The sequence below is a fragment of the Ovis canadensis genome, chromosome 7, assembly GCF_042477335.2.
Source record: "Ovis canadensis isolate MfBH-ARS-UI-01 breed Bighorn chromosome 7, ARS-UI_OviCan_v2, whole genome shotgun sequence".
NCBI classification, from domain to species: Eukaryota; Metazoa; Chordata; class Mammalia; order Artiodactyla; family Bovidae; genus Ovis; species Ovis canadensis.
The window spans coordinates 31,823,637-31,967,815 of record NC_091251.1 but is presented as its reverse complement, the minus strand read 5'-3'; the positions used below and the strand labels follow the sequence as shown (position 1 = coordinate 31,967,815).

The 144,179-nt window shown below is 43.3% G+C and overlaps 2 protein-coding genes and 1 long non-coding RNA gene across 11 annotated transcripts; 2 read left to right on the top strand and 1 right to left on the bottom strand.

The window, feature by feature from the left end:
- The first annotated feature begins 49,407 nt into the window (after positions 1-49,407).
- Positions 49,408-81,737, top strand: ADPGK (ADP dependent glucokinase). Of its 4 annotated transcripts, none has more exons than XM_069595587.1 (7): positions 49,408-49,752; positions 57,294-57,519; positions 60,987-61,049; positions 70,340-70,460; positions 74,724-74,920; positions 75,539-75,637; positions 80,149-81,737. In XM_069595587.1, exons 1-7 carry the CDS (start codon positions 49,520-49,522, stop codon positions 80,701-80,703), a joined length of 1,494 nt encoding a protein of 497 aa, XP_069451688.1. In that variant the 5' UTR covers positions 49,408-49,519; the 3' UTR covers positions 80,704-81,737. The 4 variants fall into 4 exon arrangements, with proteins under 4 accessions (XP_069451688.1, XP_069451689.1, XP_069451692.1 ...); XM_069595588.1 differs by having other exon boundaries at positions 49,414-49,752; positions 80,152-81,737; XM_069595591.1 differs by lacking the exon at positions 49,408-49,752 and adding an exon at positions 50,833-52,712 and having other exon boundaries at positions 80,152-81,737.
- Positions 81,738-82,838: 1,101 nt separating this feature from the next.
- LOC138443366 (uncharacterized) lies at positions 82,839-96,820 on the top strand. The gene is made up of 3 exons (XR_011258104.1): positions 82,839-83,444; positions 93,380-93,670; positions 96,141-96,820. It is a non-coding gene; the product is annotated as an uncharacterized lncRNA (long non-coding RNA).
- On the bottom strand, positions 92,073-138,904 carry BBS4 (Bardet-Biedl syndrome 4). 6 transcript variants are annotated; one of them, XM_069595582.1, is made up of 17 exons: positions 138,599-138,651; positions 129,089-129,140; positions 116,182-116,239; positions 113,247-113,326; positions 111,199-111,262; positions 109,837-109,948; positions 108,577-108,649; positions 102,561-102,614; positions 100,413-100,540; positions 98,486-98,540; positions 97,512-97,580; positions 96,443-96,595; positions 96,176-96,347; positions 94,592-94,661; positions 94,165-94,306; positions 93,430-93,631; positions 92,073-92,887 (listed from the first exon to the last, which is right to left on the bottom strand). In XM_069595582.1, the coding sequence occupies exons 3-17, from the start codon at positions 116,219-116,221 to the stop codon at positions 92,778-92,780; spliced, it is 1,524 nt and encodes a 507-aa protein (XP_069451683.1). In that variant the 5' UTR covers positions 116,222-116,239; positions 129,089-129,140; positions 138,599-138,651; the 3' UTR covers positions 92,073-92,777. The 6 variants fall into 6 exon arrangements, with proteins under 6 accessions (XP_069451683.1, XP_069451682.1, XP_069451685.1 ...); XM_069595581.1 differs by lacking the exon at positions 116,182-116,239 and having other exon boundaries at positions 138,599-138,904; XM_069595584.1 differs by lacking the exon at positions 102,561-102,614.
- Between the last annotated feature and the right edge of the window lie 5,275 nt (positions 138,905-144,179).

Genomic DNA, 144,179 nt, shown 5'->3' with positions numbered 1-144,179 from the left:
CTCCTCCTGATTATGCATTTGTGAAAGTGGCTAATATCTATCCTTCCTAGAAGTTAAGACATTAATTAATACCTGTACTGAGTTGGAAATAGGGTCTTCGTAGGTGTAGTACATTAAAATGAGGTCATACTGGATTATAGTGGGCCCTAAATTCAATGACTGGTGTCATTATAAGAAAGCCCTACAGAGGGACTTCCCCGGTGGCCCAGTGCAGGGGGTCACAGGTTCAATCCCTGCTCCAAGAAGATCCCACATGCCATGAGGCAACTAAGCCCAGGCACCACTACTACTGAGCCCATATGTTGCAATTGCTGAGCCCTAGAGTCTGTGCTTAGCAAAACAGAAGCCACTGCAATGAGAAGCCCAAGCGCCACACCTAGAGAGTAGACCCCACTCCCTGCAACTGGAAAAAACCTGTGTGCAGCAACAAAGACCCAGCACGGCCAAAATTCAGTCATCAATTTTGAAAAAAACAAAGACCATACAGAGACACAGAGAACATGCATGGGAAGACAACCATGTGAAGATGGACCCAGAAGTCGCAGTAATAGAGCTACAAGCCACCAATGGAATGCCAAAGATGCCCCGCAACCTCCGGAAGCTAAGAGAAAGGCATGAAACAAATGCTCCCCGAGGGCCTCCAGAAGAAACCAACCCTGCCAATACACTGATTTTGGACTTCTGTTCTCCTGAACTGTGAGAGAATACATTCCTATTGGTTTAACACTCCCCATTTGTGATCATTTGTTCCAACAGTCCTAAGAAATCAATACAGACTTTGGTAGCTGTAAGTGGTGCTGCTATAACAAATACCAAAAATGTGGAAGGGCTTTGGAATTGGGTAAAGAGTAGAGGCTGGAAGAACTTTGATGTGAAGTTAGAAAAAGCCTAGACTGCCTTGAAGAGAGCGTTAGTGAAAATATGGACCTTAAAGGAGATTCTGTTGACAGGAGGAAGTTAAGAGAATGTTTCTATTATCTTAGAGAAAACAAATAACACCATGTACAGAAAATTGAGGGGCTTCCCTGGTGACTTAGATGGTAAAGAATCTGCCTTCAATGTGGCAGATCTGGGTTCAGTCCCTGAGTCAGGAAGATCCTCTGGAGAAAGGAATGGCAAGGCACGCCAGTATACTTTCATAGAGAATTCCATGGACAGAGGAGCCTGGCTGACTACAATCCATAGGGTCACAAAGAGTTGGACACAACTGAGTGACTTTCACTCACTCACAAAAAATTGATAGAAATATGAACACTGGAGATGATTCTGGTGAGATCGCAGATGAAAATGAGGAGCAGATTATTGGAAAATGGAAGAAATGTGACCCCTGTCATATGGTGGTAGAGAACTGGGCTGAACTGTGTTCTAGTGTTGGGTAGCAAGAAGGTCTTCTAAGTGATGAACTTAGATGTTTAGCTAAGGGTACTTCTAAGCAAATTGTGGAAGGTGGAGCCTGGTGTCTTCTTGCTGCTGATAGTGAAATGTGAAAGGAAAGAGATAAATTAGAAAGAACTATTATGCAAAAACGTGGAGCGAGAACTACAGAGGGGCTCATATTCAGCACCTTTGGTTCTTTATACTATCAATTCAGTTCATTCGCTCAGTTGTGTCCAACTCTTTGCGACCCCATGGACTGCAACATACCAGGCCTTCCTGTCCATCACCAACTCCCGGAGTTTACTCAAACTCATTTCCATTGAGTCGGTGATGACATCCAACCATCTCATCCTCTGTTGCCCCCTTCTCCTCCTGCCTTCAATCTTTCCCAACATCAAGGTCTTTTCCAATGAGTCAGTTCTTAGCATCAGGTGGCCAAAGTATTGGAATTGCAGCTTCAGCATCAGTTCTTCCAATGAATACCCAGGACTGATTTCCATTAGGATGGGCTGGTTGGATCTCCTTACAGTCCAAGGGACTCTCAAGAGTCTTCTCCAATACCACATTTCAAAAGCATCAATCCTTCGGCGCTCAGCTTTCTTTATTGTCCAACTCTCACGTCTATACAGGACCACTGGAAAAACCATAGCCTTGACTAGACAGACCTTTGTTGGCAAAGTAATGTCTCTGCTTTTTAATATGCTTTCTAGGTTGGTCATAGCTTTTCTTCCAAGGAGTAAGCGTCTTTTAATTTCATGGCTGCAGTCACCATCTGCAGTGATTTTGGAGCCCCAAAAAATAAAGTCAGCCACTGTTTCCCCATCTATTTCCCATCATGGTCCATGATGGGACCAGATGCCATGATCTTAGTATTCTGAATGTTGAGCTTTAAGCCAACTTTTTCACTCTCCTCTTTCACTTTCATCAAGAGCCTCTTTAGTTCCTCTTCACATTTTGCCATAAGGGTGGTGTCATCTGCATATCTGAGGTTATTAATATTTCACCCGGCAATCTTGATTCCAGCTTGTGCTTCATCCAGCCCAGCGTTTCTCATGATGTACTCTGCATAGAAGTTAAATAAGCAGGGTGACATTATACAGCCTTGACATATTCCTTTTCCTATTTGGAACCAGTCTGTTGCTCCATGTCGTGTTCTAACTGTTGCTTCCTGACCTGCATACAGATTTCTCAAGAAGCAGGTCAGGTAGTCTGGTATTCCCATCTCTTTCAGAATTTTCCACAGTTTGTGGTGATTCACAGTCAAAGGCTTTGGCTTTGTCAATAAAGCAGAAATAGATGTTTTTCTGGAACTCTCTTGCTTTTTCGATGATCCAACAGATGTTGGCAATTTGATCTCTGGTTCCTCTGCCTTTTCTAAAACCAGCTTTATACTACACTAGGAGCCCAAAAGTTTGGAAGTGGTCTGAGTCCCTCTAGACCAAAAGAGAGGCTTTGGACCAGAGAAAGTGCTCAATCAATGCTGACAAATAGGCAAACGGACATGTGCAACCTGCTTTCCCGGATGACTAAGCAAGTCACTTGCCCCTGGGAGGGAGAAATTCCCCAGCCCTGCCCTTTGCAGTATCGCCATCCCCTCACTGTGTGCTCTGACTTCAGCCCCCTCCTCCCCACACTCACTCCCAGATGTGGGTCCAAAGCTAGAAGGATAAAACCAATGGTCATAAGTTCCTGCCTGGTCACCGCTCGGGGTCATCACGTCTGGGCTACACGAGGGGAGTGGGCTCCCCTCTGAAGCACAGCAGCTTGGGGGCAGAGCCCCAGAATGCTGGTAAAGAACAGAAAGGAAAGAGGGCAAGAGCATGCACAGGAATGTCCCCACCACAACCTGGCCTCACCAGCCACAGAACCATAGACCATGAGGGGCCTGACCACAGCACAGGTAGAAATGGAGGCCTGGAGAGGGGCCTCTGGTCAGTGGCTGGTGGCACAGCCACGCCTCAGGCCTGGGAGCCTGACTTCTAGCCCACTCATTCTCTCTCTGGCAGTGATTCTGCAGCCTGCAATGACCTGGGTGTGCAGGCTTGCAGGACTTGCCTCAGGCACTGAAGATGGGGTGTGTGAGGAAAGAGAGAGGAGTTTTTCCCTTCCCCAGGGAACCCCCCAACAGAACCCTCTCCCCACCTGAGGCCTCCTATCAGCAAGGACCCTATGAAAGCAAGGCCTTGGGAGTGTCTCAAGGTCCAGAACTTGCCGTGTTCTTCCTGGTCCCTCAAAGGGAAATGCTGCCCCAACTCCAGCCATCCGGGCTCACCTCTTATCCGCAGCCTCTTGCCCCAGCTGCCAATAGAGCAGCCCCGACACAACCTTCACCAGCCGCATTGCATCAGCTCCTACCTCTCCCGACCCTCACGCCCTCTCCAGGCCGCCCACCTGAGTCACCCCCAGAGTTCACAGCCTTACTCCTCTCACCTGCCCTGCCCCTCCTCTATGCTGGGCCCAGGGGACAGTGGTGACTCAGAGCCAGCCCTTCCCTTGGGTCCTTCCAGACACGGACAAATAGCTCTTTCACCTCTGATAAGTAGACTGATGCTTTCCTTTCGGAAGAGGCTCTTATAGCCTGGAAAATGTTGTCCCTTCTGTGTCCAGAGCAGCTCTGAGAGCACAGAAACACAGATCTGAGGTCCCTCTCGGCAGCCTCACGTCCTCCCTGGGATTTTCCATAAATCCTTGGGTGATGGAGAGAAAAGGACTCAGAAGAGTGAAGGAGGACTGGAGAGACACACACCCATAGGCGCCCTCACACACACAGCCTCGGCTGGCACATCCCACTCAGACATGGGCACGCATATGCCATGAGGTGCGTGCACACAGATATGCAAACACGAGGAGCACACTTGTACTTGCACACTCACACACGCAGGCACAGGCATAGCAGCACAAACTCATGCTTAGACACATAAATGCCTGCACAGAGTCACACCCAAGTAAATGCACACACAACCATACCTACCTACACAGAGGCCCAGGGGCACTCACATCATCATGCAAGGTCAAGTGCAAACACAAAAACAATATGGAGGTACACACGGGCTGCAGCCACAGCACACAGTAGGCACAGCAGGCACGTCCAGTGCCGCATGTTGACTCTACCCCAGGGCTGGGTGGTGCCCCCTACAGCCTGGGGTGTAGCACAGCCCCCACCTGGCTGGGCTGCAGCCGCTGATTTTGGGAAAAGCAGAAATGGAAAAAGGGAGGGAAATGCATTCTGAGGAAGTTCTTAGCTGAGGGATGCCTTCAGGGGCCCAGGGACAGGGGAGTCTCAGAAAGAAGTATCAGGTGATTGCAAGTCTGGGGGTGTCCACTAGCCACACTCCTCTCACTGCAGGCTGCTGCTGCTGCTGCTAAGTCACTTCAGTCGTGTCCGACTCTGTGCGACCCCATAGACGGCAGCCCACCAGGCTCCCCCGTCCCTGGGATTCTCCAGGCAAGAACACTGGAGTGGGTTGCCATTGCCTTCTCCAATGCATGAAAGAGGTAAGCGAAAAGTGAAAGTGAAGTCGCTCAGTCATGTCTGACTCACTGCAGGCTAGGAAGCTCCAACCCACTGTCCAAACTGACTGGCTACTGCCTGGACCTGAGGGGACTTCTGCTGAGAGTGAGGGAACCAAAGCCACCAGGCCCTTGCCCTCGCCTGACCCCCACTAGGAATCCCAGACACAGACCTGCTGCTCCGGCGGATTTCTAGGGGTGGGGGCAGAGGAATCGATGATGCTCAGAGCATTCACAGCCAGTGGAGAAAGCTGCCCTGGACCTCCCTGACACCAGAAATAAATGATTCTGTGAACAGAAAACCACTCAGACGTGGCCAGCGTGACCCACTGGTGGGTGCTTCTTCCTTAAGGGACTGCCGCTTCCAGCTGCTGTGGGCCCTGGCCAGGCTGTCCGGGCAGGCAGGGTCAGAACACACAGCATCCAGGCCCTGAGACCCACGACAGCCCAAGCCACAGCCGCCAACAGGTCTGCTGGCAGCCTCCCGACCCCGGGCACATGTGGGACCCGAACCCCGGGGCCCATCCTCTTAGAGAGCAGCTGCTCAGAAGGATCTGTCTGTGGACAAAAATGGGGTTCTGTTTCCTTAAACAGAAAATCTGGTTCCTTTATCGTCTCACATAACTCCAAGGCTGCTGACAAACTCGAGAAAGGACGAAATCAGGAGCCGCACAAGATCCCTGGCTCGCCTGAACCTCCACCACCTGCTAAATCTGCCCAATTGTCTCCAGGCGTCCCAGAAGGGGACCCACATGTGCTCACGGATGAAGCTGCTCAGTTGCTCTACAACAGCTGCAGATTCACTCCCCTTCCACTAGAGACTGCGTCCGCCTGACCCCGCCACTTCTGTGGGGGAGTTCTGGGTCCCTCTAGCACCATCGTGGAAGTGAAGCCTATTCCCTAGCCAGGCAAAGTGGGGCAACACCTCTCTCCTCCCTTGCCATGCTCAGTCAGAGGGGTCCAGAGCAGGGCGCTTTGGTCCCTGCTGCCCTATGGAATTTCAGGGAAATGAGATTTGCCATTCTGACCATCCCAGTCATTCACCCCTCCCAACCTTAGCATTCAGACATGAGCCCCTGGAGGCTGGTAATGGAAAGCGGCAAGGCTGGACCCAGAGCTGCTTTGTCCCTAACGACTCCACTGGGAAAACCCATGGGACTGGTTACCTCTTCTGAAAGAGAACACTGTCTCTCCGGTTGCCAGAAATATCTAGCTTCATCTGAATTCTAGAGATGGACGCTGGTTGGGCTCGAACAAGGAGCCCATTACACACAGACACATTTACACCCTGCAGAAGTAGTGGCTCTACCTTAATGTCAGAAGCAAGGCCATGGTTTGGTGCCACCCACCATCCACTCCGCTTCCCGGGTGGCGGAGTAACAAAGAACCCGCCTGTCAATGCAGGAGACACGGGTCTGATCCCTGGGTTGGGAACATCGCCTGGAGAAGGAAATGGCACCCCACTCCAGTATTCTTGCCTGGAAAACCCTGGGCTACAGTCCATGGGGTCAGAAAGAGTTGGACACAACTGAGCATGCACTCACACACACACACACACACACACACACACCCCACAACTCCACTTGAAACTGCCCAGCTGACAGTAGTGTTGTCTCCCAGGGATGGATCCCTGTGCTCTGGGCCCTGACCACCACCTCCCGCCTTTTAGTGGGCGCAGGTGAAGGACCTCAATCCCCACATTCCTCACCCCACTCAATTCTGTTCCGTACAAAATAGAGACTGTTTTATGATGAAGGGAGGGATGACTGACCTGAAGTAGAAACCAACGTTCCTCCAAGAGCCCACCCCACTGCACGCCTCTGGTTTTGGCCTTCAGAGTCACAGGCCCCACCCTGCTGCTCTGAGGACCTGTGACTCCGCAGCCTTGGCAACCAGCGTCGCCAGGGACTCTGCTCATATCCCAACTTGATTTCCTTCAGTCTGGCTTGGAGAGACTGTTCTGAAACACCATAGCCCATTGCCTTCATCTTCTGTGTTTACAGGGAAGTTTGTGTGTAGCATCTGTCTCTGGCTGAACGTCACCCGAATACCCACACTCTTCTCAAAGACGATGCTAACAACATCCCCAAGTATGTTCTTCTCTGGCTCAATCAGCCTGAAGAGGCTTCTTGGGAGAGAAGAGGCCCCTAGAAGAGCAGATCTGTGTCTCAGCTGGTGCAGGGTGAGAGAAAGTTCTCACAGTCGGCCATGAGGACTTAGAGGATCCACTCAGGGCTGTAATCTCCCTTGGGTGGCAGAGAAAGGCATGAAGCGGTTCAGAACATGCCACCCCCAAATACACTGCTTCCGTGTGTTGACTGTCTTGAGCTGAAGGCATTTGAGAAACAGCAGGAGCAGGCAGGGCTCTCTCCCCCACCCGCCACGTTCCACTTAAAAGCAGGTCGTAAAATTTCCCTGAAGTAAGGTGCCCTCCCTGTACCGGGAAGAGGACATTGTCATCGGCGGAGCCCAGGAGCCAATGCCTAAATGGACCTGTACAAGCAAACCTACTAAAACAAGCCTTATCTTCCACGTGCTACCCCCATATATTTTCTAGTATCTGTCCCACAATTTACTGCCCAATTCCTTTTGCCTTGTCATAGCCCCACAATTTATCATTCTTTGTATAAAAAGGGATAGATGATTCTGAGCCTAATGGCTTCTTCAGGTCTTCATTTTCCTTCTGAAGACTCCCATATGCACATAAAATATTAAATGAATATTAAATATTAAATAAATTTGTATATTTTCCGTATACTAATCTAACAATATAATCTCTTATGCGTGAGTGCTAAGTCACTTCAGTTGTGTGCAACTCTTTGCGACCCTATGGATTGTAGCCCACCAGGCTCCTCTGTCCATGGGATTTTCCAGGCAAGAATACTGGAGTGGGGTGCCATTTCCTTCTCCAGGGGATCTCCCCAACCCAGGGATTGAACCCGAGTCTCTTGCGTTGCAGGCGGATTCTTTACAGCTGAGCCACTGGAGAAACCCATAATCTATTATATTGTTACTCTATCTAATGTCTGTTTGATTCTTAGGCCGATCACAGAACCTAAAAAGGGAAAAGGATGGTTTTCCTCCCCTACAGGAGCATCTTAGAACTTAACAGTCTGAGTTGTACAAAGTGTGCTGATTGTTTAATCGCCCCAAACTTTGTTTGTTTTTGACTGCTTTAGGTCTTCATTGCGGTATGTGGGCATCTCTAGTGGTGGTGCAGGGCTTAGTTGCCCCACAGCAAGAGGGATATTAATTCCTAGACCAGAAATGAACCCCTCGTCCCCTGCATTGAAAGGTCGATTCTTAACCACTGGATTGCCAGAGAAGTCCTGCTCCAAACTTTAATAAATGCTTCAGACTTCAAAAAGTCCAACATTTCTGTCACTCCAATTCTGATGCCTCTTGCTGTAAGGTGGGGTGTCAGGTTGTTGGAAGTCAGGTGCTATGGTGAGATACCAACAGTGACGACCGAGTGCATCTTTTGACACCAGCTCCAGAAGGCACGGGGAGAGTCCCCCAGACATGCGAGATGACACCCAAGACAGGGTCCTGCGCTATAACCCTCTATAACTGCTGTCTAAGTGCCAGCCTGCCTTTGGTTTAGTCCCATAGGGTAACTAGAAAAGGATTTCTTTGGAACACGGAAACCAGGAGGGGCATAAAGGGAGGTGATGGAAGCTGTGCTGGGAGAAAGCATGCTGTCCATGGCCTCGGGGACATGTGTGTGTGAAGATAAACACAGGGCTTAGGAGAAGAGATCAAAGAGCCCTTCCAGTCCTGGAGGTGAAACATCTCTAATCCTGAGGTGTGAGCACCCAGCCTTCTGCTCTCCTGACCCACACTCTCTCTGCCTGGAGCAAGAGACACAGTGCTGGCCATCAGTGCCTCCCTGGTCGGTTCTGGAAATTCACTCCAGGATTCTGGTGATGATTTCTTTCATGGGTACATTGACCCCAAGGAGAAGCATCCCTAATTCCTTTCTCTCTGTGTCATTCTCTCCATAGGAAGATAGGTAGCTAGGTAGATAGAGATTGTGTGTGTGATTACTATTATTATGATTTCAAAATTTGACTGTAGTCGGAGTTGTGGTCTCAAGAGGATGACAGAATTCCTCAGAGGGAAATAGCTGCTGTTATGTTTGGGAAAACACCGTAATGGATCTTTTAATTATGCAAAGAGGGGCCCCAGGGCCTCTCTGGACCTGAGGATAAGACAAAAAGTTAAACTGCATTATGAAAAAATAAACTGCATTATGTAAAAACTCACAGGGATTTTGGAACCATCTCAGGAGGTCACCTTAGGAAAGGGGTCCCCAATAAGAAGGGAAAAGTCAGGGATCTAAGGAAAAAGGCAGCTGCTGCGAGGAGCTCTGTGTGCGAATAGCCCTCCCAGCCCTGACACCTTGGGAGACAGCACTGGTTTCCCTCCCAGCACTCTGGGGTCCTTTACCTAGATGTTAATGAAAAGCATGACCTAGAAGGCTGGAATGCTGAGGTGTCTAGAGTACAGATTTCAACTATTTTGCTCCCTGGGTTGCAGATTTTTATTATAAAGCAATAAATTGGCATTTCGGTGTCTACCTCTGCCTTCCTAGGAGTCAGGGAAGGTTGGAAGCAGCATGAGGAATGGTGAAATGAAAAGTGGCAGCAGCCACCAAAGAGAGGTTCAGGGGTTGAACAGAGATCAGCCAGGGCTATTTGACTTTGCTTCTGTTTTGTGGTTTTCAAGGTCACCCTCTGTTCCATTGCTTCATCGAATCGTCAGTAAAATCTGCATCACTTGCTAATGATTTGTGGAGTCTTATTTGACCATGGGGGGATGTGATCATGCTAAGTCCTGCCTCAGCGTGGGCACGGTGATAGCAGACACTTGATTCCACCTGTGCCCCACCAGACCTGAACGTGTTCCATTCAAAGGATTGTCCCTAAGGGACTTTCCCAGTGGTCCAGTGGTTAAGACTCTGTGCTTCCAACACACAAATTGTGTATTCGATTCCCTGGTCAGAGAACTAAGATCCCACATGCTGTGCTGTGCCATGCTGTACAGACAAAAAAATTTTAATTACTTTTTTAAAAACAACTGTCCTTAATTCTCAGGTTCTGTCCTTGTATCTTTCATGATGGGATATTTTTGTCTTGATAAAATTAAAATTTCTGCCTACTATTGCTTCCCTTTTTATTTATTTTTAATTGAAGTTTAGTTGATTGACAATATTAGTTGCAGATGTACAACACAGTAATTCAATATTTTTATAGATTACACTCCATTTAAAGTTACCTCCCTTAATAAAAGAAAAAAAAAAAACCTTTCTTACTGGTCCTTGGAATTCCAGAGTTGGACATAAAGCCACACTGACTGTCCTGCGCCTCACATGAATCTTACCAAGGTCACAAATGCAGGGACCCATGTGATGAGAGTGGCTCTCGCTTTCATAAAGCTTTTTGCTGCTCCTGCATCACCGTGTGCGGTTTTACTGCTCACTGTAACATCGGGAAGGACAGCGCAATCTTTCAATCAACGAAACCAGCCTATACAAGCCACAAACAAGTTTTATGGACATTCCATGTCTTTGGGCATACTTCTTGGGTTTTTTTCTGAATAAGCATCAGACAAAGGAAGGCACATGTATTTTCATCTGACGTTCATTTCACAGTGTCAGAATTTTTCATCTCCTCAATCATGGGTAAATGCCTGTTAGTCTTTACTACACATCATGAGGGAAAAGCTCTTTCGTGTAGTCTTTTTCCTCGTCCTGGAGTGCCGTGGCCGTTTCATCCTACGTAAGGTCTCCATCTCCCCAGGCTCTTGGACCCATGCCTCCTCCCAGAATCTCCCTCCTCTCAGACCACGTCCAGTTGAAGCTCCTCCTCCAGGCTCTGCCCTTGGTCCTCTTCCCTCTCCACACCAGTGCTTCTCACAGTGTGCTCCGGACATGCATTCAACCTGTCCTGGTGGCCTGTTAAGCACGCGGCTGCCTCCTGCGGGCCTCAGGAGGCTGAGAATCAGCCCGAGTTGGAGCTCGAAGCGACCTGAAATGACACAGAGCCAGCTGGGAGCCTCTCTCCTTCCCGCCCCGGGTCAGATGGGCAACGACTTGGGAACACATCTATCTATCCCATCTCCTATCACCTCTTTTAAGAAGGCTTCTCCCAGTCATGATGCACAGCCACGTCTGTCCCCTCCTGTCTCCCTGGCAGTCAGCAAGGGCATTCCTCTGGCACTGTCCTGGGCCTTCACAGTTCTCGGGTGTTTAGGCCCGTGTGCCCCAAGGCCACCGGGAAGGAGCTCATGGCCAGCACCTCAATGTGCGTGCAGAGAGCCAGCACAGAGCCGGCGGTTGCCCCACGCGACACCCGCTATGCACACAGCCCCGCCAGCCCTTGGCGGTACTCCACTGCTCTGCCTGCCAGTCCGTCACACAACAATCTCCCCTTGTTGCTGTGACATGCGTTTCTTTGATTACTAATGTGGTTCAAGCATCTTTTGAAATACTCCTTAGCATTTTGAGTTTCCTACTCTATGAATTGGTCATTATCCTTTGCCTGCAATTCTAAGCGGTGCTTCTCAACTGCTTGGCTCTGCCCCAAGCTCTTGGGAAGGAAAGGACCGGTCCAGCCTCATAGTTACCTCCCCCCAGAGAAACAGCTTCCATGGTTTGGAGCTGCAGCCTCCCTGGACTCTCTGCCTCCTGAATTATCTCACCCACATGCGCTCAGATAAGTGAGTACTCCTAAACCAGGGTGAAACATGTGCAAGACCCAGAAGCTCAATGACCAAGATGCTCCATCAGGGAGCAGTCTGTCTGGGCTTCCTGGGGGGAAAGAAGCCAAATTTCAGAGTTTCATTTAACCCCTGTCAGGAAAGACTAAAAGATTATTCTGGCAGGCACCCCATTGTGCGGGGAGAGGGATGGAGCAAAGTCTTGATTACCAAAGGCTCCTTGTGCCTATGCAGACCTCTGGGCTAAGCAGTGAGGTGAGTTTTGGAACTATATTCACCTGCCTGTAGAACAGGGACCCCACCTCCTTCATGTGTGCTGAAGGCCTTGAACCTTCACAGATGGAGCCTTCACACCAAAGAGGATCTGGGACTGTGACTTTTCACACTGAACCCAAAACCATTCCCTTACACTTTGGGAGCACACACAATATGTGCTGAGTCATGTAGGGCCAGAGGTATATGTATTCAGTCATGGGGGTTTGGGGGTCATGGAACATTTACTACAGTATACGTGGGTATCTGTGTGCTTGTAAGTGGGTGGGTATGTGTGTGTGTGTGCGGTTTTGCTATGTACACATGTATGAACGTGGCTGGATACAAATGGTGTGTGCATGTATATGTACAACTCTTAAAAAAGGACAAGGAAGTGAAGGGTGCCATACTATGATAAATGAAGAAAATGGAAAGCTCGTAGGAAAAGTAGAAGAAGAAATTGTTATGGGCCAAAAGCTTCGGAGCACCCCCAAATTCACATGTTGAAATCCTAACCGCCGATGTGATGCTATTAGGAGATGGGGCCTTTGGGGCGATTAGGTCATGACAGTGGACCCCTCATGAATGAAGTTAGTGCTCTTATAAAAGAGACCCCAGAAAGTGCTCTCTATCGTTCCACCATGTGAGGACACAGTAAAAAGATTTTTGTCTAGGTGTAAAGAACAGATTTGTGAACGTAGCCGGGGAAGGAGAGAGTGATATAAATTGAGAGAGTAGCGCTGAAACATATACATTGCCTACTGGTAAGTTGCTGTATAAGACAGGGAGCTCAACGTGGTGCTTTGTGAGGATCTAGAGTAGTGGGGTGGGGTGGGGATGGGAAGGAGGCTCAAGAGCCTCAAGAGGATGTATGTATACTTACGACTGATTCATGCTGTTGTAAGCAAAAACCAACACAACATTGTAAAGCAATTATCTTCCTATTAAAAATAAATTAAAAAAAAAAAAAGATTGTTGTCTATGAATCAGGTAGAGGATTCTCAATCAACCCCAAATCTGCCAGCGCCTTTGTGGGCAAAGCTTCTAGGACAGTGAGAAAGAAATGTTGGTTAAGCCACTCAGTCTACGGTATTTGTTACAGTAGCTCAAGCTGACTACGACAGGACCTAAAGGAGGGAAATTGTGTTTCTCCCCTCTCCTCCTCTTCTGTGTACATTCTCTGACTCTCAGCACATAGTGACTCAGAAAACTCTCCAAGTTAAAAGGAACTGTCCTTAACAAATGACTATCTTCTTCCATTTAAACACCCCTCGATGGGGTCCTGGGTATCACTATCACTCCAAGGAGTACACCTCTTCATTAGGTGGCTCTGATCACTGGAAATACCTTCTTTACATTACCCGAGACCAGCGCTCCTGCCGGTTCCGCTCGCTGACACAGCTTCTGTTGGATGGGTTTCACAAACCAAGTTTCTCTTCTCTGTGCCAGCGTCGTCGTGGCCTCTCTCTCTCTTCTAAATCTCTTTCTTGTTTAAACTGATTATTTATTTTGGCTGCACTGGGTCTCCGTCGTTGCCCGAGCCCTCGCCAGTTGCAGTGAGCAGCGCTGCTCTTTGTCGTGGGGTGCAAGCTTCTCACTGCGGTGGCTTCTCTTGTTGCGGAGCACAGGCTCTAGGCTCATGGGCCTCAGCAGCTGTGGCCCCGGGGCTCAGTAGTTACAGCCCTCAAGGCCTGTAGCGTGCATTCAGTAGTTGCGGTGCACAGGCTTTAGTTGCCCATGGCATATAGAATCTTCCTAGACCAGGAACCAAACTTGTGTCCTCTGCATTAGCAGGCAGATTCCTACCCACTGTCCCACCAGGGAGGTCTTGTCATGGTTTCTTGAAGTATGATCCCCAGGACTGGACATGATTCTCTAGACTCACAGATCAGAGTAGGCAGTACAGTTGACAAGTATTTGCCATTGTCCAAAACAAGGACTAATGTCAGAAAATTCTGAGCTCTCCTCTGTGCATGCTAAGTTGCTTCAGTCGTGTCCTCCTCTTTGCGATGCTATGGACTGTTGCCCACCAGGCTCCTCTGTCCATGGGATTCTCCAGGCAAGAATACTGGAGTGGGTTGCCACACACTCTCCTCTACAGTCATAGGATCACAAAGAGACATGACTGACATGACTTAGCACACTCCCAGATTTATTTATTTTTGTCTGGGCTGGGTTTTCATTGCTGCACAGGCTTTCTCTAGTTGCCGTGAGCAGGGCCTACTTTTTGTTGTGTGGTGTGCTAGCTTCTCTTGTTGTGGAACACAGGCTCCAGGGCACTCAGCTTCAGTAGTTGCAGCCCATGGGCTCAGTAATTGTGGCTCCCAGGCCCTAGAGCTCAGGCTCAATAGCTATGACAGACAGGTTTACTTACTCTGCAGCATGTGGGATCTTCCCGGACCAGAGATCAAACCCACGTCTCCTGCACTGGCAGGCAGATTTTTCACCACTGAGCCACCAGGGAAGCCATATATTAATATAAATTTTAAATGACAGCAATACACACTTCATAATATATATAAACAAGAAGAGTGTATTCTAGGCAGGCAGGGAACGGAGTGAGAAAAGAGTAAGTTTAAATGCAAACAAAATGAAAAAGGGGCCTTCTGTGGGCTGGTGATAGCAATATGCCAAGAATCAGAGGTCAAAAAATAGCATATTTTCATTAATGTGGCCAGGTGGCTCAGAGGTAAAGAATCCACCTGCCAATGCGGGAGATGCAGATTCAGTCCCTGGGTCAGGAAGATTCTCCTGGAGTAGAAAATGGCAACCCACTCCAGTATTCTTGCCTGGAAAATTCCATGGACAGCAGAGCCTGTCAGGGTACACAAGATCTTATTAACATTTTTAAGTAGCCACACAAAGACTACTAGGTTTCTTTTCCTAATAGTCTTGCTACCCCCACCTAAATAAATGCTTTTTTAGATCTAAATACAGGACTATTCATTTCATTTTATTTCAGTTTATCTTGGCACATCTGGTCCATTTTTGCAGGTTATTGAGCTCTGCACAGATCCTGATTCTGTTATCCTTGATGCTGCTACTCTTCCTACCTTGATGGCATTCGGGATTGCAGTCTATGTGACATCTTCAGTCTCTTTATGTTTTTAATTTATTTTTTATTGAGGTGTATTTGAATTACAGTGTTGTGTTAATTATTGCTATACAGAAGAATGACTCAGTTATATATGTATATATATATATTCTTTTTTCATTATCTTTTCCACTATGGTTTATCACTGGATATTAAATATAGTCCCCTGTACTATCCAGTAGGACTTTGCTGTTTATCCATTTTATACATACCAGTTTGCATCTGCTAATCTCAAACTTCCAATCCAACTTTCTCCCACTTCCCTCCTCTTTGGCAACCACCAATCTGTTCTCTATGCCTCTGATTCCGTTTCTGTTTCGTAGGAAAGTTCACTTGTGTCATATAAGTGATATCATAAGGTATTTGTCTTTCTCTTTCCGGTCTACTTCGCTTAGTATGATAATCTCTAATTACATCCATGTTGCTGCAGTCGGCATCGTCTCATTCTTTTTTATGGATGCGTAAGAGTCGGACACGACTGTGTCACTTTCCGTCTTCACTTTCCTGCATTGGAGAAGGAAATGGCAACTCACGCCAGTGTTCTTGCCTGGAGACTCCCAGGGACGGGGGAGCCTGGTGGGCTGCCGTCTATGGGGCCGCACAGAGTCGGACACGACTGAAGCGACTTAGCAGCAGCAGCAGCAGTATGCAGTCTCTTTAAATACTTCACCATTTAACTCTTGGTAGGCATCCACTGTAGGTCAGACCTTTTATACAAGGGAAGCCCTGTACCAGGTAGGTACAGGCAATATCAAGATGTAAAGAATGGGTCTCTGTCTTCCACCAGCTCACAATCTAGAAGGCAGAGAGGCATGAGAACCCAAGGTAACAATGTAGCAACATCTTTGCTGCAAAGCAAGGGACATGGAAACAGAGGGAGGAAGGGCAACCAGGCCTTGCTGAGGATTAAAGAGAAGTTTCCGCAGAAGGGGAAGAATTTAGGCTACACCTTAACAGGAAAGGATTCAGCTGGGAGGGAGAGCGGGAAACAAAGAGTGGCGGGAGGAGTGGTCCTTCAAGAAAGGGCATGAGCATGCATGTCTGTGTTGGCCTGCCCTGTCTCCATTCCAACTTCTCCCAGTTAGTTCTCCATTTTCCCTCTGCAATGCTGCCTGGAAAAGCTGATTCTAACCTCTGCACCAGGGATGGGCTCAAGACCTTGACCATTGGAGCATCACCTTCCTCTCACAGATATGATTGGTTAATAAGTGAGCCCCTGACCCAAAGCAAGCCAATCAGATCCAACCAGAGTTAATCCTGTACTTGACTAGAGCACCTATGTGAGAGGGACATTCTCCTGGATGTGTTCCTGTTAGGATGTAGTGATCTGGAGCTGTGGCAGTTGTCTTAACATAATGTGAAGAGAAGTCTACAGGTGAAATGAACTAGAAGGGAAAAAATAGAACTGAGAGTTAGAACTGATGACACTGCTTGAGCCCTCGGATCCAGTTACACCTGAAGCTGAGCCAGATCTACCCCCAGGACATTCCGTTATGTGAACCAATAAATTTCCTTTTTGCTTAAGCCCACTTGAATTGGATTTTCTTGTTCCATGCATTTTAAAGAGCCCTGACTGGTCTAAAGTGACAGAAGATGAAGTTAGACAAGTAGGAAGGGGCCAGGTGGGAATTTAAATTCTATTCAATGGGATAAGGGCTGTAGAACCTGAAGAACCCAGAGCAAGGAATAAAATTACATGATTTGTATGATTCACATCAGAGATTAGTATGGTGGCCAGGCTGGAAGGTGAGACCAGAGGCAAAGAAGCAAGTTAGAAGCCTAACCCAGTAATCCAAGCAAACAGAGATAGCCTCCCAAGCTAGAAAGAGGAAGGAATCTTGGCTTAGTGTGATATAACAAGTAGCCATAGACTAGCTGGCTTAGCCAACATTCATTTGTTATTGTTCTGGAGTATGGAAGTTCAAGGTCAGGGTACCATCATGATTGGGTTCTTGGTAAAGGCCATCCTCCTGGTTTACACATGGCCACCTTCTCCTTGTGCCCTTACATGGTGCAGATCAGAGAGAGAGGCAAGCCCTCTTGTGTCTCTTCTTATAAGGAAGTCCCAAAGGCCCCATCACCAAATATCACCACACTGGGGATTAGAATTTTAACATATGAACATATGAAGGGGTACAAACATCAAGTCTGTAACAGAAGGAAAGGAAAAAATGGGCTTAAAAGAAACTTAAGAAGTGGGATCCATTGGATTCAGGAACGGAGAAGAATTGAGAGAGACATGGGAATATGAGAAAGGGAAGATTCTAGAATAACTCTTGGGTTTTTGGTACCGGTAACTTTATGGCCCATGGTGCCCTACCTGGAGACACAGAACACCGCAGAAGACACAGGGTTAGAGCAGAGGAGAGGGAAGAGATGGAGGTGAGAAAGAAAGGGCAATGGTCTAAAGGGCACTTTAGACCCAAACTGCGCTGTTCAGTTTGAGACATGTTGAAATTGAGGTACCTATAGGACATCCAATGAAATGTCCAATACTAATGGGTCCAGAGGTCTGGAGTTCAGAAGAGAGGTCCATGGCTGTGGATATAGACCTAGAGTGAGAGAAAACTTCCCAGAAGAAGCAAGAGATGAGCTAAGAACCCAAGAATGACTTAGAGCCAGGTGAAGAGGAAGGGGGAGAGTTTCAGGCGGTAGGGACTGCCTACATAGTGATCTGGACCCCAAGGCCTGAGAGAAGTTGCTTCTGCTCTGACTATCTGGCCTTCATTCTGAAGACAGTGAAGAAAACGGAGATTCCTGCAAAACGCAGTGCGCCCACTTCTGCCTGCATCTACTGTGAGTCCCCAGGAGGGCTGGCAGAGAGAGAGCGTGGCCAGGGCACAAGGGACCCAGCCGCGGCAACTAAACAAAAGCTAGCGGTATTCTCTTGTCAACCTTGAGCAGCAAAGCAGCAGACACAAGCGAAAAAAAGAGCTAAAGCTCTTCCAAGAATGAATTTCCTTTGAAACATCACAGATGAAAAACAAAATCCTCTTAACCTAGTGACGGCTCCTGGTGGAATAAAGCGCTTTCTCTGAAACTACTCCCAAATTAGCAAAACCATAATTAGGATTACTAAATGAATAGATCAGAATTCCATAGAGAAAATATTTACTCAGGCAAAACCTCCTCGATTCAATAGCTCTTTCAATTAATTTTTTCTAAAGTTTTGGATTTCCACGGACTAATCTGCTGGTATTTAGAAGGATTTGTAAGCCACTTGCCAAGTAGTTAAAAAGTGTGAAATGTCTTTGCCAGGAAGCTCTGTGGAGACCTTTGCTGGAACATACAGAGAAGAGTAAGGGATCCGAAATACCTCCCTGCAGCCAACAGAACGCTTCCTCTCCGGAGCTAGTTCACCTCCCGCTGGAATGTGCCTTACAAAATGTCCCAAGCAGCCTAGGATTATGCAATGCCTTGCCCAAGTCCTCCCACGGTGGTCGGTGTCTGCAGAAGGGATAAGGCAAGCGCGGGAGCCTTCCTCACTGTGGAATCGAAGGTTTTATTTGGAGGAAGCTAATCCATGGACAGAGGAGACTGGAGGGTAGTAGTCCATGGCGTTGCAAAGAGCTGGACACGATTGAGCACGCATGCATGCGTACAATGAATGATTACCGCTGATGGGCTTCCCACCACAGAGATGGACTATGTTGCTTTGAATGTGATACTGAATCAAGCTGGGCCACAGGTGAGACAGGCTGGGACCTGGGACCCTTTACCAAAGTGCGTGCACCTGGACAAACATCTGGTCTCGTAGCAACAGAATTCAACCAGACTATAAGGGACCGAAAACAACTGCACGCATGCGCAATCAGGAAAGTGCCGCACAAGAAGATAGAAAAAGGTCAAAACCAACAGCCATCTCCCGAGATGCTGGGAGCAAAAGCAGGGTATGATCCCTGCACACAGCACCACCAAGGGAATGGGCAGACCACCCAAGCCACCCCTCAAGCCCCAACCGACCAATGCTCCCACCCTCATCCACTAGAGGAACTACCCAGCCCTCCTCAGAAAATGGGCAGGGGCAGCTGTTACCTGCTTAGTTCACCGGCTGCAGTGTGGGTCCTAGGAGAGCCTTGTCTGAATTCTTCATCTGGCCTCTTACTAATTTCCATTGATTAAAGAGTTCAAGTACCCAAGTCAGTAGCACACAGAGTGCTGAGACTTATTTGGATTACCCTAAGATTTTGACTAGCAGGGTATCTGGGAGAATCCTTCATGCGGAAGGTAAGCAAGGCTCTACCCAGAGCCTGAACTCACCTATTGCCACTGTTCCTTACCAGCTCACAATCCCCAACCTTACCAGCCTCTTCATTCTCCAAACTCACTTATTTGTCCTAGCTGTGCCCTCTACTTGAAATGTTCTTTTCTGTCAAGAAGGGAAAGGTCAGGGGTCTTCCCTGGTGGTCCAGTGCATAAGAGTCCACTTTGCAATGCAGGGGACCCAGGTTCGATCTCTGATCAGGGAACTAAGATCCCACCTGCTGCAGGGCAACTAAACCCACACACCGTAACTAGAGAAAGCCATAATGAAGAGTCCTCGAGCCACAGAGACCCAGCGCAGCCCCCTGAAAAGAAGAGAACGGCCAGACTGGAACACAGTGTGGAGGTGCCCAGTGCTCCGTGTGGCCCTGAGCCTAGGCCTGGCATTTCTGTGGCGGGAGCCTCCACTCCACCCCACCAACCCTCCAGCCACCCTCTTTGTTCCTCCAAAGAAAATCCACCGCGCAATGCATTAAAGGAAGAAACTCGTTTTGCTCTGAAGTTCCAGCAGGGAAGACGGAGTAGAGTGTCACATTGCAAATGCGACAGAAATTTCAATTAGACATCTCTCTCTCCCTGCGAAGTTTCTATCAACCATGCTGATTCTCCTCCCCGACTCTTCTCCAGCCTCTCCTCCTGCCACCTACCCCATATAACTCTCTTGTCTTGCTTCCATTTTCAGAGTTTCTGTCCCATGACCCCAATCAACAGTCTTTGAGCTTCATCTTCTTCAGAAGACAGTTGTTGTTCCGTTGCTCAGTCATGTCCAACTCTTTGTGACCCCACGGACTGTAGCACACCAGGCTTCCCTGTCCTTCACTCTCTTCCAGAGTTTGCTCAAACTCACGTCCAGTGAATCAGTGATGCCACCCAACCATCTCATTTTCTATCACCCCTCTCTCCTCCTACCCTCAATCTTTCCCAGCATCAGTGTCTTTTCCAGTGAGTTGGCTGTTTGCATCAGGTATCCAAAGTATTGGAGCTTCAGCTTCAGCATCAGTGCTTCCAATGAATATCCAGGGTTGATTTTTTTTTGGATTGACTGGTTTGATCTCCTTGCTGTCCAAGGGACTCTCAAGAGTCTTTTCCAGTACCACAGTTCAAAAGCATCAGTTCTTCAGTACTCAGCCTTCCTTATGGTCCACCTCTCACATCCATACATGACTACTGGAGAAACCATAGCTTTGACTATATAGACCTTTGTTAGCAAAGTGATGTCTCTGCTTAATACACTGTCTAGATTTGTCGTAGCTTTTCTTCCAAGGAGCAAGCATCTTTTAATTTCATGGCTGCAGTCACTGTCCACGGTAATACTGGAGCCCAAGAAAATATAATCTGCCACTGTTTCCATTGTTTCCCCATCTATTTGCCATGAAGTAATAGGACTGGATGCCATGATATCAGTTTTTTTGAATGTTGAGTTTTAAGCCAGCTTTTCACTCTCCTCTTTTACTTTCATCAAGAGCTCTTTAGTTCCTCTTCTCTTTCTGCTGTTAGGGTGGTGTCATCTGCATATCTGAGGTTGTTGATATTTCTCCTGGCAAGCTTGATTTCAGCTTGTGCTTCCTCCAGTCCAGCGTTTCACATGATGTACTCTGCATATAAATTAAATAAGCAGGGTGACAATATACAGCCTTGACATACTCCTTTCCCAGTTGTGAACTAGTCTGTTATTCTACGTATGATTCTAACTGTAGCTTCTTGACCTACCTACAGGTTTCTCAGGAGGCAGAGGGGAGTTGTAACTAACACATTTTTCCACATAAAATCTTTTTTCCTTGTGAATGACTGTGAGAACTCCACAGGGAGCACAGTTTGAGGCCTGGCTGAGGATGAGTGAGCAGCTGAGTGGTCACTCTGGCCACTGGACCTTCCCAAAACCACCTGGGCCTTCCTTTCCAGACTGCTCTGAGATCCTTCTTTAGACCCTAGCAGGAGCTGTTGCACCTAGAAGTGGGCTGCACAGACCTCATCAGACCATAGGAAAAAGAGACCCAGACTAAAGAAAGAAAGTGGAATAGTAGATCTTTACAGGAAAAGAGGCCGGGGCTTCAGTTGCCTGAGTGCAGTTTCTGTAAACTTAAAAATCTGAAGTCGCAGGACATTCTGAACGGGTGTTTGCTGCATTCCCACATGCCTTGAGAAAAGGAAATAGCGACATCCGTCCTTTCTTCTTCAAGCCTTGCCCACCCATTTCCACCTGGGAAAGCCAGGATTGCCATGCCAGTCTGACTTAGGTAACTGAATACGGCTGTTTGCACGGGGATGGGCCGGAAAACTACTGACAGAAGAGTCCAGCTGAGTCTTAATATCTGATTGTACTCACCTGTTGCCCTGGGGAAAAAAAATAAGTATCACTCTTAACAGAGGATAGAAAAACATATCTAATGGACTGGAGCAGCCCCAGATACATGTCTCATTTCTGAACCCTTCAGAAGGGCTCACCTTGTATTTAAGCCTGTAACTTAGAGTCACTTGGAGGATATGATGAGGGTGGGAGCCAGTGGCTGGTAGGGAGTGCCTGAATTTCTGATTCACCAGCAGGGGGCAGAGATGAGCAAGAGTTTGTAGGCTCACTTGGGCTTTACTGGAAACTGAAAACACTGAGGAGGGACACATTTTGAAGAATTGAACGTCTTGCTCTTCAGATAGGTGGGGATACAAAGCCTTGATACGTTGAACTGTCTCGGTGTGAGATCATTTTACCTGCAGAATCCCCCAAGTTGGCTGTTGTCAGATATTTGTATGGATATTTACACTGATTAAGACATATATCTGATCAATCGAACTTTCCAAAGATGGCCACAGCAATATCACCCGTCCTTCTGTGATGGAACCCTGCCGCTCCCCTATCAGGAGGTGGAATTTATATCCCTTTTTGACTCTAAGTTATTCAATATTTGTTTCAACCAATAGAATCCAGGGAAAGTGATATTGCATCAGTTCTAGACATAGCTTCTAACTGGCCTAGTAGCTTCTGCCTTCTGCCTCTGGAATGCTCCCTCTTAGATCCCTTTCAGAACTGAGCTATTGACTATATTTTCTTATTTTCCATATTCTTAATGCTCTGACATTCGAGGCCTGGATCCTAGAAATAATGTCCCTGCCAGGGTTAATTCATTCCTAGACCCTCCCTTATGAGTGTGATTTGATACAAAAGCCAACAAATCTGGGCTTCCCTGGTGGCTCAGACAGTGAAGTGTCTTCCTGCAATCCGGGAAATACAGATTCAACCCCTGAGTCAGGAAGATCCTCTGGAAAAGGAAATGGCAACCCATTCCAGTACTCTTGCCTGGAAAATCCCATGGACAGAGGAGCCTGGTAGGCTACAGTCCATGGGGTCACAAAGAGTTGGCCACAACTGAGTGATTTCTCTTTCTTTCTTTCCAACAAATCTAGAGCCCAGACTTCCTTTAGCATATTCTTGCACACTAAGCCAATATCCTCACTGCCCTAAATCACTCCAGGGCCACGTGCCAGACAATTTAGCACCACCCCATAGCCAGAAGAGAAGGCAATGGCACCCCACTCCAGTACTCTTGCCTGGCAAATCCCATGGAAGGAGGAGCCTGGTGGGCTGCTGTCCATGGGGTCGCGAAGAGTCAGACACGACTGAGTGACTTCACTTTCACCTTTCACTTTCATGCATTGGATAAGGAAATGGCAACCCACTCCAGTGTTCTTGCCTGGAGAATCTCAGGGGCGGTGGAGCCTGGTGGGCTGCCATCTATGGGATCACAGAGTAGGACACGACTGAAGCGACTTAGCAGCAGCAGCAGCAGCAGCCATAGCCAGAGCCTACCGAGATAATATTTGAATCATCTAATCCTAAACTTACTCACTGTGCCTACCGTGTCTTGCCCATACCTTCCCATGAAAACCCTAATAAAGACTCTGATCCTGCTCTCTTCTCCCCGATTTTTACCTCCTGACCAACCCCAGTGTTTCCTCATGTGGCCCTGCATGGCACACATGCCTCCTGTTTCTAGAGATCTGTGCGTGTAAACGTCTTCCTCTGTGACAGTCATTTCCATGTCTGCACGTCATGAAAACAAACCCTGGGTACACCTTTCACTTATTCATTTATGTCTGTGCTGAGTCTTCATCGCTGCCCTCCGGCTTTTCTCTAGTTGCAGCAAGGGCTACTCTCTAGCTGCGGTGTGCAGGCTTCTCATTTCAGAGGCTTCTCTTGTCGCAGAGCGCAGGCCCTAGGGTGTGCAGGCTTCCGCAGCTGCAGCACACAGGCTCAGTAGTTGTGGCACACGGGCTTAGTTGCTCTGCAGCACGTGGAATCTTCTAAGACCAGGGATTGAACCCAGGTCCCCTGCATTGGCAGGCAGATTCCTAACCACTGGACCACGAAGGGAGTCCCCATCTTTTAAAAAATATTTGTTTATTTACTTGGCTGCATTGGGTCTTAGTTGCGGCACACAGGACATTCCGTTGTGCTACACAAATTCTTTAGCTGTGACTCACAGGCTCGGTAGTTCTAGCTCTGGCTTAGTTGCTCTGTGGCATGTGGAATGTTAGTTCCCCTACCAGGGATCATACCTGAATCCCCTGCATTGTAAGGTGGATTCTTAACCATTGATCCACCAGGGAAGTCCCCTGGGTACACTTTAGAACAGCCACCATGCTATGAGATGTCCAGGCCACACAGAGAGGCCACAGGGAGATGTGATAATCAGTAGCCCTACTTGAGCTCCCTAACAACATTTTGCATCAGCTGCCAACTACATGAGTAAACCCTCCTGAACATTCCACACAGAAAACCACACAGCTCCAATGAACATCTGACTACAACTGCATGAGACATGTCCACTGAGCCCCACTGAGCTACGCCAAATCAACCCATAGAGTAATAAATTAGTAGTAAATCACTCTTTTCGGGGGAGTGGGGTGTCTTGATACACAGCAGTAGATGCCCAGAACGTGCCTGATGTTCTTTCACTGAAGGAGTAGTTCCCATTACATTAAGTTCCCATGAATGGTTCTGTGGCCCCTTGCAACTCAAAGCTTGAGGAACATCTGGAAGCTTGTTACAAACACAGAATTTCAGCCCCATCTCAAATTTTCCCCAGCCGGAGTTTGCATTTTAACAAGTACTGCTGATGAGTCGAGTGCACATTAAAGCTTAAGAAGTACTGCTGAAAGACTTCCCTGGTGGTCCAGTGGTTGAGAATCTGCCTTTCCATGCAGAGAACAAGGGTTCTATCCCAGGCCAGGGAACTAAGATCCCACATACTGTGGGGCAACAAAGCCCATATACCACAACCAAGACCCAGCACAGCCATAAGCAAATAAGTAAATAAAGCACTGCTAAAAAAACATTACCTATACTCTGCCCACCTCCTCTTGGATCCTTAATTGCCCTTGGATTAATGGAGTTACTCTGTCTGTATATGCAGATAGCCCAAAGAGTCTGGGAGTTGATGTCCTGTAGGGTTGCCCATCCAATGACCAGCTAGCAGTATGAAAGCCCAGCTCTCTTGCCTGAAGGTAGAACAAAACTATAAGATGTCATTTTCTCCAAAGCCAGCAGGATCAGTCTAAGACTGGGACTTTGCCTGAGATTTCACTCTTGCTTCACCTCTTCCCCTTCCCTGTGCTCTTGCCCAGCTCCTTCTCCAGCTCTCTTGGGAGCTCTTCCTTAATGAATGTCTTGCATGTGACCCGTCAGCTCAGGGTCTGCAACAGGCACGTCACATGAGAACATTCTGACTAATCAGAACATGGCAGTGCCCTGTCCTAGACACACAGGTGGTAGTTACCAGCTAACACATTAGAACAGACAGGACTGGGATAAAAGCGCTGGGGAGGAGAAGAAGATGACAAGTAGACACTGGGTTGGCCAAAAGTTCCTTCAGGTTTTCCTGGGCTCTCTCATGGAAACACCCAAACAAACTTTTTGACCAACCCAATACAACTTTTTTGAAGAGTTTTGCTGTCATAGGGAACTAAACAATGATAGAGGAATTGGAGAGAAATGAAAGTTGTGTTAATTATATTGCCGTATAACCCATAACTTCAAAACATAGCAAGTTAACATTTATGATCTCACACAGTTTCTAAGGAATTTCTCAAAGTGGTCCTGGCCAGTCAAGACTGCAGCCCCAGTGGAAGACTTGGTGAGGGCTGGAAGACCTGAGTCTCAACTCACCTACATGGCTGCTGGCCAGAGGCTTCAGGTCCTCTCCACTTGGGCCTCTCCGTAGGTTGCTCATTACAGAGCTTCCCCAGTGGTGCATAAAGAGACAGTATTTGCAAGTATGTAGGCAGGAATTGGGAAGGACATACCAGTAACAGTTGGTAAAAAAGAAAAAAACACCTTAACTCTTGGGAATGGGATTGAGGACTGAAGAGCACAGGACTGTGGGGATGATGAACATAGACTTCCATTTTGTATATTTCCGAGTTCCTTCTGTAATTTTAAAACATTAAAGGAGAAAGTTTAGATGGACAGTCAGTAGTTGGTAACTAATAAAACTAAGTCCTCTGCAAAAATTATCTATGAGAAGCTTAAATGACAAACAGAAAATTTGAGTTGGGTCATAAAACAATATGTGGGTGATAAACACATGTGACTGATTTTAGAGGCTTGTATCTGTCCCATGTAGAATTTCTGGGAGCAGGTTTTGAATTCTTGACTCCAGGCCTAATGGAAGTTCCTACCTCCACTGAGAAAACCCAGAGTATCCTGAAAATGAAAGTGAAAGTCATTCAGTCGTGTCCGACTCTTTGCGACCCAATGGACTATACAGTCCATGGAATTCTCCAGGCCAGAATCCTGGAGTGGGTGGCCGTTTCCTTCTCCAGAGGATCTTACTGACCCAGGAATCAAACCGGGGTCTTCTGCATTACAGGTGGACTCTTTATGGTCTGATCTTCATAAATACCTCATATCCAAACATCTCCTGCTACCTATGGCATGGGTTACCATTTGCCCTGGATGTAGGGCCCTGACTACTCTGCTGCTGCTAAGTCGCTTCACTCATGTCCAACTCTGTGCGACCCCATAGACAGCAGCCCACCAGGCTCCCCCATCCCTGGGATTCTCTAGGCAAGAGTACTGGAGTGGGTTGCCATTTCTTTCTCCAATGCATGAAAGTGAAAAGTCAAAGTGAAGTCGCTCCGTCGTGTCCGACTCTTAGCGACCCCATGGACTGCAGCTTACCAGGCTCCTCCGTCCATGGGATTTTCCAGGCAAGAGTACTGGAGTGGGGTGCCAGTAGCAGGCACAATACCTGAAACAATCCAGTCTCGAATTTTGGGCTCAGCCCCTAAGAGTAAAGACAGGTAAATAGCCTAGTCTCCGCTCCAAAAATGCTCCTGCCCTCTGGCCCTGTCAGAGCAGAGAAGTAGCCACATTCCCTGAGTTCAAGGGGCTAAAAAAGCCATCTTGAGCCTGACCCTCATCCCAACAATGTGGGGAGAGGCCTAGGAGAGTTCCTGGTTGTGTCAAAGGCAACACCACACTCTCAGCGTGGTCCTTGACTTGGAAGCCCCTCTCCAGGCTTAACACTCAAGGCCCTTCCTCACACACTGATGTGGGGTGACTTGGGGAGAAGTAGGAGCTATGCAGGCTCATGGAAATGATGGGGCCTTGGATATTTGCACCTATGTCAGGACAATGACAGAACAGATGACTGGGAGGCCTGAAATGAGAGCTGCATAACCTAGGGGAAAGCTCACTCAGAGACTGAAAAAGACGGCAGGGTAGGATTCAAGCAAGAGTGGCTCCTACCCGGAGTCCCTTGACTTTCTGAGTAATGTGGTCCATGGACCAGCGCCTGTCCACAGTCTGTTACTGATCCTTGATGGGTACACACAGAAACCAAGAGTAATTTCATGTCTGTTGAATCTGTAGAAATTCAGCCCTGTATTTTGTATGGATTTTTTTTACTTCATTTTTCTAGTGATATATTTTTATTGGATTTTTTACAAAAGAATTGGTCTGGATTGGATTGGAAAATTAAAAAGCAATCCTGTACCACAGAAAGTTTGCAAAGCCCTGTTTTAGAAGTTCCCACACATCACAAATACACTAAAAATAAATGGATTAAGGAGCACTTGGAATCTGGTGCTCAACGGGGGCAGAGCACAGCCTGCAGGTAACACAGTTCGGGCCCCAGGAAACACCACTTTCCTATGCCCTAGACACAAAGAGCAGCCATGTCTGATTGTCACAGAGGTTTCAGGGCTGTGCCTCTGCAACATCGGAGACAGACACTGCTTCAGAATAAGAGGAAGATTTGAGTGGCAGAAGCACTTAAGTAAGAAAAAAAAAAGACAAATTAATTAACTTGTCAAATCCTTTTTCTCAGATAGCATGAATGTAGTAGTTTCTTGCAGGATGGAGCACCGTTTCCCAGGAGGGCCATGCGTCCATTTTCATGCTTTATTCTGTGCTCCAGTTTGTGGTCTAGTGGGTACTCATGAATCAGTATGGTTTACACAGTTTCACATGGCGGCTGAGGAACATTTTTCACTAATCGCACTTTATTTTACCTTTAAAACAGTATATATGTTAAGTATAGATACATGACACTAATTCTTTTTTTTTTTTAATTTTAAAATCTTTAATTCTTACATGCATTCCCAAACATGAACCCTCCTCTCACCTCCCTCCCCATAACATCTCTCTGGGTCATCCCCATGCACCAGCCCCAAGCATGCTGTATCCTGCGTCAGACATAGACTGGCGATTCAATTCTTACATGATAGTATACATGTTAGAATGCCATTCTCCCAAATCATCCCACCCTCACCCTCCCCCTCTGAGTCCAAAAGTCCGTTATACACATCTGTGTCTTTTTTCCTGTCTTGCATACAGGGTATGACACTAATTCTTCCTATCACTGCATGAACCTAGATATTCCTTTAAGAGACAGGAAAATTTACAGTGTAAGAGGTAAAATTTTATATTGTGAAATTAAAAGATTTTATAATATTTTCTGCAATAATATGGTTTATCTTAACTTGGTTAAAATATTTAAACAGATTTGTACAACTCATGTTTCACTTGCAAATTTAAATATGGTTTTTAGGGTACTTCTGTGGTGGGCCAGTGGCTAAGATTCCACATTCTCAATGCAGGGGACCCAGGTTCAATCCCTGGTCAGGGAACTAGGTCCCACATGTTGTAGCTAAGACCCAGAGCAGCCAAAGAAATAAATTTTAAAAAAATAAGTAAATGTGGTTTTTAAGATTCTGATGACAATCTCACTTATTATTGAAACTTTCTCCAAATTGAAATGAATTTTTAAATTTATCTAAGAATTTCATTGATTCAAAAAAGATAGTCTAATTTGTCATCATTTTCAATAGAGCATAAATTGTGCAAAAATCTTGCACAATGGTGATTAAGTAATTTTGCAATAAAGGAAGAAAGTAAAATAAAGTTAATGAAAAGTTTGTCATTGTTGTTTATTCGATAAGTCCTGATGGACTTTTTGAGACCCCACGAACTGTAGCCCACCAGGCTCCTCTGTCCATGGGATTTCCCAGGCAAGAACAGCGAAATGGATTGCCATTTCCTTCTCCAAATCTTCCCGACCCAGGGATCAAACCAGTGTCTCCTGCATTGGCAGGCAGATTCTTTACTGCTGAGCCACACAATAATTTATGATTTATGTAGATCTTGATTTTATTGCTTATCTAAACATCACCAGCCAGTCATATCCCTATTTGGACACAGAATATCCAAATATGTGCAAAAATAAATTCTGTAATCTTCACTGGCTTGCCAACTTTCATTTACATAAAAACCATAGTGTTATACTGTAACTAATTTTTCTGTCTTATGAAGGTATATTTTTCAAGATAGGAGGATAAAATATTTTTATCTAATAGTTGATTGGCTTGGCTTATAATTTTAAATATTTACCCATGTATCACGTGGGCCTCCATTTAGTATAGAGACCTGCTTAGAGTTGTCTTCCTGAGCTAAGCCACGGCTGCCCAGCAATCAAATGGAGGTTAGTGAGCTTGGTTCACACTTTAATTCCCTTAAGGGAGAGAGCATCAGGTGAATGGAGATGTGACTTGAATGCAAACATCCGAAGGGAAACATAGTTTTTAGATAATAATTATTTGCAATTGGTCTCTTGTCTCATTTATTCTTCAGGTAGTAGAGATTGTTACCTGACTTTGACTTTAAAAAGCCACTGTAGGCGTGACTGACAGTGGATATCCATAAGAACCACCTCTGTGATCCTCCTCTGCGGGTGTCCCTTCTTTGATCCTGCAGGGACAGGATCTGAGCCCTGCTGAGATAGGATGCCACTGTCCTAAATGGTCACTGGTCCAAGTCCTGCTCTGGAATCCAAGCTGCTGGTTAAGGACGAGAGGAAAAGGGCTTTCGATCATCCCCAACTGTCCACCCTCCCCCGCACTGGAGGTGAAGACCTCCTATGGACTGAAAGATCACAGTTTACCCTGAGGCCTCTGGACTGTGAACCCTGAGGGAAAGCACTATCATTTATACCACTTCTCTGCTGAAAGGCATTTGCTTCAGGGGGCGGGTGTATGTGTATGTCCGCACACACAGGCACCATGCATGCACCTCTCCAATCAATGCTGCAATAAACACCCTTGTACGTGGGCCCTTAGGTGGAGACTTTCATTTCTCTGGAATAGATTCCCTGGAGTGGGACTGCTAGGTCAAAGGGCATATGTATTTTTAATTTCAATGGATTTTTCCTGATTGATTTCCAAGAAGGTTGTAATAATTTACATCTTCACCAGCAATGATTAAGTGCACACTTTTCCCCCATATGCAATAGATACAGAAGCTCTTTTTAATTTTGCCAGCCCAAAGGGTACAAATTGGCAATCTTATTACTACTTTTACATTCCCCAGAATTGTAATGAATTTAAGCATTTTTCCATATAGTTGAATAATTTTCTTCTCTGACTTGCATTTGCATCATTTTATTTATTTCTCCATTGGGCTGTCTTATCAACGGGTAAGAGTGCTTTACACATCACAGCTTTGACTATCACCTGCATTACAAATATTTTTTCCAAATCTAATCCTTATTCTTGACATTGCTTGCGGTATCTTTCACCATAAAAACGATTTTTAAAATATCTATACGCAAAAATAGCTGTCTTTTTTATCCCCTAGATTTCCAACCTTAGTTGGGAAGGTCTTCTAACCCTAAGTTTATACGAGGCCTCCTTGCCAAAAATTTTATTGAAGTATAACATACATATGAAATAGCACACATATTTTTGTGGATCCATAAAATCTCACAAGTAAAAACATTCATGGAACGAAGGACCCAGCTCAAGGAACAGAACATTCCCAGCAGCCTAGAAGCTCTTTCATGTCTCCTTCCAGTCATCACCCTCCCTAAAGGTTAACCTCTACCTTGACTTCTAAAATCATAGGTTAGAGTCAAAATTTGCTTAAATGAATCATCCATATGTATTCTTTTGTGTCTAGTTTCTTTAAGTCACCACTGTTTTTATAAGATTCATTCATGTAGCCCACTCGTTCTTGTTCCTATGCAGTATTCATAATACTGAATACTGAATATATATATGAATACACATAATATTCATATATATATAAATATGCCACACTGTATCTATCTGTCTTACTTTTGAGTTGCTTCCAGCTTGCAGCCTTTACAAATAGTGCTGCTATGAATGTTCTTATGTTTGCATTTCTGTTGGATATTTACCCAAGAATGTAATTTCAGGAGAACAGGATATGTGTACATCCAGCCTTTGTAGGTATTGCCAGTTTTCCGAAGTAGTCATACCAATTACCCCCCAGCAGTAATGTGAGAGATGTCTTAGTTGTTCTATATCCTCCCTGGAACTTGGTATCATCCGACTTTTTCATTAGGTAGGTACACGCTAGTGTTGTACTGTGGTTTGTCTTGCCAGACTCCCAGTATTTTCTTTTTTACATTTTAAGCCCTTAATTCAGCTGGAGTTTTATTTCTGTATATGATAAGATAGAAGTCCACTCTGACTCTGTTTCAGACACATAGCCAGATGTGCTAGATTAAATAATATATATTTTTGCCCTGCTATGTTTTGAGGTGTAAGTAGACATCTGCTAGGTGGAGTGAGGTTGGGGAGAGCACTCCACGCTGACGGGCCTGCAGGAGCAGAGGCATGAAGTGGCATAATTTGGCTAAAATTAAAAGTGTGAATAGTGGGACTTCCCGAGTGGTCCAGTGGCTAAGACTATTCCTTCATAGGGGATGCAGTTTCGATCCCTGGTCAGGAAACTAAGATTGCACCTGTTGAAGGGTGTGGCCAAAAAATTTTTTTTTTAATAAATAAAACTGTGAGCAGCAAGAGGCACAGAAGGGGAGACAGAACCAACTCTTGCAGTTCTTGCCAGAGACCACAGGCACAAGGCTGCTGCTGAATGGGTGCACAAAAGGAGGAAGGATCCCCTCCATTTCTAATATTTGAGGACCTTTGAGATCCTCATTTTGAAAAGTGTGATTATCAAAATGTCACTTTCAAGGGAGTGCTCACTGAAGTGCTTATTATGATCCACAGCATCTATTATTTCATTTAATCCTCACAATGACTTCACAATAGGGGTGCCATTAATCTCAACTTACAGATAAGGGCTCCCCTGCAGGAGGAAATGGCTACCCACTCCAGCATTCTTGCCTGGAAAATCCCATGGACAAAGGAGCCTGGCGGGCTACAGTCCATGGAGTTACAAAGAGTTTGACATGATTTAGCGACTGAACGTGCACAGACACGCACGCACAGATGAGGGCTGGGGGCTCAGAGAAGTCAAGTGGCCTACCCTCAGTCACACAGCTAGCAAGAGCTGAGGCTGGAACCCAGGTCTTTCTCCTTCCTGAGTTCCTATCTCTTCCATATACACTGTTGGCACTGTCCATGGACAGTGACTTGAGCTTCCAGCTGCTTTCCAAATAATGGAGCATATGATGAAGCAGAGATTTAGAGTCACTCCTTCAAGCCCCTGCAAACAGACCCTGTTGGTGGCTATTTCCTCTTCCCCAGTCGCACCGACAGGTTGATTTCTTGGGAAACCAAGTTGCTGTTCCAGACAGTAATGGCCACTTCAACTGAAAGGCAAGCAAACTCAGACTGAGGTGGCTGCTCCGGGCTCCTGGGGAAGTTTATGAGTCCACAGAGAGACAGGAGCACATCCCAGGAGAACAGAGTGTGGTGATGGAGACAGAGAACACGAAGTTGCCTCTGTCCTCCGCCCTTTTCCCATTTCCAGTTCTAGGTAACAGAAGGCCCAGCTGTTCTTTTTTTTTTTTCCCAACTGGGAGAGTTCTCTATTCCCTGCAATAACTGCCCCCCACCTCTGTAACCTGCATGACCTCTGTTCTCCACTGCCGGGGAAACGTGGACAGTCACTGACAGGAACACGTTTGTGCTCAGACACTTATCAGACACGGACACGTGCAGGTGACATGCAAACTCCACGCTGACACAGCAGGGCCCAACCCCCACTTACACAGAAACTGCCTCCTGGAATAGGAGATCCCAGAGAATCAATCTAGCTCAAGGGTTTTCAAATTATGCCAGGTGAATTATTCTGCAGAAAGAAGTCACACAAATAATGAAGCAATTTCCCACCAAAGGGAAGATGTTTAACTGCTAGAGATAACTGTAGAAAAGTGCACTGAAATTATGAGGTGTCATTTTCCTCTATCAGATTGCGAAGATTTAAAAGTTTGATAATATCCAGTGTTGGTGGGGGTGTAAAGATAGGTTATTTGGGAGAAAAAAAAAAAGATTACAATTTCTGGGACAGGTAACTTGGCAATATATGTCAAAACGTTAAATGTAGCTAACCTTAAACCCAGTGATTCCACTCATAAAATTTACCTTCAGTTCAGTTCAGTTCAGTCGCTCAGTCGTGTCTGACTCTTTGCGACCGCGACCCCATGAATTGCAGCACGCCAGGCCTCCCTGTCCATCACCAGCTCCCAGAGTTCACTCAAACTCACGTCCATTGAGTCGGTAATACCATCCAGCCATCTCATCCTCTGTCATCCCCTTCTCCTCCTGCCCCCAATCTCTCCTGGCATCAGGGTCTTTTCCAGTGAGTCAACTCTTCACATGAGGTGGCCAAAGTACTGGAGTTTCAGCTTTAGCATCAGTCCTTCCAATGAACACCCAGGACTGATCTCCTTTAGAATGGACTTGTTGGATCTCCTTGCAGTCCAAGGGACTCTCAAGAGTCTTCTCCAATACCACAGTTCAAAAGTATCAATTCTTTGGCACTCAACTTTCTTCACAGTCCAACTCTCACATCCATACATGACTACTGGAAAAACCGTAGCCTTGACTAGACAGACCTTTGTTAGCAAAGTAATGTCTCTGCTTTTGAATATGCTATCTAGGTTGGTCATAACTTTCCTTCCAAGGAGTAAGCATCTTTTAATTTCATGGCTGCGATCAACATCTGCAGTGGTTTTGGAGTCCCCCAAAATAAAGTCTGACACTGTTTCCACTGTTTGCCCATCTATTTCCCATGAAGTGATGGGACCAGATGCCATGATCTTCGTTTTCTGCATGTTGAGCTTTAAGCCAACTTTTTCACTCTCCTCTTTTACTTTCATCAAGAGGCTTTTTAGTTCCTCTTCACTTTCTGCCATAAGGGTGGTGTCATCTGCATATCTGAGGTTATTGATATTTCTCCCTGCAATCTTGATTCCAGCTTGTGCTTCTTCCAGCCCAGCGTGTCTCATGATGAACTCTGCATATAAGTTGAATAAGCAGGGTGACAATATACAGCCTTGACGTACTCCTTTTCCTATTTGGAACCAGTCTGTTGTTCCATATGTAGATAAATATCACCGTACATAAATACTTATTAAGGAGGTTCATTATACTATTTGTTTACAAACCAGAAAATTAGAAACACCTAACAAAATCTGTTAATAAAAAACTGGTCAAATAAGGGTATCAAACTACTATATATAAAATAAATAACTAATAAGAACCTACTGTAGAGCACGGGGACCTCCACTCAATAATCTGTAATTACCTCTATGAGAAAAGGATCTTTAAAAAGTGGATTTATGTATAACCGATTCACTTTGCTGTACACCTGAAACTAATAAAACATTGTATATCAACTATACTCCAAGAAAAATTAATTTTAAAAACGTTAAGGGTACACAAAACATGGAATACTACTCATGCTAAGTCGCTTCAGTCATGTCCAACTCTTTGTGACCCCATGGATCGCAGCCCGCCAGGCTTCTCTGTCCATGGAAATCTCCAGGCAAGAGTATTGAAGTGGGTTGCCATTTCCTTCTCAATATACCTCTTAATCTACTATTACCTGGCCCCTCACACTTTCCCTCTCCCTACTGGTAACCATTAGTTTGTTCTCTTTATCTGAGTTTGTTTCTTTTTTGTTATATTTACTATGTTGTTTTATTTTTTAGATTCCACATAGAAGTGATAACATATAGTTTTATCTTTCACTGACTCATTTCACTAAGCATAATACCCTCCATATTCATCCATGTTGTTATAAATGGCAAAATTTCATTTTTTAACTTTTTATTTTGTATTGGGGTATAACCAATTAACAATATTGTGATAGTCAAGGGAACAGCAAAGGGACTCAGCCATACATATATATGTATCCATTCTCCCCCAAACTCCCCTCCCATCCAGGCTGACACATAATACTGAGCAGAGTTCCCTGTGCTCTACAGTAGGACCTTGTTGGTTATCCATTTTAAATATAACATTGTGTACATGTCAATCCCAGACTCCCTATCTCTTCTCCTCATCCATCCCCTCTGACAACCATAAGTTCATTCTGTCTTTGTACTATGTAAATAAGTTCATTTGTATCATTTCTTTTTAAATTCTGCATATAAGCCATATCGTATGGTATTTCCCCTTCTCTGTCTGACTTACCTCACTCAGTATGACAATCTCTAGGTTTATCCATGTTCCTACAAATGGCATTATTTCATTCTTTTTATGGCTGAGTAATATTCCATTGCATATATATTCCATTGGCTAAACCACATCTTTTTCATCCATTCATCTGCTTATGGACACTTGGGTTGTGTCCTTGTCTTGGCTCTTGCAAATAGTGCTGTGTGAACATCAGGGTACATGTATCTTTTCGGTTTATCGTTTCATTTTCTTTGGATATATCTCCAGAAGTGGACTTGCTGGATCGTTACAGTTCTATTTTCAGATTTTTGAGAAACTTCCCTAATGCTTTCCCACAATATATTTTTTAATTGAAAAAAAAAAGTTAAGTACAGAAGAACAAATTCTTTTTATCCCATTTGTATTTTTAAAAACATGTTTGTGCATGCACAGAAGGTACCCACAGGGTATGTAGGAAACTGTTACAGTAGATAAGTCTGAAATTGAAAGGGGAGAGGGAGGGAGGGGAAGAGAAGGGAGGCTGATTTTTTTACCTAATAACCTTTTGTACTATTTGACATTTTTACAATGAACATGTACTAACTGTATAATAAATTATTTTAACTGAAACATTTAAAAATATATTAGGGTTTCCTGCAGTATTTCACCTAGAAAAGAGTTCCACAAAAATTCTGAAGAAACTTTGTGCCACCCAACCCTACTGTACAGTCAGAAAAAATCGTGAAAGTCTTTTGAAATGGGAGGAAAATTACCCTATCGAATATTGAGCTAGTGTAACCTTCCAGGTTATGTGACTCTAAACTGTCATTGTCTTTGAGTCCATAAGTTATAGAAAACTGAAAGTTATACAAATGATTCTTGTCCACAGCAGCAAATGAATTTTCTCAGGTGGAGATACAATTGATTTCTCCCTACTGTGGAAAAACCAATTTTGGATCAATTAACAAATTCATTTCATTATTCTTCAGTGCCAGTATGTCTAACTGGTCTTTGTATTGTCCCCTGAAGAGATGTTTAACACATCACTGGTTTCCTCATTAATTAATTAAAATCTCACACGTGTTCATGTTGTATATTTATGAGTTATAATTTTTCCTTCTAAACAACAATCTTTTAAGAAAGCGGAGAAAATGAGGAGGAGTTTTGCCCAAGGTTAGGTGCCTGTGGTTGCAAATATAGAACCAACCTCCAACCCTCAAGGGCTTCCCAGGTGGAGCAGTGGTAAAGAATCTGCCTGCCAAAGCAGGAGGTACAAGAGATAGCAATTTGATGCCTGGGTTGGGAAGATCCCCTGGAGGAGGAGATGGCAACCCACTCCAGTATTCTTGCCTGAAGAATCCCATGGACGGAGGAGCTTGGCAGCCCCCAGTCCATGGGGTCACAAAGAGTCAGACACAACTGAGCACACACATCCCGGCCCTCAAATTTGTCCATTTTACCTATACCATCAAGTAACCAGGATTGAAATGCTGTCCGCACTGACATATATTTAACTCCATATAGAATATCATTCATTTAGAAAATGCTTTCTCCCAAATATCCACACAATCACATATGCACAAACACTCTGTTGACATGTAAAAACTCCCACACAGAATCAAGACCCACCCATCTCACACACACACACACACACACTCACACACACACACACACACACACACACACACACACCTGGGCCGGGTTCCATTCTGCCAAGCAGCTGAAGGGCTAGGACTGGAGCGTGATCCCTTCCCACAGACCCTTGACTGTGCCACGCAGAGAGAAAGGCTGTTCCCTCACTTATAACCATGAGCCAGAGGCAATGTGATGCTTAGATGTTGCGATAAGGGCTCGAGTTCAAGGAGGCAGCCAAAGCCCCATCCTTAGACAGCCCAGCCTGGGAAGTGGGTCTCATCGGGACAGGACCAGGCTCCATCCAGGCGCCAAGCCCCCGAGATCTGGGGGAGTCAAGGAAGGCTGCCCTAAGGCGGTGGCCTCCGCGTTGAGGTTTGAAAACCCTGGAGCCAAGACTTCAAGCCCAGGAGCAACTGCACGGCAGCTGCGGGACTGAGCAGGGGATGAAAAAAGCCCACGCTCCAAGCGCGGACAGGCTGGGCTGAAGGCGTTTCTGTTTGTTGTGCGGAAAAAGAAATCATAGGAGATTAAGACCCATTGTGGGGCCTAGTCCCTGAGCCGCAAGGCTCGGGAGCCCCTCCCGGTGGCTCGCGCGGTTCCCACCCGGCGAGTTTGAGGCTCTTGCGGCGGGCTTGCGGCGGGCTTGCGGCGCCCCCTGGGGGCTCCGAGCGGCTCTCCCTCCTGGCACGGGGCAGCCCGGAGACGTCGGCACGAGTTGAGGGGCGCTCCTAGGCTGCCCGCCAGACTGTCCGGTCCTCGGTCTCCTCCAGGCGCCGGGAGAGCTCCTGCAGGCGCGGCTCGGTTCTGATGCATCTCTGAAGGTGACCTCCACGCATCTCCATCACCGAGAAATCCCATCCTCATTCCGCAGATGAGGAAGCCCGGATTCTAAGACGCATCCACGGGCTCCAAGAGGAGTCTCTGGGACCCTGAGGCCCATCCTTTCTCCTCTTTTTCCGCCTAGGGACCCCATCCTTTGCCCTAGAGAGCCTAGATGTGACCTCAGACATGGTTTGAGTCCCTTTCTACCTGCCCTCTCTTCGCGGTTTCTTGAAGCCAGAGAGGTCACCTGAAGCATCCTTCTTGGGATGGGCTGGCAAGGCTGCAGTATGAACAAGAGTGTGTGGGGAGTGGGGTTATTCTTAGCTACTGCAGAAGGAAGGTAGAGCAACTTTAAGGGAGGCAAATCTGAGAACATCATTGGAAGTGTCCTCGGAGGTAGGTGTGACACTATCCTAAAGAGACTCTATCCTAAAGAAACTGCAGATTTCCTCCTTAAAGGAGGAACTGAGAATGTTCCTCCTTCATGGTTTGTAATAGCAAAAACTTGCGAACGATGCAACTTTGTACCAGTAGATTAGACAACTAGTAGCCTATGCAGCAGAGAAGGCAATGGCACCCCACTCCAGTGTTCTTGCCTGGAGAATCCCAGGGATGGCGGAGCCTGGTGGGCTGCCGTCTGTGGGGTCTCACAGAGCCTGACACGACTGAAGCGACTTAGCAGCAGCAGCAGCAGCTTATGCAGCCATGAAAAATCATACTAGATTTAAAAAATTGGTGATATCACAATGTTCATTATATTGTTAAGGAATAAATCATTACAAAACAAAATATATAATAAAATTCCACTTTTGTGAAGATGTATGTATCTCTGTGCACACATTATATTAAAAAGTCTGCAAAGGGCTTCCCTGGTGGCTCAGCGGTAAAGAATCCACCTGCCAAGGCAGGAGACATGGGTTGAATCCCTGGTGCGGGAAGATCCCACATGCCTCAGAGCGACTAAGCCCATGGGCCATAGCTATTGAGCCCGTGCTCTAGAGCCTGGGAGCCACAGCAAGAGAAGTCACTGCAGGGAGAAACCTGCCCACTGCAACGAAGAGCAGCCCCCGGTCACTGCAACTGGAGAAAGCCTGAGTGCAACAACAAAGACCCAGCACAGCCAAAAATAAAGACATAGAAGTATTTTTTTTAAGTCTGCAAAGATATACAGCAAAAAAATGAACATTGATCAGTGGGATTAAGGGTGATTTTTAAAGTACTCATTCTTTTCTATATTTTCTAAATGATATATACTGAATATGTATTGTTTTATAGTTTCTTTTGTAAGCAGAAAAAGTCCAGTATTCACTTACTGGAGAAAGAGCAGCCAAAAAACTTGGATAAAGGAAGTAGGAAAGAGGATTATGGGGGCCTTTCCTATGCTCACGCCAGAACAGCCACAGGAATCATGGTCACCAAGAGCGGCTCCTTCTGAAGAATGTGATAGTGATGATACATTTTCCGAAGTGTTGATTATAACACAGTTTGCAGCATGACTCAGTTTAGAGGATCATGCATTTGGCCACAGATCAGAAGCTCTGGAAGAAAAACTGCTACTGGATACCCATTCGAGTTGTACTGGATAAAGTAACTGGCCAGTGCACCAAATTCCAGAAGGTTGATGAATATGCAGTAAGTAATGTGGTTTCTTTCTTGTACCAGCTCCATGCAAATTGACCGGAGTATATAGAACAATGTTTGAGATCCAATGAAGAAGCAGAGGATGTATCTGCACCAACCTGGGCTTGTCATTCTTGGCTGTGAATGATCAGCATGTGAAGCCATCCTGTTGATGGATTCAGCTGTGATTGGGAGCAGAGATGACAATGTAGGCTGTCAGAGAGGAGCAAGTCATCCAGATTCTCCCAGACAAGAAGACAACACTGAAACTACGTTGGGCTTTTTCCTTCTGAAATTTGGCAAAGTGGAATTTGCTGAAAAGTAAGCAGTTCAGTCTGTTTTTAATTTCACTTCTCAAGAAAGCCAGCTAACTTTCATCATGACTTATGAAGCTTGTATCTTTTTTGAAATTAACTTTTTCATAAACCTTAATTGAAGATATGCAGAATTTTTACGTGTGAAAATAGTTTTGCCAATGTATTACCCAGTATTTTTCCACTGTATCACCCAGTTTTTATTTGAAAAGTTATTCTCTATTGTTCTAAACAGTTCAGTTCAGTTCAGTTCAGTTGCTCAGTCATGTCCGACTGCGACCCCATGAATTGCAGCACGTCAGGCCTCCCTGTCCATCAGCAACTCCCGGAGTTCACTCAAACTCACGTCCATCGAGTCGGTGATGCCATCCAGCCATCTCATCCTCTGTCGTCCCCTTCTCCTCCTGCCCCCAATCCCTCCTAGCATCTGAGTACATAGTGCCAAAAACTAAAAAAAAAAAAAAAAATATATATATATATATATATAGTTTCAGCATCAGCAACGGATTGTTTAAAGAAATCAGTTTGCAATAGGTTGTAATGAACTATAATGGCCCTTTAAAGATTTAGATGACCTTTTAAAGAATGGTTTAGAAGTAAATTGCTGGAAATATTAATTCATTAACAAAAAGAAAAATATAAACATGAGGGGGGATGAATTGCCTGCCCTTTTTGGGAGGTAGGGAAATAACATCCACAATGGGACCTGCAGGCCCTGCCACTGCTACTGAGGCCAGTGACCCCAAAAATTGACCACTTGGGCTGTTCGCTACCCATGGCCTGGCACTAGGGTCTAAGTCTGTGGTATTAAGAAGAGCCATTGGGCTTCCCTGGTGGCTTAGTGGTAAAGAATCTGCCTGCCAATGCAGAAGATGCGAGTTTGATCCCTGATAAGGGAAGATTCCCCATGCCAAGAAGTAGCTAAGCCCGTGCGCCACAACTACTGAGCCTGTGCGCTACAGCCCACACACACCACAACTACTGAAGTCCACAAGCCACAGAGCCCATGTTCCACAGCAAGAGAAGCCACTGCAACGAGAAGCCTGCACACCACAACTAGAGAGTAGCCCCAGATCACTGCAACTGGAGAAAAGCTTGTGCAGCAAAGAAGAGCTGCCACAGCCAAAAATAAAAATAAAGTTATAAAAAGGAAAAAAAAAAAAAAGAGAGAGAGCTACTGTTAAGGAGATAGATGCAGTCGCCTTCATTCTGCCCTGCTTCCTGTTTCAGAATTCTTTTAAGAAGAGAAGGTAGTGTGTCTTTAGAAATCAGAGATTCAAATCTCAGCACCCAACGTCCACCCCACCACCACCAACTGCGGTTTGGGGCAAGTCACATAATCTGTCTCAGTTTCTCATCTGTGACATGGAGAGAACAATATTCGTATTGTGCAGTTGCTGAAAGATCTGTTATTATTCAACAAGTATTTATTGAATGCCAGGCACTATTCTAGTCACTGACTAGGACAGACAAGGTCCCTGTTTTCACAGAATTCATATTCTAATTGGATGAGATCACAATAAACAAACTAGAGAATCAGATATGAATAAGTTCTAGACATAAAGCAGAGGGAAAGGTGAGAGTCCTCCAGGCTCATGATGTTACATTGGCTGCTCAGGGAAGCTCTGTGTGAGCAGGCTGTATTTGAGCAGAGAGATGAATGAAAGACTCCACCTACAGTGCAGGAGATGCAAGAGACCCAGGTTCAATCCCTGGGTTGAGAAGTTCCCCTGGAGAAGGAAGTAGCCACCCACTCCAATATTCTTGCCTGGAAAATCCCACAGACAGAGAAGCCTGGTGGGTTACATTCTGTGGGGTCACAAAGAGCTGGACATGGCTGAGTGACCGAGCATGCACACGCACATGGATGGCAGCAAGCAACCAGGCAGGCAGAGATCCAAGGGAGAATCTGGGTGAAGGGTCCAGAGGACTTCTCTGAACCATCGTTTTGTGGCTTCCCGTGAATCTATAACTATTTCAAAGTAGAAAAGTTCTTTTAAAAGCAGTTAACTTATTTTTTTAAATATTCATTTATGTATTTGACTGGGTCTTAGTTGCAGCATTCAGGATCTTCCATCTTCATTGCAGCATGCGAGATCTTTAATTGTGGCATGTAAACTTTTGTTTGCAGCATGTGGGATCCAGTTTCCTGCCCAGGTATGGAACCCCCTGCATTGGGAGAGTGTAGTCTTAGCCACTGGACCACCAGGGAAGTCCCCAAAGCAATTAACTATTGATACACACTACAGTCTGCATGCTAAGTCGCTTCAGTCGTGTCTGACTGTGCAACCCTGTGGACTGTAGCCTATCAGGTTCCTCTGTCCATGGGATTCTCTAGGCAAGAATGCTGGAGTGGGTGGCCATGCCCTCCTCCAGAGGATCCTCCCAACCCAGGGATCCAACCTGCATCTCTTAGGTCTCCTACAGTGGCAGGCAGGTTCTTTACCACTAGCCCCACCCACTATTGATACACACTAGCACATACTGTATGCTTTTATTTATATAAAATTCTGGAAAGTATAAACTGACTGATAGCAACAGAAAGTATGTCATCAGTTGCCTAGGTACGGAGTAGGAAGCAGGGATGTCTGGGCAGGAAGGGATGAGAGGGTGGACATGAGGAATCCTTCAGGGTGATGGATATGCTTATTATCTGAGTTGTAATGATGGTTTGGGATGTGTATACAGGGTAAACTTATTAAATTGTATACTCTATTGTGAAGTTTATTGTATGCTAATTTTATCTCAATAAAGGCACTAAAAATCCCAAGCACCTAGAAGTAAATCATGCTAAAAATATGCAAAGCTTCTACACATAAAAGTTTACATTATGCAAAACATTTAAGTAGGTCTAAATAAATAAATGGACATATTGTAGTCTTAGGAAATACAACTCAATAATGAAAAGATGTCAATCCTCCACAAATGAAACTGATGAAAGTCTTAACTGTTTTCTTGGTTTTGTTTTGTTGTTGTTGTTGTTGACAAGTCAATTTGAAAATGTATTCAGGAATTAAAAGAAGGCCAAGGATAGCCAAGCTGCTCTTGCAAACTAAGGTTAAAAAATTTACATTCTCATATCAAAATAGTGAGGTGCTGGTATGAGGATAAATGAATAGACCAATGGAGCAGAATAAAGGGCCTCAAAACAGATCCACGTATATGCAGATAATTGATATTGGACAAAGGTGGGAATGCAGAGTTGTTGAGAAATGACCAATAAAAGGCACTGTGCCAATTGGGTACTTATAAAAATTCCCGCCACAAAATACGCAAATCAATTTCAAAGTGGATTTAACATATAAACATGAAACATAAAAACTTACACCTCTGAAAAGGAGAATAGGGGAATATTTATTTTCATGACCTCAAGTAAGGAAATATTTCTAAAAACAGTAACAAAAAGTACCAATGACAAAGGCGAAGGCAACAATAAAAAGGAAGAAACTATTAACTACAGTAAAATTAAGAACTTTATTCACTAAGGCTATTATGAAAAGAATGAAAAGACAAGCGACAGGGGTGGAGGAAAAGATATTCACAACTAATAGATGAAACCTTGTCAAAACCGCAGTAAGACACCACTGCACATCCGATAAAATGGCAAATTTTTAAGAATCTATTGTTATGTATTTGGAGCAAGAGAAACTCATATGCTGCCAGTGGGAGGGTAAACTGATGGACCACTTGGAAAGATGTCTTATATTATCTAGTAAAGTTGAGGAGGACAAGGGTTAGCATATGACTCAGAAATTTCACTCTTAATGTATACCCTAAAGGAGCATCTGTATATGTATATCAGAAGTGTGTGCAGAGCAGTATTATACATATTAGGAAAACACTGGGAAAATTACAAATGTCCTACACACAGTAAAGTTGATAAATGAACTGCCATATTTTCATTCAGCGGAATATTGCATAGGTGCTGAGCAGCTAAAAATTAGAAAAGGTCACTGTACAGTGATCTGTGCAGAGATGCCAATCGTCCTTAAAGTCAGACAGTGGCAGTCCAGGAGGCCTGAGAAGAAAATTAAACACAGTTCTCAAGAACCAATCAGAGCAATGGCAGGGAGTGCTTGGGCACGTGTCAACCTGTAGCAGACGTGTGGTAGGCTCTTTGAGGATAACTCTACCGCCCACAACCATTTGGTAACGTAGGAATTATTTTGTAGGTAAAGAAACTGAGGAACAGAAAAGTTAAATGACTTGCCTGAGGTCGCACAGACAGTGGATGGCAGAAGTGAAGTTTTAAAACCAAGCATTAGGGACTTCCCTGCTGGCTCAGTGGTTAAGACTCCTCACTTCTAATGCAGCACCCATGGGATCAATCCCTGGTCTGGGATCTAAGATCCCCCTCATGCCACGTAATTTGGCCAAAAACAAACAACAACTGGAAAAAAAAAGAAAAACAAAACACAGGCATCAAGCCCCACAATCTCTCCATTTAAGTAGAAACTGGTGGTTGCCTGGCAACAAGCATTCACTGCCTCTCCTTTCTTTCAGAGCCCTGATTTGATTCTTTCAAAGCCATCATGATTTTGTCATCATGGACTCCCGCCTTTCTGCTGTGCCCTAGAGATGGCAGAGCAAAAGACAGAACAAGTCTGGGACCCTGACGACTGGATAGCAGAGGTGTCCTGCCAGATCAGTTTTTGCTTCCTTTCATTTACTTTTTTTCTTTATTTTAGTTTGGAAAACAACACTCGAAGGCAGAATGCTTCAAGAACAGTTGAGGTTCTTGAATTAAGAAGGAAATGCAGTTTAAAGGCACAGTTTCCATTTCCTTCCAAACATATGCTGCAAGGGTATCAGAACCCAAATCAGAACTATAGCATATACTACATGATGCTTGACAGGGCTGGCGGACACGGCCTGCAGAGGAACACCAAGCAGGAGGGCCTGTACACACAAAAGGGCTGCACAGGCAGTGTTTGTCTATTTTTAAAAATATTTATATATGTATTCGCCTGTGTTGGGTCTTAGTTGAGGCACACGGGATCTTCACTGCCGTGTGAGGGCTTTCTAGTTGTGGCGCATGGGGTGGGTAACTACAGCACAGGGGCCTAGTTGCCCCACGGCATGTGGAATCTTAGTTCCCCGACCAGGGATCAAACCCGAGCCCCTGCATTGGAAAGCAGATTCTTAACCCCTAGACCACCAGGGAAGTGCCCAGGCAGCGTGATGGCAGTATTCCAAGGAGCCTGAAGTGTCCAGAGAGCACCATGGGACCCGCCCGCGCTTCCCCTGCATGCTGACTAGTTTGCCCTGTGAAGCTCTTGGGTCCCCGCCAGACAGAAGCACTGCACCTCCCGCTTCCCCCTGCTCAGCACTCTCTCCGAGCAATTCATCCTGAAGTGTAAACGTAGGACCACTGCACCGTTACATCCCCACACACTAAGAAGCTCCCAATCCATGCAGCAAGGTTTGGTCACTGGCAAGGAACCAGCACACCTCTCTTCACTGCTTTTCTGCCACCGTTCTTGTCACCCAGCTCCTGTGCCTCCAAGGGCGCCGCTGCGCCCCATGCAGCAGCCCAGCCTCTGTTTTGCTGGTTTCCTCCTGATGCAGCTTAGGGAGGAGGATGTCTGACAGCCTGAGAGCTCTGGCTCCAGACACAAAGCCTGCTCTTTTCAGATCCCAGGACCCTTTATTTCTTCTCTTTTGTCTCCTAGGAGTTTTCTATAACCGTCAAAGCTGTGCTCTGATGCTGGCCTTTGGGTGTGACCTGTGTTGGGCGATGTCCCCGGTAACAGCAAAGGCCTTGACACGGTATGGACTTCAGCGAGCACCTTGGATCAAACCCTAGAGGCTTGAAATGATGGGAAAAGTGGGTTATCCCAGCTTTCATGAGGCCTGTTTGGTCCTACTTTAGTTTCTATTCCAAATGTGGGAACAAACTTGCTTCTTAAAACCTTTCAGGTCACATGGGTTGTGCGCTGGCTGGTGGCTATGTCATGGCTAAGGACTGTGCCTGTGTTAGTGGCTCAGTCGTGTCCAGCTCTTTGCGACCCCATGGACTGCAGCCCTCCAGGCTCCTCTGTCCATGGGATTCTCCAGGCAAGAACGCTGGAGTGGGTAGCCATGCCCTTCTCCAGGGGATCTTCCCAACCCAGGGATCAAAACTGGTCTCCCACATTGTAGGCAGAGTCTTTACCCTCTGAGCCATCAAGGAAGACCTTGCCTTAAGCTAATTTGGGACTGACAGGACTCTGCTAACTCCTTATATAAATATGGGATCTGCTCCTTGGCCTTCCAGGTCAGGGTCTTGGGTGGGACACCTGTAGCCTCCATCTGCCTCTGAATTTTCTGAAATAAAGTTGCTTTTTGCTCTCACTTCAAGGTCCTCAGAGAGATAACCAATAACAAAGGCCATGTCTGGAAGCAATTTGGGTTGGGGGAGGGGTGCCTTGAGGCTTGTACAGTCCTTTTCTATTTGTTCAGAACTGGGCAGCCCCACCTATCCACTTAGGGCTGTTTTGTATAACTGCCCCAGAAATCTAACTTCAAGAAAAACAATTGGCTTGTAAAGCATTCCAGAGTCATTAAACAGATCGATGATCAAAATCTGAAATGACTATTGCTCACTAATGAAATCTTTCAAGAGGAACTGTAGTGCCAAGAACACTGAATGCCTGCCCCTGAGCCCTTAGTGAGGAGTAGAAGGAATCAAGGCCCCTGTGACTGGTATGAGACCAGAAGCCCCAACAAGCTCCACCACGACGGGCAACGCTCACTCATATTCTGCAATTCCTGCAGCTCCTGCCTCTAATTCTCAGAATTAGATGAGTACCATGTCCAACCCCACCACCACCCACAATGCAAACTGACACTGAACCACCAACCAATAGGAGCACAGAGCATCTATCTCTGGCTTGCTGCAGTTGCCCACACAGTACTAGCACCCTGTTTGGACTTTTTTTAGCTGCACCTTGTGGAATGTGGGATCTTAGTTCTCCAATCAGGGATCCAATCCAAGGCCCCTGCATCGTGAAGCTCAGAGCCTTAACCACTGAACCGCCAAGGAAGTCCCCTTGGACTTTTACAGGAGAAATCAACTTCCGTTTTGTTCAAGCTGCTGTTGTTTGTTACCAGCCTGGGTTCTTGAACTCTTTAATCTACAGAAATTAATAAGAGGCCAGACAAGAAATCCAGGCAAGGCTTTACTGGAACTCATGATGTAGCACAAGGCAGTGAAAACAAGTAACAGATGTCTTTGCTGGCTCTCTAAGGGAGGACGAGTGAGCTGGTCCCTTAAGGGGGGTAAGGGTAAGGGTGGACTGGTGGGTCTCGTTGGAAGGTTGGCTCAGGTGGTTTGCCCACCCTCTTTGTGGTGCTGTGTGCAGGGATCACATTCAGTACTCTGGTTTGGCTCCCAGCACCTCAGAAGTGGCAGCTGGCAAAGGGAAGGAGAATGGGAGAGGGTTGGATTGGGAGTTTGGGATTAGCAGATGCAAACTGGTGTATATAGGATGGATAAACAACAAGGTCCTACAGTATAGCACAGGGAACTATACTCAATATCCTGAGGTAAGCCATAATGGAAAAGAATATGAAAAAGAATGTACATATTATGTATGAACAACTGAGTCCCTTTGCTATGTATGAGTAATTAATACAGCACTGTAATTCAACTACACTTCAATTTAAAACAAGGTGGTGGGGGGCGGTGCTTCCCTGGTGGTTCAGCCGGTAAAGAATCTGTCTACAATATAGGAGACCTGGATTCAATCCCTGGGTAGGGAAGATCCCCTGGAGAAGCGAATGGCTACCCACTCCAGTATTCTTGCCTGGGAAATGCCATGGACAAGAGGAGCCTGGCAGGCTACAATTCATGGAGTTACAGAGTCAGACACCACTGAGCAACTAACACTCACTTTCAATAAAAAATATGTTTTAAAAAATTAAATTTAAAACAAGAAGTGGCGGTTGTTTCAGCCTTTTTGTATCTTATAGTTCATAATTTGCCTGACTCCCCATGTACACAGTTATTTTTAGTCCCTCACAGTTTCTTTGTATTCTGTTTCTCCAGGAGGAGGGGAGGAGACATTTCCCAGATTCCAGCCTGTCTCAGCTTTGCCTCTGTGAGTAAACCTCAAATTCTAGTATGAAATATTTGAATGTTGCTAATAGAGTAGATCTTAAAAGTCCTACAAGAAAAAAAAAAAAGAAAATTGTTATGTAGGTAATAAATGTTCACTAAACTTTTTGTGGTAATCATTGCACAAAATGTATGTGTAGTACACCTTAAACTTGTACAATGTTATATGCCAATTATATCTCAATAAAACTAGAGGGGGGAAAAGTTCTGGCAGGCCTAGGAAAAAGCAGAATTCAGTACAAAGTGCTGGCAGCTTAGCAAGTCTCCTGGGAGCCAGAAGGGAAGGCCCCAGGTGGCTTTCTCTTTACATCACTTTTCCTCTTCCTCTAAGCTGGTTTGCTCCATGTCTTCCCACAGCTCAGCTTCCTCAGCTCCCCCCTCTAAAACTCCACCTTCGGAATATATTTAACTGGCCCTATCTAACCTTCAACATGACGTGACCTTGCAGGTCCACAACCCAAACCAAGTAGCTACAGACTCTCGACTCTTGGCTCAAATTCTCAGTGGAGAGACGTGCTCTCTGGCCAGTCAGTGAATTCACTGCTTTTGAATTACGTGCTGGTTCAGTCACTTACAGGGTGGTAGGAAAACCTGCTCACTGGGGGTCATGTGGGGGAGCAGTTTCTCTGGGAACTAACTGGCATGTCTCCCTGAGGTGAGAGAAGGGGCAGGTAACTCTAGTGAAGACAGCTTCACACAGATCTCACTGGCTCCTTTCTTTTCTGTAATAGCCCAGATCGCTTCCTGTGTGAACATCTCCTTTGAAAGGGATGTTATGGTCAGGTGGGCTGGGTGGGGTGAGACAGGGAGGGGATGAAACCAGGATGGGGAAATGCTGGGGGAATGAAGCCAAATGCCCAAGATCAAAGCTAGAGAAATCAAGAACCACTGCCAAGTCCAAAGGTCAGGAGCAGAGTGGAAAATCGGACGCAGAGCCAAGGTCAGGAGCCAGCAGAACTGGAAAAGTGGAAACCATCCAGGAACAAGACCAGGCCCTGGCAAGACTACTGCTGAGAATGAGCTGGCAGCAAGCCTAGCTTCACTGACTCTCAACCAAGGCTCACACACAGAAGAGTCATAGTGAAGACAGGGTCTGCTGGGTTTAAGTCATGTTACCAAGGGAGAAGAGGAGAAACCAGAGTTTCTTAACGCAGGTCCAGAACCCCTTGTGTTGTACACAAGATTGTGTGCATTTGTGAATGTTCTGAGGTTGTTAAAGGGAATAGCGCCCCCAAAGGGTTATTTTAAGGTTCGAAGCTGATCATCTAGCGAGGACAATCCCTCCGGACTCCCCTGTCTCGGCAAACGCCCCCAAGCAGCTGCAGGTTTCGGTCACCCTCCAAAGGGACAGAATCCCCCTGCCACTCTTGTCCTCAAGGGCTCACAAGCAGCGCTGCTGCCATCGTATTCCTCCGGGGAGCGCCAAGCCCCGGGTCTGAAAGAGGGTGAGTTTAGCTAACAATGGAGGATGGACAGACGGGCAGAGGGACCGATTAAAACAGGGGGAGTGTGATTTATGCCCCTCTGAGGAACTGCGGGTTCAGCTCAAATGGGAACACCGACAGGCTCAAGGACTGACATGAGGTTTACCCGCTTCTTCAGAATCGGTCTGGTTTATCCTACTAGGAAAACAAACGGATCCTTGCCTCTCTATTTTTGGGTACGGATGGAGTTCTGGGAAAAGGTACAGCGCCCGGACAGGCATTATGGCCTTTGTCCAACCTCCCTCAGACACTCAAAACCGCGCGCGCCCCCAAGAGCTAAGATTCGGACCAAGGAAGAGGAGTCTCCGCCCCTCTCCACCGCCCCGCCGCGCCCCGCCCAGCCGAGGGACCACGACGCGCCGGCGTGACGTGGCGCGCGAGTCTGCGTCGGCGCGTGCTGAGCCCGGAAGAGGCTCGGGCCGGGCCAGGAGGTGTTCTCCGCCGCTTCCACGCCTCTGTCTCCATGGCGCTGTGGCGCGGCTCCGCGTACGCTGGCTTCCTGGCGCTCGCGGTGGGCTGCGTCTTCCTGCTGGAGCCGCAGCTGCCGGGGTCGGCCCTGCGCTCGCTGTGGAGTTCGCTGCAGCTGGGGCCCGCGCCCGCGCCCCCAGGAGCCGGCTCCCCTGAGGGCCGGCTGGCAGCCGCCTGGGACGCGCTCATCGTGCGGCCGGCCCGGCGTTGGCGCCGCGTGGCCGTGGGGTGAGTGCCTGCGGGGCCTGCCTCTCTGGGTGTCTCCAGGAGGTGCGGGCGCTCTGGGCCTCTGGGGGCCGCCTTGGCGGAGGTCAGACGGCTTGGGAGCTGGGAGGTAGAGCCGGCGTGGAAACAAGTTCCTAGAGGTCCCCCGGAGGGCCCTTGGTGCTGGTGTCCACACTACCTGCCTGGCTGGAAGCGTCGCACGTCTGGGACGAGCCCCATTTGTCACTGCTACCGGGGCTCACCAGACTGCTTTTTCCTCTCTGCTGGCCCCTGCACCTTCCTCGTCTCTGTAGGACCAACCCCTGTTAAGTCGCTTCAGTCGTGTCCGACTCTGTGTGACCCCATAGACGGCAGCCCACCTTGCTCCCCCGTCCCTGGGATTCTCCAGACAAGAACACTGGAGTGGGTTGCCATTTCCTTCTCCAATGCATGAAAGTGAAAAGTGAAAGTGAAGTCGCTCAGTCGTGTCCGACCCTTAGCGACCCCATGGACTGCAGCCCACCAGGCTCCTCTGTCCATGGGATTTTCCAGGCAAGAGTACTGGAGTGGGGTGCCATTGCCTTCTCCGGGACCAGCCCCTAGAACCAGCCTAATAGCCTCTTGGAAATCCCGCTTACTCGGTAAAGTTCAAGTCGCTTTCATTCCAATCTCTGCTCTTCTGGCGGTTACTGCTTTGCAGTCAGAAATGCTTGGTCTTTCCATTTCAGTGGCACCCTCTTGCTTCTGAACTACTTGAAGGTGTGGTCGCTGTCTTTAGCTGCTGAGTTTCTTTCTTTATGCCTTGTTTTCGCTTCCTTAATGCCATAGTCTGGAGACCACCACTCTACTGAAACTTCTCTCTCAAAGCTTATCTAAGCCTTGTGGGTTTTCATAATCAGCTTCCACTTTTAGTCTTCACTGTCAGCTCTCTGCAGCCTTCCACGCATTAAGCATGCCTTCTCCTTGAAACTCTTTTCTTCCCCAGATTTCAGTGACATTGCAATTTTAGGATTCTCCCAAATCACAGTGCCTCCTTTCTTTATATTCTCCTCTTGCTTGTAAGTAAATTATTCCCTCTACAAATTTTAGTTCTTGTCTAAGTTCAACTTGAATATCTTGCCACAAAAGCAGATCTTCTACCAAGTACGCTACTAGTTCTGTGAGTATTGGGACCACAAAGGGTAAGGTAAAGCAGAGTTATCATGAAGATTAAATTATCTTTGTTATTTAGCACAGTGTCGGCTTTAAAGAGTAGACAGCTAATGTTAGGTAGTACTTATATATATGTTAACATTTTTATTGTTTCTTCATGTGTATCTTCTTTTAACTCTTTCAAGTTCAGGCACTTTCACCTGTATCCTTATCAGCTTAATTGTCCTCCCTGGTTTTGTGAGTCTTCAGTCAATTTGTGGGCTTTCCAGGGGGTGCAGTGGTAAAGAATCTGCCTACCAATGCAGGAAATGCAAGAGACATTTTCTTGCATTGCAAAATGCAATGGGTTTGATCCCTGGGTTGGGTAGATCCCCTGGAGCTATTCTTGCTTGGCAAATCCCATGGACAGAGGAACCTACAGTCCATGGGATTGCAAAAGAGTCAGACATTACTGAGCACACGCTTTAAATACTCATTAACTACATGGTATGCGGCAGGTCCATGCTATGTTCTAAGAATCCGGGGATGGATGAAGCAAGGTCCCAGCCTCATTTTTTGGAAACAAATATGTTCATTATTGCATTACTTCACTCAGGCTGCCGTAACAGAGGACCTCAGACTGGGGGCTTAAACAGCAAAAATTTATTTTCTCACAGTTCTCCAGGCTGATAATCCGAGAGGAAGTCCTCTCTTTCAGGCTTGCAGATGGCTGCCTTCTCACTGTGTACTCACATGGCCTTTATTCATGAGCACTTCCTGTGTCTCTTCCTCTTCTTGAGCTGACAGTAGTCCTATGGATAATGGCTGCATACATGCGTACTCAGTCACCTCTGACTCTTTGTGGCCCCAGGGGCTGTAGCTCACCAGTCTCCTCTGTCCAGGCAAGAAGACTGACTTGCCATTTCCTGCTCCAAGGCATCTTCCCAACTCAGGGATCGAACCCTCACCTCCTTTGTCTCCAGCTCTGGCAGGCAGGTTTTTTTTTTAACCACTGCACCACCTGGGAATCCTGGATGATGGCCTCATTTAACCTCAATTACTTCCTTAAATAGTCCCTATCTCCACATATGGTCACATTTGTGGTCAGGGCTTCAATATGAATGGGGTGCGGTGGGGGAGAGGGACATAATGCTGTCCATAACAATTTTTAAAAAGTGCTTTCTTGTGTCCCAGAGAATAACTAGTAATTCTTCCCAGGATGAGGTTTCAAGAGAAGCTCCATCTACAAGCTGACAATCCATTTACTATTGCTACATCACACATTACCCCACAACTTAGCTTAAACCAATGGTCATTTTATTCCATGATTCTGAGGTTCAGTTGGGCTCGGCTAGGCGATTCTTATTTGGGGTTTCGTGCAGTTTCAGGCAGATGATGGCTAGGCCTGGGATCATCTCAAGGTGTTGATTGTTGTCGTCAGCTGTGACCTAAGTTGTGGTTTTACCTGAACACATACAGGTGGTTTCTCTTTGTAACTGTTTAGCTTTCTCGCTGCAGGATGACTGGATTAGGGGAAGGAATTCCCCAAGAGGACCGAGCAGTAGCGTTAATACCTTTTATGACCTAACCTTAAAAGCACACAGTGTCACTTCTCCCATAGGCTCAGGTCCAAATGGTTTTGAGGAGACGGGACAGAGAACACACCTGGGAGGGAGGGACGTCAGCGTCTCATTGTAGAATGAACACGTGGGACGGGACATCTTGTGGCCACCTCGGAAAATATATTCTGCTACAGTGACTTGCATGGCTCAGGCTCTGGAGAAAAAAAGAATTTATCCACAAGAAGGCTGGGGAATCAGCCCACCTGGGAAGAGAGAACCAAATGTGAAAAGGTATTTGGCTTGTTTGGCAATAGCAGGTTGGTCCTGTGTTTAGGGCAAGGACTTTATGATAGATGTCGAGCTGAATCTGAAAGGGGCCTTATGTGTCAGTGTGGGTGATGGGAAAACCATAAAAGTTTATAAGCAGGTACAGTCCATGAAGTCGCAAAGAGCTGGACACAACTGAGCATGAATGGGCGTGCACACACACAAATGAGGCTGAGTCCTTTTCACAGACTTCACTGGAGGAATGGAAAATTTGAGGGTGGTTCTGACCTATTTGACTGCTTCACGTTATTTTTGTGGGTAACAGACTAATAAAGAGGAAAGTCTTGAGACCCTGACACTAGCTACAAAGCCATAGAGCTTTATCTTGTTTGGCATTGGCGCTAAACAGGTGAGATTTGACAAGAGGTTAGATGTGGTGGAGTAAATAGAGGCAGTTCCAAATGACACGTTCTTAGTATTGGGGATATTATAACTTCGTGTAGGCAGACACATATATTGTCAAGCTTTCCTGGTGGCTTAGTGGTAAAGAACCCACTTGCAATGCAGGAGATGTGGGTTCAGTCCCTGGAGAAGGAAATGACAGCCCACTCCAGTATACTGGGCTGGGAAATCCCGTGGACAGCGGAGCCTGGCGGGCTACAGTCCGTGGGGTCGCACAAGAGTCAGACACAGCTTAGCATATATACTGATTTGCCCATGATCTCACAGCTGTCAAGTGCCAGAGGTGCCGCTGAAACCTGTTTGTGGCTCTATGTGCCACATTGTTGCCATGAAGAGAGATTAAGAAAGGAACCAGTATGTGGTAGAAGGTAACCAGTTTGGTTTCAGAGGGGAGAAATGTGCATGCCTATAGGATTATAGAGGAAGCTGAGCCCTCAGCTGCTGACAGCTAGAGGCTGTAGTTGAGGAGCATGGTCGCAGTTTGGAGACTCCAGCACCTAGGTTGAGGCCAGAGGCTAGACAGCGTCACCCAGGAAGAGAACAAGAAGGGAAGGTAAATGGCAGGGGTGGGGGAGGGGTGGGCACTGCCAAGTAAGGGCCTGATGGGAAAGGACCAGAGAAATAAAGGAGCAGTTTCAAGAAGATGGTCAATGGCAAGCCCACAGCCACATCTTTCTAAAATGTATGCTGCCTCCTCTGCTTCAGAACCGGGCTCTGGTCCTAAGACTTGTTGGGTGCATGATGAATCCCTCATTCTAGCACTCATTCTCCCTCACCTGCTTCACTCTGACCTTTGAAACCTGCCTTGCTCTTCTTGGACCATGTTCAGACTCTCCTAACTGGGTCACCATTCCTGTTGTGTCCAGGCACAAGGTTAATCCCTTATTCTATGTCTTTGCTTGTGCATGCTCCTTGTGGCTTTCAATATCAGATAAATCTGGGTTTGAATGTGGGCTCCTCCAGTCATGACCTTGGAATGTAAGGCCCCCAGCCTTACTCTTCTCAGCTGAAAGCAGTGATGACTACTTCCTGTCTTAGAATGTTTTGCAGATTGGTGTGGTCTGTCTGAAAATGCCTGCCTTCTCTGTCCAGAGCATCATCCAGGGTGTGGCCCAGGGACTACTGACCCTGCCCTCTTGGGTTTCTCTTCTCTGTGGTTGTGTATCTTAGAGCGATTATGATTAGCTTTCATACTATCTCAGGCATAGTGTGAAAGCTGAAAAGAACCTTAGGAAACGTTTTACAGATGATAAAACAGAAAGGAGGTGATAAGAACCACGGTCCTTGTCTTTAAGGAATTTACAGACTAGAAGAAACTATTCTTCTTTCCCACCCCAACCCTAAATCTCTGATAATATGCCTGGCAGCCCTGGCTCCCCGTGCCCTCTGCTAGCACAGCCACTTGTGTAGGCATTCAGCGTCTGTTACCTCATTTTACCTTCCAGTTGTTTTATCTGTGTCTGTGTTTTCTCAAAACTCACATTGTAATCTTTGATACATTTCTGTGAAATTCTGCGTAAGTGTCAAATGAACATAATTTTGTCTTCTGGTTTTTTTGCTCCACCCTGACCACCCCCCACATGCACATACTTCTTTTCCCTATAAGTAGTATGCTTGTTTACATTTTAGTGTGCTGTTGAATTGATGTAAGTGGAGAGAAAGATTCCTGTTCTGTTTGAAGCATTAGAAAATATAACTAGGAAGCAGAGGTAAAAGTACTTTGTTTGGTATCTGGCACACAGTAGGGTACAGTGATTTTATTTTAATAGCTACCAAGTAAGTTTTTTCCTAAGATTTTCCTCTTTAGTATTCATGGTGTAATTAGGTGGGGGATGGAAAATGTTCCTGTGGTAGTTATATTGTTTAAACTCAAAATTAGTTCGGTTGGGTTTCCTCTTGTGCTGCAAAATGTGGTAAATAAACAGTGTTCTTTTTGGTTTTGTTTTTTGTAACTGTAACTTTCTCCATTCTCATCTTTAAGAAATCAAATTACTTAAGTTCTCAGCAGAACTAGATTCGGAAGTGATGTGTTTATTGACGTCTGTTTTGAAGTCGTTATTTCCAAATATGGGTACATCCCTTGGTATCTGAACCTTTGCTATGCAGACTCAGGACCCAAATCCATTTAGATACATTTATTTTAGGTAGGACTGCTTCATGGAAATAATGTCCCACACTATCCAAACTTTCACTGTGTGAACATTGGAAGCCTTCTGGAGTCTGAGAGCCAGGGATACCTGTATTCCTTTTAAGCTTCTACCCTTCAGACATCTAATGTGATGTCCAGTAGAAATAAAGGACACTCCGTGTGAGGTGCCACGGAGACCAGTTTACAAGGTGTGTGGTTCGCATCATGTAAGGCTGTGACGTGCGGTCAGTGTGTTTTATGTGCTTTGTATGATAGGTAGACTCACTCTTAGGTTATGCTTTCCCAGTTGACCAGAGTAATTATGTATGTTTGACTTCAAAAGAATAAGACCATTTGAGTATTTAAATGCTGTATGGTAGGCAAAAAGCTTTTCAAAAATGTGGGATTCATAGGAGAAGAGTTAATAATAGAATCTTAATGAGAATGTAGTCAGTTTTGTGTTGTGAGGAGGGCTGTGTGTCTTCCAGCCCTTGTAAACCTCCCATGAGTGATGTAAATGATATCTAACCCACATGAGGACCTTTTAAGAATTATTTGTACGGTTCTAAAAGTAATGTATGCTTATCAATATTAAAAATACATCTAATGAAAAATAAAATTCCTCTCCCTTCCTGCAGTCTCTTTCCTCATCTTTAGAGCTGGCCACCATTAACGATTTGGTGATCAAGAGATTTTTAAAGGAGACTAGAAGGGAGACATTGTGGTTATATATTATACACCAGAATCCAATTCATTGGGCCTTCTTGATTGATGAATTTACCCTCTGATTTCATGAAAAGTGAAAATGAGGTCACTCAGTTGTGTCCGACTCTTTGTGACCCCATGGACTGTAACCTGTCAGGCGCCTCCGTCCGTGGGCTTTTCCAAGCAAGAATACTGGAGTGGGCTGCCATTTCCTTCTCCAGGGGACCTTCCCGACCCAGACTCTACCATCTGAGCTACCAGGGAAGCACACAACTTCTGGTTTCATACCTACTTGGAACTAACATGGAAGGGAAGCCACCCTTGTCACCCAAAGCCTTTTCATTTGGTCATCCAACCCCACTGGCAGGAATGGCAGAGGCAGGAATAAAGGTACCTAGGGACCTCATCTACCTGCGCAAAGTATTTGGAACTTCTTTTTTAAGAATTGGCTTTTGGAACACACACACACACATACACACACACAACACTGAAAAGGTAAGCCACAACTTCTCCATGCATGCATGGGAGAGGTAGGGCCAGACAACCTTATGTGTATTTTATTAATCTATATGCCTTAACCAGGTGATACCACACTGACTGCTTACTAGTCTTTAAAGTTCATGATGAACACCTGCCAAGTGTTGAGTTGTTACAAGGCTGCAGGTGCACTTAAGTCTTTAAGCCATCACTCAGCTCTCAGTTTCACCTGGAAGTAGTCAGTGTATTTAACCACCATCCTCAGCTGTCTTTTGAGGGAAGGTGGCTTTTGACCAAAACTTTTACTTTGCTTTCTCTGTAGCAAGCAGTGTTCCTAAACATGTATTATCTTACTTGATCCTCACAACGGCCCTGTGAGTTAAATACTCATATTACACGATTTTAGAGAGGAGGAAACTGAAGACAAAGAGATTAAAGTGACTTGCCCAGGTCACACAGCCAGGGTGAATCCAGGCAGTTTGGCTCTGCCATCATTTTCTCAGAAATGGTATATTTGTGTTATGATACTTTGTTCTGAAATGCTGAGCACCTGTCTTCTCTCTTTGTAATGAGTGTAAAAGTTTACCAAACTATTGCCAGGAGTCCTGTGTAAAAGTTTACCAAGCTATTGCTGGGATAAGACATACATGTCCAGATAAAGTAATCCTCCTTCCACCATATGCTATTTGCCTTCCAGGCCAGGTTTCAGATCCACTACCTCTGTTTCCCTGTTTGAGCACAGGCCTCTGAAACATTTCCCTGGTGTTAAATGCAAAGCTGTTGCCCCAGTGCTTCTGTTTGTCTCTCACCATCTCTTCCTTCCTTCCTTCCAGCGTCAATGCATGTGTAGATGTAGTGCTGTCAGGGGTGAAGCTCTTGCAGGCGCTTGGCTTGAGTCCTGGGAATGGGAAAGATCACAGCGAGCTGCATTCAAGGAATGATCTAGAAGAAGCCTTCGTTCACTTCATGGGGAAGGGAGCAGCTGCTGAACGCTTCTTCAGTGATAAGGAAACTTTCCATGACATCGCCCAGGTTGCATCAGAGTTCCCAGAAGCCCAGGTCTGTCTACCAGTGGTAAATTAAGATAGGGTGGGAAAAGATACTTTGTATGATTTCTAGAAGCAACCAAGCAACTCTTCTCCAGTTCGCCCATAGAGGGTGATTGTTGGCAATACAGTTCTGTAGTGTTTTTCTCTTTTTGGAAAAGTGTGTATCTGACCTTCCTTTAACTCTGCTGTTGCTAGTCATTTCAATTCAGCCAACATTAACGAGGCCTGCTTACTAAAATTTTAGTCCTGAGTTACCCATGAGATTGCTCTTCTTTCCTGTTACTCAGGTTTAAAGTAGGAAAATGTCTACTCCACAGTTGTTTAGGTACTGCTTGGCTGATACCATGCAGTAATATTAATATGGCTCAGTTCTTCCTGAACCAAAAAAGGCCAAACCCACAGAGAAATAGTGACAGTGTCACTCCTCCTTTTCCCATATTGTAACAGTCAAAAATGTCTCCCAGCATGTCAGATGTTTCCAGGGTCGGGCCCATGACCCTGAGAAGGGATGCAAAATCACCCTGATTGAGAACCTCTGGTCTAGTTTGGTGGCTCTCTGACCTGAATGCACATCAGAGTCATGTGGAAGGTATTGAAACACACATTCCTGGGCTGCCCTTCCAGAGTTCTGATTAGTACTTGTGGGGTGGTTCCAGGAATTTACCGTTACAGCAAGTTTCCTGGTTATGTTGATGCTATTCTGAACACCTTGTTCTGAGAACCATTTGTCTACAGGGTAAAGACTGTCAGAGATAGAACTTAGGAGTCTCCTTACCCACCTGGTGGTCACGAACAAGGCTCTGGAGCCTGCATGGTCCAGACACTTCTTGAAGGCTCACACACGTCTTAAGGGCAGGATTTTGTTGTTTAAGCATCTCTTTTACGCCCACTGCATCTCATGAGCATCTCATCCCCAATTTTTACCTAAAATCTTCTCTTACCCATCACCCCAGTCTGGGTGTATTTCTCACTTGGGGAGCTCTTAAAGTTTTTTTTATTCTTTGGAAGCCACCCATTTGAACATTAGCAGTGGGCACTGGTATTTCCCAGCTGAGTTTCTCAAGGAGACAGCAAGCTGTTAAAACCTCAGTTAGTCATTTTGATAGCTGAATTTGGTAGTGAGATTCTGATCTTTTTTTTTTCCTTTCTGTACACACAGCATGGCTTGTGGGATCTCAGTTCCCCAATGGAATCCTAATCACTGGACTACCAGGGAACTCCCAAGATTCTATCTTTTATGAAATAGTCTTGAAAGTTCTAACAAGATGGCAAATCTACTGCTTAAAAGTCTTTAAGATTGTAGTAACTAAAACACCAGTTTGCTTTCTGTTCTAGTCTCTTTGGCCTTTTGTTTCATAATGCAAACATTTTTTCTACAGAAATTTTATCTATCTTTTACATCATCAAAATTATTTCTTAACATTGTAAAACCTAAAATGTGTTGTTTATCTTCCACTAGTCTGACACTTCATTTGGTACTTTGTCAAACTCCCTTAAACTATAAGGCAGATGGACTGATAAACAGCAGTTAATAATAACTATTATCTGAAAACTCTAAAATCCATTACATGGAATCTTAATGTTTCCCCTGGGATTTTTAGTAAATTCTTCTAGCCATCAGAGTTAAATAAAAAACTAAAGTTAACATGTTAAAAGGCCAGATTTCAGCCTGTATATCACAAAGTTTCAAATTTATCTCTAGAAAGCCATACTGTCCCATCTGAATCCAGTGATCCGTCAGCACAAAACTTGGTTGGACTAAAAGTGTTGTTGAGCATCTAGAATTGAGTTGTTTAGTCTGTGCCTCTACGTGGGGCTAGGGACTAGAGAGGTAAGGTGATAGCATTCAGTCCTTCCAGACAGGGCTGTTGATGCAGTTTCTCAGCTTACATAGTAGAGCATCAGCTTTATTTCCTATTTGTCAGGTTTCCAGAGCATGTGAATCCATCCTTAAAACAAAGGAATACGAGAATTCTCTGCTCTTCTCCTTTAGTCCTCAGCTGAGAGATGTGGTGTGTCTTCTTTTAGAACCCATTTCCTTTCGTGATGCATCAATGTGTGTTTCTTCCTTTCTCAAAATCTGGCAGCAGTTACTGAGCACTTGCTGTAAGAAGACAGTCCTTGCCCTGAAGGAGCTAGACATGTCCCCAGGTGACACTAGTGCAAGAGGACAAGGGCTGTAGTGGAGGTCTGTTCTGAGTCTAGAGGTGGCAAGTAGCAAAGGATCCGCAGTCCTCTCTGGAAGGAGGATTGTGGAGATGGAGGTGACCATAGGGAAAGGGCAACAGAAAGCAGTACAGAAGAGGTGACGTTACAGCTGATACTTGAAAAGTGATCCCTGACCAGTGAGTGAGAAATGGAGCCATCCTGGTCAAAGCAGCAGCATGTGCTTAAAGGCATAGACACAGAGAGGAAGGCAGACTTGGAGAGCTGTAGACAGGCAGAAGCAGAAAGGAAAGCAGGGGACACATAAAGACCCGTGTACTTCACTTAGAGTTGGATTTTAAAACTGATTGAAGAAGATGCATGTATCCCAGTGTTCATAGCAGCATTATTTATAGTAGCCAGGATAAGGAAGCAACCTCAAGTGTCCATCAGCAGATAAAGGTGTGTGCGCACGCGCATGCATGTAATAGACTCTCAGCCGTGAAAAAGAAGGAAAGTGTGCCATTGTAGCAACATGAATGGACTGGGAGGGCATTATGCTTAGTGAAATAGTGTCCGAGAAGGACACATACTGTATGATATCACTTAGACATGTGGACTCTAAAAAATACAACAAACTAGTGAATGTAACAAGAAACAGACTCACAGATAAAGAGAACAAACTAGTGGTTATCAGTGAGGAGAGGAAAAGGGGGAAGGGGCAGTATTGGGGTAGGGGATTAGGAGGTACTAACTATTAGGTATAAAATAAGCTAGGGATATATTGCACAATATGGGGAATATAGAAAATATTTCATAATAACTATAAATGGGATATAACTTTGAAAAGGTGTGAATCACTACATTGTACCATTGTAACATAAATATAAGGGGAAAAAATTGAGAGTTGGATTTTGGATCATTGTAGTATCGAACGATTTTCAGGAGGAGACTGACATAGTTGTACACTCATTTTAGAAGGATCACAGTGCAGAAGATAAAGTCTGTCCATACTTGTATTCCCTTTTGTTTCATTTATCTGTTCTGGTTGCCTGGAAGCTCAAAGCCAAGGTTGATCTACAGTTAAGGCAATTACACTGTTTTCCAAAGGTAGCAATTTGTTTTGTTTTTTTCACCTTTCCTTATAACTCATTGTCTCCTCATCTGTGGAGTTAATGTTTTTATTAACCCCATATGTGTATACTTGTTGTAAAGTCACCTCAAATTGTTTTGGGGAAAAATGGAGTATAATTAAATAAATCAAAACATTATTAAGCTTGAGTAGCATAGTTATGCTAAAAAACTGCCTAATAACCTTGAACTGTCTTACAGCACTATGTAGGAGGAAATGCAGCTTTAATTGGACAGAAGTTTGCAGCCAACTCCGATTTAAAGGTAAGTCAGATTCCCAGATTAAAACCTATGTCCTTCACTAGTATTTCAGTAATTTTAGGGGCAATACTGAGTACCTGTCCATTCCTTGATTCAACTTGCCTGGGATTCTCATTAGGAATATAGTCATCGAAGGACAGGAGTGGTAGCTAATGATTCCTGAGTGTTTGCTACGTGTCTAATGTTGTCTCCAGTGTGTGATGTAGATTACCTCATTTAATCCCTGCAATAACCTATAGGGTCATAGATACTGTTGTTGGTACTGTTATTGTCATGCTTTCTATGTGAAGCTTGAGGCATGGAGAGGTTTACAGCTAGAACAATTGTATTGAACAAATAGAACAGTTGTAACCTCAGACCCCAGAGTCCATGTCCTCGAGTACCTTACCAGGTAGTCATTAAGAGCATGTGTGGGCTCTGGAGTCAGTGCCTGAGGCTGGGGATTGTACAGTGATGAGAGAAGACTTAGTTGGCTGATTCTTGAGGCTGGATCCAGAGTGTTAAAAACAGAGGCCACTGGATGGGGGTTGTTAGGGTCGTGTCTTCAAGTCTTAAATCATTTGGTTTAAGTAGAAGTAAAATCACTGCTATTTTCAAAATAGCTTCTGAGTAAGAAGTTCTTTTTTTTGCTGCAAGTGGAATAGGTCCGAGAGGGAAAGCCAACAAGGAGGTTATTGCTGTTGTCTTGTAAAAGCAGTCATTTTGCAGCGAGACCACAGCACTAACCTCCTTGCTGGCTTTGGCTCGAGTAGCCAGAAGAGGAGAAACATGTCTGTCTAAAGCCTAGTGGAATCACTTGGTGATAGACCGTATGTAGGGACAAAGAAGGTAAGTTTAACGGAGATGGTTCTGAAGTAAATGAACCTGAGAAGTGCAGAATAGATGTGACTACTGACGATGGAGAGAGGAAACCATCAACAGTTCCTAGGGGTGCCGAATCAAAAGTGCAGAGGCGGACCCAGAAACACAGATAAATGATCAACAGTTTGAGGGGACAAAATTCATATGGACCCACAGCGTACACCGAGAGATGGATGTGCTTAGATATAGAGAGCATATTAAAGTGTGGGCATTCACATTTTTATAAGGATTAAAGTTTTAATAAGAGATTACAGTGGGAAATTTTTTTGAGTCACTATCTTTATAGATAGTAATAAACTCTCAGACAAAGAATATTTGAAGTTCCAGAGCTGATCTTTAGAAGTATTGCCAGCTAATGGATGAAAAAGAAGATCAATCGTAAGCTCATTGGAGAGAACCCAGGCCCTTTGTATCAGAATCCTGGGCATTTGTTTGGGTCCCTAGAAGAATGCCCTCTTGACCCTGAGAAGTAATTTAATTCTGTCCCTGAAGTTCTAGGTTAGATGTTCCTTTCAGTATTTCCTCCTGAGACCAGTATTTGCTGTTGGTCATTGGAGAAGCTGGGCCTGAGACCAGTCCAATTGGAAAGTATTCTGGTAAGAAAAAGGGGAAGGAAAAAAAAAAAAAAGAGAGAGAGAGTCTAACCTTAGTAAAAGATTGAGGGGAAGAAAAGGGTATCTGTTACTTCTTCATCAGATTGTTATGATCTTCACAATAATCTGATGAATTTAGGTATTACCATCCTTTTAAAGAAAGGAGGTCCAGAGAGGTTAAGTAATGTGCCCAGGGTCACCCAGCTGATGGTGGGTGATAAAACAATAAAGCCAGGATTCAAACACCAGGCTCTGCCTTGACCTCACCACCCTATACTGCTGTCTCAGATTCAATTTAACTTGCTAAAATGCCTCTCAACATGACCAAGTGATATCTAAAAACAACCACAGATTAAGGAGAAGGAAATGGCAACCCACTCCAGTATTCTTGCCTAGAGAATTCTGTGGACAGAGGAGCCTGGTAGGCTGCTGTCCATGGGGTCACACAGAGTCAGACACGACGGACGCGACTTAGTATGCATACGTGCAGTGGAGAAGGAAATGGCAACCCACTCCAGTGTTCTTGCCTGGAGAATCCCAGGGACAGAGGAGCCTGGTGGGCTGCCGTCTACGGGGTTGCACAGTCAGACATGACTGAAGTGACTTAGCAGCAGCAGCAGCATTTTCCATAGGTAATAATAATCATTAACATTTTCATAGTTCTTACTGTTTCCCAGGCACTGTCTTAAGTGCTTTGCTTTATATTAACCTATTTGATCCTCAAAAAGCCCTTGAGGGAGGTCTATTATTATCCCCATTTTGTAGATAGGAAAAATGAGGCATAAAGAAGTTAAAGCTGTTCAAGGCCACATACATAGTAAGGAGTGGAGCTAAAGTTTGAACCCAAGTAGTCTAGCTCCAGAGTCCATGCTGTTTCCAAGCAAACCAGGGTCTCAGAAATAGACCCTGGTGAATATAACAAAGGCAGATGTTATGGAATGGTGAAATAGAAGCCAGATAACAGAAGAGAGCAGTGTCTTTATGAAATATATTCTGGAATTTAGCCAAGAAGGAGATGTTGGATCTTGGCAGATGCTGCTTCTGCATCTGTTGAGATGATTGTGTGGTTTTTGCTTTTTACTTTGGTAAATGGTAATTACACTGATTTTTCAAATGTCGAACGAACCATGTATCCCAGAATAAACCTCACTTGCTTCTGATGTAGTACCCTTTTTATATATTGTTGGATTCAGTTTACTTACATTTTGTTTAAAATTTTTACATCAGTTTCCCTGGGGGATATTAATCTGTATTTTTCTTTTCTCATATGTCTGTCTGATTTTAATATTAGGGTAATACTGACCTAATAGAATGAATTGGGGAGTATTTCGATTTTTTAAAAAAAGTATTTGTGTGGAATTCACCAGTGAAGCCCTCCAGGCATAAAGTTTTTCCTCTGTTTGGTTTTTAGTGTTTTATTTTTCCATTTCACTTTGTTGTTGTTTTGGGGAGGGGAGATTAAAAAAATTTATTGGAGTATAGTTTATTTGCAATGTGGTGTTAGTTTCAGGTGTACAACAAAGTATATCAGTTATACATATATTCACTATTTTTTTAAATTCTTTTCCCATGTAGAGGCCTGAAGTTTTTGATGTGGGAAGGTGTTTAATGATTTGATAAAAAGAAATTCAGATTATCTACTTCTTGAGTGTGCTTTAGTAGTTTTGTCTCTCAGGAAATGTGTCCATTTCATCTAAATTGTTGAGTTTATTGACTTGAAGTTAATCATAATGTTCCTTTACTCCTTTAAGTCTGTGGAATCTGTAGTGATGTTCTGTCTTTCCTGATACTGGTAATTTATATCTTTTTCTTTTTCCTTTTCCTTGATAAGTTTGGCTATTGGTTTATCAATTTTATTGATCTTTCCAATAAATAGCTTTCAGTTTCATTGATTTTTTTTCTATATTTTTTTTTCTTTTCTATTTCATTGGTTTCTATTTGTTTTTAATTTAGCTTTCATTTTCTAGTTTCTTAAATTCGTGGCTAAGGTCACTGATTTGAGAGCTTCCTTTGTTTTCTGATGCAGGGTGTTTAGTGCTGGAAGAGTGAAGTCGCTCAGTCGCTCAGTCGTGTCCGACTCTTTGCAACCCCATGGACTATAGCCTACCAGGCTCCTCCCTCCATGGGATTCTCCAGGCAAGAGTACTGGAGTGGGTTGCCATTTAATGTTCCCCTCAGTACTATCCCCCAGATTTTGATTCTTTGTTTTTATTTTCATCCAATCCAGATACTTTCTGATTTCCCTTTGATTTCTTGAGGTGAGGTATTTAATAGCCTATCTTGTGGAATACTTAGAAGTGTTATTTAGTTTCTAAATATTGAGAGGGTTTCCACATATCTTTATATTATTGATTTCTATTTTAATTCCATTGTGATCAGAGAATATGCTTTTCTGATTCCTGTTAAATTTATGGAGACTTTTATGACCTTGCAGATAGTGTATCTTGGTGAGCACTTGGGTGGAGTGTTCTATCAATGTCAGTCAGGCCAAGTTGATTGTTTTCAAGTCTTCTAGAGTCTTCTGATTTTCAGTCTGCTTGATTTATCTACTATTGAGAGAGAGACTGACATTTTCTACAATAATTATAGATTTGTCTGTTTCCCTTGAAGTTCTGTAACTTTTTGGTTCATGTGTTTTTAAGCCCCTTTTTAGATGCATAACTGTTTAGAATTGCTTCATCCCTTCATGGACTGACTTTTTTTTATCATTACCAGGGATAAAGAAAATAATTTGATAATATTCTTTGCTCTGTAATCAATTTTGATTAAAATAGCCTTTCCAGTTTCGATTAGTGTCATCATGATATATCTTTTCCCATTCGTCTGCTTTTAACCTGTTTGTGTCTGTATATTTAGCATGTGTGTCTTGTAAGGCAGCATACAGTTGAGGCTTGATTTTTAATGCACTCTGACATTGCTTAGCTTTTGTTTTCTGGCTCCACTGGGTCTTCGTTGCTGTGCTCAGGCCTTCTCTAGTTGCTGCGGGAAGGGGCTGCTCTCGCGGTGCGCAGGCTTCTCTTATTGCAGAGCAACGGCTCCAGGCCGCGTGGGCTCATTAGTTGCGGTGCATAGGCTTAGTGGTCCCTCAACAAGTGGAATCTTCCCACCAGGGATCAAACCCATGTCCTCTGCATTGGCAGGCAGATTCTTAACCACTGGACCATCAGGGAAGTCCTTCCTGTCTTTTAATTGGGGTATTTAGACCATTTTCATTTAGCATCATTGTTGTTATATCAGGTTAAATTTAAATCTCACAGCTTGCTTCTTGTCTCTTAGCGGTTGATGGGATTAATGATGCACCTTTTTAGGTTATCACAGTCTGCTTTCAACTGATACTATTAAACCACCAGATGGAATGTAAGAACTTTACAGTAGTGTGCCTTCATTTCTCCCCTCCAGTCTTTATACTGTTGTTGGCATATTTGTTACTTCTAGACAGACTGTACATCTCACACTATGCAGTTAATACTTTTCTTCAAATAGTTAATTATCTTTTAAAGACAGTTAAATAATAAAAAGATCTTATGTACTTAGAGTACCATTCCTGGCATTCTTGGTTTGTTTAGATTAGTATTTCCATCTGGTATTTTCCTTCTGCCTGAAGGATTTCCTTTAATAGTTCTTGTAGTACAGGTCTGCTAGCGGTTAATTCTTTCAGATTCTGTATATCTCATTGTTGCTCAGTCAGTAAGTCCTGCCTGAATCTTTATGACTCCACGGACTGCAGCACCCAGGCTTCTCTGTCCTTCACCATCTCCTGGAGTTTGCTCAGACTCATGCCCATTGAGTTGGTGATGCCACCCAATCATCTCATCCTCTGTCGTCCCCTTCTTCTCCTGCCCTCAATCTTTCCCAGCATCAGGTAGCCAAAGTATTGGCGATTCAGCATCAGTGCTTCCAATGAATAGTCAGGATTGATTTCCTTAGAATTAACTGGTTTGATTTCCTTGGTGTCCAAGGGACTCTCAAGAGTATTCTCCAGCACCACAGTTCAAAAGCATCAATTCTTCAGCACTCTGCTTTTTCTTTATGGTCCAACTCTCACATCTATACATGACTACTAGAAAACCATAGCTTTGACTGTATGGACCTTTGTCAGCAAAGTGATGTCTCTGCTTTTTAATACACTGTCTAGGTTAGTCATAGCTTTTCTTCCAAGGAGCAAGCGTCTTTTAATTTCATGGCTGCAGTCACCATCCACCTTGATTTTGGAGCCCAAGAATATGAAATCGGACACTGTTTCCACTGTTTCCCCGTCTATTTAGGTTATCACAGTCTGCTTTCAACTGATACTATTAAACCACCAGATGGAATGTAAGAACTTTACAGTAGTGTGCCTTCATTTCTCCCCTCCAGTCTTTATACTGTTGTTGGCATATTTGTTACTTCTAGACAGACTGTTACTTCTACACAGTACTGTACTGTGAAGTGATGGGACCAGATGCCATGGTCATAGTTTTCTGGATGTTGAGCTTTAAGCCAACTTTTTCACTCTCCTCTTTCACCTTCATCAAGAGGCTCTTTAGTTCCTCTTTGCTTTCTGCCATAGGGGTGGTGTCATCTGCATATCTGAGGTTATTGATATTTCTCCCAGCTTCTTGGTTCCTGCTTGTGATTCTTCCAGTCCAGCGTTTCTCATGATGTACTCTACAGAGATGTTAAATAAGCAGGGTGACAATATACAGCCTTCACATCCTCCTTTCCCAATTTTGAGCCAGTCCGTCGTTCCATGTCTGGTTCTAACTGTTGCTTCTTGACCTGAATACAGATTTCTTAGAAGGCAGGGAAGGTGGTCTGGTATTCCCATCTCTTTAAGAATTTTCCACAGTTTATTGTGATCCACTCAGTCAAAGGCTTTAGAGTAGTCCACAAGGCAGATGTTTATTTGAAATTCTTTTGCTTTTTCTATGATCCAGCGGACGCTGACAATTTGATCTCTGTTTCCTGTGCCTTTTCTGAATCTGGCTTGTACATTTGGAATTTCTTGCTCCACCCACTGTTGAAGCCTAGCTTGAAGGATTTTGAGCATTACTTTGCTAGCATGTGAAATGAGCACAATTGTATGGTAGTTTGAACATTCTTTGGCATTGCATTTCTTCGGGATTGGAATGAAAACTGACTTTCTGGTCCTGTGGCCACTGCTGAGTTTTCTAAATCTGCTGGCATATTGAGTGCAGCACTTGAACAGCATCATTTTAGGATTTGAAATAGCTAATCTGAAATTTTGTCACCTCCACTAGCTTTGTTCATAGTGATGCTTCCTAAGGCCCATTTGACTTCACACTCCAGAATGTTTGGCTCTCAGTGAATGACCACACCATTGTGGTTATCCGGGTTGTTGAGATCTTTTGTGTGTATTCTTGCTACCTCTTATTAATACCTTCTGCTTCTGTTAGGTTCCTTGCCATTTCTGTCCTTTATTGTACCCATCTTCGCAAAGAGTTGGACACGACTGAGCAACTGAACTGAACTTGCATGAAATGTTCCCTTGGTATCTCTAATTTTCTTGAAGAGAGCACTAGTCTTTCTCATTCTATTGTTTTCCTCAATTTCTTTGCATTGTTCACTTAAGGCTTTCTTTTTTTTTATTTTTATTTTTACTTTATTTTGCTTTGCAATACTGTATTGGTTTTGCCATACATTGACATGAATCAGCCATGGGTGTACATGAGTTCCCAATCCTGAACCCACCTCCCACCCCATATCATCTCTCTGGATCATCCCCGTGCACCAGCCCCAAGCATCCTGTATCCTGTATCAAACATAGACTGGCAATTCGTTTCTTACATGATAGTATACATGTTTCTCCTTGCTCTTCTCTGGAACTCTGCATTCAGATGGGTGTATCTTTCTGTTTCTCCTTTTCCTTTCACTTTTCTTCTTTCCTCAGCTATTTGTAAGGCCTCCTCGTACAACCATTTTGCCTTCTTGCATTTCTTTTTCTGTGAGATGTCTTTGGTTTCCACCTCCTGTATAGTGTTATGAACCTCCGTCCATAGTTCTTCAGGCACTCTATCTACCAGATCTAATCCCTTGAATCTATTTGTCACCTCCATTGTATAATCATACGGGATTTGATTTAGGTCATACCCGAATGGCCTAGTGGTTTTGCCTACTTTCTTCAATTTAAGTCTGAATTTTGCAATAAGGAGCTGATGATCTGAGTCACAGTCAGCTCCAGGTCTTGTTTTTACTGACTGTATAGAGATTCTCCATCTTCAACTGTAAAGAATAAAATCAGTCTGATTTTGGTACTGACCATCTATACCTCTGAAATCTCCTTTGGGCTCATTTGTACAGAGGGATTTGTAGGGCTTACCCAGTTTTTTTCGGTTTCATAGGTATCACTGTCCTTGGTGGCCCAGTGCCCAAATGTTCTGAAAACTGTTGTTTCATGTATTTTATCTGTTTTGTTGTGATTGTTTCAGGCAGGAGGGTAAATCTGGCCCTTGTTGTCTCACCTTGGAAGCCGAAATTCTAGCCAAGAATTAGAGAAAATAAATAAAATTATAGGGGTGAGACTTTTCAGATTTGGCAAACAGCAGACATGTGTCAAGGAGAGGGAGATGTATTTTTGCTCACTAGCTGGGATTTCTTAGATACATGAAAATGCCTCTGTACAAACAAGTATTAATTAGAAAGTAAAAATACTTTTGGAAGCTTCTCGTGGGGCATATTAAACCTGCACTGGTGACAGTCATCTCTGAGGACTTGCCTTTGATTCCTGGTCCAAGCCTTCATGCCTCAGTGGTTTTGAGTCTGTCCTGGTCATGAGTGGGGCCAGAGCTGGCATGGCAGAAACAGCAGAAGGTGTGAAATGGCTTCTAGAAGGAACTGCCAGGAAGAGGCCCAGGTTGGAGTTGAAGAAAATGCTTTTTAAAAGTTGCAGCATACCTCCCCGCAAACTTAATGAACTGAAGCACTCTTTAATTCTTCTGCTGAGAAGTCAGTCCTGTTCACAAGGCAGCCTGACCCCACAAGTTAGGTCACTGCTTGATTAGAGTCTTGTGACCCTGAGGTTCTTTTCTATACTGTGTAAAAGTCAACCAGTTGCTTTTGTCTGGCAGCTTTGAGCAGACAGCACCCTGTATCTCTTTGCTTACACAGGATGTGAGTCAGTAAAGAAAAGAAAGTGAGGTACAGTGCATCTTAGTCTTCTCAGGCTGCCCTGATGACAAAATGCTGTAGACCAGGTGGCTTGAACAACAGAAATTTGTTTTCTCACAGTTCTGGAGGCTGGACAGCCCCAGGATCACAGTTGCAGCAGGGTCTGGTTCCTGGTGAGAGTTCTCTCTCCAGCTTGCAGACTGCTGCCTGCCTGTGTGTCCTCACAGGGCCTTTCTTTAATGGATGTAGTGGAGAAAGAGCAATCTCTTGCTCTCTCCCCCTTTTCTTCTAAGGCCACCAGTCCGATTGGATTAGGAACCCACCCTTATGGCCTCATTTACGTCCTGAAAACCCTTTCCAGTATCATCGACAGTCAGACCTTGACATGGAAACCAGGGGAGGCGGGGGTAGGGGTGGGGAACAAACATTTAGCCCCTAACAGAGTGCCTGGGATTCAGCAGACGCACGAGTGCCTGTGTAACACACGTGGGTGCTTGACAAGGGTCTTTTGTCAGCTTCTCATTTCTGGGTACTTGGCGTCCATACTCTCCAGGCCTGCACCCTGGTAGGAGCTCTTCCAGTCCATACCTCCAAACCAAAAGCTTTCAGAATTGGATTTGGAGTCCAGTGTTTTTTGTTGAAACAAATGAAAGTGCTGGATGTACCTTACTGAACAGATTTCATGGGAAAGGGGGCAGATCTCCTGATAGACTTCATATTGCTTGTCTCCAGGTTCTTCTTTGTGGTCCAGTTGGTCCAAAGCTGCATGAGCTTCTTGATGACAATGTATTTGTCCCACCAGAGTCATTGCAGGAAGTGGATGAGTTCCACCTCATTTTAGAGTATCAAGCAGGTAAGAGGAAATGAGTAAGTAACGGCGTAAGCCTGGTCAGAAGGCTGTGTGTTGTCAGGTGGGGGTGTGAATGTGCTAGAAATGTTTCTTTGTAAATTGGCAGGGCCCTGTTCTTGCCTTACCACAGGTTTCCTGGTCCCTGGTCCTACGGAGCTGATACAGGGCCTTGTCTCAAGGGAGAATAATGGAGCATATTACAACACTGAATAAAGTTCCCAGGTCCTCAAGTATGATTGATCTGAACCCAAGAGAAATCAGGTGGTAGGAGAGCAGGCACCTTAAATGAAAATGTGTGAGACGCATGTATATAAAGTTTTCCTTCATTACGAAGAAAAGAGAAGGGCAGGTAGCATCTCTGAGCTCTGTGCTGGGTTCTGCCCTCGGCCTTGCTGGCCAGCTGTTCCAAGCTGCTCAGGATTAATTCCAGGCCTCTGGCAAACTTCCTTTGAAGGATTTTCCTTTCCTTTGGGTGCATTAGTGGAAGTGTTTTATATTTAACTACACATACTATTTCCCATTATATAATGTTGCAAGATTTATAATTCCAAATTCACCCCATCCTACCCCTACTAGATTTTATGTGTTAAACAGAACACAGATCTGATTTCTGAGAGATCCTGAATACCTGAATGCATTTTAATTGCTTGAGTCCATGTACTTGCTGTTGTGTCTTTCCTGTGCATAGAACTCTTGAATTTCTGATTCACATTATTAACTCGTTAAAGATTTAATTAAGCATCTAAATAGACTAATTGGTACCTTAAAGCAGTACTTACTTAATAAGCATTAGCGAAGTACTTCCAAGTCTGACGCTTAAGAAACCCTTACCTACTAGAGTAATTGACTTTAAGAAATAAAATATAGTGCATCTTAAAAATTACGCCTTCCTACAAGTACAAAAAGAGAATTTTTCTGTTTCTCTTTTGGATGCTTACTGGAATTGAGGGGGTTAGGAAGGGCAGAGTCTGAAAATTAGAGCCAGAATGTTGGACTGGGCAGTTCCCATCTGCACAGTTTTTGAGTTTCGCTCCGTTTTCATGGGCGAGCAGAGTAATGGTTTTCAGTGCCTGAAGGCAGTGGTGAGCAGTGAACTGCTTCAGCGAAAGCCATGAGTCAGTCTGCTGACTGGAAGGGTCTAGAGCAGAAGCTGTGCCTTCGGGGCGCCACTGCCGCTGCTGCTAGTCCCATGCCTGTCTCCTGTTCGCTTTGTTGGTGCTCCCTTCAGAGCTTGTGGTCCCTGTTCCAGTCATTTTCCCTGGTGATGGCAGAGTGGAGAGAGCTGCCACCAAGCCTTCGGTGTATTTGACAGCTGTGCCTTGTATGTGCTAAAGAAGACAGCACAGCTTATCTTGAAGAGGTTGTTTCCATCCTTGGGTTTACAAGCTTCCCACTTTCGTTTTTCTTTTCCATGCCTTATTTCTTAGTACTAAGCAGTGGCCTTCCAGTCAGCTCAGTGTGAAGTTACATTTTCATCAGCCTCTGGAGGAAACCTAGTCTCGTGGCGGCAGCCCTCAGGTCAGCTCTCTTAACATAAATCCATCCCCAGCGTCTCTAACCTAGATGGATAAATTCCCAGACGGGATTTGTCAACATTTGTCCCTTCTCTCTTACCAGCCCTCCTCAGAGAAGCTTATTTTCAGGCTTTGGGCAGTGAGTCACTGCATTGGTTTTGCTGACTTACTGGCTGAAGGGCAGGATCATAAACTGAGAAAAGGGATCACTTAAGGAAATAAATTCAAAACTTAGAAAAGAAGGGCATGGGCTTTTATCACAGGCTCACCCTGTCTGCGTCTCAGTCATTTTGCTTCTCGAGCCACTCCATCCGTCCTGAGGAAACTCCCCGCAGTCAGCTCTCCACTCCCCTCCGTGTCTTTGCCTTGCGGAAGCATGTTTGTTTTTGCCTCCCTCTCGTTTCTGCTGAGGGAATCAGTTTGTTTTGAATGCTGTGTGGCGCTTCTCTCCTGGGTTAAGTTAGAGCATGCTCCTGCACAGTTTCAGTCTGAGTAGCAGTTCCAGGTCTTGTCCTGCGGAGAATACCCGTGTTGCATGGTTTTACCATTGTACAGAATCTTGTTGGTTGGGGAACTGTTGGTTTAGAATGCATACCCCATATCGCTTGTCATGGGGACCTGAGTCACTGGTCTGTCCTCTTCCTTACTGTTCCTTTGCTGATTCGGTCTTGTGCTGAATGCCAGGTGTGGTGTGAGGCAGTAGAAGTGTGTTGGTAAAAGAAGACAGGGGCCCTTTCCTCAGCCCACACGTCACTACAGGAGGTGGACTCTTGAATAAATGATGGCACAGTCAAGTGCCAAGTCCTCTAATACAGCAGTGGCCTGGGGGAGAAGGTACTGGAATTGAGTCTGCTCAGAGGTGACAGTTCAGTGAGGCCCCCCTGCATTGGGTCTTCAGAGATGAAGCAGAGGGGGAATGCTGCCGTCAGCTCTGTGGATCACCATGGGGCATTTTCTTTGGACAAATAATAAGATATGGGCGAGGAGTTAAGAAAGGAATGTGGTGTTTTAACAAATATAACCATTATATCAGGTTTTAGGAAATTGGTGCTGTTTTCTTTCCTGCTTTCATAGATTTTTTATACATATGTCCCACATATAAAATGTTTTTCAGAGGAATGGATTCAGTAAAGCTGAATTCAGAGTAAGGGGAGGATAGCTGCCACTCCCCACCCCCCCCCCCCAAAAAAAAAAACAGAGGCCCAGCGGAGGCAGGAAGGAAGTGGGGCACTGACCCAGGGGACAGATCAGCCTGCAGCGTACAGGGACCGTCTGCCTTGGGAAAAACTTTCTGAAGGAATAGCCAGTAAATGATGAAACCAGTGAAAAACTAGGCTTCATCATATGGACTTGAGGTTTGTAAATGGGACAGATGCTTCACGTGGAAGGAAAGCTGTGTACACTCGGGTCATAAATCATGCCAGTTTCTGGCAGCACCCCAGGCTGGGGGTGACTGCTTCCACCTGGTGCTCAGGCGGACATGGCCTCTAAGGAATTGCCTAGGCAGCCCTTAGGCTGAGTTTTGAGATTTTCAAGACTTTAAGGAGAGGAATGTGGGATCCGCATGGTATGGCGCAGAGTGGGCTTAGGAAAACCTCTTGCCCCCACACCGCCCCCTCCCTTAGGACTCAGGCACTAGTACCCTCCCCTCGAGTGCTTGGCAGCTGTGTGTATGTATAAGGGGGTGTCTTAACTGGTACTTCACCACCTAACTGCACATCAGGATCTACAGGGGGCTGCCATCTGCACATTAAAAACTAGGTTCTGACTAGGCCGATGCTGAGAGGCACTCCTGAAGCTGCAGAGACTCCCAGCTATCCCTGCCCAGGACCCAGCTGGGGAGGCTCTGGCCTCCTCCTGCTTGGATCAGATTAGTGAACACTGAGTGGGCAGTCTCTGCAGGGGGCCGTGACTGGGCTGTGGGAATCAAAGACACACAGTGTTGAGTGGGGATGTGGCCCAAAGATGAGTAATGATACAGGTTTGAACACTAGATAAAACAGTAGAAAACTCAAAGCAAAGTGACAGATCCTCAGACCATGTAAAGGAAAACCACTGGATCCTCAAAGTAGCGGGAGCACACCGTGGGCTGAGCAGTCAGCAACCATTTAGGGAGGAAATAAGGCGTGAACTCAGTCTTTATTCCTTGTTACAGTCATTATTCCACAGCAGCTTGCTCACAGGCTAGAGCAGCCATTTACTCTTAGCTTCCAGATCAAATGCCCAGAAGCCACCAGTGGGCAGCAGGGCTGGGGGGTGGGGTGTGGTCAGCCTGGCTCTTGGAATTCCAGCCTCCTCAGGTCCCAACGAAATGACAGGTGCTAGGCCGCTCCCGTGAGGTGGAAGTTGCTTCAGGAAAGGCAGCCTGGCCTGCATGAAGGCCCACACGGTGTGCTGCACACTGGTGTTTGGGAATCATGCTCTGGGTGGGGAGGGACCTGGGCTCCTGGGTATGAGAGCTGAGGGGCAGGAGAACTTCCCTGGGACTCCAGGGGCGTGACCCTGCCAGCCCTTGACAAAGGCACACAGCACCCATACTGTGTTTTTGTGGGGTTGGGGTTTCTGGTGCATTGCCAACCACTGTCCTGGCCAGGGCACCGTGCTCCCCTTAGGCCGTGGCAGCTGGGGTTCACTCAACCAGAGGCCCACCTGCCCCGAGCCAAGGCTCCAGTGAGGCCCTGCCTTCCCCACACAGCTCGGAGACTCAAAGCCTCTTCCTTTTCTTCCCATTGTGTTGACTGGGCTTTTCTAGGGGAGGAGTGGGACCAGTTAAAAGCTCCCCATGCCAACCGGTTCATCTTCTCCCACGACCTCTCCAACGGGGCCATGAATATGCTGGAGGTGTTTGTGTCTAGCCTGGAGGAGTTTCAGCCAGACCTGGTGGTCCTCTCTGGATTGCACATGATGGAGGGACAGAGCAAGGAGTTCCAGAGGAAGAGGCTCTTGGAGGTAACGGTGGCACTGCTACAGAATTTCACAGATCGCAGCTCCTGTCTTCCTTCGGATTCTCGCCTCTCTGGGCCTCTGCAGCCTGCACCGCCTTGCCCTAGGTCCCAGCCTCCCGGGATGGGCCGTGGTAGCCAGGAAGCCTGCCTCCCACTCCAGCAAGGCGCCTCACGGTGTTCTTTCAGGCGCAGGCGGCAGCTTGAGTAGGACAGGTCAGAACATCATCTTGCCTGAGCCTCTGCTTCCTGTGCTGAACCAAACATGGCTGCAGGCTGCAGTGTTTGTGGTCTGTGTCCTTCATGTTTTCCGTATCCTCTCATTCACATCAGCGTGTTGCAGGTTCACACAGCAGTTGAAGCCAGTTGCTCAATTTAGGTCCCCAGGAAGAGGCTGGCTTTGTGACTGTTCGGGGAGGTTCCCTGTGTGCTCCAAGTCCTTAACCCCAGCGCCTCCCTGCAGAGCCTAGTTGTCCCTGTTGGGCAAAGCCTCCCTTGTCCACAGAGAGTGTGGTCGCCCACGTAGCCAGGAGCTCTCATGAGGATGCACTGCCTCTTGGACCCATCCTTCCCTCTTGCCTGACTCCTTGTTTCTGATGGCAGTGCTCTCCTCTTGTCTCTGCAGGTCGTGACCTCCATTTCTGACATCCCTACGGGTGTTCCAGTTCACCTGGAGCTGGCCAGCATGACCAACAAGGAGCTTATGAGCAGCATTGTGCACCAGGTAACCCACGGGCAGTACTCGGAGCTCAGTGTGCTGTGGGAGCCATCTTACCCAGACCTGGTCCACGAGATCCAAGTCAGGAGCCAGGACTGCCCTGGAGCAGGATCTCCTGCTAAGTTAGGAAGATGGCAGAGTTACTGATGGGTTCATGGGGCAGGGTTATTGATGGGTTTGTTTAGTTCAGTTTAGCCAACTAAGCTAAAAGGTCATGTCTGACTCTTTGTGACCCATGGACTGCAGCACACCAGGCTTCCTTCTCCATCACCAACTCTCGGAGCTTGCTCAAACTCATGTCGATCGAGTCGGTGATGCCATCCAGCCATCTCATCCTCTGTCATCTCCTTCTCCTCCTGTCTTCAATCTTTCCCAGCATCAGGGTCTTTTCCAAGGACTCAGTTCTTCACATCAGGTGGCCAAAGTATTGGAGCTTCAGGATCAATCCTTACAGTGAGTATTCAGGACTGATTTCCTTTAGGATGGACTGGTTTGATCTTGCAGTCCAAGGGACTCTCAAGAGTCTTCTCCAACACCACAGTTCCAAAACATCAATTCTTTAGCACTCAGCTCTCTTTATAGTCCAACTCCCACATCCATACATGACTACTAGAAAAACCATAGCTTTGACTAGACAGTACCTTTGTTGGCAAAGTAATGTCTCTGCTTTTTAATATGCTATCTAGGTTGGTCATAGCTTTTCTTTCAAGGAGCAAGCATCTTTTAATTACATAGCTGCAGTCACCATCTGCAGTGATTTTGGAGCCCCAAAAAATAAAGTCTGTCACTGTTTTCATTGTTTCCCTATTTATTTGCCATGAAGTGATGGGACCAGATGCCATGATCTTATTTTTTTGAATGTTGAGTTTTAAGCCAGCTTTTTCACTCTCCTTTTTCACTTTCATCAGGAGGCTCTTAAGTTCCTCTTTGTTTTCTGCCATAAGGGTGGTGTCATCTGCATATCTGAGGTTATTGATATTTCTTCCAGCAGTCTTGATCCCAGCTTGTGCTTCATCCAGCCCAGCATTTCACATGATGTACTCTACATAGAAGTTAAATAAGCAGGGTGACAATATACATCCTTGACGTACTTCTTTCCCAATTTGGAACCAATCTATTGTTCCATATCTGGTTCTAACTGTTGCTTCTTGACCTGCATACAGATTTCTCAGGAGGCAGGTAAGGTGGTCTTGTATTCCCATCTCTTTAAGAATTTTCCATAGTTTACTGTGATCCACACAGTCAAAGGCTTTGGCGTAGTCAATAAAGCAGAAGTAGATGCTTTTCTGGAACTCTCTTGCTTTTTCTATGATCTAATGGATGTTGGCAATTTGATCTCTGATTCCTCTGCCTTTTCTAAATCCAACTTGAACATTTGGAAGTTCATGGTTCATGTACTGTTGAAGCCTGGCTTGGAGAATTTTGAACATTACTTTGCTAGTGTGTGAGATGAGTGCATTTGTGCAGTAGTTTGAACATTCTTTGGCATTCCCTTTCTCTGGAATTAGAATGAAAACTGACCTTTTCCAGTCCTGTGGCCACTGCTGAGTTTTCCAATCTGCTGGCATATTGAGTGCAGCACTTTCACAGCATCATCTTTTAGGATTTGAAATAGGTCAGCTGGAATTCCATCACCTCCACTAGCTTTGTTCATAGTGATGCTTTCTGAGGCCCACTTGACTTCACATTCCAGGATGTCTGGCTCTAGGTGAGTGATCACACCATCATGATTATCTGGGTCCTTAACATCTTTTTTGTATAGTTCTTTTGTGTATTCTTGCCACCTCTTCTTAATATCTTCTGCTTCTGTTAGGTCCATACTGTTTCCGTCCTTTATTGTGCCTATCTTTGCATGAAATAGTCCCTTGGTATTTCTGATTTTCTTGAAGAGATCTCTAGTCTTTCCCTTTCTATTGTTTTCCTCTATTTCTTTGCATTGATTACTTAAAAAGCCTTTCTTATCTCTCCTTGCTATTCTTTGGAACTCTCCATTCAGATGGGTATATCTTTCCTTTTCTTTGCCTTTCGCTTCTCTCCTTTTCTCAGCTATTTGTAAGGCCTCTGCAGACAACCATTTTGCCTTTCTGTGTTTCTTTTTCTTGGGGGTGGTTTTGATCACAGCCTCCTGTACAATGTCATGAACCTCTGCCCATAGTTCTTCAGGCACTCTGTCAGATCTAATCCCTTGAATCTGTCGCTTCCACTGTATAATCATAAGGAATTTGATTTAGGTCATACCTGAATGGTCTGGTGGTTTTGGCTACTTTCTTCAATTTAAGTCTGAATTTGGCAATTAGGAGTTCATGATATAAGCCATAGTCAGCTTCCAGTCTTGTTTTTGCTGACTGTATAGAGCTTCTCCATCTTTGGCTGCAAAAAATATAATCAGTCTGATTTTTATATGTTTCACGGGGCGTGTTACCAGTGGGTTCGTAGTGTGTGTTTCTCCTAGCATTGGGAGGCTGGAAGTGAATGCCCTTTGCAGTGGAACCCAAAGGAGAAAACCAAAAACCCAACTCCGGTGCTTTCAGTTGAACTTCAGGAAGCTTAGAGAAAGGAAATTCGGGGGACACTTCACTCCCTCGCCATCAGGCCCCCAGGTGTTCAGCCTTTGGACAGTAACAATGATCAGATAAATCCAAGAGTGGGATGCTTGAGAGCACAGATTTTGAAAACCAGGATTGGAATGCCCGCTTTGCCTGCCACTCTCCAGCCCTGTGAACTTAGGCAGGTTAGTTAACCTCTTGTTTTTTAACTTCTTTCATGGGTAATATATGGTTCAAAATTCACAAAATATTAAAAGATGCACAGTGAAATCTCCCTTCCTCCTGCCCTTGTACCCACTGTTAGTAACCTCCTTACGAGTTTTGTCTTGTCCCTCCAGATTCATTGTGTGCATATATAAGCAAATGGGAAAGAGCCTTATAATCTCGTCCCTCTTTATCCCAAGAGATAGCATAGCATACTGCATAGACTGTTGCACACTTTGCTTTTTCCCACTGGATGCATTTTGGAGATGTTTTCTCCGTCATCACGTGGAGAGTCATCAGTCTCCCTGCTGCCACATGCGTAGAAGCAGCGGTGATGCACACAGGGTCTTCAATGCCAGCCGGAGCCGAGGGTTTGGCTCACTGCCCTTTTCTGCTCCTACAGTGCTGCCGTGAGTAACCTTTTACATGAGTTTAATTGGACCCATGACCGGGTACATGTGGATGATACATTCTCAGAAGTTGAAGTGCTAGATTGGGGCATAAAAAGCATTTGTCAGTTTGATCCTGCAAAGTTGGCATCCATGAGCACAGCGCAGGTTTACTTCTACTTCTTTACAGTGCTCTTTTCCTCATATCTTTGCCGCTGAAATGTGATTTTCAAATGTGCTTTCTCATCAGTCTAACCTGTGAATGGTGTTTAGGGCAGTTTTAGGCTCGCAGCAGGAGTGAGCAGGATGTAGAGTTCCCACTTAGCTCCCCCACCCCCAGCACCCCCGTCCGCAGGTGGGACGTTTCCCTAACCCTAACCCAACACTGACAAGTCATCGTCATGCAGAGTCCACAGTTTACACTAGGGTTCACGCCTGGTGCTTTTCAGTATGATTTTTATTCATGTATTTCTCTTCTTGAGGTTATTTTTTCACTTCTTTAAAAAGCCATCTTTGTTTCATTTTCTACATAACTATCTACCTAACCTTTCTAAGCCTCAGTCCCCTTATCTGTAAGGTGGAGGCAACCCCTTCTTCCTTCAGAGCGTTACAGCAAGAAGTGAGTGAAATAGAGCCGTTAGCTTGGCATCTGATATAGACTATACGGCAAACAGAAGTGCTGTTACATTAGCACCCCTGATTTTTATATAAATACACACAGGGCTCATATCTCTTGCACAAACATTCACTTTATGCAGGTCCTTGCTCTAAGGAAGGAAGTGCTAAGTAAGAAAGATCTTGAGGTGGACACCGTGGTTCCCCTCAAGATAGAAGACCTGGCTCCTGTTCAGTGCTGTTTTCCACAGTGTTACTGTCGCCTAACAGTCTTCCTAACCCACACCTGTTCAAAAAACTTAGATCTGACACGAGGCACTCTCCTTGCAACCCTGGCTGTGGGGTGGGCTCTTCTTTGTGTGGATATAACACCTGCTGATGTTCGGGAACTGAGAGTCAGGCCCCATCAGTGATGAGAGGCTCTGCTGCGTGTGCTGAGGCAGAGACTGGGCACTGTGGAAAGGAATCCAGAGTGCACACACTCTGCTTTGTCCTCCAGCGTGTAACAGGAGGCTGGCTCTAACACAGCATCACTGCACCTTCCCAGTTACTGTACTTGATATTGCGAGTGGAGATAGTTAGATGTGTGAGAGCCAAGATAGTGACCTTGATCTGTCACTTAGCGACTTCAGGGGCGGGGAGTCCTCTGGGAAGGAAGAAAGATGGCCCTGCCTTCCCTCCCTGACTTTTGTCACTGGCCGTGTCCTAGGAGATTAGGAGCTAGGTGTCCATCAGAAAGAGACCCCCATTTTGTTTCTGTTAGCAGGTCTTTCCGGCCGTGACTTCCCTGGGGCTGAATGAACAGGAGCTGTTATTTCTCAGCCAGTCAGCATCTGGACCTCACTCTTCTCTTTCTTCCTGGAATGGTGTTCCTGATGTGGGCGTGGTCAGCGACATCCTCTTTTGGATCTTGAAGGAACATGGGAAAAGTGAAAGCAGAGCCTCGGACCTCAGCAGGATCCATTTCCACACGCTGGCCTACCATATCCTGGCGACTGTGGACGGACACTGGGCCAACCAGCTGGCTGCCGTGGCTGCAGGAGCCCGCGTGGCTGGGACACAGGCCTGCGCGACGGAGACCATAGACACCCGCCGCGTATCTCTGAAGGCACCCCACGAGTTCACGACCTCCCGTTTGGAGGCCGGCTCCAGGGTTGTGTTAAACCCAAGTGAGCCAGTGGTCGAATGGCACAGGGAGGGCGTGTCCTTCCACTTCACACCAGTGTTGGTGTGTAAAGATCCTGTTCGAACTGTGGGCCTTGGAGATGCCATCTCAGCCGAAGGACTCTTCTATTCAGAAGTACACCCTCACTCGTAGGAAGGTTATTGGGGTCATTTTTCTGATGAAGGAAAACTAGCCAACCTAAAAATGACAGGAATTCAGTGGTCTGGGAAATAGGATCGAGAGTGTCAAAAACCATTTCTGTTGATCAAACTGAAAGACAGCCAAAGAAACAACAGCAGATTAAACTGTACCAGATACATTCCAGCCTTTTGACAATTACACAGAAACATTTCAGGTTTTAATCGCAATTCAGCTATCTACTAACAAGACTGGATTTTTGTTCTCGTTTATTTTTATGTTGTGTGTTACAGGGCTAAAAACTTGATTCTCCAACCCTTTTCAGGTATTTTAGGCCAGACTCCTTGCCCATGAGAGCATGTTGGTTGGAGAAAGCACTCCCTTCTTGCCCACCTCAGATGCGCATGCTCACTCACCCGTTCTCCCCGTCTCTGAAAGCCCAGTGTGAGTTCTTGCATTCTCTCAGCTCAGCACCCATGACAGGATCATAATTTCCATTCAGTGTTATAATGACAGTATTCAACGAATACACCTTCTCAGTTTTCTGCTCCCAAATTAAGACAGAGCCACAGGTAAGGACAAAATAGCCCTCCTGTGCTTCAGAGACACAGCAGAGGCTGGGTGCCCCATGGAGCCTTTGAGGGGGCCAGTCACTCTGCAGTTAGGGGCCTGGCTGGCCTGCAGGGTGGCGCTGTGAGCCAGAGGGCTGCACCTTCCTGCCCTGGCTCCTTAACTGCAGACTGGCTGGTCAGAGGCTGCTGTGCCTGGGCCCACCCTCATTGCCCAGCTCTGGACATGATTTCTATAGCAGAAGACTGATCTGTGTTCATTCTGATCCTTGAAGGAATTTTACTTTTACAACTGGAATCTGCTTCTGGGTGTATAACAGATCATGTATGTTTTACAGTGATACATCACATCTGTTAAAGAGTTTGACCTCCTAAGAGCCCCAGGATCATAAATAAATTTGTCATATTATGTATTTATTTTTATAAATCAAGACTTCAGCGTGCTTTTAAATATATTAAAAACGATTTACATTTCCGGAATCCTAAGTCTGTCTGTGATTGATTTCATTTCTACCATGATTCTGGAGCCAGCTAAAATGTAAATCATTTTGATCTTGACTTGTGACTTACATGTTCCTCTGCTGTTGAGGTGTTTGACTATCTTGTCTTCCCCATTGCATTGAGTCTGAGCTATAGGTCTGTCCTCTGGTTTAAAGTGACATACTAGTCTCAAGCAGTCAAGCCAGTATGACCCAGTAATTTGAAAATGTGTGTGAAGAGCCTTCTCGATTTGTTCAGAGAGCACTGGGAACACGTGTCAACTGGTGGCAGGCCTTCTTGGGTCAGGGGTGATCATTCACACTGGGCTCACAGCAGCAGCTTCTGGAATCTCAAAGCCACCTCACGTTCTCAATTTATGATCTTTCCTCCTGGTTTGGCTGAGAAGGAACAGCTTGATTACTCCTTTGAAGACAACTTAAGGCTAGAGAACTATGCAGACTGAAATTCAAAGCCAAGTAGCTTATTAAGGGAATCTCTGGCTGCTACCTCATCAGTCTGCCTTGAAGCTCAATTAAAAATGTTAGCAGTCTTCTGCTTTTATTAGAAAAGCTTCAGTGAGAAGAAATTTCTGTTTTCCCAAGAAAAGTCAGAATAACTCATCATTTATGTTCTAACCCTAAGCAGCAATGTTCTCTGTGTGATCCTTTTCTTACAGGCAGCCCTTGTCCTTAGTACATTCTCAACAAGTTCCCCAGTTCTCACTGGTGATGTCAGGAAGATGATCAGGTGTGGACAGCAGTGTTTTCCAAAAGGTGGGTTTTGAACTATTAATCATCACTAAATCAACTTGGTTATAAAGTATCAAAATGCATCATACATTACAGGAATAATTCTTTTTAAGTATTGTTTATAAAACTATATTCCTGAGTGTGTGTGTGCAGGTATGAGTGTACACGCATCCCTCTGTGAACCTCCCACCATCCTACAAGCACATTAAGCTTTGGGAAGAAGGTTAACTGGGCTCCGTCACCGAGGACGGACAGACGATGCTGCGGTGAGTTGGAAGGGCTGGAGAAACTGAAGAGGTGGCGCTGCTGGCCCCATGGCTGTGAGCTATATTTTACAAAGGCTTCCATGTATGATTTTATATGAAGAAGAATAGTTTGAAAATCCCCTGGACTAGAAAGGATGCCTGGTGAAAAGGATCCTTCCTAAAAACTTCTAGCACTCTTTGCATTCCCTTAAAACTGATTTAATGTTCAGGGAAAGCTGCAGCACACAGAACACTGTCTGGAGACAAAAAAATTCAACCAAAACTCAGTAATATTTACTGTGCAGATTCAGATTCAGTTTCCATGCTCTTACTCTGTCAAGTTTGAGTGGGGCAGAGGTAGTTATTCATCAGCAGAAATCTGGACTCTGCGGGGCTTGAGATGGCAGGTGTCATACGATACTGGTACCTTTCCTGAGCTTCATCTTTCCTCATCTGTAAAATGAGACTTGTAATGGTCCTTACCCTGGTAGTGTTTTTAATTAAAAAGGAATGCCAAGCAAAATATTAGCACAATATGTGGCACACATTTAAAAGTTGGGTAATTGTCAATTACAACTGGACAGGCCATTTCCTGGGTCTCTAAAAATAGTCACTGAAACGCTACCACAGCGATCATTTAACATTTTTTTATCTTTTTTTAGGTAAAGATTTTCATTCAAACAATGAAACTGTAGAAGTTTCAAGTCCACTTGGTAAGTTTTGGGAAATCTATATACATACCTAACCCAAGTGCCTGTCCAGATACAGAACGTTCCCATCACCCACATAGTTCCGTCAGGCCACTTCCAGGATAGCATCAGCCTCAGCCCTGACCCCCAAAGCACACATCATCATCTTTTTCATCATAAATTGTTTTGTCTGTTCTGGAACTTCTTAGAAATGGAAACACACAGTATTTATATTTTTGTATAAAGCTTTTTTTTTTTAATGTTTCCTGACTTTGACTTTTTAATTTTTATTGAAGAATAGTTGATTTACAATGTTGTGTTAGTTTCAGGAGTACAGCAAACTGATTGTTATAAATGTATATAAATATGTAGTGTGTTTTTTTTTTTAACATTTTCTTCCATTATAGGTTATTACAAGATACTAAGTATAGTAACCCGGGCCATATAGTAGGTCCTTGTTGGTGATTTATATATAGTAGTATATATATTTTAATCCCAAACTCCCTATTTTATCTTCCCCCCTTTCCCTTTGGTAACCATAATTTTGTTTTCTTATGTCTGTGAGTCTCTGTTTTGTAAGTAAGTTCATTTGTATCATTTTTTAGATTCCACAATAAGCAATCTATTTGTCTTCCTCCCTCTGGCTTACTTCACTCAGTATATTACTCTAGGTCCATTCATGTTGCTTCAAATGGCGTTACTTCGTTCTATTTTATGGCTGAGTAATATTCGTGTGTGTGTCTGTGTGTGTACACCACCTCTTTATCCATTCATCTGTGGATGGACATTTAGGTTGCTTACATGTCCTGGCTATTGTAAATAGCACTGCAGTGAACACTGGGGTGCATGTATCTTTTCAAATTATATTCTCCGGATATATGCTCAGGAGTGGCATTGCAGCATCGTACAGTAAGGAACATCCATCAGTTAAGTTCAGTCACTCAGTTGTGTCCAACTCTTTGCAACCCCATGGACTGCAGCACGTTAGGCCTCCCTGTCCATCACCAACTCCCAGAGTTCACTCAAACTCATGTCCATTGAGTCAGTGGTGCCATCCAACCACCTCATCCTCTCACGTCCCCTTCTCCTCCCGCCTTCAATCTTTCTCAGCATCAGTGTCTTTTCAGATGAGTCAGTACTTCGCATCAGGTGGCCAAAGTATTGGAGTTTCAGCTTCAGCATCAGTCCTTCAAATGAATATTCAGGACTGATCTCCTTTAGGATGGACTGGTTGGATCTCCTTGCAGTCCAACAGACTCTCAAGACTCCCCCAACATCACAGTTCAAAAGCATCAGTTCTTCGGCAGTCAGCTTTCTTTATAGTCCAACTCTCACACCCATACATGACTACTGGAAAAAACATAGCCTTGACTAGACAGACCTTTGTCAGCAAAGTAATGTCTCTGTTTTTTAATATGCTGTCTAGGTTGGTCATAGATTTTCTTCCAAGGAGCAAGCGTCTTTTAATTTCATGGCTGCAGTTCACCATCTACAGTGATTTTGGAGCCCAAAAAAATAAAGTCTGACACTGTCCACTGTTTCCCCATCTATTTACCATGAGGTGATGGGACCAGATACTGTGATCTTCGTTTGCTGAATGTTGAGTTTTAAGCCAACTTTTTCACTCTCCTCTTTCACTTTCATCAAGAGGCTCTTTCGTTCTTCTTTACTTTCTGCCATAAGGGTGGTGTCATCTGCATATCTGAGGTTATTGATATTTCTCCTGGCAATCTTGATTCCAGCTTGTGTTTCATCCAGCCCAGCGTTTCTCATCATGTACTCTGCATAGAAGTTAAATAAGCAGGGTGACAATATACAACCTAGACGTACTCCTTTTCCTATTTGGAACCAGTCTGTTGTTCCATGTCCAGTTCTAACTAACTGTTGCTTCCTGACCTGCATACAGGTGTCTCAAGAGGCAGGTCAGGTGGTCTGGTATTCCCATCTCTTGAAGAATTTTTCAGTTTACTGTTATCCACACAGTTAAAGGCTTTGGCATAGTCAATAAAGCAGAAGTAGATGTTTTTCTGGAATTCTCTTGCTTTTTCCATAATCCAGCAGATGTTGGCAATTTGATCTCTGGTTCCTCTGCCTTTTCTAAAACCAGCTTGAACATCTGGAAGTTCATGGTTCACGTATTGCTGAAGCCTGGCTTGGAGAATTTTGAGCATTACTTTGCTAGTGTGTGAGATCAGTGCAGTTGTGTGGTATTTGGCGTTGCCTTTCTTTGGGATTGGAATGAAAGCTGACCTTTTCCAGTCCTGTGGCCACTGCTGAATTTTCCAAATTTGCTGGCATATTGAGTGCAGCACTTTCACAGCATCATCTTCCCGGATTTGAAATAGCTCAACTGGAATTCCATCACCTCCACTAGCGTTGTTCGTAGTGATGCTTTCTAAGGCCCACTTGACTTCACATTCCAGGATGTCTGGCTCTAGGTGAGTGATCACACCATCATGATTATCTTGGTTGTGAAGATCTTTTCTGTATAGTTCTTCTGTGTATTCTTGCCACCTCTTCTTAATATCTTCTGCTTCTGTTAGGTCCATACCATTTCTGTCCTTTATCGAGCCCATCTTTGCATGAAATGTTCCCTTGGTATCTCTAATTTTCTTGAAGAGATCTCTAGTCTTTCCCATTCTGTTGTTTTCCTGTTTCTTTGCATTGATCACTGAAGAAGGCTTTCTTATCTCTCCTTGCAATTCTTTGGAACTCTGAATTCAGATGCTTATATCTTTCCTTTTCTCCTTTGCTTTCCACTTCTCTTCTTTTCACAGCTCTTTGTAAGGCCTCCCCAGACAGCCATTTTGCTTTTTTGCATTTCTTTTCCTGGGGATGGTCTTGATCCGTGTCTCCTGTACAATGTCACGAACCTCCGTCCTTAGTTCATCAGGCACTCTATCTATCAGATCTAGGCCCTTAAATCTATTTCTCACTACCACTGTATAATCATAAGGGATTTGATTTACGTCATACCTGAATGGTCTAGTGGTTTTCCCCACTTTGTTCAATTTAAGTCTGAATTTGGCAATAAGGAGTTCATGATCTGAGCCACAGTCAGCTCCTGGTCTTGTTTTTGCTGACCGTATAGAGTTTCTCCATCTTTGGCTGCAAAGAATATAATCAGTCTGATTTTGGTGTTGACCATCTGGTGATGTCCATGTGTAGAGTCATCTCTTGTATTGTTGGAAGAGGGTGTTTGCTATGACCAGTGTGTTCTCTTGGCAAAACTCTATTAGCCTTTGTCCTGCTTCATTCTGTATTCCAAGGCCAAATGTGCCTATTACCCCAGGTGTTTCTTGACTTCCTACTTTTGCATTCCAGTCCCCTATAATGAAAAGGACATGTTTTTTGGGTGTTAGTTCTAAAAGGTCTTGTAGGTCCTCATAGAACCATTCAACTTCAGCTTCTTCAGCGTTACTGGCTGGGGCATAGGCTTGGATTACTGTGATGTTGGTTTGCCTTGGAAATGAACAGAGATCATTCTGTCGTTTTTGAGTTTGCATCCAAGTACTGCATTTCAGACTCTTTTGTTGACTATGATGGCTACTCCATTTCTTCTAAGGGATTCCTGCCCGCAGTAGTAGATATAATGGTCATCTGAGTTAATTCCAGTCCATTTTAGTTCGCTTATTCCTAGGATGTCGACGTTCACTTTTACCATCTCCTGTTTGACCACTTCCAATTTGCCTTGGTTCATGGACCTGACATTCCAGGTTCCTATGCAATATTGCTCTTTACAACATCAGACCTTGCTTCTATCACCAGTCACATCCACACCTGGGTATTGTTTTTGCTTTGGCTCCATCCCTTCATTCTTTCTGGAGTTATTTCTCCACTGATCTCCAGTAGCATATTGGGCACCTAATGACCTGGGGAGTTTCTCTTTCAGTATCCTGTCATTTTGCTTTTTCATACTATTCATGGGGTTCTCAAGGCAAGAATACTGAAGTGGTTTGCCATTCCCTTCTCCAGTGGACATTGTCAGACCTCTCCACCATGACCCGCCTGTCTTGGGTGGCCCTACATGGCACGGCTTAGTTTCACTGAGTTAGACAAGGCTGTGGTCCGTGTGATCAGATTGGCTAGTTTTCTGTGAGTATGGTTTCAGTGTGTCTGCCCTCTGATGCCCTTTCACAACACCTACTGTCTTACTTGGGTTTCTCTTACCTTGGATGTGGGGTACTCTTCACAGCTGCTCCAGCAAAGTGCAGCCGCTGCTCCTTACCCTGGACATGGGGTTGCTCCTCTCGGCCCTCCTGCGCCCACGTAGCCGCCACTCCTTGGACGTGGGGTTGCTCCTCTCTGCCACCGCCCCTGACCTTGGGCATGGGGTAGCTCATCTCGGCCACCGCCCCGACCTCGGATGTGGGGTTTCTCCTTACGGCCACCCCTCGTGACCTTGAACGTGGAGTAGCTCCTCTCGGTCCTCTTGCACCCATGCAGCCGCCACTCCTTGGACGTGGGGTTGCTCCTCTCTGCTGCCGCCCCTGACCTTGGGCGTGGGGTAGCTCCTCTTGGCCGCTGCCCGACCTTGGGCAAGGGGTAGCTCCTCTTGGCCACGCTTCTGTGCAGTCCGTCATAGCTGACACTGTTAAGTGCGCCCCGGCTCTGCTTCGGGAAGCGGGCAGAGGGAGGGAGGCAGGCGGGCCCTCCACTCGTCTTGGGGGCTTTTCAGCTCCTGCGTGCTCTGGAGGGGGGCGGACGAGGTTGCCAAGGGTGTCTTGGTCAGGCTTATCTGGGCCCCTGGGAAACGCACATGCCATTAACCACCCCCCACAGAGCCGCCAAAACTTACACAGGACTAGGGAAACAGACTTTTGGAGGGCACAAACGGGACCTGTTATGAACCAGGATCCAGGAGAGAGGAGCAGTTACCCCAGTGACGAGAGACTGACCCAGACTTGCCCGTGAGTGTCCAGGAGTCTCTGGTGGAGGCGTGGGTCAGTGGTGGCTTGCTGCAGGATTGGGGGCACTGAGTGTAGCAGTCTGTGCATGGGACCTTTTGAAGGAGGTCACTATTATCTTCATTACCTCCAGCATGAAGGTAGGTAGTTTGGCCCCACCCATCAACAGACAATTGGATTAAAGATTTTCTGAGCATGGCCCCACCCATCAGAACACCCCACTTTCCCCTGAGTCAGTCTCTCCCATCAGGAAGCTTCCATAAGCTGCCTTATCCTTCTCCATCAGAGGGCAGACAGACTGAAAACCACAATCACAGAAAACCAATCTGGTCACATGGACCACAGCCTTGTCTAACCCAATGAAACTTATGAGCCATGCCATGTAGGGCCACCCGAGATGGATGGGTCATGGTAGAGAGTTCTGACAAAACGTGGTCCGCTGGAGAAAGGGAATAGCAAACCACTTCAGTATTCTTGCCTTGAGAACCCCATGAACAGCATGAAAAGGAACCTCCATACAGTTCTCCATAGTGGCTCCACCAGTTTGCATTCCCACTGACAGTGTGGAAGTGTTCCTTTTTCTCCACATCCTTACCGGCATTTGTTACTTGTAGACTTTTTGACATTATACTATTCTGACTGGTGTGAGTTGATACCTCATTTTAGTTTTGATTTGCATTTCTCTTAATTAGTGATGTTGAGAATCTTTTCATGTGCCTTTTGGCCGTCTGTTCATCTTCTTTGGAGAAATGTCTATTTAGGTCTTCTGCCTATTTTTTAGATTTTTAAAAAAATATCGAGCTGTTGGTATATTCTGGAAATTAATCCCTTGTTGGCTGCATTGTCTGCAAATACTTTCTCCCATTCTTTGTCTTCTTATGGTTTCCTTTGCTGTGCAAAAGCCATTAAGTTTAATTAGGTCGTGTTTATTTCCATTACTTTAGAGATAGATCTAAAAAGGTCTTGCTGCAATTTATCAGTGTTCTGCTTATGTTTTCCTCTAGAAATTTTATAGTATTCAGTCCTACATATAGGTCTTCAGTCCATTTTGAGTTTTATTTTTGTATAACCATGTTAGAGAATGTTTTCATTCTTTCACATGTAGCTGTCCGGTTTTCTCAGCACCACTTGAAGAGAATGCTGTCTCCACTGTATATTCTTGCCTCCTTTGTTATTAATTGGCCATAAGTGCATGGGTTTCTTTCTTTGCTTTCTATCCTATCCCACTAATCTAGATTTCTGTTTTTGTGCCAGTACCATAGTTTTAATTACCATAGCTGTATAAAGCTCTTCTCATTCAGAGATTATGTCGTATGTAGTTTGTTGCTTTTTATGGCTACATAGTATTGTGAATACTTTTATGAATGTTATCAAGTCTGTGTGGACATTTTTCTTTCTAGGGTAAAAATCATGTTTACTTTCGAGTAAAAATTCTACTCCATTGGAGTAGAATTGCTGGGATATATATATATATTATGGGATGGGTACAGACCTTCCTCCAAAGTGGATGGACCATTTTACACTCCCACCAATGGTGGATGACTATTCTGTTTGCTTCTTGTTCTTGCCAACATTTGGAGTTATGTTTAATTTTAGCCATTTTGATGTGTACCTGATGTGTCCCTAGTGGTACTTCATTGTGGTTTCACTTTGTACTTCCCTGATGATAGACAATGGGCATGTTTTCACATGCTTACTGGCCATTCATATGTGGTCAGTATATATGGCCATATATCTTTGTGAGGTATCCAAATTTCTTGCCTTTTTTTTTTTTTCAGTTGGGTTGTGTATGTTGTTGTTTGGGTTATTCTTGGGTTGGCCATAACATCTTACAGGAAAACTTGAACTTTTTCACCAACCCAATAGTTTTCATCACTGAGTTGGAGTTTTGTTTTGTTTTTTTAATATTTTCTGGATATAAGTTCTTTGTCAGATGTATTTTGTGAATCTATTCTTCTAGAATTATATTCTCAATCTGTAGATCTTTCTTTATGGTGTAATGGGAAGTTCTCAATCCTGTCTTCTAAAAATTTTTGTAAGATTGGATCTAATAGAATCCACTGGTGACATCATCTGAGCCAGGAGTTTGCTTACAGAGCAGCTTTTGATTTACAGATTCAATCTCTTTGATAGGCCTTCAGGCTTTACATTTCATCTTGTTTCAGTTTTGATCTGCTGCATCCAAGTAGCCAGTTTTATTGTCATTGTGACATTCCTTTCTCTTTTTCATGTCTTGTAGTCTCTTTATAATGCTATCCCTTCTTCCATTCTTGATTTGGTAATTTGTCTCTTTTTTATCAGTTTAGCTAGGGATTTTTCAACTTTCTGCCATATGCATTTTTTTGTAAAACTTTTGGCTTTTTAGATTTTTCTTTAATAATTCCTGAAATGGGTTTATTTTGCTGTGTTTTTAGCTTGAGGTAGAAACCTTTATGAACAATTTCATTTGCTACGATGGAAGCATTTACAGCTGTAAATTTCCTTGTAAGCATAGTTCCTAGCTGAACTCTGCAAATTTTGTTTTCATTATTCGGTTCAAACTATTTTCTACTTTCTCTTTGATTTCTTCCTTATGAGTCATTTCAAGCATATGTTTAATTTCCACATGTTGTTTTCTGTAATAGATATGTTCCTTTTAATTTCTAATGTAATTACACTGTGTATTGAGAACATATTCTGTAAATTACAATCTATTGACTTGAGACTTATTTTACGGCCCAGCATTTGGTCTGTCTTGCTTAACGTACTGTGTGTACTTGCAGAGAATGTATTTTCTACAGTTACTGCTTATAGTGTTTAATTAGGTCAAGCTGGCCAATATGTTCTTTTACACTTCTTGTCTATTAAATGCTAAAAGAAAAACTGCTAACATGCAAGTATATGGATTTAATTCTGTCACTTTTTACTTAATGTATTGTGAAGTAACGTTAGGTACATACATGTTTATGATTGTTTTTCTACTGAACTGACTTTTTATCATTATGAAATGCCCCTATTTCTAGTAACACCTCTGACTTTGAACTCTACTTTGAACTCTACTTTATCTGACATTAATATAGTATGAGGTTTTTTTTTATCATTCTCTGCTTTTTAACTGTTTAGCCCAGTTACATTTTTAAGTCGTTACATTTATTGATATGACTGGATTGACAGTTTGCTATTTGTTTTCTCTTTGTTCTTTTTCCCCCTTCTCTACTGTCTTTTGAGCTATGCTTCTTTCAAATGGCTGCTCTAAGGATTGTAATATATACAGTGTTAATTTTTTACAAACTATTTAGAATTACTTTTGTATCATCTCATGTAAAATATAAAAATCTTTATATATATTAAGCCTCATATATAATAATTTTTATTTGGAACAGTTAGGTATTTTTTAAAAATTAAACTTTACCTACTGGTTACTATTTGTTGTCTGCGGGAGGACTGGTCCATTGTGAGCCACTCTACTATCAGACAATGGTGATTTTTTTCCTTAAGAACAAAATAATCATTGTAATCATACACTCCAGACTTCTACTTTGTTTTGTACTAACATTAATCAGTAAGAAGGGCACTTTTCCCATTGCTAGTTCGTTCTTGCCTCTAATCTGAGCCATCTAAAACCATGTCTATATCTGTGTATGTAGCCTCATTTTTCTAACTGTGATGACATGAGTAACAACCATACTAGAAATCAGAATAGCTCCTTTCTTAACAGAGAGAGAAACTAGAAATCCAGAAGCCCTAAGACTGGGCAGATACAAGGTTCTTCCAGAAACATTTTATTGTGATCCCTTACACATTAGTAACAACTTTTCCCAAAGGGATGATACATAATCTTTATTCTGAAAAGGATATATAGATAATGTATTACTAGCATCTGGTCAGTGGTATCACTGAATGTCTAAAACCTCCTCATTTAAGAAGCTCCTCCTTTTTTTTCCCCCAATCCTTGGTGCTGATACCAGACCAGCCCTTTCTCTCTTTTCATACTGACATGATCTGGCTCTGCACTCTGACCTCACTCCGGAACAAGCTATAGGGACTTTTTCTGGATTCTTCTGGGCAAGTGCAGCTGAGATACTGAATAGACTGGGCCACAATTTAAAAAGCTTTTTTTTCATCTTATAAATTTCTACTATTAGAACTGGATTATTAATTCAAGATTTGTGGTTGCCTTGGTGGCCAATATACCTACCACACAGCCCAAGAATCACCTCAGCTAGCCAAGACTCTATCATGACGGCAGAGGTCTGTCCCAGACTGTTCTTCCACAAAGGGCTCAGGCAGCAGGAGGTTAAGTCCTTTCGTAGCTCATGGGGCAGCCAGGGGGTGTGAAGGCTTCCGGCTCCTGGTGATCATCATAACACGTTCTCGTACGTGCCGGCCGCCACGCTGCCTGTGTCATGGGACCTTTCCTAATCTGGTGGGTCCTCGCCAAAGCAAGCCCAGCTCTGGGGTCATCCTACACCTACTTTTCCCTGGTTTGTGCTGATGCCTCCGTAGGTTGTGCTTCCACAGTGGGCTCTGGCTCCAGAGGAAGGGATGGTGGCTTTGTGAGCTGGGATGTTCCTCCAGCACCTAGTAACAAACCAAACAGTTTGAATTCTCAAGTGCCCTGGTTCCAGAAGAAATCAAAAAGCAGTTACAGTTACGATTTCTCTTCTTGAAGCTTATTTTCTGGGATTAGTAGGACTGTGGCCTCTCTGTGCAGCTGTGAAGGAAGACCATAACTGGATAAAGTAAGTCAGGTGTGCCTTTAGTGACCTTATAAAAGAAATCATTCATTACCTGTGCCATGCTGACTTGTGATAAGGCAGTGAAAATTAAACTGAGACTACATAACAAAGGGTACCATAATGTATTTCTAAACCTGCATATCATGAACACCCAGTGTCTTGACCATCCAACTAAGCCTGCCAATAGCTGGGAACTTTTACACAAATGGCCTTAAGAAAATAAGTGACGATTTGGACACCCTTGGGCTTTTTTCCCCTTCTAGGCAGCACTACGCTGGACGTGTTACGAGTCTGAAAAGCGCAAGCCTCACTCAAAGCTGTAATCTCTTTGTAGGCACACGTGGCTGTTCCCATGGGTCTCCAGAGCTGTGTGTAGCTTCCTACCTGAGGAGAGCTTCCTGTATGCGGCTGCTGAAGACATTGCCTGTCCTAGGGCTTGATTAGAGCCCAGAGGCTGCTGGAAACAGGCAGCTTTACTGGTTGAAGCAGTCTGCTGCTTTGATTTGGGATCTTTAACTGGTTTAGTCCAGACCAGTGCCTCCCCGACCTGTAGAGCAGCTCCCAGCTTCTGGGCTACCTCCACCATCTTGTGTCCATGTGGAAAGGAAGCAAAAAAAAGTCACAGGTATGACAAGCAGAGACAAGCCTCATCCGAAGCAGGCAAGGTTAGCTGACATAGTGTCTGCTACCGTTTGAGGGAGGAAGTACTGATTGCAAAGAAATGGTTCTTAAACAGCAGAGAACACACTATCTTGAGTGGATGGCATGGAAATTCTTTAAAGGCTCTAAAAACCCAACAATTTAAGTTTGGTGCATTAATGGACTAAATTCCTGCCTTTTCTATGTGAGGAGAAGTGGGAGGAAGCTACAAAGAGACACAGATCTCAACTCAAATGAGTTGTATTACCAATAATAGATACAACTCAGTAAGCATGAATTTCCTCTTACTATTTTCTTTTAAGAAAAGTTTTTTCTCAAGCTGTCCTTAATTTAAGAATTCATGCTGCTAGGAACATCAAAGCCAAAACAGGCGTAAACATACATTATATCTGGATTATTTGGGCTTGATTCAGAAGTCTCCTGACAGCTTGCTTAATGACTCCTGGATTTAAGACTTACCTCCGGATCAAATTCCAGAGAGCTACTATACTTGAGTAGGTTGACTTTCTTCTCCATCTCCTGATACTGGGCCAGGGCGTCCCTCTTCTCGCCCTGGTTATACAGCAGCACAGCATAGTTCAGGTTTACTAAAGGGTTACACCTGCACAGACAGACAGGGACTCCATGGAGCGGGGCTTTGCAACAAATGGTCATTTAGAATAGATCCTTATCATTATGCAGAAACAGAACTAGTTCAACAGCAAGGTCTCTCAGAGCCAGCGCCAGGTCCTGCTGAGCCCTTGTGCTCAGGAGCCACGTCCTTCCACACACAGACCTGCTGTGCACAAAGGCACCTGGGCTGACTCGGGCAACACCGGGGCCCTGGCGCCACCTCATGGCTTTGAGAGTCTAGCCCCCTGACACCATCCTCAGCAGGGCAGCTTACTTATCAAGGCGGACTGCTTCTTCATAGGCTCTCTTGGCATTCTCTGTATCCTCCAGATTGGTCAGAGCCACTGCAACAGAGAGAGTGGATGCTATGGCTGAAGAGCCAAGCATGAAAACACAGGAAATGTTTCCAGACTGCAGTTCATTCAGCCCCACTCTTACTGCACCCTCTCAACTCCTAGCACCACCTTCTGCTCAGCCACTCAGCTTGGATTCCTAGTGTCATCTACAGTCCCCTCTCCAGTTAATCCATTACCAGGTTCCACGAATGCCTTTTTTTTAGTGTCTTTGGTGACACTGCCCTGGCTTTAGTCGTGTCAGGCTTTCCATTTTGTTCCCTGGGGACACTGTCCCACCTGCCTCCATCTACTTGCCACAGTGCTGCCAGGATCTCCCTAACAGATCTGACCGCGTCACTGTCCTACTCAAGAATCCTCAGTTTTAGCAACAGAACACTCTCCCTTTTTTAATCAGTATTTTCTGGAAGCTTGATCTATAAACCAGACAATAACAGAGCTGCCTGGAAGCCCTGCCCACTCCACTTGCCCCACAACCATGCATCTACTTCCCCCAGACACTAGAGGAGATCCAGGAATACAGCTGGGAAGCAGACCCTCTCAGCTCGAGTATGGCCCCTGTGCTGCACTCCCAGCCCTCCAGGCGGACCCCAGAGCACCTCTCCTGACCTACCTCCCACTATGCTCGCTCCGCCACACGACCGCCACTGCCTGCTGGGTGCAGCCTGCACTTTCACGGCTGTACGCCTTTCCTCGGGGGCTTCTCAGCCATTCTGTGCCACTGAATTGCAGTTCATCTTTCAAAACTCAGTGTGAAGACCATCTCTACTGTTACAGAATTGCTGCTTATGCCCTACAGTACAGTAATTTGCTTACAATCCTGTATCCCTTTATGACTGGGCTATCTTTGTATTCAGACAGACCCCAAATAACCACCACTCGATTTACTTATATAGAACCCCACAGTAATGACCAGAAAAAAAAAACACCTGAAGACTGTCAGTGAGAACATGGAAACTGCTCTTAAACATGTAAATTTAGTATAAGGAGAAATATCCCCCAGAAAGAATAGTCAGTACTTTTGTATTACACTAACAATAAAAGACTAATTATATAATGACAGCAAAACCAAGTTAACATTCACTGATTATCTAATCATGTAATCCTCTCATCAACCCTATGAGATACAGCTAATAGTAAGTACTAGAGGCAGGATCTTAACACCTGATGATACCTAAAGCCTACTATCTTAACACTGGATAACTAAGAACATGGTTAGACTCTATATATGAACTGTCAAGCCAAGGGAATACCACTGTTAAAAGATGGACTACATATGAACCTTGTTTAATCTGAGTGAAATTCCCCTAAGTGAGAAGCAGCCAGGTGCTTTGTCATCTTTCTGTTTCATATTTCTTCAGACTCTAGGACAGTCATCCAGATACCTATGGGATCTGCAAGGGAATGGCTTCTGTGGGATATTTAACTACTGGCCTGCCATGATTCTAATTCCATTTTCCCTTACTACAGACTGCAAAGGGCTGCTCTACATAAATGTCTCTTACCAGCCAAGAGCATGTACAGCTCCCCCATCTTCGGCTGGAAGTTGATGGCTGCGCTGAGGAAATGGAAAGCGGATGCATACTGCTGCATAGTCAAGTGGACAAGGCCCAAATTATAGAGAATCTTCCAATCTAAAGGCGCCAGGTAGTTGGCTCGTTTCAGGCAGCTGATGGCCTGGAGGAGGGAGGGGGCGCTTGGTGAGGGGCTGGGGCGAGCTCAGCAGACCCAGTAACTATGAACGCAAACCAGGAAGAGGAGGAGACACTCACTGCCACATATTTCTTCTTGCCAAAGAAGCACATTCCGATGTTATTCCAGAGTGGAGGGCTTTCTGTAACAGCACACGCTACAACTTTGTATTTGGTGAGGGCAACATCAAAGTCCCCATGGGTCTGCATCATGCTGCCTGCTGCCAAGATGGCCTGAAAACATGGGAAGTTCATGATGTAGTCATTCCCAAAAGGCCGTCGGAGTGAAGCAGCCTTCCTGAGTCTAGATACTCAGTAGGCCCGTCAATACTAGTGGGACGGAAAAGCATCTTCCAGGGACCTATCCATCCATAGCTGCTGGGACAAACACTCAAGAGGAACACTCTCATGCCCCACACTGTGGCCCTTTGCCATAATAAAGAAAAGTCTCTGACTTTACCTCGCTCTTTTGTTTCCTACTTGTAGCCAGGAAGTCACTGCCTTAGAATATCAGGGCCCTTTAAGTAAAAACCACCTTTAACCCTGCAGCCCCTGCTTGGTAGACACCCAGTGCTTTAGACGACTCAAGTGCACCTGTCACTGGCCTCTAAAAATGCAGCTCCTTCTGCCACAGGGCAGATGGTGAGTCAGCTTTAGACTTCCTCAGTCCAGCTCTCCATGTCTCTCAGTCAGGCTAATATGACTTCCAAGAAAGGACTGGGTCTGCACCCGTAACAACAAGCCTGTTCTGCTGCAGCTCCCTCAGTGACTCATCCACATGATGATCTTCTCATCCCCAAAGTCATAACTGGACAAGAGTTGTAGTCTCAGGTTCCTCAGGAATCTGAAGGTCATTTCAGCATGTGGAGGCGCTGCTATTTCCTAAGTAACACATACAGCTTCACCACCACTGCAGTTCTGCTGTCTGTGTGAGTTACAGGCCCATTATGACAAATGTGCTCTTTAGAAGATGAGCAGCAGAGCCCTGACAATTTACAATATTTTCAAATAAGAGCCACATTTACTTAATACTTTTCTAAGAAAAAAGTACTTTCTTGGGTATTTGAAGTGCATTCTAGGGCCAGATCACCTCTAGGAGCAGTGGGACCACCTGTGTGCAAAGGCTCTGAGGCTTGACAGCCAGCAATACCTTGTAGTTGGTAGGGTCGTAAGTCAGTGTGTTTCCAAGATGTTCAAATGCCTTCTGGTAAATACCGAGCTTGGGAAAAAGCAAACCAGAGAATTACATCAGGGGAGATGGCGTTAGGGAGTCTGGCCAACCATACCCTCAACAGATACACCCTGACTTTTCTGGGTTCTTCTGACAAAAGCCACAGATATCAAATTTTTAAAAAAGAAAACTAAGGGCCCCACATTTCTTTTCCCTCCTACGTCATTGATTTGTCCCCTAATAAGGTCAAAGTAGCTATCTGCCAGGAACCATCTCTGGCACACTGGTGCTGCCACACACTAAGGACTCTTGGCAGGAAACAGGCTGGTGAGCCTTCTCTCCCCTGGGGCCAACCTCCCAAGCCAAAGCCCAGGAAGGCCCAGGGCTAAGCTCCTTAGAGAAAAATGAAACAAGGAACCACAGAGGCAGAGCTGGAGGCAGGATTTTTATTCTAGACAATGCTTTGCCTTCTCTAACCCTAACCTGGCTGGGAAGAAGGAACAACAGAAACGGCCTTTGCCCCAAAGCCCTAATACCACCACAGTACTTCCACCACAAAATGCCAGTCTCCCTGACCACAAGTTGTTTTTCATACATGTTCTTTCTTTGGTTGGGTAAGAACTAGGCTCAAACAGGTGTATTTGCTTCTGATTTGCATGCTGAAAATTAAGTTCATTCCTTTAGCAGTCAAAGGGTATCAAGTGCAGAGTAAAGTTTATGTGCTTCTTATGACCTTTAGTAAATTGTGTTCAAGTAAAAATGCAGGAAAACCACAACACACAAAAGTGTCTTTTTCTTTTTTGGCTGTGTGGCTTGCAGGATCTTAGTTCCCTGACCAGGGACTGAACCTGTGTCCCCTGCAGTAAAAGCATGGAATCCTAATCACCAGACCACCAGGGAAGTCCCCAAAAGCATTTCTAACATCAGTGCATAGATAAGCAAAGCCCTCTTACCTGTAGGTAGAGTAATCCTAAAGTTGTAAGAAGTTCCGTATTTTCCGGTGAGAACCTGCGACATAAGAGACGCTCAGAGGGAAACACGATGTGTATGAGTGATACTGACACGCGCAGTAATCGCACTGCCCGCTCCCGTAAGAACTCTCAAAGGATTTGGGAATTTCCTTCAAGAGTACGTCAACCCGGCTATAGGGAGGACTGCTCAACAAGACAGAAATGGGACTTAGAACCTAGACTCCTTCCTCAGGACCTTTTCTTACAGCCAAATTCCTCAGAACCTATGGACTATTTTGTGCTCATGTCTTAATTACACTAACAGAGTTCAAGAATAATGCTCTATAAACCACGTCAGTCTAGAACACACACGACTTTAGGTGCTTCCCTCCTGTGAGATTTTCTGTTGTTCTCACTGCACTCACTATGCCAGCCAGCATAATTATTTCCTGGGTGATTTAGGGTCCCAAGGCCCCTGATGCTCTGCTCTCCACATTAAACAAAAAGTCACACTAAACAGCCAAACTAAAGAAGAAAGACACATACCAGCTCTAGCAAAGAATTGGCCCTTGGCTTTGTGGAGTAAACACTGGCTTAAGTAAAAGACTATCTCCCTTTCCAGTCCCTCACCGGCATCTGTCTTTGTCACAAAACAAAAGCAACACTGAGCTGAGATGATCTGACTACAGGATCATTAGACAGTTTCAACAGTGAAAACGGCAAAAGGTGAAGAACATCTCCTGCTTCTAAGAAATGAGGTAGGGTGCAGGTTACCTATGGGGAGACCAGAGTCACAGGGACAAAGCCCCTGCCTGGTGAAGCCTGAGCTGGCCAGACAGAGCTTACTCAGTTCAACCAAGTATTTGCTCTTCACTTTCTGCCATAAATTCCCATTCTGATCACTTTCCTCTCCCTAACCAAGTAGATAATTTCCATGATTCTAGTGGCATCCTTCCCCCCACCAAAACAGACTACTCTCTCTGAAGCTGTGGGCCATAAGCAATGGTTTCTATCATCTCAGTAAGGCTCCAAATGCTCAGCTGTCCTCCAAAGTCTCATTTGAGGATTTCAGCGACATAAGTCTTTAGCCAGACACAGGAAGAATGTGTGAGCTAATGTAATTAATGTGAGCTAGGCTCAAAGAGCCAGTTTCTTGAATGCAGGGGTCAAGGGTCGAGGCTTCCACTCAGCACCACAAAGATTCAACATATGGCTACGTGGGCTCCTACCTACTTGTCCCTGTAAACGTAGCCTCTTGATGACAAGTCTTTCTTTCAGCCTAACAAAACAAAGGATTTTTTATGTCTTTTTGGATATAAAATATGAAAAAAATTCCAGAAGGAGCGTTGTTGTGACTAATGTAACTAGAAAAGTTACTATCATGGTAGAAGACAACAGTAATTAACAACAGAAATCTAAATTTAGTCCAAAGTCTTGTTATCAGGAATAATAGACTTTGTGGCCTTGAACCACAGATGACGCATTCTATCAAGTGATCAAACAAATGAGACAAAGGCATTTTGTTACAGCTATCCCACTTAAACCAGACAAGATCTAGACAGAAAAGATAAGATTCCCTAAAAAAGAGAAACAGAATACCACACTGGGAATGCCAGTCAGTTCCATTATCAACAGGGATTAGGCAACCACCTATGGAATGATCGCTTAACATAGGAGGAACCTGGATCCCTGACTGACCTTGTGGAGCAGAGAGCTGCGCAGGACCAGCCACACCGACAGGTGAGAAAGAAACCTAAGTTGTCCTTATTTAAGGCACTGGGAGCTCTAAACTTTAGCTTAACATTCACTCTAACTCACAGAACTCACACTGTGTAACCAGTCACACGTGTCCTCTCTCAGGCATAGGAGATCACATCTGCTCCCATTTTTGTTTACTTTCTCGTTGCTCTAAAGGAACCAACACACTTACTCCACTGCTTTCTTGTAGATTTCAATGGCCTTGTCCAAGTCTCCCTTCAGCAAGAAGATCTTGCCCAGCATTATGTACGTCAGATCATGTCTGTTAAGATGTAGGGCACTGTGCAACTGGTCTTGTGCCTAACAAGATTGACAGAGTAAAGAGAACCAAATCACCACCAGGAAAGGACAATGACTCTGTACGGCTAATGTAAAGAAAGAGCTCCTGCTGTACTCAAGTAGGAACATCACATTTCAGCAAATGTCCCACCACCCAAAAAACTAAAACATACCCAAACTGTGCTCTCATAGGACAGCTGGAAACATGAAATGTCTGCCTCTAGTGCCACTTGGGGGCTTGTACAAGAGGTTTAACCTTTTTGAGTGTTTTCTGCTTTTTGATATCCATTCCCATGACTCATATTCTATATGTCAAGAGGGATATCATGGTACATAGAGAATACTACCCCAAACTTGACCTCAGTTGCACCGCTGAACAACTGCACACCCTTCTCCAGGGGGGACCTCATTTTCCTCACCAATAATTGGATAAATGAATGAATGTTCATTTATTCATTCAGTAGATAGAGTGCCTATTGCTCTAGGTACTAGTATACCAAAGCTAACAGAAAACTCCTAGCTCTGTTAGAGCTTATCTTGCAGATGATGATAAACGCTGTTTAGTCCTTCACTGATTCAACAAGTATTTATATAAATGCCAGCTACTGTATTTTCTTAGCCTGTTAGCTTTACAGTAAAATCTAAATATAATTCTCCTTCTCCTCAGTTCAGGTCTGACCAAAAACCAAATCCAGCTCTCTCTTGGCTCAGAATAATCCCATGAATAGATATGTACTTAGGAGAAGGCAATGGCACCCCACTCCAGTACTCTTGCCTGGAAAATCCCATGGATGGAGAAGCCTGGTAGGCTGCAGTCCATGGAGTCGCTAGGAGTCAGACAGGACTGAGCGACTTCACTTTCACTTTTCACTTTCATGCATTGGAAAAGGAAATGGCAACCCACTCCAGTATTCTTACCTGGAGAATCCCAGGGACTGGGGAGCCCGGTGGGCTGCCGTCTATGGGGTCGCACAGAGTCGGACATGACTGAAGCGACTTAGCAGCAGCAGCAGATATGTACTTGCTTAAAATTTCTCTGAAGAGAAAAAGCTCCTAACCAAGTACATAACACTGAAGAGCCATCTGCCCAGAAAACCTAATCAACTAAGTATGCATATTTTATTTGCACAGATATAGGTATTATTTGTTTTTATATGTCTCAGAAGAGCAAAAGTTACTCTCACACCTCAACTGCTGATGTACAGTTGTTTTTTTTAAGAGTCCCGAGGGATTGATTAGATTGCTTCAGTTTACAAATTAACATTAATTGTTAATTGTATATATTAAACATTATCAAATTAGTATCAACTAATTCAGGTTCTCAGTCCTGTCAGCACTGGAGAAAAGAAAATAAAACTTCAGTCACTAAGTGGGAGAATTATGAAGGAAACTAACCAACCCCACTTTCATTAACTTTTAGAGTTCTCAATAATTTGGTCTACCTCTCAGTTAAGATATATACATTGTTTCCCTTTATCTGAGTACCAGAATAAGCTCAACGGTTTTATCTGATCATAAGAGTCGTGGGCACCACAGCCTAATCACAATGAAATATAAAAATCTCACGTGGAAAATAACCTTAAAAACTCTCACGTCAAACTACTTAAGATTAAAAATTCATTTCCAATGACCTGAAAACTGAAATGTAAGAGAGCTCACTTGGCCATAATTACACTTTTAAGACTTATAGATCCACTTTTTTATATTTAAATTTTATTGGACATTTGTGTTTCTATTCTGGAAAATTAAACTAAGGTGTGGAAAATAAGATAGGAAGAAAGGGATGAGATTGCCATTTCCTCTGTTTCTAGAATTTGTCACTTTCTTGTTAAAAGCAGGGGAAAAAAAACAGACGAATAGTGACAAATGAGAATAAAAATGGGGGTAAATGTATATGAAACTTTCATTTTTTACTTCTAACAGTCTCTGCAAGCAGTAGGAATAATGTAAAATGATCCATGGGACCTGTATAAAAAGTATACCCTCAGTGAAATCCCCAGACAACTGCTCACCCACCACCACCACCATTTCTACAGATTACCTTGTCAAACTGTTTCAGATAAATGTAGCAAACTCCTAGGTTATGACAGATTTCCTACGCACAAAAGAAAAGAAAAGAAGTGTAAATTCCACAGTAATTATTAGAGTGTGAACAGGCAGCTAGAGATTATTGCTGCTTGACAAAGTTTAAGCTTGAAAATATGCACTATGGTTAGTTTTTTACTTGAATCTTCTTCAGATTATAAGAGATAAAAGCAGAATAAACCGGTGATCTTCCTGGGCCTATGTAGTACCTTTGGGTGCATACCCAGCCCATTCCTGTACCTTTTTTTCTCTTAGAGCTGCTCATGGAACAAACCCTTTGTGCCCTCTTCTCAGAAGAAACTACCACAGTCCCTTCTCCAGCTCTAAGGAGGAGTGTGGGTGTGGGTATCAGACTTCTTTTCACAGGAATCTAGGAATTCACTCACTAGGTGGTATGAACTTGGAGGCTGACAGTGCCATCTGGAGGCTACTACAATGGAATACAGATATGTGAAAAATCAAAGTGTTAGTCGCTCAGTCATATATGACTCTTTGTGACCCCACAGACAGTAGCGCACCAGGCTCCTCTCTTCAGGGGATTTTCCAGGCAATAATACTAGAGTAGTAGCCGTTCCCTTCTCCAGGGGAACTTCCCTACCCAAGGATCAAATCCAGGTTTCCTGCATGGTCCTGTGCTGCAGGCTTCTGCAGACTGGTTCCAATTACAGATACATAATTGGATATGTAATTGGGGCTTATCTACAGAAGTCTGCAGCACAGGTCAGCAAACTACGACCCATGGGACAAATCCACCCTCTGCCCCTTTTTGTAAATAAAGTTGTACAGAACACAGCCACAACCACTTGTTATGTATCCTCTATGGTTCTTTCATAGAACTTCAGTTAAGTAATTGCAACAAAGACCATATAAAGCCACAAAGCTTAAAATATATACTAACCTGACCTTTACCGCCCCCGCCCAAAAAAAGGCCAACCTCTGATCTACAGAAAGAAAAAAACAGCAGAAATGCAGAGAAGCTAACTTGGTTGCTGACAGCTTTCCAGTTCTAGTTCACTGCAAGATCAATCTGTATTTCCTGACCTTGTGTTCTATAGAATCTCTACAACTCCCTTATATTAAATCATTTTTATTTAATGCAGCTTTAAAGAAAGGAAAAGGCAAGGGTGAAGAAACTGCTCTTGGGAAACAGTAAGGACCATCTTGTTAGTAGTGAGGAAGTGCAGAAGCACATGCAGACCCAGGAGTGTCCCTCTCTGAAGAAGTATGAACCTTCAAGGGCTCAGAGACAACTGTTTAATGTTTTCCAAGTTGCCTAAAATAACAACAAAATAGCAATCAGTGATCCTATGCCAGATGTTTTTCATATATATTACTTTAATTTTCCCAGCAAATCTGAAACATAAGTATAACAATTATGATTTTAGGGATAAGGAAATCCAAGCTCAGAGAAGTTAAGCAGTTTGCTTAATACAGAAAGCATCAGCACAGGGATGTTTTTTTTTTCTTAGTTCTAAATCTTAAAGAATTTCAAGAACATGGAAGCAACCTAAATGTCCATCAACAGAGAAATGGATAAAGAAGACACGGTCATATATACAGTAGAATATTGCTCAGCCTTAAAAACTGAAAATGTACCATCTGCAGAGACTTGGATATACCTAAAGACAGTCATTCAGAGTAAAGCAAGTCAGAAAGAGAAAAATATATATACTGTATAATATCACTTATATGTGAAATCTAGAAAGATGACACAGATGAGCTTATCCGCAAAGCAGAAAGAGAGACACAGACATACCAAACAAATGTATGGATACCAAGGAGGGGAGGGGCAGGGATGAACTGGGAGATTGGGAGTGACATATATACACTACTATAAAAAACAGATAGCTAATGAGGACCTCCTGTACAGCACAGGGAACTCTACTCAATGCTATCTGGTGACATAAATGGGAAGGAAATTCAAGGAAGAATTTGAATGGCTGATTCACTTTGCTGTACATCAGAAAATAACAACACTGTAAAGCAACTATACTCCAATAAAAATAAAGTAAGATTGTGATGACCATTGCACAACTCTGTAAATATATTAAAAAACAATGAATCATCTACTTTTAATAGGTGAATTGCATGGTATTTGAATTATATTTTAATAAAGCTTATAAAAAGAAAGAAAAGGATTTCCCCAGTGGTCCAGTGGCTAAGAACCAGCCTGACAATGCAGAGGACACTGGTTCAAACCCTGGTCCAGGAAAATTCCACATGCTGTGGAACAACTAAGCCCACGCGCCACGACTACAGAGCCTGCACTCGAGAGCCTCCCGAGCCACGACTACGGAGCCTGCACTCTAGAGCCTTCCGAGCCACGACTACTGAGCCCACCCGTCTACAGCCTGTGCTCTGCAACAAGAAGCCATCACAGGGAGAAGCCTGCACACACAATGAAGAGTAGCCCCTGCTCACTGCAACTAGAGAAAGCCTGAGCACAGCAGCAAAGATGCAGTGCAGTCAAAATAAAATAATAAATGTTAAAAAAAAAAAGAAATGGTCTCAGATTGCTAAGAAGGGACTATTTTTAAGAGGGAAAAACAAAAAGAATTTCAACATATATATATGTAGAGAATCACCATGTACTCACTGTCTTGCTCCAACAACCATCCAATCCATACCCCCATATCCATCCCACTACTTCTGTGAGCAAATAACCAGATAATATAACATTTTATCCACAAATATTTCAGTATGTATTTTTTTATTTTTTATTATTTATATATTTATTTTTGGCTGTGCTGGGTCTTCTATTGCACGTGCTTTTCCTCTAGTTGTGGTGAGTGAGGGCTATTCTTTGTTGCACAGCCTACTCATTATGGTGGCTTCTCCTGTTATGGAGCACAGGCTCTAGGGCGCACAGGCATGCGTGGCTTCAGTGGCTGTGGTCCCCAGCATGCAGAGCACAGGCTCACTAGCTGTGGTGCACGGGCTTAGTTGCTTCTTGGCATGTGGGATCTTCCCAGACCAGGACTTGAACCCATGTCTCCTGCATTGGCAGGTGCATGCTTTACCACTGAGCCACCAGGGAAGTCCCTCAGTATGTATTTCCAAAGGATAAGATCTCTCTCTTATAAACTCTACCCACAATACCATTATCATACTTGGGAAAAAAAAAATTAGTTACTGCTTAATATCTGATATTGAATCATGTTCAATTTCTGATAAATGACTCACATTACAATAAATTTTTCTTAAATCACAACCCAAAATATGTCCACACTTTGCCAAGCAGTGGGATTTGAACTCAGGCCTATCTCTAAAAGTAGGGCTGTAATTCTCCTCTCTCCAACTCCACAAGTACATTCCAGTTCATCACCCTTTAAGAACGTACACACGGAGCTGGAGAGAGAAGAAATATAGCTTCCTCGTCCTTTAATGTCCTGGAAGGTAACTAATGCCCCTACCCTTTTGAAAATATTTGCTATAGTTATTACTTGGCAAAACAATAGCAATATGCCTTAAACAAACTTGACAGCCAAGGAAATTTTTGAAATTTGAAAAGAAAACTAGAACAAATCGAGTCAAGTTCTGTTTTTCATGGGGGGAGAGGATGCAGCAGACATCCTGCAAGGGCAAGTGATACAGGGGAACAATTACAGGCCTAAGTGAGGAATTCTGGATTCTAGACCTGAATTCTGCTCCATTCCTGCCATTACCTCACTGTGTGTCCTTCAGCAAGTCACTCCACCTCCAAAAGCCTCAGCTTCCTCATCTAAAAGTACAGGAAATCCTCCCTACTTAACAGCTGCTCCAAAAGTCCAATGAGATTATGGCAAGAGGAATTATTCTCCTGCTGCAGCTAGACTGTGGAATACCCTGATGAGTCCAAGAAAGTAAAGCTACAGGTTTTCTACAGGCCACAGGAACTCGTGAAGCATCAGGGCAGAGAATGGATGTTTGAGAAATGACCACCTCTACTGGCACCAATGGACTTGTTATCCCAGATGAGTAATACCAAATGAGCTCTTTCAACCAACTGGACATAAACATTCTCCCTTTTCCCCCCAGCCCATCCCTGAGCTCACCTGTCTCACTTCCTATCTCCCTCTATGGACTCATTTTCTCTTCAGTACAGCCCTTCAAACTGTTTTTTCCAGGGTTCCATCCTCAGCTCACTGCAGAGTGATCTCATCCAATTTCATGGTTTTAATCATCACCTTTGTGTTGACTCCAAAACATGTATCTCTATCCCAGAACACTTGAGCTTCAGATTTCTATATACAGCCATGTATTGGATACATCTCAATTTAGATATCCTACCAGAAGCTACAATACATCATGTCCATAATCTTCTGAAAAGAGGATTTAATTCTAATTTGTTATCACCACCCTCTCCCCTAACTTGCTTCTCTTCCTTCCTTATTTCCTATTTCCTTATTTCCTGGTTGACTGTCCCATAAACCACAAATCCATCTTTGCATCTGCAGCCCAGTGCCTGGCACACAGCATTCACTCACTTGTTGAAAAAAGTGACTAAATTAACAAAAGAGTAACTCACTTTTCCTTTATCTGTAGCTTTACTTTGGCCTTTGGCTATAAAATACTCAATGGCATAAAGACTTAAATATCTCAGTCTTCAGATCTGCAGAAAAGTGACTGACAAACACATCTGAAAAATAATAGGGCCATAAGAACTGCAGGGAAAACCCATGCTAGCTCTTTCTACTAATCAATCTAATCCTTTACCCTTTGATATATCTAAGAATCTCCTTCACTCTTAGATGTATCTTTCTAAGAATCACAGTTATTTTGAAAAAGCCATCAACATGAAAAAGAAGAACCAAAATAAAGAGAGGAAGAAAAAGACAACTGTGGAAAGCAGAAGAGAACTTCAAAGGGTCAGAGACATGAAGAGGTAACCGTAAGAAAAGACAAAGTTCTTGAAAATTAAAAATATAATTACAAAAATAAAAAATAGTGAATATGAATATAGCTAAAAACAAAAATGATTTGGAAGATATGACTGAGGAAATATCTCTGAATGTACAGCAAAGACAAGGATGTGGAAAATATGAGAGGCAAGTTAGAAGACACTGAGAACAGATGTGGAACACGTGTAATAGAGTGGAAAACAGTGTGGCCAACGCTGCTAGTTATCTCCCTGATGTTCACCGTCTCTGATTACCTTACTAACAGAAATCTAACTACATTTAGAGTGACGATGTGTCCAACTTAAAAACTATATTTCCCAGTCTTCTTTACAAAACAGGTAGTCGATATAATGTACGTGGAAGTCTGTTGAGGGTTTCTGGGAAAGTCATACTTTCTTGATAAAGGTTATGTCCTTTTCTCTTTGTTGCCTCCTCTTTCTCCCTACTAGAATAATGACGTGGTGTTAGAGCTGTAGCAGCCATCTTGCAGCCATGAAGAAAAAGTCTCAGTGTTGTTGTTAAATCAATGTCAGTAACTACTTACCTGGGCTTCTTGTTACATAAGAAAAAAATAAACTCATAATTTGTGAAGTCAGTGTTCAATGTTTTGTTGCAGTTACACACAATCCCTAAATGATATAGACAATGGAGAGGAAAAAATAATCGAAGAACTACTCAAAAAAAAAACCACCTCTCTATCCAAAGGCAAGGGTCTTCAAAGTGAAAGAGCCAGTTGAATGCAAGAGAAAAGAAACACATCATGACAACTATTACTGGTATTTCAGAACTCTAATAATAAATAGAAAATCCTCAAAGGTTCTAGACGAGAGAGTGGGGTTATCAACAAGAATCAGACTAGTAACAGACTACTCATCAGCAATACTTATAGCAAGAAAGCTTGGCAGCATTGTCTGCTGAGTTATGAGGAAACCTAACTTTTGATCTTATACCTAGGCCAAATCATTAATCAAGTGTGAGGATAAAGACAGTTTTGGCATGTAATAACTCAGTAATAAATATAAATGATAGCCCATATGATAAATGAAACCATCAGCATGTTACTAATAACGAAGAACAAAGTTCCCTACTTACCCAGTCTTTCTGATTAAGTTTAGCTGCTTCATTATATACTTCAATGGCAGCTTTATGTTTTCCCAAAAGAAATCTGGGGAAGAAACACATTTTCTGTAATTATTAACATAAAGCTTTTTATAAAAACCAGCCCCACTAGTCCCACGTTTGACTCATGTTCCAGCCAGCAGAGAATTCTGGAAGCCTCCTCCCTATGACTGGCTTGTGTGGGTTTAGCCAGTGAGACTCTTATATACCCACAGCAGAAGCTCTTGGTAGAGACAGAGCTGGCAGCTGTTCCAAGGCCTTGGCCCCATTCTATACCAATTTTAGTGGAAGTGTTAGTTGCTCAGTCGTGTCCAACTCTGCAACCCCATGGACTGGAGCTTGCCCAGCTCCTCTGTCCATAGAATTCTCCAGGCAGGAATCCTGGAGTTGGTAGCCATTCCCTTCTCCAGGGCATCTTCCTGACCCAGGGATTGAACCCAGGTCTCCTGTGTCTCCTGCATTGCAGGTGGATTGTTTACCATCTGAGCCACTGGGGAAGCCCCAATTTTAATGAAAGTCTTGTGTAATTTATTTTCCCCAATGTACAATAAATGTAGACCAAGAAACAAGCCAAATTAATTCCACGTTAAACAAGAATTGCCACAATTTTTCATCATCATGTATTAGGGATATGCCCTTCTCTTCCAAACTAAGTCTCCTTCCTTGATACTAATTCTGGAGACACAGGGGAAAATCAGCCTCTGTGCAAAGAGAGCGCAGGTATCGATGACACTGCAGGTTAGAAACTGCGGGTGAGAACTCCGCAGATCACACTCTACTACTCTGGAGTAGTAAAGCTATTAGTACCTAAAAGCTTATAAAGATTCTAGAGAGCGCCAGAATCCAGGAGCCTTCCGAGGCTTAACAAATACTATAAAACACAATAAACACTTGACAAACACTACAAAACTACTGTGTGTATAGTATTATGCTAAGTACTGGAACAGTAAACAAGAAAAATTCCATGGGCTGGCAATACGATTAGGGTACTTGAAGCACAAAATGTTACTATTTGAGAAATACTATCAGTGCTCTCCTATCAAACTAGAATATGCAGTGTTTGAAATACTCAGTTGCTTTATACTGGTTATCTCATTTTCTCAAATTTCAAAATTAATCCTCACTCTTCAAAGTGAATTTGTTACGTTTCTCTTTAAGCAAGCCCCAGCCAGAGAATGCACTTCACGTTGTTCTCCACTAGTGCCCTGAGGCCTCCAGGCTGCCAATACTCACAAAGATCTGGCCACCTGCTTGAGGTTATCAGCACACTGAGGGCTGAGAAAAGCACACATCTGAAAGAGTCTTAGGGATTCTTGGATATTTCCTTCCAGGCGAAATATCAAAGCTGCCAAGAGAGAGAAAACACAGAAAATAAAATCATGTTCTAAGAATGGAGCCTGGCATGTGAAAAACTGGACAAAGAGGGAAGCAGGAAATCTTATCAAAGAAATCCCTTGGATAACTGTGTCTTAAAATACAACCAGATATGACTTCAGATGGATTGAAACAAGCAGCAAAGTTGGTGATGAGCTGAAACCTTTTCGTAAGGTATCTGGGACCTACCTATTTCTCCACTCCCAGCTTCCGACAGGCAGATAATCGGGTGCCTTGTAAATTATTCCAGAAACTCTTCACTGTAAGAACATTCTTATAGCTCCTATCAGTTGCTCTATTAATCATGGTAATTCCAACTTCACCTGACAGTTTTCAGAGAGTACACCCAAATGGGGCAAGTGCAATAAAAAACCCAAGTCCAACAAGGAGATGCTGGCAAAGAATGCAGTAATATTTCAGAGTTGGTTCTCAGTCTAGCAACCAATCAGAATCAATCATTTTTCCTAGGCCTAAGCTTTCAGAAGATTTACATGCTTAAGTAGTATGAGGCACTGTAAATCTGGAACTGGTGATATTGGGAATAAATAGGCATTATTTTGCCACAATGTCCTAGATATGTTAATGTATTACCAATTACATCAGAAAATTGCATATTAATCTGAAGACTACAAATGCAGAGTGGGAAACAAAACCATTCATTTACAAATCAAAGTCAGAAAGTTCCTGGTGCCCAAGTGGCAACCAAGAATGCTACTTGGGCACTACAGAGTAAAATTCCAATCAATCCCTCTAATCCCTATATTATTCAGTCCCTATAATATTTGATTTCTGATGACTTCCATTTATTCTCTGCTTTGTCCTGTATACCTCTAGGCTTGTTCCCTTCATCCTGACTCCCGTACAAAAAATCCTCAAGCTTTTTCTCACCTCTTCTAGCTTGACTACAAAGAATTCTTGAAAAGCCTCTTCTAGGCCCAACACTGCTGCAGGAGGCAGCGACCCTAACAACAATTCTGAAAAACACTAGCCAGAAACTAGAATAGGGGTGAAGGACAGTAGCAAGCTTTTTAACAGAACTAGTCACTTCTGAGGTCAAATCCAGCACAATAATTACATTCTGATTTCAAAAAAACAGTAATACTAAGCAAGAGATTTGTGGAACATTTACTTGAATTTAAGTATTGCATAAGTTGTTCTTTTTCCAGAATCTAGGCAGAGTGTGCATTTCTCTAGCAAGAAGAGAAGAAATATATGTCTCACCTTGGACGTAGATAGCATATTCACATAACCCGTGAGTCTCCTGAAGCTGTTCTTTGATAACAGCCTGAAAAAGAAACAAACAATACTTCTGAGTAGTGGTTACATGTCTTCAAGTGTTTTTAAGTAAAGGAAGACATGGACACCTGTCTGCTGTCACCTTGTTTGATCTATATGCTGAGCACATCATGAGAAATGCCAGGCTGGACAAGTTACAAGCTGGAATCAAGATAGGTGGCAGAAACATCAAAAACCTCAGATATGCAAACGGTACCACCCTGATGGCAGAGAGTGAGGGGGAACTGGAAGGCCTCTTGATGAGGGTGAAGGGGGAGAGTGGAAGAGCCGGCTTAAAACTAAACATTGAAAAAACTAAGATCATGGCATCCAGCCCCTTTACTTTCTGGAAGATGCAGGTGGGGAAAGGTGGAAATAGTGACAGATTTCCTCTTCTAGGGCTCTAAGATCACTGTGGATGGTGACTGCAACCACGAAATCAGAGGACATTTGCTTCTTGGCAGGAAAGCTATGACAAACCTAAACACTGTGTTGAAAAGCAGAGACACTGCTCTGCCGACAAAGGCCCAAGCAGTCAAGGCTGTGGTCTTCCCAGTGGTCACATACAGTTACGAGAGGTGGACCGTAAAGAAGGCAGAGCGCCAAAGAGTTGATGCCTTCACGCTGTGGTGCTGGAGAGGACTCCTGAGAGTCCCTTGGACAGCAAGGAGATCAAACCAGTCAATCTTAAGGGAAATCAGCTCTGAATATTCACTGGAAGGACAGACGCTGAGGCTGAGACTCCAGTACTTTGGTCATCTGATGCGAACAGCCAACACACGGGAGAGGTCCCTGATGCTGGGAAGGACTGAGGATGGAGGGAAAAGAGGGCATCGGAGGATGGGATGACTGGATGGCATCACCGATGTAATGGACATGAACTTGGGCAAACTTTGGGAGACAGTGATGGACAGAGAAGGCTGGCATGTTACAATCCACAGGATCACAAAGAGTCAGACATGACTGGGCAACTGAACAAGACATGGACAAGGAGTATATGTAAGGAATCAAGAGACAGGAAAAAAGGAGAAGCAATAGGTATGGAAGGAAGCAGGTAAATTTGTCTACAGAAAAGTTGAATTTGAAATGTCTGTGAAGCATTCAGTATGCATCAGACTGATCTGGCAATCAGGAAGAAGTATGCAGAACAAGCAGAGAAAAGAGTCAAGGACAGTACACAGGGACAGCCCTAATTCTTAAGAAACAAGCAAAGGAAGAGAAGCCGAAAGAAAGGAAACAGAAGAAGTGGTCAGTAAAAGGGGAAATAAGGATAGTATCACAGAAGGAAAAAAAAATCTTTCCGAATCCATACTGGAACAAAACATTGCTAGTTCTTTGCACTGCTGTGGGTACAAATGTGACAGGTACAAAAATCACAACCTTAAAAGCATTACAAAGCTCTGAATGCCAAAGAAAGACAATACCAAGGATATATTTTGCATGATGATACTGTTCTCTGCCAGAAAGTATGTAACATGTATACTGTCACCAAAGATACAGTTTAGAGAAAAGAAAATACACATGGTTTTAAAATATACAAAGGATCAAGCTCACCACAAGAATTATGAAATAAAAGTGAAACACCATTCTTCACCTATCCAGAGATCAAAAAGGTAAACACTATGCTGATTTGAATATATGCTCTCTACCATAAGACCAACAAGTCCCAGAGAGCAGTGGCTCCTTCAGCCTGGTCTTGAAATGAGAAGACACATGGAGCACGCTGGAACCTGATCCACAGACTGTGGTTAGACCCCACCAACCTAGAGCCAATCTGAAGGCCTAGGAGTAATAAATAAGGCCACTGACATTTTGAGGTTGTTTGTTAAGCAGCATTATCACAGCAAAAGCTAACTGATACACAAAATGTGAAGAAACAAGATTTCACACATTATTAAAATAATGGGTTATTACCTGCCATACAAACTGAGTGACAGACACACATGCTTAATCAAAGCCTGCCTCTCATGTTCTCTATCACCACAGCCTCTCACCTTGCATGCTTCATAATCCTTCTGGATATAATAGAGATGTATCAACCAGTTCTGCTTCTCCAAAATAGGAAACTCCGGAGCTGGGTTGCATATTTTGACAAAAACAAACAAACAGTCATTGTTAGGTTTTCTCCTTGAGCATTGTCCTCATGTCTAAACTAACCAAAAGGAGACTGTAATATCATGTTAAATTCTTCATGCTGCTGACCATTTTTAACCAAAGTGTATTAAAAATGTGTGGATTATTACATTAAGAGATACTTGTCCTACTGGTACAAATTTAATATGTATTCCTGTACAGTTTGTGTGGTTCATAATATCAGTTTCTCAACTGATAACTTGCCTGAAGGGAAAAACAGAATCATTCTTTCCCTCTTTTCCTTTCTCTCTCCCGGGTTTTGGAAGGTGAATAAAATGACTTTCCAAAAGATATTTCAGGAGTGTTACTAACAAAATATATATAACATAGTTAATATCACATACAGATCAGAGGACCAAAAATAGCTAAACACAATCTTAGCAATAGCTCAAATGTGAAACATTACACTGTTGCCCAGTAATGAGAAGTCAACAAGGAGAAAAATATTTCAGACACCTCAGACACTGAAAATGATTCACGACAGAGAAACTATGAGTTACTATTCCTTTGAATTCAATTAAAATATAGGTAAAAATTCATTAAGAAGTTAACTTTTCTATGGTAAAAAGGAAGACAGTTATTCACACCAACCTCAGAACAGTGGAGACCTCAATGAAGAAGGAAGAATGAATTAGAAATCAATAAAAAGGAGAATTAAACTCTTTAATGCTTTAGCTATTAAAAAAATTAAAAGCTCTAAAATATATACAGCTAAATGTTTTTATTTCTTAAATCTGGCCTGTAAGCACATGGGTATTTGTTATTTTTTATGCATTTTAATACATGATTGAGGTATTCCCTGATTATTCTAATGGTCACTTTTCTTTTTTTGGCCACACCACACCACAAATGGGATCTTAGTTCCAAGACTAAGGATGAACCCTGCGCCCCCTGCAGTACAGACTGAACCACTGGACCACCGGGGAAGTTCTGGTGTTCCCTTATTTTTCAAACTGTAAAAGAAAGGGCATACCAGAGGAAGAAAGGGAAATGATTTGTAATCACTCTGTTCCAAAACCTTAGGCGATATAACAACAAAAAACCCAAGACTTACATGTGTATAATATTAATATGATGGGGAGGAAAAAAAGCTTACTGTGACCCAGAATTAACATTGAAAGTAAAAGTCATTCAGTCACATCTGACTCTTTGTGACCCCATGGACCATACAGTCCATGGAATTCTCCAGGCCAGAATACTGGAGTGGGTAGCCTTTTCCTTCTCCAGGGGATCTTCCCAACCCAGGGATCGAACCCAGGTCTCCCACACTGCAGGCAGATTCTTTACCAGCTGAGCCACAATTAAGAATGCTTTTTTCTTTTCCAACAGGAAATAACAATGGAGTTTATAAAGTGAAATTATGACAGAAATATGGATATAATTTTATAAGTAAGAAAGAAAAAAGATTAAATGTTAAGCAACCTAACTCTTCATCTTCCAATTACCCACATTCTCTGACTGGGACCACCCTTCTTCTAGTCAGCAGGGCTTATGTGAGACTCTTCAAAGACTTTTTTTTCCTTCCTTCTCTTCCCCTGAGCCCCATCAATCATCAGATATTAGCCATTCCTGTTCTGCCTAACTAACCATTTCCAAAGTTAAATTTCCTACAAAAGACCACACAAATCATCAAGCTTAAAGGCAGATTTGAGTGGGTATGCATGTAATCTTAAGGCAAGTCTCAACTGTATGACCTACCTCACTGTTACCTACCCCTTTTCTAAAGGAAAGGAGACACTGAATCCTTTGAGTTTATATTATCACTATCACTGCTTCTATAGCCTAAAGAAAATTTATAAAATGCAAATTTGAGTCTTTCTTATTATTAAAATCTTGGACTTCCTGGGTAGCGCTAATGATAAAGAACCTGCCTGCCAATGCAGGAGACATAAGAGATGCAGGGTCAGTCCCTGGGTTGGGAAGATCCCCTGGAGAAGGGCATGGCAACCCACTCCAGTATTCTTCCCCGGAGAATGCCATGGACAGAGGACTCTGGTAGGCTACAGTCCAAAGGTTCACAAAGAGTTGGACATGACTGAAACGACTTAGCACACAAGCACAATACTATTACAATCTTATAATAAGAGATGAACTATTTTTTATGTTCCATGGGTGAAGAATGGGAGAAAAAAAAAGTTCAATTTGTAAGCTATCTCAAGGGCCCAGAGGCTCATGAAATGGAGTAGGAATTAGAAGAAGGGAAAGCACCACCAAATTCAAGTGCCTAACAGTCATTTCACACTCTTGATGATACTGTTTAAAAGTTAAAAGAACTCTAAGTTCACCAAAGACTTTACAAATCATTGCAGTGCCACATATTGTCCTATTACTGTGTAATCTTGGAAAACTTAGTTTCCTCATCTATAAAAAACTCATTCATTCAGCAAATATTCACTGAGTACCAACCACATGCCAGGCACTGTTCTAGGCGATGAGGATACAAAAGTGAACAAAACTGATTATAAGCTTCCGGGGAGCTTGTAATCAGGGCAGAGTTGGGGGCTGGTAAGAGAGTGCTAGCAGAAGGGACAGATGATAATAAAATACCTATTATTTGTGACATTTTCCTCACACTTAAATAGAAGGATCAGGGGATAAAATATCCCCACAGAGTTGTGAGGACTGAATGACAATACATATAGAGATTCGAGTACTGTCTGGTACACAGTAAGCCCTAAAGAAGTGCTAGCTGTTGATGTTATTTTTATCATCATTATCATTAGTCAGTTTTGAAGATGAGGAAATTCTAGATACCATAGAAATCCCTATGAATCCTGAATTTAGTTAGAACTTTACCTGTAAATGTGTAAGCTGAATTTCTTGTACTCCAGATCATTGCTCAGTCAAATTCCCCCTACAAACAGGGATACTGGTTCATGTATGCTTTTGCAAGTATTAGATTTACCTACTTGATAGATCCTAAAAACAATAAGACACTTAAGTGCAAAGTAGAGCCTCCTCCTGTATTTTACAGCAGAGCAAGGTAGTCATCTCCCATGCTACACTAAATTTAGGAGTCTATATTACCATGGAGGTCAGGTAAGCAGCTGATAATGACACAGCAAGTCTTTCAGCTGTTTGTAAAAAAGATCTCACTCAGCACACTGCCCCCTCCCATTTTTTATCAAGACAAGGTAAAGCCTGACTGTAAAAAGACCTGATTCACATCCTCAGCTCCCACATGGCTCTCCACCATCACCAAGGCAGTGGTGGCGGAAGGCTGGTGACCTGGCAACAATACTCCCTTGCCCTTCTCTTCTCCTGTTCCCATTCCACTCTTTTGTGACGGCTCTTTCTTTCCTCCTCTTAAGAATGCACCAGACACATCTCAAACAATTCCATAACCAAACAAACATGATATCACAAAAATTCTTCTCTGTAATCTGCCCTATTATATTTTTATTCTCATAAAAATAACCAAAATTCAAAACTTTACATTAAATTGATAATGGTAGTGAATAGCATCCTGGATATACAAATGTTGTTGTTTAGTCACTAAGTCGTGTCCGGCTCTTTTCCACCTCATGGACAGCAGCATACCAGGATTCCCTGTCCTTCACTATCTCTTGGGAGTTTGCTCAAACTCATGTACATTGAGTTGATGATGCTATCCAACCGTCTCATCCTCTGTTGCCCCCTGCTCCTTCTGCCCTCGATCTTTCCCAGCATCTGGGATGTTGAGCAGAAAATTACTGTGCTTTGAATTTTTAATTAAAAAATTTTCTACAATGACTAAGGCTTTTGTAAGTATATTATAAATGAACGCTTCTTTGGTAACAGATCTCATTAAGGAGAAGACACGTAGCACATAGGATTTTTACATGTAGAAGTCCAATCTTCAATCAGTAACGGACTTCTGTGGGACTTAGAGCAAATAATTTAAGTATCTGGGCCTCCATTTTTCCCCCTATAATTTTCACTGGGGAAAATTATGAAAAATCTGCAAGTGGTTATTCAACAAGTTAATTTCCTCATGTTAAAATAGGAACTATAATACTTTTCTACCTCAGTATATTACTGGGGACATCAAAAGAAATAACACATCTTGAAATATGGAAGATATTTTTGTGATATCAATTTGAGCTCTGTATCAGACAGAGTCTAATGAGGAAACAGAAACTACTTGAGGATTTAAAACAGAAGGGCTTCAATGCTGCCAACAGGTGAAGGAAGAAATGAGAACCAATAGGGAAGAGTAATGCAAATCAGAGGTTAGCATGCGAACAAGTCACTACCACCTCTGGACTGAGGGAAAAACAGAGGGAATATATTGCTACCGGTACCTAAGGCTGAGGTTACCTGGAAGAAGCTCAAAGCATATGGCCTGACTGGCAGAAGCAACAAGAGACGCTTCAGAAACCACACTACTCCTCCAACTTCCCAAAGCAGAGAGAAAGAAGGGAAAGCCCTGTCTTCTCCTTCCTCCCACCTTCCAATCTCCTGCCAGTTCCCCTCACTTGCTAATCCAGCCAGAAACTGTGCTGACACCAGAGCCTAGGAAGGAATGAAGCCCGGAAGGGTATGCTCCTCACAATACTCAGCAGAGAAGGGAAGGGTGAGGAATGGAGGATCTGAGGGCAAACAGCTCCAGGATCAGCAGAAATGCCACCTCTGCTCAGGAATATAAATGATGATGAAGGAGGCAGAAACTAGACTGACTCAGCAGTCACCCGAGGATACGTGCTAGAAGATAGCTTTATAAAAAAATATTAAACTACTACCTATCCAACAGGTTTGCCTCTCATGAACTTAAAATGGGATGAGGAAGAAAGGAAAAATTCATATAACAGATTATGGTTTTACTACATACCCTGTGTGCATGTGTGCTTAGCCGTGTCCGAATCTTTTTGATCCCATGGACTATAACCCTCCAGGATCCTCTGTCCATGGAATTTTACAGGCAATACTGGAATGGCTTGCCATTTCCTCCTCCATGGGATCTTCCCGACCCAGGGATCGAATCTGCATCTGCTGCAATGCGGGTGGATTCTTGACCACTGCACCACTGAGGAGGCCTTTACTACACACCCTAGATTATTTTAAACTATCTTACTTTCTAAAATCAAAACTTAATTCCCCATATTTATATATGATATTTTATATATTTATATGGTTTACTTATACCTATAATATGAACATTAATATATATATATGTGTGTGTATATATATATATAGCACAAAGTGTTTTCTCCTTGTTATTCCATTGAATATTCCCATGAGCCTAGTGAGTCATACAATTTTGGGACTATTCACAAATGAGGAAATAGGATTCCAGAGGTTAAGTGATTTGCCTATATTCAAGAGCTTATTAATGGAAGAGGCAGGGCTATATCGAGGCCTCCAAATTACTCATTTAACCACACCAAGTTTCTGTCCCAACTGTAAAGAATTTTCCAATTTTATACATTTTAAAACTGGAAAGTCCTTTATAATTGGGATGAAACTTGGTGTAGTTAAATGAGTAACTTAGCAACACAACATTAATAATGATATCAAAGTTTTCCTATTATCAAAAAAAAGCAGACGAGGACTTTTGACATATCATGGTAGCAAGACTTTCAATTTAAAAAAAGTTACAACCATACATACATATAGTAAAAATAAAACTGAAAGGACAGAGAGAATATTAAAGACTCTGTCCATCCCCTCTCCTCGCTAGAAACTGTGTTATTTTCTAAGGAATCTCTATACATAATTAAGCATATGGGAAAGTGTACACATACACAAAGGGGATTATATTAAATGTATTTGGAAACTTTGCTCATATCTACTGAACTTAAGTACATCCTTCCCAGTGACCCAGCAATCCTGCTACTAAGTGTACATAAGTACAAATCCTGCTACATAAGTGTACCCAAAAAAACATACCCTTTAAGGATGGCATTATGCGTAACATCTCAAAATGAAAGTATCCCAAATGTTCATTCCAAGTAAAATGAACAAACTGAGGTATCACCCCATAATGCAATACTATGTTATAATGGAAAAAAACAGCCATTATTGCATGCAACAAGATACATGAATACCACAAAGATAATTTTGAGCAAGGAAGTCAGATACTGAAACCTATACACTGAATGATTCCATCCACTTATATCAAGTTCACAAGTAGGTAAAACCCTGTCTACAAGGTAGAAGTTAAATACCTCAGTAACCATCTTTGAAAGGAGTAGTTAATAACTGGTAGGGGGTATGAGGGAGGCCTCTAAGATGTTGACGATGTTCTATAATTTAATCAAGAGGGTGAGTACAAGGACTTCCTTGGTGGCACAGTGGATAAGAATAGGCCTGGCAATACAGAGGACACAGATTCGAGCCCTAGTCCAGGAAAATTCCACATGCGGTGAAGCAACTAAGTCTGTGTGCTCTAACTATTGAGCCCGCTCACCCTAGAGCCGGAGCTCCACAATAAGAGAAATCATTGCAATGAGAAGCCCACACACCACAAGAAAGAACAGCTCCCCTCAACCAGAGAGAGCCTGCACAAAGCAATGAAGATCCAGTGCAGTCAAAAATAAAATAATCAAAAAATAAATAAATAAAGGAAAAATAAAAAAAATAAAATAATCAATGAATTAAAAATAAATACATACACTGGTTTTATGTTTGAAAAAAAGATGGTGAGTACATGGATATGTTCACTTTGTAAAAATGTATTAAGCTGTACAATTATAACATGTACTTTTCTGTATATATGGTATATGTTAATAAAAGTGTCAAGAATCAAATTAAACACCCCCTCAACCAAGAACATTAATTTCTGCAATATCAATGCAGAAGAGGTGGGGGCACACAACTCAGTCTGAGGGTAAGGGTCATAACCTCCTAGACAAGACACAAAAAGCATTAACCATAAAGGAAAAAAATTAATAAATCACCCTCATCAAAATTAAAACATCTGATCAAAAAAGGAGTCAAAAATGGCGGTGGCTAAAAGACAAAGAAAGGGAAAAGCCTCCGAAAATGGAACAATGGAACAAAAGAAAATCCATGGGCCAGAGTGAGAACTTCAGGTGAAACAAACACACCCACTTCTTGGCTAGCCCAATTTGCATAGAGCAGGCTCAGCAGGGAGAAGACAAAATGTATAAAAAGACAAAGCAAGACAGACTGAGGCCTCTCCTTTGGCGTCGGCCCACTCTCACACTTCGAGGGTGTACTATCCTTTGCTTGCCAAATAAAACTCTGAGCTGTAACCAAGCTGTAAAAAAAAAAAAAAATTGATCATCAAAAGATGCACTGCTATATGACTTCATGACAAGAAGTTCAAGCACAGACAGATAAAATTTACTTTCAGGGACCGAAATCAGAACAATGGTTCCCTCTAGGGAACTGAAGGAAGGACTGACTGGGAAGGGGCTGGAAGAAACTTTCTGGGTGATAAAAACATTTAACTCGTCCTACAATGGCGCCCCACTCCAGTGCTCTTGCCTGGAAAGTCCCATGGACGGAGGGGCCTGGTGGGCTGCAGTCCATGGGGTCGCTAAGAGTCGGACACGACTGAGTGACTTCCCTTTCACTTTTCACTTTCATGCATTGGAGGAAATGGCGACCCACTCCAGTGTTCTTGCCTGGAGAATCCCAGGGACAGGGGAGCCTGGTGGGCTGCTATCTATGGGGTCACACAGAGTCGGACATGACTGAAGTAACTTAGCAGCAGCAGCAGGTGATGACTACATATTATTTGTCAAAATTCAAAAACTGGGCACTTAAAATTTATAGATTTTACTATCATTGGGGAAAAATAAAAGATGTATAGTACCTTTTATTTAAATGAAAAGTTAACACTATTCCTCAAAAAAATCCAATAAAATTACTTCATTACGTGGAGCCAGCAATTTCACTTCAGAGTATATACCCAAGAGCTGAAATCAGGGAGCCCCTTTCTACAGTGGTGCCAAAATGATTCCAAGGAAGTTAAAGGCACATTGTGATGAGGCCCTGAATAGCAGTGAGGGGGGCAGTCAGCCACTAACTGGGCACTTTCATCTTCATCTACTGGCCTCATCCTACACCACAATGAGGGGACATTCAGTCACAGAGGATAGATCAATGTTCTCATTAAAACAGCTAACAGAAATGCTGAACACTTCTGGCAGGGCCAGTTTGCAAAGGCTCCAGCCTTGTCAACATGGAAGCCTCATCTGCAATGTGGGGGCTGATGGATCTGCCCTACCAGGAAGTCCTGCCCCTCCACCACTGCTCTCCAGTTAAGAAGTGGAAGGCAAATAAAAAAGAACAAAGGGAGTCCAACGACAACATGAGCTTTTTGACTATAGCTCTTATGAAACATATTCAATAAAAAGCTGAAGTCCTAGAAAAAAAACAAAAAAAAAGTAGGTACTCAAACGTATTTATTTATACATCAACATTCATGGCAGTGATACTGACAATAGTGAAAAGGCAGAAACAACTCATAAGTCCATCAACAGATAACTGGATATACACAATATTTACTGTACGTACAAACAACAGAGTATTATTTAGCCTTAAAAAGTAATGAAATCTGTTCAACATGCTATAACACAGATGAACCTTGAAAATATGCTAAGTGAAATAAGTCAGAAACAATAGGATAAATGTTGCATAATTCTGCATATATGAATGCAATATTGAGAATATGCAAATTCAGACACAGTATTGGGTTGGCCTGAAAAGTTCATTTGGTTTTCTTCTGTATGATGGCTCTAGCTGCACTCAGTTGTCTTTACCGTCATTCAAAACAATTTTGTTAGATTCTACTGTGACAACTGTCATATCAGCATGCATTTTTTAAAAATTTATCAAAATTGGTGAATTTTTCTGTAGCCACTTTAATACTAAAGATGGAAGAAGAAAACCAACATTTTTGGCTTATTTTAAGAAAGGTAAAAACACAACTAAAACGCAAAAAAAAAAAAAAAGGTTTGTGCAGCGTATGTAGAAGATGCTATGACTAAATCAAACGTGTCAAAATGGTTCGCAAAGTTTCATGCTGTAGATTTCTCGATAGATGATGCTCAGTTGGATATACCAATTGAAGTTGATAGTGATCAAATCAAGACATTGAGAACAATCATATTTTTACCATGTAGGAGATAGCTGACACACTCAAAATATCCATGTCAAGCAATGAAAATCATTTGCAGCAACTTGGTTATGTTAATCACTTTGATGCTTGGGTTCCCCATAAGTTAAGTGAAAAAAACCTTGACTATATTTCCATTTGTGATTCTCTACTTAAACATAATAGAAACTTTTACATTTTTAAAATGAATACTGGAGTGGGTTGCCATTTCCTTCTCCAGGGGAATCTTCCCAACCCAGGGATTGAACCCAGGTCTCCCACATTGCAGGCAGACGCTTTAACTTCTGAGCCACCAGGGAATTCCCAAAACGAATATGACAAGCAACAAAAAGTGGATACTGTACAATAACGTGGAATGGAAGAGATCGTGGGGCAAGCGCAATCAACCACCAACTACCAGACCAAAGGCTAGTCTTCATCCAAAGAAGGTGATATGTTGTATGGTGGAACTGGAAGCGAGTCCTCTATTTATAAGCTCCTTCTGGAAAACCAAATGATGAATTCCAACAAGTACTGCTCCCAGTTAGACCAAATGAAGGCAGCACTTGATGAAAAGTCTTCAGAATTAATTACCAGAAAATGCATAATCTTCCATCAGGATAAAACAAGACAGTATGTTTCTTTGATGACCAGGCAAAAACTGTCATGTCTTGGCTGAGAAGCTCTGAATCATCCACCATATTCACCAGGCATTGCACCTTTGGATTTCCATTTATTTTGGTCTTTACAGAAGTTTCTCAATGGAAAAAATCTCAATTCCCTGGAAGACTGTAAAAGGTACCTGGAACAGTTCTTTGCTCAAAAAGATAAAAAGTTTTGGGAAGATGAAATTATGAAGTTGCCTGAAAAATGGCAGAAGATAGTGGAACAAAACAGTGAATACGTTGTCTAATAAAGTTCTCGGAGAAAATGAAAAATGTAAAAACCAGAGGAACTTTTTGGCCAAACCAACAGAATAGAGGATACCAGGGCTAGAGGTGAGGGGAAATGGAAAGTTTATATTTACTGGTTAAGATAATTTGTTTGGGATGCTAAGAAAGTTTTGAAAATAGATGACGGTGATGGTTGCACAACATGGTGAATGCCACTGATGCCACTGCACTGTACTTTCAAATGATTAAAGAAGCAAATTTTATGTGTGTTTTGCCACAATTTCTTAAAACTTCATTTATTAAAAAATACTTTAAAAGCAAACCGCAAGCTGAGACCAAGTTTCTCATATAGTACATAGATTGTCTCAGATTGCAAATTAAATTCATCCTAGCCTATGCCGCCACTCCAAAATGGGTAAGGTCTTCAGTGAAGACTCCTTTAAGGAAGGAAAGAAGCCCAGGAAGTAAATCAATTAACTCACCTCAACTGAAAGCCAGAAAAAAGTTTTCTTAGTTATCTGAGGTCATATCATGGGAAGAAAACAAAGAAGATATAAGTAGCCCCATGTAGGATATTTTTTCTCAGAACCATCAAGTAGTTCTGTAAACAATTCCAAATAAGTTGCTTGTTCTTGAAAAAGTCCTAATATATTTAGACAAGAATCCCAAATAAAAAGTTGTTTATCCCTTCCAGTGAGCTGGCACTCACTACCCTTAAGACTGGAGTCAAGCTAGGATACTGGCCTCTCAAGCTGAGGAGGGGAGGGTGTGGGAGACAACATCCAAACTTAGAACTTCTCAGTTAAAATGCCATGGCTACTGCTTGTTCACATAAAGTCTCTCTGCCTGTTAATTCAACTTATGTGTGAAGTCCCCATGTTAAACTTACCAACTTCCTACAGTCTACCTTCTACTGAAGTATCATAACTCTGTAACTACAGCAGTGGTTCTCAATCAGGAACAATTTTGCACCCTAGGGAACATCTGGCAATATATGGAGACATTTCTGGTTGTCACAACTGGGTGTTACTGACATCTACTAAGTAGAGATGAAGAATACAATTACCATCTTGCAGTATACAGGACAGCTCCCCCAACAAACAATTATCTTGACCAAAAAGTCAATAGTACCAAGATTGAGAAAATCTAAACTAGAGATTAAAAAGATATTTAGGATTTTTTAAATTTTATTGAAGTATGTGTGTGTGCTCGGTCATGTCTGACTCTTTGCAACCCCATGGACTGTAGCCCGCCAGGCTCCTCTGTCCATGGAATTTTCCAGGCAAGAATACTGGAGTGGGTTGCCAGTTCCTACTCCAAGGGATCTTCCTGACCTGGGGATCAAATACATTTATCTTGCATCTCCTGCACTGGCAGGCAGATTCTTTACCACTGTGCCATCTGAAAAACCTCTTATTGAAGTATAGTTGATTTCCAGTGTTAATTTCTGCTATACAGCAAAGTGACTCATCTATATCTATTCTTTTTCATATTCTTTTCCATAATGGTTTATCATGTGAAACCTTAGTGAAAGTCGCTCAGTTATGTCCAGCTCTTTGCAACCCCACAGACTACACAGTCCATGGAATTCTCCAGGCCAGAATACTGGAGTGGGTAGCCATTCCCTTCTCCAGGGAATCTTTCCAACCCGGGGGTTGAACCCAGGTCTCCCACAATGCAGGCGGATTCTTTACCAGCTGAGCCACCAAGAAAGCGTGCTCACAGACACAGAGAACAGACTTGTGGTTGCCAAGGGGCAGAGAAGTGAGGGAGGGAAGTACTGGGAATCTGGAACTGGCAGATGCAAACTACTATTCTCAGGATGGATAGACAAGGTTCTACTGTATAGCACAGGGAACTAAATCAATATACTATGATAAACCTTTATCACGATTCTGAACACAGTACTATGATTTTGTTCATACTAGATTTTCAATATACTATAATATATACTGCTTCATATACTAAATACATACTATTTCATATACTCTGTTACATACTATTTCAACAAAATACTAGATTTTCAATATACTATGGTAAACCTTTATCATAGTATACTGAATCTAGTTCCCTGTGCTATACAGTAGAGCCTTGGTGTCTATCCATCCTATATATCGTAGTTTGAAGTGAAGTTGCTCAGTCGTATCTGACTCTTTGCAACCCCATGGACTGTAGCCCACCAGGCTCCTCCATCCATGGAATTTTCCAGGCAAGAGTACTGGAGTGGGTTGCCATTTCCTTCTTCAGGGGATCTTCCTGACCCAGGGATCAAACCCGGGTCTCCTGCATTGCAGGCAGACGCTCTACCGTCTGAGCCACCAGGGAAGCTCATGTCGTAGTTTGCATCTGCTTATTCCTACTCCCAATACTTCCCTCCCTCATTCCCTGCCCCCTGGCAACCCCAAGTCTGTTCTCTGTGCCTGTGAGTGCGCTTCTGTTTCACAGATACATCAATTTGTGCCATATTTTAGATTTCGCGTGTATGGTATCGTATGGTGTTAGTCTTTCTCTTCCCGACTTGGTTTAGTATGACAATCCCTAGGTCACCCATGTTGCTGCATTATCTCATTCTTTTTAATGGTTGGTAATTTTCTGTGTGTACACACACACATATATATGTACACACACACACACACACACACCATCATCTTTATTCAGTCATCTGTCAGTAACATTTAGGTTCATTACATGTCTTCGCTTGGTAAATAGTGCTGCTATGAACACAGGGAAGCATGTATCTTTTTGAATTAAGAGTTTTGTCTATGTATATGCCCAGGAATAGAATTGCTTGATTATATGGTAACTCCAATTTTAGTTGTTTGAGGAACCTCCATACTGTTTTCCATAGTGGCTGCACCAATTTACATTCCCACCAACAATGTAAGAGGGCTCCCTTTCCTCCACACTCTCTCCAGGATTTACAATTTGTAGGCTTTTTAATGATGAAGACTCTGATCAATGTGAGGCAGTACCTCATAGTTTTGATTTGCATTTCTGTAATAATTAGTAATTAGGAGCATCTTTACATGTGCCTGCTGGCCATCTGTGAGACATCTAAAGATTGCACAGTGAAATATGGAAGCTTTCTGTTCAAAATACTACCCTGATTTTTAATTTGTCAAAGTTCACTAATCCTTAGGGCTGATTTTTTCCTGTTTTCTTTATACTTCCCTATGTTTTTCAAATTTCTATAAGCTTATGCTGATTTTCTCATTAGAAATTAAAAGACACTTACTCCTTGGAAGAAAAGTTATGATCAACCTAGACAGCAATATTAAAAAGCAGAGACATCACTTTGCTAACAAAGGTCATCTAGACAAGGCTATGGTTTTTCCAGTAGTCATGTATGGATGTGAGAGTTGGACTATAAAGAAAGCTGAGAGGCGAAGAATTGATGCTTTTGTACTGTGGTGTTGGAAAAGACTCTCGAGAGTCCCTTTGGCTGCAAGGAATTCCAACCAGTCCACCCTAAAGGGGATCAGTCCTGGGAGTTCATTGTAAGGACTAATGTTGAAGCTGAACGCCAATACTTTGGCCACCTGATGTGATGAGCTGACTCACTGGAAAAGACCCTGATGCTGGGAAAGATTGAGGGCAGGAGGAGAAGGGGACGACAGAGGATGAGATGGTTGGACGGCATCATCGACTCAATGGACATGGGTTTGGGTGGATTCCAGGAGTTGGTGATGGACAGGGAGGCCTGGCGTGCTGCGGTTCACGGGGTTACAAAGAGTCAGACACGACTGAGCAACTGAACTAAACTGAACTATATTTATATATGAATCGCACCCCTGACACTGTGCAATACAATGGTATTGCAAATGTGTAAAATGGTTGCCCAAATGCAAAGCAACCCTAGCTAATTAACAGAAAGATCCAAATCAACAGATTTTATCTTCCAGACATTTCCCTTGGCCCTGTTCACATACCTGGAATATTCTATTTAGTCCTAAAAATGCTCCACTTCCAAGATGGCCAACAAATTTCACTATAGAGCCAAAGCAATAATGGCAAAAGAGTTCTAAACTCTCACATGGAAAGAGTTGAAACTGGAAATGTTTAACCTTCAGAAGGATGGACCTAGGGAATACACACTGCACTTTAATTATTTGCTTATATTCCCTATGCCCTGAAGACTGTCAATTCCCTGAGGGCAGAATCCATGCCCTATTTATCTGTGCATTCCAAATACTTGGACCCTGCTAAGTACTCACATGTATGAGGGGTTCAAGAACAGGAAAAACTAAACTTTAATACCAGAAACCAGAAAGTGGTTGCTCTGCAGTGGGGAAGGGAGGAAGAACTGACTGGAAAGGGCACTATGGCACTGCTTAATTTTATAGCATACTTGTCAGATATGCCCCTTTTCCAACAGCTATAAACTTTTCATCTCATTAGCCTGAATTGGGCATGGGCCACTTCTTGATTGGTGTATATTAATTACAATTTTCCTGGACTGGAAGTCAACTGAATCACACAGCATGACCCTGGAGGAAGTATGAAAAGAATAATGGAGGGATGATTACAATATCCACAAGTCCCAAATCACCCTACTGATTAAATGAACAGATATCACAGCAAGAAGATTCTCATGTCCAGAAATGGTGTTTAAAATATTAGCAATGGGGACTTCCCTGGTGGTCCAGTGGCTAAGATTCCTTGCTCCCAAAGGCAGGGGCCCTTTGATCCCTGGGCAGGGAACTGGATCCCACATGCCAGGTCCTGCATGCCACAACTAAGACCCAGTGCAGCCAAATAAATACATACAAATATTTAAAAAAAAAAAAAAGAGCAATGTTAGACATTGGCAGAATTCATCTAAATTTCACAAATAATCTACATCGTAGATGTACTGTTCTTTCAGTGAAAGCTGTTCCCCCGCCCCCCAAAAAAAGACAAAACCCTTTGAAAATAGATTCCTGAAAGTTAATTTTTCCAACAACTTGTTCAAAGAATAACAGAAATGCCCCAAGTAAACACTTTATTAACAAAATCAAAACTCTTAGCAAACAACAGGAGAACGCATGCTGCAAAACGGCACATAGCCTAGTGACTATAACTTGGGCGTGCAAACAAGACCAACACACAAGGCCCTGGGCAACTCACACCCCTTCCGTGTTTCCTAGCAGATAATAAATAAATGAACAAACAATAAAACAGATGGTCTCTCCTGCTAAACAAAAAGTTCAGGTATTTTCTAAGGCCTTGGAAGTAGATAAGACACCCAGTCCTTTAGAACTGGGTGCACATGGAAGAACATCCAGCAGAGTCACTGATAAACTTGATACAAACCCTCCTAAGACCTCCTAGGTTAACAAATGAAGAAATCTTATTCCTCTGTATAATACATACCTCTATTGAATTTTATTTTTTTAATTAATTAATTTTTTGCTGTACCTCACAGCACCTTACTTCCCCAATCAGGGATCTAACCTGGGCCCCCGGCAGTGAAAGCGCTGAGTCCTCACCAAGTTAGGCTTCCCAGACTTTTTATAAAACCTCACACTTATTCAACACACATACACATGAGATTATCTGAGGCCTGATCTGTACTATAGGAACTTTATAGTGGTTTTTCCACAAGCAGAAAGCTAGTACACATTTATATATTAAAATAGAACCCCATTCAACATACTTTTAGGTAAAATCAATCCCCTAATATCTAACAACTTCACAAAATGAAAGCTAGATATGGCAGAATAGAAAAATCAATAAGAAGAGAAATCTGTGCAAATATACAGACGCAATGAAATTATATACAGACCTTTTTTCAGCACGGGTTTTTGAGATTCAGCAGACACAGGAAACTGAGTTCTCTGAAATGAAGAAGCCTATGTTAAAGTATCACCATAAATCTTGCTAGCTTAAAGAAGCATTCAAATACAAATCATCAGCTCTCCAATCATGCAAGCAATCTATTAACTGCATAAAAGTACAAAGAATTATTTTGAATATGGTTTGAAAACCAAATGTCAAGTTGTACTTTTGCTGTCCCAACTATTAATAATGCATATTTATTATATATACTTATAATGTGCATTTACTATATAGAACTGTAATGCATGGTATAAAGTATACAAATAAATATGCTATGTTCTTAGACATAAATATTAGTATTACACTTAATGCTATACTGCTTTGCACCCAAACCAAAAAAGTGACAATAAGAGGAAGCTTATAAGGTCATCTACACAGAGATGGTCTAGCACGCAATTCTAGGATGGAATATTTTTTTAAAAGCCATTATTTAATATCATAGACACACTATTTTATACTATAACTTGGCATAAAATCTTCAAATGAAAATTTTTTTTTTTAATCTGGCTCCCATGTTGTGCCTAAGAAGCTTCCCAGGTGGCACCAGTGGTAAAGAACCTGCCTGCCACTGCAGGGTATAAGTAAGAGATGCAGACTCAGTGTGGGTCAGGAAGAATCCCTGCAGGAGGGCATGGCCACCCACTCCAGTATTCTTGCCTGGAGAATCCCATGGACAGAGGAGCCTGGCAGGCTGCAGTCCAGAGGGTCGCACAGAGTTGGACAGGACTGAAACGACTTAGCATGCATGCATGTTGTACATAAGCAAAAATAATGGCTGAAAATTTCCAGAAGTAATGAGACATGCTAATCTTTAGATTCTGGATTCTCAACCAATTCTAACCAAGTTAAATGAAAATAAATCCACACTTAGATACATCATAGGACCTCAGCAGTGACAATAAGTTCTTAAAACCAGCCAAAGGAAAAAAACGTATCACCAGATTATCTGCAACAAAACGACAATTAGACTGACAGGTGACTTCTCAACAATTAAAAACAGAAGATAATATCATTGACATTCTAAGAATAATTAGAATTAGTACCTTACCCAAGAGTAAAGTACTAAGTAAAGTGAATATTAACCTAGACATGAGATCAGCAAACTATGGCTCAGAGGTCAAATCCAGCCTATGTTTATATGCAAGCTAAGAATGACTTTTACATTTTTCATATTAAAAAATTTTTTAAATATTTTAGAACACATGAAAATTATATAAAATTCAAACTTCAGTGTCTACAACCAAAATGTTATCAAAACAGTTACACTCACATGTTTACATATTGCCTATGAATGGTCTCCACTGTAAGTGCATACCTGTCTTACTTGTGACAGAGAATATATGGCCCATGAAGCTCAAAATATTTACAACTGGCCCCCTAAAAAACAGTTTGTCAACTCCCAATCTGAACTTTTACACCAATCAAAACTAACATTCAAGAACAATGGCAAAATTTAAAAGTCTTTCAGACAAAATTTGAGTTTTTATAATTTCTAAATAAACTTTTAATAAACATACATTAGGAAAAAGGAAAATAATCTCAGAAGCAAGGAGCGGAACAACTAAAGGAACTGGTAAAATAAAGTATAAGCATCTACTTACTGAATAAAACAAACAAAAAGTATCATTTGTGGGGCTGCACTGAGATATACAAAAACTAAAAAACTGAACAATGGCATAACTGGCAGAAAGCAATGGGTAATAAAACATTTGATGACCCCTCTATTATTCAGATTTAAATATGAACTTTAAGTTAAATATATATTATTTTAAAAATTTGAATACTCTCTTAAGGAAGATGAAAGTCAGAATAGGAGAAAAAAATGAAATTCTCTAGTTAAAGACAGATTGCCAGAATTATTTTTTTTTTAATCTAGATATATGCTATTTTGTGTAACAAAACATCTAAAACAAAAGGGCAAAGGAAAACAAAGTAAAAGGGAGAACAGATACACCAAAAATACAGAGGCAAAAAGGAAAAGTACCAATATTAACATTTAGACAAAACAGACTTCAAGAAAAAAGATTCATCAGGAAAATGAAAACAAATTAAAACATTAAAAACTAATACGGAAAGGGCAAATTTTAAAGCCTTTAAAAAAATACATAGGGTAGGGAAGTCTTCAACAAGATATAAAAGCACAAACCAATTAAGACAAGACATAAACATTCAACTCCATTGCAATTAATAACTTCTGGGGACTTCTCTGGTAGTCCAGTGGTTAGGACTTGGTTATTTCAGTGCTGTGGCCTCAGGTTCAACCCGTCAGGGAACTAAATAAGACCCCCTGAGCTGCGCAGCACAGCCAAAACTAATAACTTCTGTTCCAAAAAGGAAGCAAAGACTGAAGACTAAGGGAAGATATATGCAATACAAAACAAAGCTAAAAAGACAAGTAACAGGCAGTAACTCTAAGTATTACAAGTCAGTAAGAAAAACAAATATTGAGGTAGAAAACTGAATAAAACACAAGACCTAGGCACTGCAGAGAAAAGGAAATGAAGACAACCAACAACACTAATTACGAATCAGGGAAATGTAAATTACTATCATTTAAGATTTCATATCCACCATGTTGGCAAAATTTAAAGCTGTAACTATAACAAGGATGTGAGCAATGGGAACTGGTGGTAGAAGCATAAATAGCTACAATCATCTAAAAATTTCCCATAAGCTATAAAGTTAAAGATGTATGTAGCCCATAAACCAGCAATCAATCCATTTCTAGGAATACTCTGGGGGAAACTCTTAGATCAGGAGACATATACAAAAGTATTCATAGCCAGGTCTGAGATACTAATAAATTTTGCACCCTTAGTACTTCAGTTGCCTTACCCTAGTCCTAGCCCTGTTCACAGCAACATTTTTTTTCTTTTAATTAAAAACCAGAAGGGAAAAACAAAACAAAACAAAACATTAAACTCAAGGAAACACAAAGTAAAATAAAGTCCTTGCCAGGTGTTATAGGATGAATATGGTCTAAGGATCTAATGTATAACATGGTGACTATATTTAATAACACCGTAGTGAATAACTGAAATTTGCCAAGAGAACAGAATTTAACCGTCCTCATACACGAAACAGGTGACGGGTGTGTTAATTAACTCAATGAGAATCCCTTCACTGTGTGTGTGTGTGTGTGTATATATATGAAATCATCACATTGTATAAATATATAACAATTTTATTTGTCAATTATACCTCAATAAAGGTGGAAAAAATCAGAAATAACCCAAATCTCTATCTAACAGAATGGACAAGTAGCATTTCCCTACAAGAATATATCTCATAGCTTTAAAAAATGAAAAAACATTAATTAAAAAAATCAATATATTGTTTAAGGATATTAAGTATAATAAAGGATATACAGAAAACCAAAGAATAACATAAAATTAAGGAACAAGTTCATTTCTGATTTAAAAAAAGAGGAAAATGCAGCAGGAAAGAGACATTTAGGCAAGTTTGTTTTTAATGACTCATTTCTTAACATGTGAAGTGTTAAGTTTTCATTGTAGAGTTGACATTTAAACAACAAGGGTTTGAATTCTGAGGGTCCACTTATATAAAGATTTTTTCAGTAGTAAAAATATTAAATTTAACATTTAAATTTCTGTATAATTTATATATTAAATACTTAATATTCATATATATTGAATATTTATAGTAAAAATATTGAGTATATTTCAGTAGTAAAAACATAAACATATCCCAAGACTGGTTAAGTCTACAGATGCAAGGGAGCTAGGGATAGACAGGGCCACTGTAAATTAGACTTAGATTTTCAACTGTGCAGAGAATAAGTGCCCCTAATCCCCATGGTATTCAAAGATCAACAACACTGTTCTTTAAAACTTTTAATAACCTTTTATTCTTTCCTAACAACCAAAAAAAACCTCAAAATAAAAAAGAATTTATAATTTGTTCTTTGAGTTATTTTATTATCTTGACAGAACAAACATAGAAAACTAATAAACGAAACAATCCATTTTTAAATGGGCAAAAGACTTGTAGAGACACTTAAAAAAGATATGGATGAATAAGCACATAAAAAAGTATTCAATATCATTATTCATTAGGGAAATACAGATTAAAATCACAATAACCACTACTACACATCCACTAGATGAGCTAAATTCTAAAAGGTTGACAATACCAAGTGTTAACAAGGATGTGAAAAAACTGAATTCCTCATACACTCACTGCTCATAGAAATGTTAAATAGTATAGTTTAGCCACTTAAGGAAACAGTTTTAGGTTTTGTTTCTTTTTAAAGCATAAGCTTACCATATAACATAGCAATTACTCTCCTACAGAAATGAAAACACAGGCATGCAAAGATTTGTATGGCAATAATCACAGTGATATTATTCAAATAGCCAAAAACAGGAAACAATCTAAATATCCATCAATTCTGCTTAGAAATAAAAAGTTACAAACTTTTACCGTTACATATAATATGAATGAACCTCAAAATACATGCTAAGTGATTCCATTACATGAAATTGTAGAAAAAGCAAAACTGTGCAGACAGAAAGCAGATTAGCCATGTGCTGGCGTTAGGAGTACACTTGTAGTTAGGTCTTAAGGGAACTTTCTTGAGTGATGGACATAAGTGAATGGTAGTGACAGCTGTGCAACTATATAAATTTACTAAAACTGATCAAACTGTACACTTAAAATAGATAAATGTTATGGTATGTGTATTATACCTCAACAAAGCTGGCTCAGTTCAGTTCAGTTCAGTCGCTCAGTCGTGTCCGACTCTTTGCGACCCCATGAATCGCAGCACGCCAGGCTTCCCCTGTCCATCACCATCTCTCGGAGTTCACTCAGACTCATGCCCATCGAGTCAGTGATGCCATCCAGCCATCTCATCTTCTGTCGTCCCCTTCTCCTCCTACCCTCAATCTTTCCCAGCATTAGGGTCTTTTCAAATGAGTCAGCTCTTAGCATCAGGTGGCCAAAGTATTGGAGTTTCAGCTTCGACATCAGTCCTTCCAAAGAACACCCAGGACTGATCTCCTTCAGAATGGACTGGTTGGATCTCCTTGCAGTCCAAGGGACTCTCAAGAGTCTTCTCCAGCACCACAGTTCAAAAGCATCAATTCTTCGGCACTCAGCCTTCTTCACAGTCCAACTCTCACATCCATACATGACCACTGGAAAAACCATAGCCTTGACTAGACGGACCTTAGTCGGCAAAGTAATGTCTCTGCTTTTGAATATACTACCTAGGTTGGTCATAACTTTTCTTCCAAGGAGTAAGTGTCTTTTAATTTCATGGCTGCAGTCACCATCTGCAGTGATTTTGGAGCCCAAAAAAATCTAAAATTTTTTTTATCTAACTGGGATTTTTTTAATTTTGGGGAACATATTAGAGAGTCTTAAATGGTCAGAAAGCACTTTCATGAGTCAGCAGTGCTTCTTTCTGCACAAAGTAGAATTAAAATAAATTACAATTTTTTTGAGGAGTCTCTTTCTCAAAAGATAGTCCAGGACATTCTGCAATACAAAGGATTCTCTTAGCCCACTCAATCTCATTCATAACTGGGAGATATATATAGTAAGTTCCTTACTTTTTTTTGGTTCTTCCTTCATCTTTAAGTAGCTCTATGATTATTTATTCATCTAACATTCATGTTAGATGATATATGCTATCACTTGATATATGCTAGGCACTATATTTGAGCAAGTAGTAGCAAGTAGTAATTCTTGCTTTCTGTTCTGAAAGGTTTAATCTTGTAATTTACAGGAAGAATGATGGGTATTTACACAAATACACCAAAAAAAAAACAGGAATTAGGGAGTTATAAAAATGTTTTTAAATATAAAGCAAGGAAACCAGAGTTATTCACTTGTTTTTAACTGTTAAGCTCTCTAAACTATTATATATTCTTAAATAAGACAGAAATATCAGTCCCCAGTTCTCCTAAGGAACAAGTAATAATCCTTAGTAGTTTCGGTAGTATATTAGAGTTTCTGTGTGTCCCACAGTGGACTAGTTATACTTCATTTTGCTGGGATGTCTCCTAGCCTCAAGGTCTTTGCTGCAGAATTCTTAGATTTTTCCTTAAAAATGTGTTCAAAATTCTGAATTTTAAGTCTTTTCGTCTTCTTTCCTCCTCTATAAACGCATATCTGCAGATTTACATGTTTTTCCTTTGCATCACAAAATTAACCACACAAGATGGCTGGATAGCATCACTGAGTTGATGGACATGAGTCTGAGTGAACTCTGGGAGTTGGTGATGGACAGGGAGGCCTGGCGTGCTGCGATTCATGGGGTTGCAGAGTCGGATACGACTGAGCGACTGAACTGAACTGAATATATCCCTGTTAACAACAGGCCCAACATGGAGTCATGTTTGTTTGCTAAGCCCCAAGCCACCAAATCGAAACTTAGTTTCAGCTCTCCCAGAAATGGAATCTTAAACCAATCAGGAGTCCTCTGATCAGCACTGGTTATATACTATAACTGACACACCTCTGCCATCGCCTGAAGGAAAGTCCACCTTGCCATAACCAACCCTCTTTTTGTCTATAACTTCCTTGTTCCTGCTTCCTTTTGCCTATGAAAGTATTTTATTTTGTACAGCTCCTCAGAGCCCCTTTCTGTCTCCTAGACTGGATGCTATATCACTGAATAAACCCAATATAATTTTTAAAATTTACTCTGAATTTTCTTAAACACCTCACTCCACAGCTAGTTTTTACTTAAATATACACCACAGAAACCCCTCTACATCAATATATATATAGTTCGGACATTCTTTTTAATGGCTGCATAATATTCCTCGATATGGGACTATCAGAAGTCATCCATTACGCTGCTGCTGCTGCTGCTGCTAAGTCGCTTCAGTTGTGTCCGACTCTGTTCGACCCCAGAGACGGCAGCCCACCAGGCTCCCCTGTCCCTGGGATTCTCCAGACAAGAACAGTGGAGTGGGTTGCCACTTCCTTCTCCAATGCATGAAAGTGAAAAATTAAAGTGAAGTTGCTCAGTCGTGTCCGACTCTTAGAGATCCCATGGACTGCAGCCTACCAGGCTCCTCCAGCCATGGGATTTTGGAATTCACTCTGTTTCCAGCTTTTTGCCACTATAAACAGTACTGCAAGGAATACCAGTGGACCAGGTGCTTATGGTTTGATTTTATTTCAATATGATACAGGTGGAAGTGGCATGGCTAGGTCCTTTTAATTCTATTACAAGGTGCCATATAACTTCCAAAAAGGATAGAAATTCAAATTTCCATTCAGCCCTAACCTGAAAGATGAGTTATTATAAATTTAACACTGCTAGCAATAAATTTGATAATAATGAAAATGATTAACTTGCAGCCAAAGTGCTAAATCATATCAAAATAACCATTCTCTTTAATACACTACCAGGGATTCAAACACATACACAGTGCTATACATAAAATAGATAAGCAACAAGGATTTACTGTATAGTATGAGGAATTACAGGCTTCCCTGGTAACTGCAGCCATGAAATTAAAAGGCGCTTACTCCTTGGAAGAAAAGTTATGACCAACCTAGATAGCATATTCAAAAGCAGAGACATTACTTTGCCGACTAAGGTCCGTCTAGTCAAGGCTATGGTTTTTCCTGTGGTCATGTATGGATGTGAGAGTTGGACTGTGAAGAAGGCTGAGCGCCGAAGAACTGATGCTTTTGAACTGTGGTGTTGGAGAAGACTCTTGAGAGTCCCTTGGACTGCAAGGAGATCCAATCAGTCCATTCTGAAGGAGCTCAGCCCTGGGATTTCTTTGGAAGGAATGATGCTAAAGCTGAAACTCCAGTACTTTGGCCACCACATGCGCAGAGTTGACTCATTGGAAAAGACTCTGATGCTGGGAGAGACTGGGGGCAGGAGAAGGGGACGACAGAGGATGAGATGGCTGGATGGCATCACTGACTCGATGGGCGTGAGTCTGAGTGAATTCCGGGAGTTGGTGATGGATGGGGAGGCCTGGCGTGCTGCAATTCATGGGGTCGCAAAGAGTCGGACACGACTGAGCGACTGAATTGCACTGAGGGATTCAAAAGCATAGGGCAATTCTGCCATCACACTCATACTCTGTTCACCTGCAATAAGCACTGAAGAATAAGCTATATTTGCAGCAATGTCATGTTGCTCTTTATACCTTACACTTAAGATTATGCAGCTTAAGTATTTTGTTTTCAATGTCTAAATTCTAAGAACATTAATAACGCTTTTAATTTCATTTTTAATTCATAGCTTAATAAATCGCTTTGGGCCTCATGGTCTGTATACAGAGTTTTCTCATTATACTAAAATAATGTGATTTCTCTGAAGACAGACTAGAAAACAAACAGACAGGTATTACTGGCGGTGCTCCTCAGCAGCCAAAACTAAGATATAAAACAGTCTGTGAAAGACTACTACTTTGCCTCCAATATGTTTAAAAAGGACAATAAATTCCGAGTGGGGTGGCAAAAAAGTTGGACACGACTTAGCCACTAAAACAACAAATAAGTCATTTTAACAAATCCGCAGAACATGCTTGGAAATTTAACATTAAAACAAGGGAAACAAAGCTTCACATTTGGAACTCTATAGAAATTAGAGCCAACTGTGAATTTACGCCTCCAAAATAACTACTACTGGGTCATCCTGAATTCAACTGAGTTACTCTGTATTAGCAGTTCTGTGGCGGAAAAGGCAATGGGACCCCACTCCAGTACTCTTGCCTGGGAAATCCCATGGACGGAGGAGCCTGGTGGGCTGCAGTCCAAGGGGTCGCTTAGAGTCGGGCACGACTAAGCGACTTCACTTTCACTTTTCATTTTCATACATTGGAGAAGGAAATGGCAACCCACTCCAGTGTTCTTGCCTGGAGAATCCCAGGGACGGGGAGCCTGATGGGCTGCCGTCTATGGGCTCGCACAGAGTAGGACACGACTGAAGTGACTTAGCAGCAGCAGTTCTGTGGAATTTAATCAACGCTTAACTCAGACCAGTTGAATTCCTATATTTGCCAAACCACGGTCCCGACCCACACGCAGAAGAAAGCTTTCAGGATTTGTCTCACTGCCTAATCCAGAGATTAACAGAAACTGTCTTTGCACAAGGGAGAGTGCTTCCTTCCCTAACCTCGTAAGACAGAAAGCATGGGGCGAGTAAAAAAGCCTTTTCTGATGAAAACCTCCCTTCTCTGTCCAGAGCACCCCAAGAGCAACCCCAGTCCTAGCACAGGCCCAGAGCTGGAAAGATCTCAGCTGGAATCCAGGCCGAGCAGTTCCCCGGAACCCGACCGCGTCACCCCGCCCGACCCGAGGTGTTCCGGCCCAGCCCCGCATTTCTCCAGCGGCCCCTACATGGGACACAGGCCACCCGCCTACTCGCCTCTCCGCTCTGCTCCGCCGGGCCCGACCCGGCCCAACCCCAACCCCGGCCGGAAGCCCACACACGAAACAGAACCTCGAAGCTCACCGCAGACAGTTTCTCTTCAGCCATCTTAGCTCCGCCCACCGCTGCGAGGCCGGAAGTTGCCGGTTTCCCAGACAACCAGGCAAACGGAACTCGGAGGACTGGGGAAGAGGGGAGGGGCCTGAACAGGGAAAGAAGTAGATCGCCGAGCGGAAGGGTTTGCCTGGGAGGTTGAGGATCTTCTACACTGTCGGAACGGGTCGAGTGCTTTCGTGCGGTCCACTTGGCTCTAAAGGAGCCGGTGAGGGAATGCGCAGCCAGCCGTCGCCTTCTTCCCGGCCAGCCCCTACTGCCTCACGCCCTTGTGTGGGCGTTCCTTGAGAAACCCCCGACAGCGCTGGGTACAGCCACTCCTGGCCCTGCCCAGCTGTGACGCCACCCAGCGTTTATTTCAAGCCGCCTTCTGGGAGTCCCGGCTTCCAAGCCCAAACCCTACAGACCCTATGGCTGAGAATCTCATTTTCGCCTTACATAAAAATTCGTAGTTTTCTTGGCTGTCTATATCCAGCTAAGGTATTACCCGCCTCGTCAGCCTCCCACTTCTGTTTACGCTAGAGGTTGCAAATCCTGCCGGTGGGCTGTATTTGAATGCAGTCTTGTATTGATCGGAAACTTAAAAATTAGGAGATTTCTTAAGAAAGCCAGAAATCTAGCCTCGGAGTAAATAAAGATCCGACAATAGCTGTGCAGTCCTGCTTGATGGTAAAACAGGTCTGAAAATTGGCTGCTACCGTAGGTAGCATTCGTTCACCGTTCTGCCACAGGTCTGGCTTCCCGGCACACTTGGCCGTTTTCCATTACCTTTCTAGCCCCTGGTGTGGTGAATTAAATGCTTCGTCTTTCCACGGGGTGATTGTGAAAACACGTGGGCTGTGGAGTCAAACATGAGTTCTAAATTTGGCTACTGCTTAACATGAGCCAGTAATTTCTTTGAGCTTCATTCATTCCAGTACCAAGAGCTATGTGATGAGCAAATTACAGGGGATCCCTGACCTTAGAGCACTAGTCTCCAACCTTTTTGGCACCAAGAATCTGTTTCATAGAACACAATTTTTTCCACACAACCAGTGTAGGGGGGATGGTTTGGGGATGATTCGAGAGCATTACATTTATTGTGTACTTCACTTCAATTATTACATCAGCTGTACCGTAGATTATCAGACATTAGATCCCAGAGGTTGGGGACCCCTGCCTTAGAGTGTAGTGAGGAAGTCACACATTAAATAATAACATAAACAAAGTTTATGAAGAAACAGTTCACTAAAGAAGAAATACAAATGCGTCTTAAACATATGAAAATATAACTTTGCAAGGAAGAGAAAACATGCAAATTAAAGGTTCCAAGAGATACTTTCTACCTCTTACATTGGCAGAGAACAAAATTTTCACTGAGTTATGAGTAAACATGCATTCTTCCTCTGCAGCTAGAGAGAATGTGAATTGTTACAGCCTCCGTTGACAGCAGTTTGGGAATTATTTCCCAAATTAAAAATGCACATAACCTTTAATTTCTTTAATTCTAGGAATATATACTATAGGTATAAATGTGGGAAATGGCCTTAAATACAAAGTTATTCAATGCAGCATTGTTTCTAATAACCAAAGCATGAAAACAACCTAAATGCCTAATAATTGAGGTTAAAGAAATTATGATGTGCCCATACCATATGGTACATGAAAAATAAACTATTTACACAGTGATATAAAAGATTGCCACAATATATTAGTAACAGATAAAAACAAAGTGTGGAAAAATGTACATAAGATCTGTGTTCATAAAAGAGAAGGCAAAAATAAAGAGGAATATTATGTACATCATTGCTTATATACTCAAAATATCTCTGAAAGGATATTCAAAATGCTAAAACTAAGTACTTGTAAGGAGGAGAAATCGGTAGCAGAGACAGGGAAGGGTATACCCTGTTACTATTTAAATTTTACATGAAATGGATATTCCAATAATAGAGAAAATTAAAGGAACAACATAAGGGACTTCCATCATGGTCCAGTAGTTAAGACTGCACTGCCAATGCAGGGGACACAGGTTCGATGCCTGGTTGAGGAACTGAGATCCTATGTGTAGTGTAGCAGTGCAGCACAGCCAAAAGATAAAACCTAAAACAGCAACGTAACTGTATAATTAGAATTGGGATAAATGCTGAGGAGAAACAGTGAAAGTAAATAACAGGGAGATCCATTGTACACTTGTTTAGACAGGGAAGTTTCCCTGGGTAAGATACGTTTAAAATGAAACCTAAAGGATAAGGCATTAACTTGGGGAAGAGGGATGAGGAAGTGGGTAGGCCAGGAAAGAATTCTAAGGCAAAGGAAAAGCTTGTGCAAAGGCCCTGAGGATGGAAGAAGCTTGGCCAGTTTGTAGCACAGGAAGACCAGCACAGATGGAAAGAGGAAGGGGGAGGAGTTGGTTCCAATCGGTGGAGAGGTAGGAAAGACCTAATTTCACGGCTGCAGTCACCTCCGCAGTGATTTTGGAGCCCAAGAAAAAATCTGTCACTGCTTCCACTTTTTCCCCTTCGATTTGCCATGAAGAAATGGGACTGGATGCCATGATCTTAGTTTTTTGAATGTTGATTTCAAGCCAGCTTTTTCTCTCTCCTCTTTCACCCACATCAAGAGGCTTTTTAGATCCTCTTCACTTTCTGCCATTCAAGTGTTATCATCTACACATCTGAGGTTGTTGATAGTTCTCCCAGCAACCATGATCCCAGCTTGTGATTCATCCAGCCTGGCATTTCACCTGATGTATTATGCATGTATCTGCACTGAACTGAGATTATGCATATAAGTTAAACAAGTAGGGTGACAATATACTTTGGCCACCTGATACAAAGAGCCAAGTCATTGGAAAAGACCCTGATGCTGAGAAATATCAAAGGCAAAAGGAGAAGGGGTCAGCAGAGGATGAGATGGTTAGATAGCATCACCGACTCAATGGACATGAATTTAAGCAAACTCTGGGAAACAGTGGAGGACAGAGGAGTCTGCCATGCTGCAGTCCATGGGGTCACAAAGAGCTGGACACAACTTAGTCATGACCTACTCAGCGACTGAACAACAGGAGAGACTGGTGGTGCAGATCCACAGGGGTCATGGGAGGGATTTCATTCTAAGGACATTGGGAAGGCACTAGAGAGTTTTGAGCAATGAGTGATATAGTCAGAATTAACATTTGATGAGTTTATATTAGTTAACAAGTAGAGAATGAATTGAGAGGAGAACAAGAATCGATCATCTAGAGGTGACTAAAGGATACTGCAAAAGAAAGAAAACAGTTCGCCTAGACTGGAGTGATGGGAAAAAGAAATGGAGAAAAGGTAAACGCATTCTGAAGAATTTTACGAGGCAAAACGAATTTCCTATGGTGTAGAATTGGATATGCGGGAATCAGGGAAAGAGATATAGATGTCTCAGAAAGATGACTGCATTCCTAACTTTCAAAGCAATGGCGTGCACAGCACAATTACTGACATGGGGAGCCTCAGGGAAGATGTGCAAAACCCATAAGCATACCCCCCAACATATAAAATCTCCCCGAAAGGGGCCCTGTGGGAAGTAAATAACTTTTTTGTGTGACTTTGTTATTAAGTAAGGAGAAGTCATTATTACATGTTTAAGAATCTCTTCTTTGACCCCAGAGATTAGAAGAGCGAGCACTTTCTGTGCAAGGGCCTTTTTCATGAGAAAGAATGTTGGTTTCTCAAATGTCAGTAACTAAATCTAATGTGCTAATTAGATAGATAATTAGAAAAATTTCAAAACGGGTAACATTTTCAAGGGAAGATCCCAGAGTCACATAGACAATGCTTCTTATGTAACATGAAAGTCTTCATTTCCCTTAGAAAACCATCCTTGGATGTAATCTTGTTTACCAGGATCATTCAAGTCATATACATGGGTAAGGCATTACAAACAAAATGAAATTTTTCTTTTTTTTTTTCCCATGATAGAGTTGATGAGACAAGAGAAGAATCAGGCATCAGTAACTTTTTAACATCCCCAATATATGTATAAAAGAGTTGCAATTGAGTTTCTACATTTTACATAGTTCGATATGTGGGGTCTACAAACCAACTTTGTTCTGACACTACCTGCCAGGCAACTCTCCAGCACCTCATACCTCTTTCGCAGTATTCAATCTTCCCCAAACCCATACCACTAACTTCAGCATGGGGAACACCTTGAAGTAATCTGAAGCTCCAGGAGCTTCTTGAAGCATTTTAAACATGCCACTCCTGGTATTTCCCTGGTAGTCAGGTGGTTAGGACTCCGCACTTCCAACACAGGAGGTGTAGGTTTGATCTCTGGTTGGGGAACTAGGGTCTGGCATGCAGTACAGAGTGGCAAGAAACAAGTATACTATGCAGCTTGTAAAGAACTATAAGATGGTGAAACAGTTAAATGGGGAAAAAAAAGCAAAATGTAGAAGATATAGTGTGGTTCTATGTGCGTTTAAACAAGTGGGAGGCAGGGGGATCTTCCGTGGAAGCTCAGTGGTTTGACTCCGAGCATCCACTGCAGGGGGGGCAGGTTCTATCCCTGATCAGGGAAGTGAGATTCCACATGCCGTGTGGTGCAGCCAAAATTTAAAAAGGGGAGGGATATGCATACTTTTTGAAAATGTAATTTTGAGAAATTATCACATGAAACTGGTAATGATGTTTGTCTCTGCAGAGGGTGTAGAGAGGACTATAACGGAAAGGTAATTCCCTTTTCATTGTTCACCATTCTGTAAAATTTAGCTTTTTATTATCCATGTAGTTTTAATTTTAAAAACTATTTTAAAAATATGTGGATGAAACCATTTTTTAAAGCTCCCATTCCTGGATTTCACTCATCTGGATGTAGAAAACCACAAGAGCCAAAGGCTAGATTAGCTTGAAAATCAAACATATTTTTAATTCATCAGAGAGCTGAGGACATAAATCTAACTGAACCAACCTCCAGAAAGCGCTAAGTCCTTCATAGGAGGAGATACATGGCTGCTTATATTCCTATGCCAGGAAGACAAATCCATCATTGGGGAATAAAGAGAAGGCAGTTGAATTTAACAAAAAAGGTAACAGTCCCGTTGAGGCTGGCATGACAATAGAATCTAGAGGACTCAAATTCACAGAGAGAGCTGCACCCACCTACCAATCTTACCTCTTGGATCTTAAAAAAAAAGTATAGGGAGGTAGTAGACCAAAAGTGGGACAGGGTATGTATAGTAGAAGAGTTGAGAGAGATCGCTCCTTCCCTTGAGGTAAGTGGAGGCTTTCCCAAGTGCAAGATGCTCACAAAATGAGGGGGCAACGCAGGAATGCTAAGAAATCCACCAGAGATACTCTTGAAGGCTAAGAGGGAGACAGGAGGCAGGAGAGCTGAGACCCAACCCCCAGGCAATGCAGGCACTCCTCTGGAAAAGACAAAGGGTGGGGCACACAGTAAAACTGAGAGGATTTCACTGGTGGTCCTGTGGTTAAGAATCCGTCTACCAATGCAGGGGACACAGCTTTGAACCCTGGTCCGAGAAGATTCCAAGTGCCATGGGGCAACCAAACCGTGTGCCGAAACTACTGACCCC

Bases quoted from the DNA above. Each gene is read 5' to 3' on its own strand.
- ADPGK (XM_069595587.1), top strand. From the start codon at position 49,520: ATGGCGCTGTGGCGCGGCTCCGCGTACGCTGGCTTCCTGGCGCTCGCG. The intron at 57,520-60,986 runs GTCTGTCTACCA...ACTGTCTTACAG, and splicing joins CAGAGTTCCCAGAAGCCCAG to CACTATGTAGGAGGAAATGC. The intron at 75,638-80,148 runs GTAACCCACGGG...TGTTTCTGTTAG, and splicing joins TGAGCAGCATTGTGCACCAG to CAGGTCTTTCCGGCCGTGAC.
- BBS4 (XM_069595581.1), bottom strand. From the start codon at position 138,622: ATGGCTGAAGAGAAACTGTCTGCG. The intron at 129,141-138,598 runs GTGAGCTTCGAG...TCTTCATTTCAG, and splicing joins CTGAAGAGAAACTGTCTGCG to AGAACTCAGTTTCCTGTGTC. The intron at 108,650-109,836 runs GTGAGTATTGGC...TTTCTTCCCCAG, and splicing joins AAGCAGGTGGCCAGATCTTT to ATTTCTTTTGGGAAAACATA.